Here is a 144,179-nt window from a genome sequence, read left to right on the forward strand (position 1 = left end):
TTCTTACTTCAAGGATTGATTTTGTCACTCCCAATTGAAGTTTACCGTAAAACTGAAATACATACAACAAAAGATGATTAAATATAAAATTAAGAATATATCTTAAGTATCTCTAAGTATCTCTTACTTCTCTTTACATCTAGTAAAGACTGACAAATACTGTTAATTTATGTACATATACAACTACCTCACCTTAGTTTACTATTCTATATTTTTATTTTTATTTCATTTTATTTCTGTAACGGTGTACATTACACTTATATTGCTTACCTTGTGTGCAAACTACTGTTTACTGTAGTACTTATATATTTTTTTTTTACTACTGGAAGCAGGTACAACAATACATTTCAATGTGCATTGTACTATGTATAACTGTGCATGTGATAAATAAAACCTATCTATCTGTCTGTCTATCTATCTATCTATCTATCTATCTATCTATCTATCTACCTACCTACCTATATATCTATCTATCTATCTATCTACCTATACATCTATCTATCTATCTATACATCTATCTATCTATCTACCTACATATCTATCTATCTATACCTATCTACCTATCTACCTGTACATCTATCTATCTATCTATCTATCTATCTATCTATAACAACGATGAATAAACTCCGCTAGCTTAATGCTAATGTACAATGGGAAACACCATAGACAGGCTAACGGAACTAGCATCGCCATATCGGCGGCAACATCAAACTCTTTTGACTGTATTCTCTCTGTGGCATCAACAAACAGTTGTATAATTATTCTCTCTGTGCCATCAAAGTATGTTAAAACAGCCTCACCAATCATTAGAAGTTTAAGCAACACACACACACACTCTGACATTCAGCCAGCAGAGAGAAATACTTTGGCTCCATCTGCTGGACAAAGTAGCGAACTACGTGTGCACTGATGATGAAATGAGGGAGAAAGAGCAACTTTTCACTTTCACTACCATAAAAGGCCCTAAGGTTTAACGAAAACTCACAATCTTCGCAGGGAGTGATCATGAAGATCATAAGTATGTCGTGATAACATCTGAAGACAATAAAAATCATCCCGACAGGAATGGCAGCTCATACAACAGACCCTATTTAAATCAGACATTTCCTGCCCACAATAGGTGGCGCTACAATAATTGCATGAATATTGACATATGGATGTGTTCAGTTAGGGACCAGTAACAATGCTGTAAAGTTTCATGCACTTTGGACTGAATTAAAGCACGTTTAAAGCACGTTTAATGCAACTTCCTGTTTCATGGCGGGTCAAAAAAACTGTCAGGGGCCATTAGACCCACGCCACTTCGACGAAAAGTATATGCGCCTATTTTAGTTTTTGTTCATCGAGATTCCAACTACCTAATTCCATAGTTTTGAAGTCAATCTGATAAAATTTAATACCTCATTTACAATCTCTAAGAAACGCTGTTTTTGTCCAATTTTCACAAATTTTCACACTTTTAATCAAAATAGCACACTTCCTGTTGGGTTTAGAATATGGCTCCAAGAGACTTTTTTGTGCGTCCCGGGATGTTACATATATGTGACATATTTCCAGATTTTTAGACGCAACGGGCTTCAGGGGCTGGTCCGTAGAAATTTTGTAGGTGGCGCTACTGAGCCATTTTGCCACGCCCGTGCTCGAGGCCCTGATACATTACAATTTTCGGGCAAACGAATCTTTCTGCCAATTTTCAGGACTTTTCGTGCATGTTTAAGCGGCGTAGGATTTTCCAAAGTTCCTGACAAAGAATAATAATAATAATAAAAAGAAACAGTACGAAAACAATAGGGTCCTTGCACTTCGTGCTCGGGCCCTAATAATTAAAGCTGCAAGCAGCGTTGAACGGGCCCTCGCAATCCACGCTTGTCGGCGTCCGGCAAGGACGGGGTCACCGCAGCTCTCAGGGGATACAGTGGAGTAACAATGCACCGTGGCACGATAGCTAACAGTTCTCCAATGAGAGGCAAAGTGTTCTTGCTTCAAGGATTTATTTTGTCACTAAATTTATGTACATATACAACTAGCCCCCCTCTGAGTTTACCAGTCTATATTTTTATTTTTATTTCATTTTATTTCTCTGTGTACATTACACTTATATTGCTTACCTTGTGTGCAAACTACTGTTTACTGTAGTAGTACTTATATATATTTTTATTTACTTCTGGCTGCAGGTACAACAATACATTTCACTGTGCATTGTACTATGTATAACTGTGCATGTGATGAATAAAACCTATCCATCTATCTAGCTATCTATCTATCCATCTATCTATCTATCTACCTACCTATCTACCTACCTACCTATATATCTATCTATCTATCTATCTACCTATACATCTATCTATCTATCTATACATCTATACATCTATCTATCTATCTACCTACATATCTATCTATCTATACCTATCTACCTATCTACCTGTACATCTATCTATCTATCTATCTATCTATCTATCTATCTATAACAACGGATAATCTCCGCTAGCTTAATGCTAATGTACAATGGGAAACACCATAGACAGGCTAACGGAACTAGCATCGCCATAGCGGCGGCAACACCAAACTCTTTTGAATGTATTCTCTCTGTGGCATCAACAAACAGTTGTATAATTATTCTCTCTGTGCCATCAAAGTATGTTAAAACAGCCTCACCAATCATTAGAAGTTTAACCAACACACACACACACACAATGACATTCAGCCAGCAGAGAGAAATGATTTGGCTCCATCTGCTGGACAAAGTAGCGAACTACGTGTGCACTGATGATGAAATGAGGGAGAAAGAGCAACTTTTCACTTTCACTACCATAAAAGGCCCTAAAGTTTAACGAAAACTCACAATCTTCGCAGGGAGTGACCATGAAGATCATAAGTATGTCGTGATAACATCTGAAGACAATAAAAATCATCCCGACAGGAATGGCAGCTCATACAACAGACTCTATTTAAAATCAGACATTTCCTGCCCACAATAGGTGGCGCTACAATAATTGCATGAATATTGACATATGGATGTGTTCAGTTAGGGACCAGTAACAATGCTGTAAAGTTTCATGCACTTTGGACTGAATTAAAGCATGCTTAAAGCACGTTTAATGCAACTTCCTGTTTCATGGCGGGTCAAAAAAACTGTCAGGGGCCATTAGACCCACGCCACTTCGACGAAAAGTATATGCGCCTATTTTAGTTTTTGTTCATCGAGATTCCAACTACCTAATTCCATAGTTTTGAAGTCAATCTGATAAAATTTAATACCTCATTTACAATCTCTAAGAAACGCTGTTTTTGTCCAATTTTCACAAATTTTCACACTTTTAATCAAAATAGCAGACTTCCTGTTGGGTTTAGAATATGGCTCAAAGAGACTTTTTTGTGCGTCCCGGGATGTTACATATATGTGACATATTTCCAGATTTTTAGACGCAACGGGCTTCAGGGGCTGGTCCGTAGAAATTTTGTAGGTGGCGCTACTGAGCCATTTTGCCACGCCCGTGCTCGAGGCCCTGATACATTACAATTTTCGGGCAAACGAATCTTTCTGCCAATTTTCAGGACTTTTCGTGCATGTTTAAGCGGCGTAGGATTTTCCAAAGTTCCTGACAAAGAATAATAATAATAATAAAAAGAAACAGTACGAAAACAATAGGGTCCTTGCACTTCGTGCTCGGGCCCTAATAATAATAATAATAATAAACAGTACGAAAACAATAGGGTCCTTGCACTTCGTGCTCGGGCCCTAATAATAATAATAATAATAATAAACAGTACGAAAACAATAGGGTCCTTGCACTTCGTGCTCGGGCCCTAATTAAAGCTGCAAGCAGCGTTGAACGGGCCCTCGCAATCCACGCTTGTCGGCGTCCGGCAAGGACGGGGTCACCGCAGCTCTCAGGGGATACAGTGGAGTAACAATGCACCGTGGCACGATAGCTAACAGTTCTCCAATGAGAGGCAAAGTCTTCTTGCTTCAAGGATTTATTTTGTCACTAAATTTATGTACATATACAACTAGCCCCCCTCTGAGTTTACCAGTCTATATTTTTATTTTTATTTCATTTTATTTCTCTGTGTACATTACACTTATATTGCTTACCTTGTGTGCAAACTACTGTTTACTGTAGTAGTACTTATATATATTTTTATTTACTTCTGGCTGCAGGTACAACAATACATTTCACTGTGCATTGTACTATGTATAACTGTGCATGTGATGAATAAAACCTATCCATCTATCTAGCTATCTATCTATCTATCTATCTATCTATCTATCTACCTACCTATCTACCTACCTACCTATATATCTATCTATCTATCTATCTATCTATCTATCTATCTATCTACCTATACATCTATCTATCTATCTATACATCTATACATCTATCTATCTACCTACATATCTATCTATCTATACCTATCTACCTATCTACCTGTACATCTATCTATCTATCTATCTATCTATAACAACGGATAATCTCCGCTAGCTTAATGCTAATGTACAATGGGAAACACCATAGACAGGCTAACGGAACTAGCATCGCCATAGCGGCGGCAACACCAAACTCTTTTGAATGTATTCTCTCTGTGGCATCAACAAACAGTTGTATAATTATTCTCTCTGTGTCATCAAAGTATGTTAAAACAGCCTCACCAATCATTAGAAGTTTAACCAACACACACACACACTGACATTCAGCCAGCAGAGAGAAATGATTTGGCTCCACCTGCTGGACAAAGTAGCGAACTACGTGTGCACTGATGATGAAATGAGGGAGAAAGAGCAACTTTTCACTTTCACTACCATAAAAGGCCCTAAAGTTTAACGAAAACTCACAATCTTCGCAGGGAGTGACCATGAAGATCATAAGTATGTCGTGATAACATCTGAAGACAATAAAAATCATCCCGACAGGAATGGCAGCTCATACAACAGACTCTATTTAAAATCAGACATTTCCTGCCCACAATAGGTGGCGCTACAATAATTGCATGAATATTGACATATGGATGTGTTCAGTTAGGGACCAGTAACAATACTGTAAAGTTTCATGCACTTTGGACTGAATTAAAGCACGTTTACAGCACGTTTAATGCAACTTCCTGTTTCATGGCGCGTCACAAAAACTGTCAGGGGCCAGCAGACCCACGCCACATCGACGAAAAGTCAACAAAAAATATGCTTATGTTCATCAAGTGTTCAACTACCTAATTCCATAGTTTTTAAAGTCAATCTAATAGGTTTAATGCCTTAAAAAAAATTGATGATTAATTCCAATTTTCTCCAATTTTCTCCAATTTTCACACTTTTAATCAAAATAGCAGACTTCCTGTTGGGTTTAGAATATGGCTCCAAGAGACTTTTTTGTGCGTCCTGGGATGTTACATATACGTGACATATTTCCAGATTTTTAGACGCAACGGGCTTCAGGGGCTGGTCCGTAGAAAATCCGTAGGTGGCGCTATAGAGCCATTTTGCCACGCCCGTGCTCGAGGCCCTGATACATTACAATTTTCGGGCAAACGAATCTTTGCGCCAATTTTCAGAACTTTTCCGGCATGTTTAGGCATGCGTAGGATTTTCTAAAGATCCTGGAAAATAATAATAATAATAATAATAATAATAATAATAATAATAAACAGTACGAAAACAATAGGGTCCTTGCACTTCGTGCTCGGGCCCTAATTAAAGCTGCAAGCAGCGTTGAACGGGCCCTCGCAATCCACGCCAGTCGGCGTCCGGCAAGGACGGGGTCACCGCAGGTCTCAGGGGAAACAGAGGAGTAACAATGCACCGTGGCACGATAGCTAACAGTTCTCCAATGAGAGGTTAAGTCTTCTTGCTTCAAGGATTTATTTTGTCACTCCCAATTGAAGTTTACCGTAAAACTGAAATACATACAACAAAAGATGATGAAATATAAAATTAAGAATACATCTTAAGTATCTCTAAGTATCTCTTACTTCCATTTACATCTAGTAAAGACTGACAAATACTATAAATTTATGTACATATACAACTATCCCCCCCTTTAAGTTTACCAGTCTATATTTTTATTTTTATTTCATTTTATTTCTCTAACGGTGTACATTACACTTATAAGTATGCTTATAAGTATTGCTTACCTTGTGTGCAAACTACTGTTTACTGTAGTACTTATATATTTTATATATTTTTTACTACTGGCTGCAGGTACAACAATACATTACACTGTGCATTGTACTATGTATAACTGTGCATGGGACAAATAAAACCTATCCATCTATCTATCTATCTATCTATAACAACGACGGATAATCTCCGCTAGCTTAATGCTAACGTACAATGCGAAACACCATAGACAGGCTAACGGAACTAGCATCGCCATAGCGGCGGCTACACCAAACTCTTTTGAATGTATTGTCTCCGTGGCATCAACAAACAGTTGTATAATTATTCTCTCTGTGTCATCAAAGTATGTGGCTGCAGGTACAACAATACATTTCACTGTGCATTGTACTATGTATAACTGTGCATGAGACAAATGCAACCTGTCTGTCTACCTATCTATCGATAACAACGAAAAATAATCTCCGCTAGCTTAATGCTAACGTACAATGCGAAACACCATAGACAGGCTAACGGAACTAGCATCGCCATAGCGGCGGCAACATCAAACGACTGCGACCTTATATAAGCAGGTTACAGCAACACACATGACTACGCATTTATAATACTCACAGACATATGTTCTCTTAACTCCTGAACGATCATTAAGGCTGAAGTTTAGCTGCAAAACGACTTCTTCTCTTGAAACTACTACAATCGCAATCGCCACACTGCCACCCTCAGGTGGAGACGTGCATGCCAGAAGCGGCAGCACAGAGAGTCTCGGCTCTGATTTAGTCTATATTTTTATTTTTATTTTATTGTATTTCTCTATCGGTGTACATTACACTTATAGGCTATTGCTTACCTTGTGTGCAAACTACTGTTTACTGTAGTACTATATATTTTTTACTACTGGCTGCAGGTACAACAATACATTACACTGTGCATTGTACTATGTATAACTGTGCATGGGACAAATAAAACCTACCTATCTACCTATCTATCTACCTATCTATCTACCTACATATCTATCTATCTATCTATCTATCTATCTATCTATCTATCTATCTATCTACCTACCTACATATCCATCTATCCATCCATCTATCTATCTACATATCCATGTATCTATCTATCTATCTATCTATAACAACGATGAATAAACTCCGCTAGCTTAATGCTAACGTACAATGCGAAACACCATAGACAGGCTAACGGAACTAGCATCGCCATAGCGGCGGCAACACCAAACTCTTTTGAATGTATTCTCTCCGTGGCATCAACAAACAGTTGTATAATTATTCTCTCTGTGTCATCAAAGTATGTTAAAACAGCCTCACCAATCATTAGAAGTTAAACCAACACACACACACACTGACATTCAGCCAGCAGAGAGAAATGATTTGGCTCCATCTGCTGGACAAAGTAGCGAACTACGTGTGCACTGATGATGAAATGAGGGAGAAAGAGCAACTTTTCACTTTCACTACCATAAAAGGCCCTAAAGTTTAACGAAAACTCACAATCTTCGCAGGGAGTGATCATGAAAATCATAAGTATGTCCTGATAACATCTGAAGACAATAAAAATCATCCCGACAGGAATGGCAGCTCATACAACAGACCCTATTTAAATCAGACATTTCCTGCCCACAATAGGTGGCGCTACAATAATTGCATGAATATTGACATATGGATGTGTTCAGTTAGGGACCAGTAACAATGCTGTAAAGTTTCATGCACTTTGGACTGAATTAAAGCACGTTTAAAGCACGTTTAATGCAACTTCCTGTTTCATGGCGGGTCAAAAAAACTGTCAGGGGCCATTAGACCCACGCCACTTCGACGAAAAGTATATGCGCCTATTTTAGTTTTTGTTCATCGAGATTCCAACTACCTAATTCCATAGTTTTGAAGTCAATCTGATAAGATTTAATACCTCATTTACAACCTCTAAGAAGCGCCGTTTTTGTCCAATTTCCACACTTTTAATCAAAATAGCAGACTTCCTGTTGGGTTTAGAATATGGCTCCAAGAGACTTTTTGGTGCGTCCTGGGATGTTACATATAAGTGACATATTTCCAGATTTTTAGACGCAACGGGCTTCAGGGGCTGGTCCGTACAAGGTCCGTAGGTGGCGCTACTGAGCCATTTTGCCACGCCCATGCTCGAGGCCCTGATACATTGCAATTTTCGGGCAAACGAATCTTTCTGCAAATTTTCAGGACTTTTCGTGCATATTTGAAGTCGTGAGAATTTTTTAAAGACCCAGAAAAGAATAATAATAATAATAAAAAGAAACAGTACGAAAACAATAGGGTCCTTGCAACTCCGTTGCATGGCCCCGTTGGGCCCCTGCACTTCGTTGCTCGGGCCCTAATAATAAACAGTACGAAAACAATAGGGTCCTTGCACTTCGTGCTCGGGCCCTAATTAAAGCTGCAAGCAGCGTTGAACGGGCCCTCGCCCCCCACGCCAGTCGGCGTCCGGCAAGGACGGGGTCACCGCAGGTCTCAGGGGATACAGTGGAGTAACAATGCACCGTGGCACGATAGCTAACAGTTGTCCAATGACAGGCAAAGTCTTCTTACTTCAAGGATTGATTTTGTCACTCCCAATTGAAGTTTACCGTAAAACTGAAATACATACAACAAAAGATGATTAAATATAAAATTAAGAATATATCTTAAGTATCTCTAAGTATCTCTTACTTCTCTTTACATCTAGTAAAGACTGACAAATACTGTTAATTTATGTACATATACAACTACCTCACCTTAGTTTACTATTCTATATTTTTATTTTTATTTCATTTTATTTCTGTAACGGTGTACATTACACTTATATTGCTTACCTTGTGTGCAAACTACTGTTTACTGTAGTACTTATATATTTTTTTTTTACTACTGGAAGCAGGTACAACAATACATTTCAATGTGCATTGTACTATGTATAACTGTGCATGTGATAAATAAAACCTATCTATCTGTCTGTCTATCTATCTATCTATCTATCTATCTATCTATCTATCTACCTACCTACCTATATATCTATCTATCTATCTATCTACCTATACATCTATCTATCTATCTATACATCTATCTATCTATCTACCTACATATCTATCTATCTATACCTATCTACCTATCTACCTGTACATCTATCTATCTATCTATCTATCTATCTATCTATAACAACGATGAATAAACTCCGCTAGCTTAATGCTAATGTACAATGGGAAACACCATAGACAGGCTAACGGAACTAGCATCGCCATATCGGCGGCAACATCAAACTCTTTTGACTGTATTCTCTCTGTGGCATCAACAAACAGTTGTATAATTATTCTCTCTGTGCCATCAAAGTATGTTAAAACAGCCTCACCAATCATTAGAAGTTTAAGCAACACACACACACACTCTGACATTCAGCCAGCAGAGAGAAATACTTTGGCTCCATCTGCTGGACAAAGTAGCGAACTACGTGTGCACTGATGATGAAATGAGGGAGAAAGAGCAACTTTTCACTTTCACTACCATAAAAGGCCCTAAGGTTTAACGAAAACTCACAATCTTCGCAGGGAGTGATCATGAAGATCATAAGTATGTCGTGATAACATCTGAAGACAATAAAAATCATCCCGACAGGAATGGCAGCTCATACAACAGACCCTATTTAAATCAGACATTTCCTGCCCACAATAGGTGGCGCTACAATAATTGCATGAATATTGACATATGGATGTGTTCAGTTAGGGACCAGTAACAATGCTGTAAAGTTTCATGCACTTTGGACTGAATTAAAGCACGTTTAAAGCACGTTTAATGCAACTTCCTGTTTCATGGCGGGTCAAAAAAACTGTCAGGGGCCATTAGACCCACGCCACTTCGACGAAAAGTATATGCGCCTATTTTAGTTTTTGTTCATCGAGATTCCAACTACCTAATTCCATAGTTTTGAAGTCAATCTGATAAAATTTAATACCTCATTTACAATCTCTAAGAAACGCTGTTTTTGTCCAATTTTCACAAATTTTCACACTTTTAATCAAAATAGCACACTTCCTGTTGGGTTTAGAATATGGCTCCAAGAGACTTTTTTGTGCGTCCCGGGATGTTACATATATGTGACATATTTCCAGATTTTTAGACGCAACGGGCTTCAGGGGCTGGTCCGTAGAAATTTTGTAGGTGGCGCTACTGAGCCATTTTGCCACGCCCGTGCTCGAGGCCCTGATACATTACAATTTTCGGGCAAACGAATCTTTCTGCCAATTTTCAGGACTTTTCGTGCATGTTTAAGCGGCGTAGGATTTTCCAAAGTTCCTGACAAAGAATAATAATAATAATAAAAAGAAACAGTACGAAAACAATAGGGTCCTTGCACTTCGTGCTCGGGCCCTAATAATAATAAACAGTACGAAAACAATAGGGTCCTTGCACTTCGTGCTCGGGCCCTAATAAATAAATAGATAGTTCATACAGAGGTTTTCATAATGACTCAGTAAGGTATTACTTTTTTTGTTATTTAACAAAGTCAGGGATTTAAGCAAAGAGCTCAGTTCCAGGAGAAAAGGAGCAATTTTAGGTAGTGATTTTGCGAATTTTTGTTTGTGAATAAAACATTTTGGGTTAACATAGTAGCAAATAACATCTTTAAGTGTAAGAGAGCAGGCAGAGTTAGCAGCATCAAAGAAATGAGATTCAGCATCACTCCAAAACTATTTAGATATATCACAATAAAAAATAGATGTGAAGTTGTTTCTGTATTTTGATTCCAAAAAGTACAGGAATCATCAACATCTACAAACTTATAATACTATGACAATAATACTACTAACTGGGTATATCTTACGCAGTATTTTAAAATGTACTTCTTTAGTCTTGTTAGATATGCAATATTTGTGGGTTAGAAGCCAAGCTCTTCTCCAGTTTATGTCCTCCATTTTGGACTTCCAGTAAAACTTTCCTCTAGGCACAACTCAATTCATTCTTTGAAAACACTGGCGAATATGTTTATTACACTTTCTATCTGTTAGTTAAATTCCATTCAGCATCAGTATGGGTTGACTTGTTTTATATTCACTGTAACTCAAGTAGCTTTTTATAGCTGAATTAACTCTGTTGGGATAGCACGAGTTACAGATATAAATTCTCTGGAGGGAACAGGAAAACTGTGTACAGACATTGAGCGTTCATGAGACAACATACTACCAGCATCATCAAAAAGATTGGGGATATGGATGATAACTCTTTCAACCCATTTTAGCAAGAATAAGGATTTGTTTCTTATAAGAATATTGCTATTATTCCAAAGGAAAGCTTTGTGGGGTGAGAAATTGTGGACAAATTTGATGAAATTTTTATAGTCTCGTCTCGTCTTCTGCTGCTTATCTGGGTCCGGGTTGCGGGGGCAGCAGGGAAGCCCAGACAGCCCTCTCCCCAGCCTCTTCAGCCAGCTCCTCCGGAGGAACCCCCAGGCGTTCCCAGGCCAGACAAGAGATATAATCCCTCCATTGTGTCCTGGGTCGGCCCCGAGGTCTCCTTCCGGTGGGACATGCCCGAAACACCTCTCCCGGGAGGCATCCTTACCAGATGCCCTAGCCACCTCAACTGACTCCTCTCGACGTGGAGGAGCAGCGGTTCTACTCTGAGCTCCTCCTGTATGTCCGAGCTCCTTACCCTATCTCTAAGGCTGAGCCCGGCCACCGTGCGAAGGAAACTCATTTCGGCCACTTGTATTCGCGATCTTGTTCTTTCAGTCATAACCCAAAGTTCATGACCATAGAAATTTTGATAGTTTGATTGGTAATCTATTAGGTAAAAAATGACATTTCAAAAGAAAGTAAAAACAGAGTCAGGGTACTTTTAAAAATCAAGTAAATAGAGCGGTACCGACTACGTGACGTAATTTCCTAAATTAGCGAACTTGTCGGGCACAGCGGAATGAATGGAATTTCAACCAGACACTTCACAGGACAAGCAGAAGATGAAGATGATTCAACCGTGAGTAATTTTGAACAAATGTATATTGTTTCATACCCTCCTTAGTTACAGAAGCTGATATGAGCATGAAATATCAGTTGACGAACATTACTCTCGCCTTGTTAGCATTTAAACATCTCTTGGCGTTACACTATTTTAAGTTAGTCATAGGATTCTTTGAAACATTGTGTAGCTTAAACATGTTGTCTTTTTTTGGCTGCTCTAAACGCCGACCGAGTCCTCTCCCAGGGATTAATCTTCTCGGTTGAAGAAGACACATCATTTCATTCCCTGTTTCGGTGGCTTCGCGGGGGTTTTATTATTATTCAAATATTTTTATTGGCTTTTTTATGCTTCACGGGGGTTTTGTTGAAAGTTTCACGCTGGATTCTGTCTTAAAAATAAAAACTACATATGGTAAATGGCCTTGCTTTTATATAGCGCTTTTCTACCTATTAGTACTCAAAGTGCTTTACAGTCATAGACACATCTACCCATTTGCTCACACAAGCGCACACATTCACACACCAGTGCCACGCACTGGGAGCAACTGGGGGTTCAGTGTCTTGCTCAAGGACACTTCAGCATGTGGCACATTCCGGGGATCAAACCGCTAACCCTCTGGTTCGTGGACGCTCTACCTACTGAGCCACAGCCACCCTATAGTACCAACAGACATATAGCTAAGTCTAGTTGACTTACTTCAGTATCTTTGAGATATCTGTGACCTGTATTAATGGGAATATGCCCACATAGGCTACCTTCATTTGTGTTGAAGTCATTATTATTATTGTTGTTCATATCATTCATATTTGTCATATATACTAGTTAAAATAATAGACAACTTACAATGTTTGTATAGCTGATTAATGTAGTTGGTTTGGTAATTTATTTTATTCTGGTGATATCCTGCTCTAACCAGTTTCTTTTACAATGTCTGCACAGTTTTGATGATTCAGCTGTCAATGTGGAAGAACAGCTGGCAGCAGAGATGATGGCTCTGTACCATATGCGTAATGGAACTGGACAAGTCAGAAATGTAGGGATCGTCACTGAGGGTTCCTTCCTACTCAACCACCTTGGGGATCTCAGCGGAGCCTACTTCTTGGGCTAACTTGTGCCTTGGACCTTAAATACCCCAAAACTCTAAAATACATTTTTGAATTATTTCAAAAGGTGCTTGTTGAAGTGGATGTTGTGGAACCCCAGTTGAACCTCTCTGTCATTGTGATACAGATCAGTTCTTGTGGAAAAGTATTTGAATAAATTTCCATGTTGAAATGCACTTGTTGGTTATTACTTGCAATATACAGTGTGAATAATGTTGCTGCTGGTATGTGCATATGCTGGAAAAAAAATCATTTTCCGTGGGAAAAATGTTTTAAAATAAAGCTTTAATGTTTTGTGAGCTCTTGGTCATATTGCTTTATAGTACTGAATAATAAAATACAACATGTAGTAAATTGTAAAAAATGAAAAAAATGAACAGTCTGTACAACATGTTTTTTTTAGTAAGTCATTAGCAAATTTGCCGTTATCTCCTACAAATTATTTTAATTATATTTACTCAATTTCTTAAGTACTTTCTACTGAGGTTTTCCATATGGTTAACACAATATTTCAGTTACAATTACTCAGTTTATGTGGTATTTGAGCCAGGTCAATTCATTCAGACGTAATTGAAAATATTACTTAGATTTATTCATTACTCGTGTTTTGTTTTAACTGATTTGAGAGCTTTCAAATCAAACTATTTTTAAGTGTAAACATGTGGTATTACTTTTAAGAGTGTAGGTATGACCAAACCATTTCATTGGAAGAGCTGTTAAACATGGGATGAACATGTGGTGCTCTTGTGATGACATACCATACTGAACTGTAATGAACAACTCTAACGTGTAAAAGTAATGAATACATTTGTCTTCCTTAGCAGCTATCACATCTCTTTGATGTTTAATCAGTTCCCTCAGAATAAATAACTATCTTTCTGTTATAGATGTTCATATATTCCTATAGTCACGGTATCTAGCAGCATTCAGTTCTTTAAGTTTACATTTATGTTAAGATGAAACTAACAAAGCAAGGAGTGCATTGTTCAGTTTTTGAAAAAGTAAAATTAAACTAACCCTCAGTCTGGGCTGTTTTATGACCATTACGCTGTAGACATAGCACATTGTTATTGTGTTTGGGCTCACATAAATAAATCTGAAATATTTAATATGTATAAAAAGTTGCCACCTGGATTTCACTAAGCAAATAGGTACGAGCCTCCTATTGGATAATTGCTGCATGGGTGATTATCTTTCAACTGGCAACAAGTTATTTAACCCCAACTGATGCAATGAGTAGCTTCTCATTTCTTGTCCAGCCATGTCGAAAGACACATTCCGTGGTCGTGGAAAAGATGTTAGTCTGTTTGAGAAGGGTCAAATCATTGGCATGCATCAAGCAGAGAAAACATCTAAGGAGATTGTAGAAACTACCAAAACTGGGTTAAGAACTGTCCAACGCATTATTAAAATCTGGAAGGATAGTGGGGAACCAGGGCATCAGGGTAAGAAGAGAGGCTGATGAAGTGATGCACCCATCATGCCTAGTGCCTACTGTACAAGCCTGTGGGGACAGTGCTATGATCTGGGGTTTCTGCAGTTGCTCAGGTCTAGGTTCAGCAACATTATGTGTCCAAAGAATGAGGTCAGCTGACTACCTGAATATACTGATAATCAGGTTATTCCATCAATGGATCTTTTCTTCCCTGATGGCATGGGCATGTTCCAAGATGACAATGCTAGGATTCATGGGGCTCAAATTGTGAAAGAGTGGTTCAGGGAGCATGAGACATCATTTTCACACATGGATTGGCCACCACAGAGTCCAGACCTTAACCCCATTGAGAATCTTTGGGATGTGCTGGAGAAGGCTTTGCACAGTGGTCAGACTCTCCCATCATCAATACAAGATCTTGGTGAAAAATTAATGCAATACTTGATGGAAATAAATCTTATGACTTTGCAGAAGCCTATCGAAACAAATGCATGCTGTAATCAAAGCGAAAGGTGGTCCAACGAAATATTAGAGTGTGTGACCTTTTTTTTGGCCAGGCAGTGTAGTTAGATAAACAGATAAGACTTAAAAGAGTTTAACTGATGACAAAAGGATTACATGACTAATTTTGGGATATTTTGAAAGGGCATGTGTGGGTAAATATCAGTTTTATTCAAATTCAGAATTGAATTGCTGCTGTAGGAACTTTATATCCTGATACTGCATATGTATTTCCATTACACTTGGATGTAGCTAATTTACTAATGACAATAACATCCCAAGTATGTGACCACAATAACTGTCTGTTTGGTGTGTGTTTTTGTATGTCTGTGTGCACATTGTGTGTTTTTCTAGACAACTGGAGTAAGACCAGTTACACAGAGATGTCAGACTCTTCGAGTTAACAACATTTCTACTATGATGGGATTTTAAAGGAGGTGAGTAAGCGTGGATCTTGGTGTTTACTATCAAATGCTATCTCGCTTCTAAGTCACAGCATTTCATTTCATTATTTCTGCATTTCTGACTTTTTTTGACCCATACAAAACATAGTAAATAAAATGTTTTATTTTTGTTCAAATTTAACACATTTTTAATCCAACCTAAATACTTTTTAATTTCTCAGATTTATTTCTTATTTAATTTTTTTAAACTCAGATGCGGAAATAATCGCATGACTGCTATTCTATATGATCGCCTGAAAAAGAAAAATTGTGATCACAAGTGATGTCTGTTCATCATTTGTAATAATAGTAATATGTGTCAGGGTGGACATCAATAAATATCAACTTAATGTGTGTGTCATGGCGAAGTCATGAAGTCATGACGCACACACATAAAACAGTGCTGATGATTAGATGATTTAGATACAGAGCGCAAAACTTAGATTAGATCTGGAAACGCATTGGGAGACGAATGCTTATGCCAGGTGTGAACATACGCACCTAAAGCTCGTCACTTGCGATCGGATAGCCCAGATCAGATCTTAATGCAAGATCTGAACAGGCCCATTGACTGGTGACCTTATGTTCTCCTTCAGAAATCAGAATTCATGTTTCCTTCAAGGATGATAAGCATCAAAGCACCATACAACATGAATGACTAATTAATTATTGTATTATACCCAGAACAATGAGATTATGTTCAGCTTCTCTTTATTCATCAATAAAAGGCACAAGACATTTCCTCAGAAATCAGGCCAACTATCGTGGTGAGATCTGCAAATGTAATTATGTATTTGAAAATATGGACAGGATGACAGCGTGAAGAGCAACAGCACACAGCCCTGTGGGATACATGTATGTGTGATGAAGTTTGGTAGAGGAGTTCCTCCAAACTCTGACTGACTCTGAGATCTGCCCGGCAGAGAGGAGCCCAGGCCCAGAATGTCCAATATATTTTGCCAGTTGTTGGGAGATTGCTCTATTTTTGGTTTATGTAAATGCAAAGTGCTCCTTCTCAGCCCTTCCTGGATTCATTCATTCAGTCCACTCTGTGAACAAAGCAGCCATGTAGCTCAGAAGCAGTGTCTGGAATGGTTCTGTTCTGCCAGGTCTTATGATGATCATTACATATGCTTGCTTGATAACTAAGACTGAAAATAAACTCCTTAGTAACATCAAAACAATTAAAAAAAAGCTTGCATTTCAAGTGCTGTCTTTCACAAGCCCAACAATAAAATCCCTGATCATGAGGTTTAATGTAAAAGAGTCTGAACGTGATTGGTCCTCTTATGTGCTTTCAAAATGCTAACTCACTCACAAAGTTGAACAATACAGTAGAGCAGTATAATAAAAAGTGTAACAATGCATGAAAGGACCATATACCAATTCTAGAAGGGACTGTTAGCAAAGTGGTGTTCCACCACAATCCAACAAAACTGCTTCAGAGCTCCTTTTCAACTGTTCTGCCAACTTAATGTTTCTACTATCAGTTATTCAAGTTTTACCCTTAATTTGTTACCAGATTCTGCATGTAATGGTAATGGACAATATTTCACAGCCAATGGTGTCCCCCAGTTTGTGAAGAATATAACAGGAGAAGTTGAGTGTTAAAGATATGATTCACACTTCTTTCACAGTCAACTGGTTGTTTCCGTCCCCATCTCTTTCACACATCCCACCACTGAGCTGTTCCTTTCTCTCTGCATGTCTAATTGTAGGCTTAATAGGCATGCACAAACCAAGGATTTAATTTCTGATGAAAAGAGAGCAGCTCTGCGCAGAAGAGATGTAGGTATGGTACTGAGAGGGACATGCAGGAAGAAGCAGGTTAAGCCTACGCTCTTCTCTTCTCTTCTCTTCTCTTCTCAAAACTGGTCTGAAGGCAGAGCTGAATCATAACAGTCAGTGGGCGAAAAGAAAAAGAAAAAAACCTTTCCACGCAGACTGTGACGCACATCTCGTTTGGGTTTGTACAGATGGGATATTGGGAGAAAAGAGAAACTATTGGAGGGCGAGTAATAGCGCCCCTCTCCCTCTCTATGGGATTTGAATGGCTGTTTCATCAATGCAGTCCAGCTGGATGAAATCATAATGATGTTTCTTAGTGAAGAGGTACCGTTCAGTCAGAGGCACTTATGCCAAGGAATTAAATATTTATTGCAATTTTTTTTTCTACACTATGCCTTAGTAATAAAAGCTCTACTCTGGGTGGCAGTTCTCTATGAATCCAAGCGGAGAAATAAAGTCATTCTCCAGCATTAACACTATGTTCTCACAGAATTTTAAAATAGTCGCAAACATATAGTACATGAACATGGAGTTGCAGCCATCATGAGTTGACATTTCAGGTCTAACACAGCAACCACTGTATCTCTTTAGTGAACAGATTTGGTACCTTTCTGTTGTTGGTTAGGCATACCAAACAAGGAAGGACAATGCACATACAGAAAAAAATGGAATTAATGGATCAAATCAATCTACAGGCATACATGGATCTGTTGATTCTTACTGGTATATACAGAAGACACAAACAAGTTACAGCTAGTTTATGACATGCCAACCTATTAGAACAATTTTTGTGCAACTATGCCACTCAAGGTGTTCCATGTCATCTCAAGAGTTATTAGATTTGATCATCAGGACATAAGATAAACTTCGAAAAGTATGGGAAGAGTGGGTATGTCCTTCCATTGATGTACAATCTAGGCACTGATGTGACCGATAAATGCCTGGCCCCATTCAGAGATTGCTGCAGCTTCAAACAATACATGCCAAGTAAACCAGAGACTAATGGCATAACATTCTGGGTAGCATTTGATGCCACCGATACTTAGAAAATGCAAATATATACAGGCAAACCTACTGATGGACAGACAGAAAAAATGTGAGGACAAACATGTGGTACTTGTGGTACATGACAGAGGGACCATAATAACTTGGATTAAGTAGTCAAGTAAAGCACAACACAGAAGTGAATAATGCTCTATATTTTATAACTAGTCAAACAAGAACATGTCAGTTTTGACCCGGGAGGACAACATTATGCGCTGCTATTAAAAATGGATTAAAAATGGATAATCGATTCAGAGCAGTATATTGACTAAACTAAAAACACATAGCAGTCATATTCCATGAGCATATATTTCTGTAATCTTCACTACATTCAAAAATAAAATAAATAAATTAGGTCTATTTCCCATAAATGCAGAAGGAATGTACAGTGTATAGTGATTTGTTGTAAAGAAGTTGGCTAAAAATGTTTATCACAAAATAAGGTGATACATTATATTTTAGGCTTTATAAATAGTCAAACCAGACCATGCATGGCTGATGGAAAGAACCTACAAAGATTAATAATGTGGAATACAGAAGGTAAAGCAAGTGTCTTCCATTCGAAAATAATTCCTGTCACTCGTTCCTGTTTCACACACTGCTTTGGTTACCATGGAGACACATCCTTACTTTCTTTGGTAAATTGTAAGGCAAGGAGGGGCAGAGACATAAGACATCTCTCTCTCTCTCTCACTCTCTCTCTCTCCTTCACACACACACACACACACACACACACACACATGCACAGAGCTGTTTCCATGACTTTAGAGGACATTACATTACATTACTCTTACCTTAACCATATCTGCTATGAACCTCACATACTGTACATCAAACCTAAACTAACCAAAAACATGTTTTGACCTTAAAACTGAATACTGAATCACATGTGATTCACGCATGATTAAAAGTTAAATATCCAACATCACATGTTTTTTTCACTATCAAATAAGAATAACATAAACTGGCAAGATATTTGTATGTGCAGCACCGTCACTCAGCTTATTTATTTTATATTGAAACTAGGGCCATCAGACTTGCTAGGCTCTCTTGGCATTTGCTTTGTCATTTCCCATAGTTCCATGCCATTTGCTGATGATGTTGATTACGTACAATATTGGTAGACTGTTCACTGGATAATCACAAGAACTGATAAAAATGGCAATGAGAAAAAAAATATATAAATATATAAACCCCATCAGGGAATTAGTTAATGGAAACCAAACCAGAGACAAGAGATATGAGGGCAGACAGAGAAAGTAAATAAAGTATATCAGGGTCCCCCTCTGTTATTTTTTACCTCTAGTCCCATTTTGTATTTACATTTCTGAACGATGACTTGTTGACAGTTATTATTTGAATATTATGGACTGCTATTTTGTTTATTTATTCCGGTTGTTCCGGATGCCCTGATGAGGAAAAAAAGGGTTCAGATATTTAGATAACAAAAATATCTATATATATTCAGGAAAATAGTAGTACTTAGAGTATTTACTATTGTTTACCAAATGTATACAGTTTGTACGAGGCACAAATCAGTTAATTGGCCTAACCATCTCTGGAGAGGAGGTGTATACTCTATTTAAAAAGAAAAAGAAAAAAAAAAGAAAAATCAGTTTAAAAGACAACCTGGCCTCGGGCGTTTTCGCGAATGTGCGCCAGACAAAGAGGGCCAGCGAGAGAGTGCGCCACTGCTTCTCTCCCCACCTTACATATTCTCCTCCTCCTACCTGAGGACAATGCCTCACAGCAAGAAGGTTCCGGGTTTAAATCCATCGAATCCCTTTCTGTGTGGAGTTTGCATGTTCTCCCTGTGTCTGCGTGGGTTCTCTCCGGGTACTCCAGTTTACTCCTCCCACCATCCGCAGACATGCTCGTTAGGTTCATTGGAGATTCTAAATTGGCCTTAAGTTTTTAATATGTAGTTTTGTCTTTTTCAAGGGACCAAAATGTGATATTTTACTGTGCAGGAAGTCCAACCATGAATGGTCTTCTCGATGATGAGCAGAATATGGTTGCACTGGCACCATCTTTTATGGTTTTATATGGTCTTCACCTGAGAACTTCTGTAAGTGGCACATTATTGAGTGCCAGATGTCAGACGTGTAGAGGGTGAACAAAAACAGTGACAGAACAGTCTCTTGTCAGATTTCTTGTGTTCTTTCTGCATCCCATCGTAACATGACTTACTGGCCACTAATATTTCCTTCTCTTGTTGTTAATCTTATTTTCTTATCAAAGTCAAGGTCCTGGGTTTGAGAGGGCTAGTTTTCATCAGGCCGTTGTTGTTCTGAGGGGAAAGGCCTCTGTGGATCATCCCACAGATACTTGATCAATTTGGGATCTAGTGAATTTGGAAGCCAGGTCAACACCTTTTGCTGTTCTTCAATTGTTTGCTGTTTTTTTTGGGTTGTTCCTAAACTGTTTTTGTGTTTCTAGGTGGGTAGTACATGTCTAAGTAACATCCACATGAAAGTGAGGTCCAAAAATTACCCAGCAGAACATTGTATTGTCACAAGATGGTCAACACATAGTAGTTGTATACAAATAGATCTGCTTGATAGTCATTATAATAATAATAGTAGCACCTGAATTACATAATTGTTGATAATTGTTTGGGCCATAGATGTTGGCTTGTGTAAAAATGCTGTTAAATGCTAAAATGCTAAAAATCTCCATTCCAGATCAATGATGGATGCATTATGATTCAATGCAATGTTTTTATTTATTATTATTGCGATAGCCTCTTAGAGGTGTGTGTGGTTCCTTTCCTGTTCGTTGTTGTTATTTTTTTTCACATTTGGTGACTAGTTCATAGTTAGACTTTGGTCTTTAGAGTATTGTGGTCAATTTTGTCTAGCTGCTCTGCAGACTCGATAAGCCTTTTGCAGCAGCTGGTTGTCAGTAACTATAGGCCATGCAATGAGTGTTCTCTTTAGGCTTGTACGTCTCCATCATTTGTTGCAACCTCCGGCTGGCATGGGAGGGTGGGACCCCACCAGTCGATGCTTTGTTTGAAAATCTATCATGACTGATTCTGGATCACGCTGCAATTAGCCGCATAGATGCTTAAGATCATACATAAAATGTCTGCAAGCGTTAGCCTAGTATTAAGCTCTGTGTGGATTGCCCTAGCATTATTCTGGAGGGCTGTTGAAGACCTCATCATATTTTAAGACACATTGACGCATAAATGTAAATAATGCCAAGGGGTTTACTTAATTTTTCTTGCCACTCACTATTTAACAGGTGATGACTTTAGTTATGTGGACAAATATTTTCTCAACCTCTTTGATGGTTGATTTTTGAACACATCATAGAGCATTACACTTAATTAATTATTAAGTAAATTACACAAAGTATACGTTAGAAGTACTTGCTCATCGTGCTACATTAAATAGATATCCTGTCTGCCTCGGATTTTGGTATCCACCCTCAGAGGGTGACTCAAAGGCTTTTTGTTTGCCAGCTTCCATTTAGCTCAAAATAACTTGATCTCAGCCCTATTTTCATTTCTCCTTCCGCCTACACAAGCAGCATCAACCCAGCCTGCCTGGCATATATGGCTCTTTGAAAAATGCAGCAGGAGGTTGTGGTAAAAGACAAGTGGGGAGATTCTGTCGCTCATATGTTTTTTTAACCCTTGTATATAATCTTGTTTGTTTCTGCCTTCTTTACATACATTCATTTTCCATTTCCTTACACACCTTCTCTTTTCTTGCGTCTACCTGTACAAATATGTAATATCTAGAGAAACCCCATGAAATGATGTAATGTTGATATATTTTGCTTATAGGACTGCATATAAAGCTTATTGTAGAACTGTTCATAGTCTAAAATCAGTCAGTGGCTTCCCAGCTACCGACACTACCAATTGTGCTCACAATTAAACATAGAATTCTGCAGGCAACAGTAGAAACTGCTTTTTATGTACATTTCTGTCATGTTTTTTTATTAAGAAGCAATTCCACATTAACTACAGTGGATGTGTTTGTAACTCAAGATCAGAAAACAAAGCTGATGCTGTTCAACCTATTCTAAAGAAATTCTACTTCAACTCTGCCAGATTTGATGCAAGAGAAGATAATAGTACTAGTGGCCTGTTCAATAAATATGCCAAACTTGCCAACCTTCTTAAAAGTGGGTTGAACTTACAACCTAGTTCCAGTACAGGGAATTTCAGGCTTGAAAAGATGAATCAGAATCAGAATCAGAATCAGAATCAGAATCAGAATACTTTATTAATCCTTCAAGGAAATTGTTTTGTTGCCGTTGCTCCCATAAAGTGACAGTTGCTAGTTGAATACACAATCCTCAGATTGATATCCATAAGTTGTTCTGTCTCAGAAAGATTGCATATATGCCAATGTAGTTCCTAAAATGTAGAACTGTCTGTCTTTAAACCTGTTTATTTTTCATGAATCAGACAAGTCCTTTACATTTTATCCAGATGGGTTGTTTTGCTCCATTGTTGTTGGATCTCAATGTACTGCAACCTGAACCAGTGCAAACCTTTTTTGATGGATGTCATATTTGTTTTTGATTTTTGCCAGGTGTGAAATCTTCTATCAAAAAAAGTCTAATTGAAGTCTTCCCATTAATTAGCCTGCTGTCTGAGGGATAATGTAATCATTTCAGACAGTCAATACTGCTATGAAAAAAGAAACGTATTTCTTGAGACTGTCATTAAATTCTGGTCTGCTAGATGATGCAATGGAGTCAGATCCATCTGAAGAATAAAATAAAGACTGCTAAAACATATTTTATTTTCATTATTTCACAGTCTTATGATTTAATATGGACATGTGGATTTAAAAAAAAAAAAAAAAACAAAGAAGGCAATATTAGAACATACCAATGGTAGGCTACAGATTCAATAAAATGCAAGTGCTTTGTTTAATTTGGAATCAAATGGTGTGGTGTGGTGGTTAGCACTGATACCTCACAGGAAGAATGAATTTCTGTGTCTGCATTGGTTCTCTCTGGGTACTCCAGCTTCCTCCCAAAGACATGCTTGTTTGGTTAATTGGTGATTCTAAAGTGGCGGTAGGTATGCATGTGAGTGTGGATGGTTGTCTGTCTCTCTGTGTCAGAAAAATGTCCAGGGTGTACCCCGTCTCTTGCCCAATGACAGCTGGGATAGGCTACAGCCCCCCCACGACCCTTCACAGGACTGAATAATTACAGAAGATGAATGAATGAATGTAACAGTCAGATGAAATACATTCCCTTTGAAGATTAAAAATTTGTACTGATGTATGTCACTAGACTTGGTGATGAACAACAGAGCTGGACACACTGCTCTGCTAGCTAAGTTAAAAATGTTAATCATAGTTGAGACTACTCTAGCAGCATTCAGTTGCAGCTAGGCAGTATTTTTTATTAATCATCATTATCTGCTTCACTACCCACTTTATTGCTTTCTTTTCTCCTCTTTCACTTTTTCTTTTTTTCTCCACTGCCAGATGATTTACATGTATCTGTCAGTATGATTTTCCAAGACTAATGACACATGAAAAAGAGATTAAAATCGCTCACTGTAACATAAGAGCCAGTCTGTGTAAGTGGTAAGTATTTCTATTACTATTAGGGCAGAATGTACAAAAATCATACTGACAGATTCATGTACATCCTACTGATCTAGTAATGTGTTTAAAATAATATTTCTGTTTAAACCAGACTCTGTCTGGCACAAAATGTTGGTAGTGTTTAGGTCATTGAGTGTCATTGCTATGGGGTGGGGGTGCCTGGTCTGGTCTAGGTGGGTGGTACATGGTCTAAGTAACATCCACATGAATACCAGACCCAAACGTTTCCCAGCAGAACATTGTGTTGTCACAAGATGGTCAATGTTCTTTACTTCTCCTGTCAGAGGTTTTACTGTTATGGCTGATCAATGTAAGTCATAAATTAGATAATTCCATATAATAGACAAATTGTCATTTTGCCCCTTCTGTCTGGCCTCTTTTATTTATTATTTATTTATCTTTCTTTCTTTTTATTCTTTTCTCATCTTCTCTGTTTTTATTAAACCATGATTTTTAATATTTACCTGAAATGAGCCCAACTTATAACCCCCAGTAACTGTTTTTCAGAATCACACATATGAGGTTTGCAGGTTTAATAAAGTTATACAGTTTCATGGCAGAACAAGAACTATCTGAGGTCGTCAGTAAAAAGCCACATTTATCCTGTAGCTTGTAGAGCTGTGTGTAGAAATAAAACTGATTCATTTATTACTAAATGGTGGTCTTGTGCATTCATTCAAGGCAGAAGATTAAGGTCAATATATCAGGAATTAACTGCTTCTTATTATGAGATTGTTTAAATCTTAGACTTACTTCAGCATAACTAAGTGACAGCTCGTGGTTCTCCGAGTCAGCCCTAATGCTGCATTCCAGAAAGCTGGGATGTTAGATTTATCTCACTTGGAGTGTACTAGATGCAACCTCAAAGTGTTCCAGGAGAACAAAGTTGAACTGAGTTAAACCCTGGTCAGAAATAATGAGACTTCAGCTTTGTCAGATTTTGCAAGTAGAAAGTTGTCTTTAAGACATCCATAAAGTTTGAGTAACTGATTTGTTTCCTCTGGCTTCAAATCAGTTGTCCGAGGCAATGAGGAGGTTTTTAGTATGTTGCCCATATAGCAAGCAAATTCTAGGTTTGAATTTCACTTTGTGGAATGTATATTGTGCCATGAACCATGACTTATCTTTGAGTAACAGATTACCTTAGACAGTTGGTTGGATGATTTTTATGTTTTAACAAAATGTATCAGCTGTTACGTATGTGAGAAGAACTTGGTCATATTAAAGCAGGACTGTACACATGGAACCTGGGGATGCCAAAATTACAGATCTAAAAAAGGCTTTCAATGTTTCTCATTGTGTAACTTGATTTATGTTGGACATGCCTTCCGTTAACTTACTTTTTATTGCTCATCTCTTCCTGTCTTCCAGAGTCTGCAGCTCTCCTCTCAGGGACAGTCCTCTGCAGTCTCTCTCTGATCAAGGGCCTGCCTGGCAGCTCTCATCCATATCATTCCTCTTTCCGTTCACCCTTTCCCCCTGTCATGAAAGGCCTATCCAGTAGTCGGAGTCACCATCATTTGGTCTCCTATGAACCATCATATGACCCACTGGGTCACCATTTTGACCGCAAGCCATATTTGATCAGTCAGATGGACATGCCTGTGCCCGTTCCCATGCCACCTCCAGCTGAGCTCCCCTATTACAGTGCCCAGCGTACCTCGTACCCCCCTGACAGCAACAGCATCGTCCCATATGGAACCTTCCCAAGGAGGTGCCACTCCACCTCCTCATCTCACCATCCTGAGGTAAAGGATGAGTGTATGGCCATGGTACCATATGTAGGAGGAGGAGGAGGGGGGGGTAGAGGAGGCTATGTGGGTAATATGCCCACTCGGGTACCAGCAAACTTTGCGGACCCGTTTGAGCGTCAGTCGTCATTTTCCAGAGATGGCTACCATACACTGCAGTACAAACGAGGAGTGCTCGCCCACAGTGGGGGAATGGGGGCCAACAACAACAACAATGACAGTCCAGGGAGAATTCGTCACCTGGTCCACTCAGTCCAGAAACTCTTCACCAAGTCACATTCACTGGAAGGTCCACACCACACACAGTCCTCCAAAGGGGCCAACAATGGGAGCGTTAATGGTGGTGGTGGTGGCGGAGGAGGTGGTGGTGGTGGTTCAAGGGCAAGCCCAGAAGGTGAAACTCCACCAGTGGGAGTGCGCCACCGGAAGCGCAGCAAGAGCCGGGAGCGCTGTCGATCAGCGGAGCCCAAGCATCGAAGCCACCACCACCACCACCACCAGCTCCACGGCTCAGCATCTGCTCCTGGCTCTGGATATTGGAGCTCAGATGACAACCTGGAACGGGAGCTGTGTCTCTACCACCCTCACCACCACCAACCTCCACCCTCCCCATCCCCCTCCATTTCCCCCTCACCTATTGCCATGACAATGGGCCGGTACCCTGGTAACAACCCTGAAAAGTATTCCCAGACTCCCCTCCCCAGTCTCTCCTCCTCGCAGCCCCAGCAGTATTTCATGATGGACCCCTATGGCACACTCAACGAGCATACACACACCCACGCACACCATGGCCACACACACCACCATTCTGCACTCAAAGCCTCCAGGAGCAACAACGATGTGAAGTATGCAGCGTCCTCAGCATGTGTGCCAGTTAGTGATAGCAGCAATAACAGCGGTGGCGGTATCGGTGGAGGAAGTGGCCATTTGCTACCAATGGGTCTTGTGGACGGGCCCCTTGTGAAGAAAGGGGCATGGTCATCAAGCCTTACGGTGAGCAGGGCCCAAGAGGTCTACACCAACAACAGCAGCCACAACCAACTACGAACCAGCGCAGGATCCGGTAACCTAAACCTAGATAGAGCTCTATTCAAATCTAAGGGCAGTCAGCAGGAACGCTCTTGCCATTTCTTACAGGTAATTAATTCCTCCCCGATTCCCATCAAAAACCAGTCAGTTCACCCTTCTTCCCTCTGTTGACTCCCTTTTCTCCACGACTTATTTTCCTCACCAATGTTTCCTCTAAGTCAGTGTTCTCCAGTCCTCTATGATTTTGGATTTTGAATCCTACCAAACACTATGGTCTCCAATTTCACTGAAAAACGCCCCAGTTAAAAGAAGGGCAAATCAGTTGAATACATGAATGAAGTGGACAGACAGCCATTCTAAAAGTTTGGGGTAATACCGCCCCTACTCCCAGTGATGTGCACAGCTTATATAATTAAGTCGTAAGGTAGTTGTTAGTTTTGCAGGAGTTAACATTTTTGCTCATTTCCATGCCAAAAGAATTTCTGGACAGTCCAGTTCTTGGAATGATCTGTAATATACACTAAAAGACATACTACCCTGTACTGTCACAGTCATGTAAGACCCACTGTGCTTGTTTGTCTTAGTAACTCTTGTGAACTGCCTATTGTATGAATAACATAATCTGGAAAATGATCATACATATTTCCAGATAAGATAAGCCTCACATAGCCGGACTCATTTCTGATGAATTTGAGTCCAGCAACGTGCCATTGGGATTTAACTATTTCAACCAATACAGGAAGAAAAGTGATTGGATAGTTCTTCAATCAATCAGAGCTATTTAGTTGAAAACAAAATCAACTTAACAGTGCTCAGATGACATGTATGAATACGTTTCTCTACTTGTCTGTCCATCACTGCATAAAGCCACCTAAACAGTTAGATTGGCACTGGCAGATCGTTACCAGGGCATAATGTAGTCCCAATCAAGTGACAAACTAACCCTAACCCTAACACACTCATAGAGCTCTTCAATAACAGTTGCATAAATCACATTATATTATATATTCAAACAGTGAACCTACGGACATTCATGCAAGTGGAATCTCAGCCAGTGCAAACACTGTTACAGTGTAAACCTATGATAGAAGGTTGACAGGACAAGTTTGTCCTAGCAGTCTTATGCAGCTTAGACAGGACTCCATCTTGGCAGCCTGTAATTCTGTGCTTATTTTAAGGCTTAGGTACTTCCTGGCTGTTGGGAATTTGGAGGAAAATTTAAGTACATTTTTTTCATGTTGTTTTATGCCCTTATCCTTATTTGTGTGAAAGAAAGTTGGCAGTACATTGTACTTATGTTTTGTCACCAGAAATATGACTTCAGGAAAATATATGTTATGCACGTATGAAGAACAAACATGTTGAAATACATATAGGGTTTTCCCTGATGTTCAACTTCTCAGGAAAGGGGCAGCAAGACTTATATCCCATGGCAAGTTCAAAATTGGTGAAGGGAGCAGTGGAGATGCATATGCAAATCACCACAGCGACCATTAATAGATATGACAGTTTGACAGTGACATTGTCAGTGTATTATAAAAATTAATTAGTAAAACTGAATTGGTCCAAAGAGTTTCCGGGTGGTGTGAATGGTAATTTTAGTCACTCATAAAGCTAATATATTATGTAACTGCAGGTTTGTTAAAGTCTTGTTTTCAAAAATATCTCCTTCTGACAGTATTTTTAAAAAGAAAAAATACTTTGACTAGTGGTTTTCATTAGAAGTGGAGGTTACATGCAGACACAGCTGAACTTTGTTTAGCTACTGAACCATGATAAATATTAAGGCTAGTTCAGTCAAGGTATCTTTATATAACTTGGTTATAACTATGTTTCTTTAGTTGCAAAATAGTTGTTGACATCCACAATAACTATTTCTCAATAACAAAAGTGTATACACTCATTATGATATAATTAAAACCTTACCGATGCCTTCCAACTGGCTTATCTAAGTTCGTGTTTTAGCTACCATCCAGAGTTGTCTGAAGATGTGCCTCATACCAGTCACATAAGCATTTGTCCATACACTGGTTGATGATTCCCAAGCCATTCTTATTGCCTATTGAGATTAGGCCACCTCTTTATTTATTTAATTATTTAGTGACCACCTAGAACTCTTATTATCATATTGTCTTATTGCACCCAAGCAATTCTATGATATGGCATGCTCTCTTCAAGTCAAAAGGTGAGAAGTCCATGCCTACAAATTGCTGTCTTTCCCACAGCTTTTGTTGCTGTTATCGGTAGAAGCCAGCAGCACTCTCCTGAGCTAGAAAGCAGTGGTTACAATACTTGGCTGGATATAATGAAGTCTAGAAGATGGTTGGCAAAATATTAAATTTTTCTGTATAATAAAAAGTTGATATACAGTAGTTAGCATATAGCGAGCTGAAGAAATCTGCTGTAAATAGAGCTTGTCATATAAACTAATGCTATATGCATTTCTATAACATGCTGTGACAACACATTTAGTGAAATTAGTTCCTGAGAAAAGGGATAACTGTAGTATGGATTCTTGTGCACCTCGGCTGTTCTCCGAAACAACGCTATGTATTGCATGATTGCAATGTTGCTATTTAACTTTCAGCTCAAGTGAAGGACTAATTTTATGTTGTTTATGTTACCTGGTTTACAATAGCCTTTTTAGCAAATGCACCTCTATATGACATTGACATCCCAGTTGGATGCTTTGTGCTGAGTCAACGTCCAGAGTTTCAAAGTTCCTGCATATTTGGATGCTTGATTGGAATCAGTCGCAGATCTATATGACTCGAAAGTATGACTGGGTATCACTGACAAAGGCTGGGGGCACATGAGAGACATTAATCAATCAACTTATAGACAGCTTTGAGCATTTTTGACTGTTCAAATATAATAATAATACATTTAGGCCATCTACAACCAGTGTTGGGCACGTTACTTTTAAAAAGTAATTAATTATAGTTATTAGTTACTTCTCCCAAAAAGTAACAGAGTTAGTAACTGAATTACTCCACTATAAAAGTAACTAGTTACCAGGGAAAGTAAGTATTGCGTTACTTTAAAAAAAAAAAGTTTAAATACATCTAAGAATTAAATTTTTTTCTGAGCGTAATGTACACTTCACGTGTACATTCTTGCCTTTAACCTCAATGACATTAAAGTAGTGCCTATACTTCCACCTTGAAAACTTTACCTCTGAATGCTTCGACCTCACCATTGCTGCAGGCTATCTCTGATCGCTTGTGCGATACTGCTATGCGCGCATTTGTGTGTAAACAACACCCGCCCAACTGAACACTGCCCTGCCGCTGATTGGCTTACCATGAAATCTTACCCTACCTTAGCCAGTCATCATCACTTATGTGACCACCTTCGCAGCTCTTGTGGCTGGCTGACAGCACAACGTAACACACCACATTTCAGTGTCAGTAACAGTAACGGCGTTATATCGGAGAAAATAGTAATTAATTAGATTACTCGTTACTGAAAAAAATAACGCCGTTATTGCCATCACTGTCTACAAATAATTTAATTTAATTATTTCCTTTAATTGTCATTGATCTCATGTAAGTAGTACTTTCTGATTATTTTACATTACACATGTGACTAGTAATTAAAAAAACGGAAAAATGTGCCTTGTACAGTGTCCATGCTGATTGTGTTACCATCAAGGCTGGCAAATGCACCACTATTTCACAATCATGCAATAAAGGGGGAAAAAAACACTCAGATTTGAGAAGTTTGAGAGAGAGAGAAAGATATTTTTAGTGACATATAGCTATGCGGAAACTAACAGTATATTATCAATTAAACATAAAATCCAACCAATGGTAATGATTTAGAAACTTAGAAACTTTAGGGTGCTGTATGTATCCTTATGCTCGTGAGTCAGAAGCTAGAAGATGAACTGGAAATGCAAAAAAACAAAAATGTAAATGGCATACTGTGGCAGAGAGCATCATCACCAAACAACAACAACAACAACAATAGACAATAGACAACAGTTCTGGTGTAGTTGTAAGGCTCCGTGTTCCACTTGCATTACACTGTTAAAAAGTAATCATTAACTAGCCATCCACTTAGTTTCTACGTATCTTTTGTGCATTTTTCATTAAAAACAAAAACACAAGCAAAGATCAGAACTAGAAACCAGACATGAGCTTGATCTATGAAGTCTGTCATCCTCTGCTAAAAGGCAGGTACAAAATGACCCTTTGCTATTAATAGCTGACCTGAAACTGCATGTGAGTCTGTAGTGTGTCCACAGCCTTAGAGGGAACATTGCTCCTTACCACCAGACTATTGCTCTGTTCTCCAAAGAACCCCACTGCCCCCCCTCCCCCACCACCACCACCACACACCCCACACTGACTTTCTTCCACTCACCCAACTCACCCCCCACTTTCTACCCATCAACCCACCTCCACCTCCTTTACTTCCTCTTGGTTTGGAGAGCCTCCCTCTTCCTTCTCCTCTTCCTCCTGTTTCCTCCTTTCAGTTGAGAGAGAAGTAAGTGCAGAGCCAGTAGCAGCCTTACTCTCTGAATGCTAGGTAATGACATAAACTCATGAAGAACAACATCCTTTTCCTGTTTGTGGAGCTCATTTTAATTTTGCAGTGATTTCCTTACAACTTTTCTACAACTTTTCTTTTTTCATCATTTTTGTTTCTCTTGATAGCTTGTGCAGAACTGTGCATTTCTTTGAAGCGGTGTGCTGAGCTAGGTGTCGTGGATATGTGTAACTGCACCTGGGTTATCCAAATGTCTGCAGTTAGCCTACCCAGTGGTACTGCAACTGAATGGTGCTGAGTGGTACTACCAAACATCTTAAATGCGAGCAAACTTTTTGCAGCAATAACCTGACATTTAAGACATTTAAGACAAATTAGCTACTTAGTCTGTTATTGAAAGTCATTTCCCAAAGCATATAGTCATATTTTAGTTTTTGTAATTGTTCTCTGTACCCACTTAAACACATATGTATGTGAAAAGCAAACACAAATAGGTATTAGATATAAAACAATATCTTATAGCATTAAAATGTACTATCTCCTACTATAGAGAAGTAAGAAATTAGGGTGGGTTTAGGTACACCTGTGATATGCCAAAGTAACATCTACATGAATACCAGAACCCAAGTTTCCTGCTGGGTTGCACAGTAAATGGTAAATGGCCTTGCTTTTATATAGCTCTTTTCTACCTATTGGTACTCAAAGCGCTTTACAGTCACAGACACATCTACCCATTCGCTCACACACCAGTGCCACGCACTGGGAGCAACTGGGGGTTCAGTGTCTTGCTTAAGGACACTTCAGCATGTGGCACATTCCGGGGATCGAACCGCTAACCCTCTGGTTCGTGGACAACCCGCTCTACCTACTGAGCTACAGCCGCCCTCAGTACTTCCACTATCACTTGCTTCTCATATAATCAACTCTTCTGTGGTATCAAACCACACCAGCCAACATTTGCTCCTCACGGGTATCTATGAGCGCTGGCTTCAACGGTTGTCCTTGCTTGGATCACTATTGGTAGTAACTGCTACTACATGTCCAAAACATACTGGTTTTAAGATGATATGACTTTAACTTCAAAAACTAATTGTTCACTTGCCACCCACTTGACAGGTACTATTGTAATGAGATAATTAGTGTTAACTTAACATATAAGTGCTTTAAATTTCATGCAGGCTTGGTATACATTCTATGTAGAACTGTAATCAGTTGATTAGCAGGTCAAATGTCCCACTAGCAAGTGTTCTGATTAGACTGACTCTGAGCCACTGTGAAGAACACCATATTTTTTCAAATTTTCTACCTTGGAGGGATAAACACTAACAGTCCACTTAGTCATGTATTACAGCTCTACCAGCAGCTACTGTCTGTTGCTTCCAGAGGCTGGTATTCCAGTTGATACAATACAAGTCTCCTCTTCTAATTTTTCATATACGCATCCTCCCCAAACAAACAGAAACCTTCTCTGTAGTTGCTGGTCTGAAATTATTTAATTTAGAGTGGTTTTGAAAATCACTGTATGGTATGTGATATATTATGTATGTGCTAATTTGATGATACGCAACTAAACATTTCATGTTTGTCACAAGATTTATTTCCATCCAGTGTTGCGTTTCACCAATATCTTGTATTTATGAGGGGAGAGTCTGACCGTTGTGCAAAGCCTTCTCCAGCACATTCCAAAGATTCTCAAAAGGGGTTAATGGCTAATCCATGTGTGAAAATGATGCTCCATGAACCACTGTTTCACAGTTTGAGCCCGATGAATCCTGGCATTGTCATCTTGGAATATGACCGTGCCATCAGGGAAGAAAAAATCCATTGATGGAATAACCTGGTCATTCAGTATATTCAGGTAGTCAGCTGACCTCATTCTTTGGACACATAATGTTGCTGAACCTAGACCTGAGCAACTGCAGCAACCCCAGATCATAGCACTGCCCCCACAGGCTTGTACAGTAGACACTAGGCATGATGGGTGCATCACTTCATCTGCCTCTCTTCTTACCCTGACGCACCCATCACACTGGAACAGGGTAAATCTGGACTCATCAGACCACATGAGTTCTGTTGCTCCAGAGTCCAATCTTTATGCTCCCTAGCATAAATTGAAGCCTTTTTCCAGTCAGCCTCACTGATTAGTGGTTTTCTTAAGGCTACACAGCTGTTCAGTCCCAATCCCTTGAGTTCCCTTCGCATTGTACGTGCGGAAATGCTCTTACTTTCACTATTAAACATAGCTATTGAAAATGTCATTATTATCATGGGTAAAAATAGATTATGATGGGATTTTTATGACTGTCAGTCAAAATGACAGACAACGAAAAAGTCTAGCGCAACCTCTGTTCTCCACTATCCTTCCAGTTTTTTATAATGCGTTGGACAGCTCTTAACTCTGTAGTAGTTTCTACAATCTCCTTAGATGTTTTCTCTGCATGATGCATGCCAATAATGTGACCCTTCTCAAGCAGACTAACATCTTTTCCACAACCATGGGATGTGTCTTTCGACATGGTTGTTTAAGAAATGAGAAGCTACATAATCGCCCATGCAGTAATTATCCAATAAGAGGCTCTCTTTTTTTTTTTTTTTTGGCCAGGCAGTGTATATTATATAGCGAGAGAATAGTAACTAATTGTAATCTTTAGATATGATATATTTCACAATGACGCCACCAAACTGGAGACATGCCTGAGTTTTCAGGATTTTTCATCGGCGTGTGGTGTGAGAGGAATAGTAAAAAAAAGCCATGGAACATCTGTTACCCTCAAATCATAGGGAATTCATAATACTTAAACTAAAATAGGTCACTGTATAAATAGAAAAATTATACCTGCCTAACTCATATTATTAACTTTATACCTCCTCTTCACTTGTGCCGTCGTCACCATATTGAAGCATTGTCTTGTAAGTTCTGTCTGTTGCCATGGTGACAGCAGCAGAGGAAAAGGCTCAGTAGTCCCATTTCCCTTGGCTTGTTCAATTAGTTAATTATTATGTTCAGCATCTTGACAGCATGGTGGCTGGCTATGCAGTTACAGTACCACAGTAGATATTTCGGCGTCATTGTATACACTGAGTTACTGTGAATGTGAAATGCACAAGGGCTTGTTTCTTGGTACTTGTGCCTTGTTCCTTCTAACATTAATGGAAGGATAGTTTACCGATTGTATTGTTAAAGCTCAGAAATACATCACATCTCCAACAAACATCTGCAATAATGACAGTGAAGTGTAAACTGCAGACAGCATAAATCTGTGATTCCTCAGCTATTACTGTAGCGCGAGTGTTGAGCTGCAGTGGATGTGAGGCTGGTGTGTGGGCGGGAAGCCCTGCTGATGCTTCTGCAGCTGGTCCTTTCCCCGCATTCTCTTTTTATGGTTAAACTGCTCATTTGTGTCTCTTTTACGTCACACACAGAGAAACATTTAGTCCAGCAGATCTGCTCAGCCTCTTTCCCTCAGTGATTCACATAATTAGTCAGAGTAGCAGGGCAATTCTTCTGTGGTCTATTATTGTCTGGCAAATTCTTGCTCTGTAGCCTCCAAGCTCAAGGCAGTAAACGTTAGCAAGTTTGACACACGTCACTGGAATTGCCCCAGTTGGCAGAAACACACATAAAATGCGTGGCTAATTAAAAATAATTAGCTGTGGTGCATTTAATATCAAACATACACTATAAGGTATATAGCGATACTATATGGTTGTGTCTCAGCTAATAATACTATTATTGTGTGTTTTTTATAATTAATAATATAAGTTCTTGTATAATTCTGTGTTGAGATCCGGTATGCAAAAAAGGTCTCATGTATGGGTGTTGAAGAAAACAACGCTCAGCTTTGCCTATGTATGAAAAACTATTTCTTCAACTTACCTTTAAGAAAAGGCAAAGAATGGCTGTTGATTTGAGCAGAATGGGATCAGAATCAATCAATAATAGATTACACATGCCTACCTACTCACATGCCATGTGATTCACCTTAACATTTACTACTAGGTTGATACTAGATTAGTATCCCAGGTTTAGGCTTTCCAAGTAGGCACATGGAATGGTGTGTTCAGAACAGAGACATGCTATCATTTGACTAAAGTGGTCCTTTCTGAAATGTCATCAACAATCACAACTTTGGAAAGAAGAAACAACCCACATGGAAAGAACCTATATAAACATATAGGTTTTAATATAGGTTTTGAATGTATGTGACATACATAAAATTGGCCGTTTTCATATATATGCATATATGCGATATATATATGCAGCATATATGCACAGATAAACTGCATATAGGTTTCATATATGCGCATATACCCACACGGAAAGAACCTATATGAGGATGTATGCGCATATATGAAACCTATATGCAGTTTATCTGTGCATATATGCTGCATATATATAGCATATATGCATATATATGAAAACGGCCAATTTTATGTATGTCACATATATTCAAAACCTATATTAAAACCTATATGTTTATATAGGTTCTTTCCATGTGGGAAGACAAAGATGCTGGCGTACTCTGTGTATAAAATTGAAGGAGAATGTTACTATAAGTTAACAACATTTATCATCTCATTGCAATGCAGTGTTCTGCTGGTAAATCTTGGGTCCTACCATTCATGAGGATGTTACTTTGACCACCCACATGGCCTCATCCAGCAGGACAGTGTGTCCAATCACACTGTAAGCTCTGCTCAGGAATGGCTCAAGAAACTTGACACAGCGCACAATATGTTGACTCAGTTTTGAAATTCTGCAGATCATAATCTGATCAAGAATCTTTGGGAGGAAATCAAGAAAGCTTGATCCAGACAGACACAAAAGATCTGCTAACGATGTCCTGATGCAAAATACTGTAATGCATTGTCCTTGGAACACTTCACTGGCTTCCGTATTATTCTAGAATACAATTCAGGAGTCTGTTAAATTTGATGCACATCTTTCTCTGGACCTTTTGAACCTTTAGCCATTTGGGCCCCAATTCTAATTCTTTAATTTTCTATTTTTTTTAAATTATAGTTTAGTGTAGCCATACAGCTATGTTCATTCAAATGCACTGTGATTGATTCATAATCATCTCTGAAATGCCAACCAATACAGTGGAAATGAATGGAATTTTGATCAAAGGATGAAAAACTCTCAGAGACAAGTATAGGAAAACAGGGAAATAAAAACTATTCAAGTGGACATATTCTAATTGAGGAAAGTGAAAATATGTGGTTTTGTGACTCTCTTTGCTAGTGTCCTTTAATTTGTAAATTTTGCTGTTTCTTTATTTATTTGTACGGTTGTCTGTGCCACCCTTTCCCAGTTAACAAACTGACCCTTAGGTTCGATTGGTGCACACATATCAACACACTTGAATTCACACACACTTATTACACACTCTGCTGTGTACATGTATGGGTACAACTGTGCTTGGAACTGACTGACTTCTGGACAGCAGATGCATGAATTAGCCAGAGAGAAATTTTAGACTGGCTCCTGCATATATCGTTACACGCTAATTGGCCAACAGACTGTACCACTGCAGTGTGGGAGCTGTAAATGAAAGCATGTGTGTAAGTGAAGGATGGATTAAGAAGAATGCCAGCCATCAGTTCAGGACAGTTTGTATTTAGGTTATTGAGGTAATACATGGTAGCTTTTTTGGCATAGATTCCATGTTCCATCAGGGCAGTGTAGTTAGCCCGGTTGGTAGCTGGGGCTCAGACAACAGTGGAGATGAACATCCTGACAGTGTTTCTCTGCCTGGTCAGGTACCTCAGGATGAATGGAGCAACTTCTCCCCTCTGGGAAAAGAGGATGACATCCCCTGTCGGAGAATGAGGAGTGGCAGCTACGTAAAAGCCATGGCCGAGGACGACAGTGGAGACTCTGATGGGAGTCCCAAACCCTCACCAAAAATGCAGGCACGCCGGGCCAGTTACCTGAAAGCCACACAGCCATCACTGACTGAGATGACCACTCTACAGTAAGATTTAATTGTGTCTTCCCCTCTGTTTCTGTCAATAGGTTTATAATAAATGCAAAACATTTACAACATCTGTTTGACTTTATTCTTCTCCCATTTTCAAAAAGGCTAAGATGACTGAATTAAATTATATAAACCAGCATGAGAGGTAGGGGGGACTTTCAGTATTAGTGTCTTTATTCATGCTTGAACGATAAACAAGCCTTTAGACACTAGGTGGCAGCAGTGCTCAAACTATTCAACAGGCTGCCTGTTCAACCCAGTAGAAGAAGTACACAGGAACCCCGGTGTACCAAAGGTATCGCTAACAGGCTGCTCACTTTGTGAGCGCGGTAAATAATCTGTTTTGAGAATCACACAGACAGAGCAGTCTTGTTTAAAGGTTACAAATTGAGTGAGTAAACTGACCTTGGAAATTCTGCTGTTTGTCCACTGCTACTGTGTCTGTATCTGAAAATCTCTCCTGAAAAATCCCACAGGATCTTGGCTCGACCATTCTCCAATACCTTTCAGAAGTATCTCCCACTTAGATCTTGGGTTTTCCTGTTCATTCTGTGCACAGATGTTTTCTATATACTATGCCACCAGCTTGGTTATGGTGTTGGATGTACGCCATGCTGTTATGTGCTGAATTGTCTCAGAGGCATTGTTGCATGGCCCGCACCAGGGGTCACTCCTGGTGTGGTGACCCCCGGACTGTCTTGTAATTAGAGCCTGTTCCTGCGCTGCTATGAGTAGTGGCCCTGTGCTATATTTCACTCTACTCTTTACAAGCCACTGGATTTCTCAATATCAACCTCATATTTATCAGTGGGTAGTGCGAACTGTGTAAAGGTTGGTCCTCCCATGCTGCCTGACAGGAGCTTCCATGTTGTGCAGAAGCAGGTTATTGGCTGGTAGTTGGATGGGCCCTCTCCCTTCTGGAGATCCTTCAGGATCAGGACTGTATGGCTTTCAGTTAGCCATTCAGGGTGGGTCCTATCCATTAGCAGATGGTTCATTTGTGTTGCCAAGCTCTCATGGAGTGCAGTTACCTTTTCTTACCAATAGGTATGAATTGTTTCTTGGCCTGGTGCTGTCAAGCTCTTCATACTTGGTGTCCTTTCTTGGATGTTTGACATTGTGATGGTTGCTAAATCCTTTTAGGAAAGCTGCAGTAGTCTGCTGTAATGGCAACTAGCTACTGTACATAGGTGTCCTTCTACCATATGCTTTTCCATTATTGTTCAGTGTCCAGCCTCATTGGGTTTGAGGGGGCAGAAACTCAAGGTGTGAATTAGCTTTAACTTTAACTTTAATTTTTTGGGGAGAAATGTAGTTGTACATGGCTTTCCACTTACAGCACCTATACAACAAATGTGCGTGCCTTCCCCAGACTCCATTCCTCTACAATAGGCCTGCGAGGTTCTGTGCAGTATCCTAACTGAGCTCTTCTAGAGAGAGACCTTAGATGTTGTACCTGGAATCTGGTGGAGCCACTCTTCCAGTTTGGGGGTAAAAGCCCTAAATCCTACTATTAATGCGATAGTGATAGTATGGATAATGAATAGAGCCTAGAGCATCTGAGAGCATCTCTTCTGACGGCACTTGACTAAGTTAGGGTTAGCCTCATCATTCTATATTCTCAGTTCTTGTTCACGTGTGTCTTGTTCCAGTAGCCCACATCTCATCTATTTAGGGAGGGACAGGTTGATGCCAGGGAGTTGAGGGTTGGTGGTTAATTGCAGGTCTGAGTATGTGGACAGGGGGAGCAGCGGAGGTGCAGGGTAGTTCTGTGTTGTGTATTGTTTGAGGGGTGGAGCAGGTCACAGTCGATGTCAGTAGAGGTAGAGGTACTGTGGGGGGATGGGCAGATGACTGATCAAGTCTGTTGAAGAAATTGAGGTCATTCACCCACTTCTGGTCCCCCTCAGGTTGCTGGTTGTTTCCCCTATGGCCAGAAATGGTTTTAAGGCCCTTCCAGACTCTAGTCCTCCGGCTTCCTTTAAACGCTTCCCCTCTCTGATCCTCGTCCTGAGCAGTCTTCAGGTCGACCTTGTTTCCTGACTTAAAGGCCTTCCTCTTTTCCTTAAGGAGAGCCTTAATGTCTGGAGTAATCCACAGTTTGCTGTTGGAGAAATACCATATTGTCCTGGTGGGTACAGCATTCTCCACACAGAAATTGACTCAAAGCAGAGAGTCCTTAAGCCTCATTCGACCATTTATTTACCGTGCAAATGATGGCTGGTTGCCTGTGTACCAGAGGTTTGTACACAGGCAAGAATTGCACTGGGTTGTGATCTGATCATCCCGGAGGGGGGAGAGGAGTTGAGGCATAAGCCGCCTTGGTGTTGGCAAAAAAACAGGTCCAAAATTTTGTTTCTGGTGGGACAAGTGATGTACTGGGTGAAGGTGGGCAGAGTGGAAGACAGAGAAGCATGATTAAAGTCACTAGAGATGAGGAGGAGGGCTTGTGCGTGTCCCTGTCTCTTCCTCCTCTTCAACTAACGGGGGACATCGTCTCTCTCGCTGTGTAGCATTCCTGTGCTCTGGAGTGCTAACAACTGTTCCCTAGTGTAGACAATTTAGGCTGGCAACAAATCCAACTTGTATTTTGAGTGAAAAAAAAATCTCAATTAGATGAACTTTTCCTTTATTACTATAGAATTTAATTGAATAGTTTCTCCAGTTCTAGAACTGAAGAAGCTGCTTGGATTAGTGGCAAAACATCATCAAGAAACATCAAGAAATCAAGTCCAGTTGCCTTACTTTAATGTTTTTGTATACCATGATCTGGATGACTGAGAAGCTTCACAAACATGTTATAAGACCCTATTGATGTCAAAACAAAATTCAGTTCCTCAAAGTATGCGGTGAGTGTCATCCATCTCATCATCCACTGAGATTCAACTCTTCTGAGAGTATTAAGCCTGCTTTCACTTTGAAAGGGTCTTGAATGAATTTGCAAAGGGTTAAGATCACACAGGAACTCTGCAATTATTATAAATAACTACAGGTCCCTAGCATAGACTGTATATTAAAGATGGATAATGGGAGAGCTCCTCAAAAGTGAAGCCAAAGCAAGTAGAGCTCCCCCTGGTGGCTGGCTCCTACATGTTAGTAGATGGGATTGGGCCAAACTAAAACACTAAAGTGCATGTTTCTGGCATTTTAGGTAGTTGCTGATGCATATTCAAGTATCCATTTTTTTTGAGAAGTTTCTTTTTATTAAGTTATTTGACACTAGAAAAAGGATGTGACATCATGATGACTAACAGCTGCCATGCCAACCTCTTCAAGAAGCATTCCCATAGGACCTAGAGAGTAGGAAAAAATTTAGAAATAAATAAGTGCAGTGTATAATCCAACATTTCTTTGTAATTGGTGGAGGTAGAGCAGTATAAATTAAACTAAAGCACAAATGAGTTTAAGGTCATCGATCATGACTGTATGGTGCCGCTCTCGGACCGTACTGCACAGACTCTGGCTCCAAACTGGCACTGCCCGTATCCGTGGAATTACAATGTCAGTTTTACCAATGGAAGGAAGTGAAGACATCATGTCCATACAGTCTATGGTCCCCAGGTAATACTAGTCCCGTGCAAATAGGGTTTAAAACACACTTTCAGTAATTTGGCAGTACATTTGCTGCATGTTGAAAATTTTGTGGGAAGAAAAAACAACCAAAAACAAGATGTCAAAAGAAAAACACAACCAATACATGTGGTTATTATTATTAATGTAATCTAATTACATTTTAGAAAATATAAAAAACATACGCTAAAGTATTACTCATTTACTACGCATTAATATTGATTAATTAGTAGTATTTTTTTTTCAGAGATTACTTTATTTAACTGCACATCCTTGTCATCCCGGCGGCAGGATTTCAACAGAGCACTCCCCCAAACTGCAGATCAGGAGCCACAGTTACCTGCGTGCGGTGAGTGAGGTTTCAATAAATAGAAGCCTGGATACCCTGGACCCCAAAACCCTCCTCGACCCCAAATCGCTGCTCTCCTCACCCCAATACCGCTCACGCAATGAAAGCTACATGAGGGCCATGAGCACCATCAGTCAGGTTGGTTGCCAACAGTTCCACCTTTGTTATAGTACGCCCCGTCCAATCATTTCACCTACAGACACTATGGCTTGAATGGACCTTATAGTGGCCAGTGACATGAATCCATTAATTCAATTGCATCTCACTTTATACTAAAGTAAATCAAAACTAAACATATGATACCTTTTGATAACTGAGTCATGGTTATTATGTAGCATCATGTATAATTGTACAGAATACAGTTTAATCGTGCCTTAACTTTTGAGGAAATTAATGGCATTATTTTACTGTAAATTTTCTAAACACAGTCCAGTAATGTCATTGTTTTCATAGTTGTTGTCAAGGCAGTCTCAACTTCTGCTTGTCTTGAAGCTTTTCCCCAGGTGCTAATCAGCAAGACTGAGTTTGTAAATTAGCTGTTTCTGCCCATTTATGAAGTAATAATTAGTAGCTAATATTAATAGCTGAAAAAACTAAAATCGCTTCCCTTACAGTTAATTTGTATTTAAAACACTGTACAGTTAATGCTAAATACTAGTCATTGCTAGAAAATGCTTTGAAATACTTCATCTAAGTCCTTTGCACAGTGCATCAGCCGCATTCTTGCATGTGTCAATCCATGTGTTTGAAGAACATGTTTGGTTACATTATGTATTTCAATCCTTGTCCACAAATTTCATGTTCAGAATCTAATCATGTATCTTACTAACAATTATTCTATCAAAGACAGATAAATCTAATCCCCCCTTCCTGTGTTAGCGCACCAGTGTTGTTGGGAAGGTATTAGATTAGTGAACCACACTAGCTGACACGCGCCTTCATCACCATGAAAACCCCCACTGTAGTTTATTTGACTTAATCCCATACTGTCCTGCTGGAAAGAAAACACACTGCAGCACCAAGTGTGGATTAATTTGCTGCTGAAAAGAGAGCTACTATTTGAGTTATGTTTTCTAAAATGTTTAGATTCAAGCTTTAAACTTTTCCATTTCGTCCCTCTTTGCTGTATGTATTTGTTTAATCATGTTTTGAGGTAATGCATTTACATTAAAACATTGTGTAGGCATTGCTTTTAGTAAACTTAGAATGACCTTACCCTTGCTTTGAACCTCCAGTTATATCATTCTTTGTGACCCCGACCCTAGTTACCATTACCATACTGCCTCTGGTAACCATTTCAGTGGCCTCTGCATGGCCCTGCATGCATAAAACCCCCTTTGAACAACTCACCAAAATGTCACTTTGACTTTCAGCAGAGATCTTCTCAATTATGAGTTTGTTTTCAATATAAGTCGTAAAAATTAACCTTCATATGATGATTATGAAAATAAAATGCAGAATAAAAATTATAAGATTCCATCTTAGCCTGTCTGATAATTTCCAGGTACAAAATGAACATGTTTGCTGTCACATGGGAGCAGTTGTGCAGCTGATTAAGCTGGTTACATAGCATCATGCAATTTTGGCACAGTTGCATTTATGTTAAATTCTGCCCAGTCTACATTTCTACTTATTTCAAACTCTGACTCAGCCAGAGAATTTGCTAGAAGCTATCCCCATTGTACTTCACTTCCACTTCACTCTTCCCTTGGTTTTTCCACTGTTTTCAATCTGCCTGTCCCTAATCTGATGTCGTCTTCTACAGATGAGTGAGGTAGAGGTGAATGGCCAAATTGAGCAGGTGTGTGAGCAGGTCTACAGTGAGATGCAGTCTCAGGCAATGGAGGCTGCCATGGATAGCATGGACACCATGGACACCCTCCCTATGCCAGGATGCTTCCGGATGCGAAGTCACAGCTATGTAAGGGCAATTGACCAGGGTTGTGCTGGGGAAGAGGAAGGGGAAGGAGGAAGACCGCTGCTCCTGCTACCGTCCTCCCCACCACGCACATCTGCCACTACTGTCAGGACCATACAGAGCAGCACAGGTAGGGAATAGATGTTCATTCTGAATTTGGTTTTATGTTTATTTTTTTTCATTCATGTTTCATAACAGAGGTCACAAGGAGATGTCTATTAGTCTTACAACACATTCAGTATTTCACAGAAATGTTGACTTTCAGAAAGTTGGTAAATAGGTAAAGCTGAAGCATCACGATTTATTTCACATTCATTGCAAGCTTTTTGACAGTGTTTAGTTGTCAACTAAGATAAATTAGAAAGGTATGGTTTGCCACTCAGGAATCTCAGTTCAACAAACTTGTCACCTCTGTTCTTAAAAAAAACGGAAGAAATTCAGTCATAGTCAGATTGCAGATAAAAGATGCTCCAAAACTGCCCCTCGACTAAACCAGCACACAAGTAGCGTTTGGCACATCAATTTCTGTAAGGAAAATTGTCTGAGAAGCCATTTATCCTTTTCAAATGTTGAAGCTCAGCTTTTGCTCTCTTAGCTTCAAGTTTAATACCAGCAGGTTAGATTTGACTGGCAAACAGTCACTGGTATCAGTTTACTAAAAGAAATTATTCTAACTAAATAAATCTTAATGTCCAATGGAGAACATGGACACTTTTGACTTTTTGAGTGAACATAACTCCCAGTGACACTCCCGAACACAGTATTGTATAGCCACAATCTAGTCACTGAGTGAAGGAGAAATATTCTGTTTGTTGACGTTTGTTAACGTGCACTACAAGTCTGAATGCCATTTATGATTGCATTTCCCTTGTATCATGAAACTATCAGAGGTGTTGAGGAGATTACCTTGTCACCAGTAGGTCTATATCTCCAAATTTATCAAGAACTCGCTGTGCATTAAATGCCAAAAACGACTGCATTGCTCATAGAGGACTATGACAAGTACAATCGCAGTTTTGCATCAGAGATACCTTAAATGAAATTAATTTATTTTAATCGTGACTCTTATGTTCTCACTTATAACTTTCTCTCGTTACTATTTTCCTTGTCCTAGTTCAGCTCATGTTTGATCCTCACATCCTTTTTGCTTGTATGATAAATGCTGGGCTGGTACATTGTATCACACTATGTGTGAAAATCTGATGAGTAAAATTAATCTGTTCTCTAGTTCTCTCCAGAGAACTGACATCAGACTTCCATTTTCAAGTGATTACTTTCTGTGGAGTCTCATGAGACTGACTGTTATATTCGCCATTGGAAGCATTGAAACTTTAATTTTTTTCAATGCAAATTGGTGTTTTAGAAGATGGTATGATTAGCATCCTTGACTGTTTTGTGAATGTTGTGTTGTTGGCTATTTAACTCCAAACCAAATAAAAAACAATCCAGAAATGATGGTGGTTTCTAAAATATATAAATACTGCATATATATGCATGTATATATGTACAGGAAGAGTTGTGTAAGACTGGTTGAAATTGTAGATTAGAAAATCAGATAACAGTGCTTGCTGTAGAAACCCCTTTGAGAAAATTTTTTTAATTGTTAGAATAATTAGCGCAAATATACTTGACAGTTCTGCATTCACCTCTTCAACTCGAGTTCTGTCATGCCAAAAAAAAGATACATATGCTGCTTAAGTAGTATTTTTGATTGGTTTAGTTCAGCAGCCATTTCTGGGTCAAAATACTGCTGCGTGCTCAGAGGTAACTTAACATAATCCTATACACACACAGAATTGTGAAAAATATTATAAAATCCTAAGGGATGCAATCACGTTCCTAACTGCACTGTGAACTCAATGTAAATTGTAGCATGAACCAACAATTAATCTGAACTCTCGTGTAAATGCAAAAAAGGCAGTCTTTGTACATGGGATTTGGACAATAACATGCAGAGTGGATGCCACACTGGACTTTAAGTCGCTGTTTGGTATTAGAATTGTCTTGGCTGTAACGGAATTGACTCAAATGGAGATGGCCTACATTCGATGATCTTCTGCAAATTCTCATACAGTTGACCAAGAGCATATATATGGACATACACACGCATGCAGATAGGCACAAATGTGTGTGTATATGTTTTTCACTCTCATGCACACTCTCACACATTCTTCTCCTGCAGTCACACAGTACAGTAGATGGTCTGCTCCACTTCCACATGATTGGAGATTGTGCTGATAAATGTTCCTCCAATGTTCACTGAACTGAATTATCCACTGAAGCCTATTGTACAACTGAACTATCATCAAAGGATTTTAACAACTTTCTTTGTTAGATTTTTGGTTAACTCTCTAATTGAGCAGACATTTCTGTTTAACCACATCATATACCCCTTGATTTTAACCAGTGTTTTTGGAAATCTGTTTAATCTCGTTAGAGGCAACCATTGACGTGGTCTAGCTCTTTGTAGTCAATCCTGATACTGAGATGCTGTGACTGTATAAACCTATGAACAGCTTTAGACCTGGTTTAGTTAAAGGAACAGTATGTAAGAAATGTATTTCAATTAATCATAAAATGGCCCTGATATGTCACTAGACATGAAGAAATCATGTTCATTTCAAATACTTATATCACTGACAACAGTGGTCCGGCCAGGATATTGTCATTTAAAAGTGAGAGTTGCAGCCCTCAACTGATGTTGACGTGTCATGTTGTGTTTTGGTCTGAGGCGCCACCCTCCACCTATCTACCAATCACGAAGTCAGTAGAGTTTCGTCTTCCGGGTTGCCAGCTCTGCTCTAGTTACCACAGCTGCAGCTACGAACGTGTCGGATAAAACACGTATAACGTTACGAAACCTAAGACCTCGTTATGAATCCGAACTACGTCGTGACAAAGTCCGAAATAAACAAGGATTTGTATAGGAGATGCCTTTGAAAGATGGAGACGGCTGAAAACGGTGAATAATTTGAAGACAGGCGCCAACGTTGCTAATTTTCTCCTGGCTAACTTACTTGTACATAATGTAAATGGACATTTCAAATATTCACGACAGTCGAACAAAGTTATGCATGTTCGTGCAAAGTAACTTTACGTTAGCGCATACGGAGGAGGTGAGTCATCGAATTGAAAAGGTAAGGAATTGTTTGGGAAATAAAAACGGCGAGTCGTCATTGCTAACATTAGCAATGCATTATGAGCCCGTTTCTTTGTCATTATGCTGAAACGCCGAGGAAAACAACATTAGCACGTCGATTATGGCAATGTGAAGGGAGACGTATTGAGTAGCCTAACGTTACTTCGGTAACCTGGCAACCTCGAGTCGGGGGAGGTTGGAGGGGATACACCGTTCTACAGTATTTTGAAAGTGATTGCAGTACCAGTTTTGGCCAGTTTTGGCCACAATCTTACATACTGTTCCTTTAAGCTTGGTCTGTTTTAGTTGCACGTGGCAAAATATAATAGGTTGTGGTTAGAAATAATCCCAATGTATGGATCCCATGCAGGGGCTGGACAGCTGTAGTCACTCTCACATAATTCTTCTTTGTGAGCATTTGTTAATACACAGGATTAGATGTTACAATCCCTTGTGCCAAGATCCCAGGCAAAACACATTTAGAGGCCCTGTCCAACTGAGAAACCCTAACAAACCTACGGTCATGAGATATGACGATTAAACCTACAATCTAAATGAACTAATTAAATGCTACTGACTTGTAGGCCCACAGAGCAGCAGAGGATAATTCAAACCTCATGAAATATAAGCTAACCAAATGCTGCTGGCTTGTATGGTCCACAGAGCAGCAGACAATTCAAACCTTGTCAAATATAAGCTAACCGAATGCTGCTGGCTTGTATGGCCTGCTCAGCAGCTAACCAAACAAAGAAATATCGCAACCGACCAACATGAAGAAATCAGATACCTGGCCTAGTCAACAGTAGTATGCAATATGTCATTGGGGTTTTCAAGTGGCCACTGCACAACCTCGTTTTTTTTCACCAATCAGTGACTATCAACAACTAATCTTTCAATAATTTAGCCTAGTCCTTTTATAAATCACAACCTAAACAAACAAGTCTACCGTGGTTCGCCCCATTGGTGTGGACTGAACCACGAACCAAACAACCAAATCTACAGTGGTTCACCCCATTGATGCGGACTGAACCACGAACCAAACAAACAAAACTACTGTGGTTCGCCCCGTTGATGCGGACTGAACCAGGAACCAATCGACCAAGTCTATCATGATTTACAAACACTAAAGTTACGCAGCCTGCCTTACCTTTAGTGAGCTCCCCAGCTAGCATGCTTTCTATGTGCCCATAGCCACTCGCTTGCTCTCTCTGCTGCCCGGGACATGTTGCATACCGCAGTCCTTTGTTTTTTTCCGCGTATGCCCTGCTTGCTCAGAAGAGCAATTGCTGATTTTGCCACAAATCCACGGCAGCCCACTACTACCGGGCAATATGGCTAAGCGTACAAGTGAACAGTGGGCAGGCAGCATCCTCACCACCCACTGGTTTTGGTTCTGGGGAGTTGGCAGCACATCATAAGTAGCCTCTATCATAAATTTGATCCTGCTGGTCTCCATGCTTCAAAGCTCTCTCCACTTCGACTTCCTTTTTTTCCACACTCTCCCAGTTCACCCATTGACCTTGCTTAGCCTGCGACACTGCCTTAGTTCATCTTACTGCTTCCTCTTGTTTCTGTACCTCTTCCACTACCATATTTCTCCTTTCTACTACGGTTGCCTTGCTACACAGAGGTTTCCCTGCGCACAGTCCTAGGCCTCCACACCCTTGCTGTACATGGCCTATGATATCTCTGTGTCTAAGGGCGGCCTGTGTTTGCTGTACTGCCTCTTTTGGGTTCCACTTCCTCCCTGTCTTAACCGTGGGCGCTGCACTCCTAGCCCCTGGATCCTTCGACTGAGTGAGAGTCATTTCCAGTCTAACCTTAGCCCATTTAAACTCCTAGGCTGATAACTGGGAGCTCCAATATGCCTTTCCCATTCAAGGCTTAAGCAGCATGGGACACTGAGCCATTTTTTGATAGATGAATTAATCATCCTCCTTTTGCATCTTTCCTACCTTTGAAAGAGCAACCTCATACACTGTCAGCGACCACATTAGCCGGGGCAGTAAACCAAATTGCAACCACCATAATTTTAACTTCCCTGGGAGCCCTGACCGGTCTATGCTTGAAATGCCTTGAATCATTTCCTGCCTCAACTATTTCTGCTGAGTGCAGGTCTTCTACATTGACTACACTGCTCAAAAAAATTAAAAGACCACTTTTTAATCAGAGTATAGCATCAAGTCAAGTGCACTTCTGGGATATTGATCTGGTCAGTTAAGTAGCAGACTTAAGTTTAACTGACTTGGTGCTAAAAGTGTTCTTTTACTGTTTTAGCTGTGTATATGCAGTAGTATTCCTTACCACTTTAAAGTTCACCTGGGGAGAGGCTTAAAAAAATCCTAAAAGCCTATTCTGTAACATACAATGAAGTAGCCAAACAATTTCTAAATATATTATCATCACATCAGTCAGTTCAAGAAGCTAATGCCTAAAAGAAAGAGGTGAAATATTGCTCTTTCAAAACAAGCCTCAGTGAATATTTAGAGTTCTGCTGATGCATCCAAAACATGTGATAAACTGCCCTGACCCTGTCCAAAGGCAACGTGAACATTCTGCTGAAACACTTGAATTGCAACAAGCCAGCCTTGTCTGAAGATAAACGGGGGAGAGGAGACAGGCAACATAGTGAGGAGGGAAGCTTTTCTCTCTGTGAATTTACATAACTGGGAAAAACCTCTGTGTATAAGGATTATCCTCGTGTTTAGCGCCAAAGCATTTTAAAGTCACTTAAAGTTTGCTTTTAAGTCTTAAGTACTACAGAAACAATAATGGAGGAGGTTGGCTCCTTTTGTTCGGGGGTTTAGCCTGCAAACCTTCTGTTTGTTGGCTAAAAGAGCTGGAGCCTTATTCCTCAAGATTCTTAGCGCTAAGAGTTGCTCCTAGTGGCCAAATTCTAAGAAAATTCTTAGAATCATGATGTTTTCTAAGAATTTCCCCTCAAAGTTAAGAGTAGATCCTAGTAAAGATAAAGGGTATTCCTAAAGAATCTTAGCTCTTAAGAGAGCTCCTAAGGTGAGATCTGTTAAGAGCAGGAAGGAGGACTTTTAGGAGGCTTAGGAGTTTCTTAAGCAGAGGAGAAAATGGCTGAAAGAAGAGACAGGAGAGATATTCTCCAAACACTGAATGACAATCAAGCTTGTTACAATCGCAATATCACCGGAAATGAAAGTCAGCACAACACTGAGGTATTTAGCAACAGGAAAAATGCAAAAATGCAACAATGCAGCAGTGATGACTTGGGGCCAAATCTACCTCTCAAAACACTTTTATTCTCATTGATCCAGAAGCAAACATCGTTCCTCTGTCCAGTTGGGTTTCCTACTTCATTTCTTCTCAATTGCTGTTTGGTTTGTGGAAGATTTGAAGGGCAACCAACACTGCTTCTTCTAGGCCGGTTAGCAATCACAGAAATTGATGAAAGCTGAGTCATTTTACCCTCGTTAATACTAAATAGATGAAGGGCAAAAATGACCAGCATGGTAAATGAATGGAAGCAAATAAATAGACCTATCAGCATGTGAATACTGTGCAAGTGGGAGTTTTCACACATTTTGTAGGATAATTTTTTATGTAAAATATTATAATTCCACAGTCTTCATAGAGATTAGATTCTATTATTAAGTCTATTGATTTGACAGTCGAATCTAGGCCAATTATCACCAAAAGTGTATTTTTTTATCTAGCTTTTAGGATCAACCAATCACACCTCTTGAAATGATGACTCATACCTAGCAACCAGAGGTGTCAAGTAACGAAGTACAAATACTTTGTTACCTTACTTAAGTAGAAATTTCGGTTATCTATACTTTACTGGAGTAATTATTTTTGAGCCGACTTTTTACTTCTACTCCTTAAATTTTCACGCAATTATCTGTACTTTCTACTCCTTACATTTTAAAAATAACCTTGTTACTCCTATTTCATTTCGGCTTGTCATGTTCAAAAAAAGGAAAAAAAAAACCTATTCAGATAAATCGTGCCGTCGTGATAGAGTGAATTTGATTGGGTTGGATGATAAGTATAAACATTAGGGATGGCTCGATACAACTATTTCATGTCCAATATCGATACCGATACTGCAACTTGGAGTATCTGCCGATACCGATATCAATCCGATACCTTCTTTTCTCCTCTGTTAAGTTGTTTATGATACATATAGTTAGTATAGATGTACTTTGCTTAATATGGATATCTAAAAACACCATGGTCAAACTGCGCAACAAATATTCTGCTCCCCTAAGGGAAGAAATAAAATAGCCCATGATGTGCCTCAAGCCATAAGCTCCTTAAACTTCAAATCAGTGCAAACTGCAAACTTGAATGTTTCTTCTTTCACATGTAACCTCTGGGGTTGAATTGTATGTAAAACACCTATATCAAACTAGATATAGAATGGACTTAGTTCCAATGTTCCATCGAAGACTATAGGACAGGGGTGCCCACACTTTTTTGGCTTGCAAGCTGCTTTTACAATGACCAAGTCAAAGTGATCTACCTATCCCAAGTCATATTAATTGTTGCTACAGTGTTAAAAGCTCTATCCATCTTTGTTTTTATTTTTATCAAGAAAAATTGGTGTGCTGCACCTTTAGAAAAATAGTGCTGTCTCTTTAAGAAAGACGGTAGTCTTGAGTTGTTGTGGTTGAAGTTGTGCGTGGCTGTGGATGTGTGCCGCTGAACTGAGGGTATGTTGCAAATATAGAGTAAAAATAAATAAAGATGAACGTTTGTCTTGCTGTTTGTTTTGGAGCTGCAACAGATAATTGTTAAGCCAGACTAACATCTAAAACATTTTTTTTTTCCAATGGCACACCATCTACCCGCACCGGTCGATCGCGATCGACGTAATGGGCACCCTACTAAGTGACTGCTAACTTTAAATAACTGTCACAAACACTTGCGTCCAGTGCTGCTGCCACCCCTTGAGACACTCGCGTTGCACAAGTTGCATTCGGCTGTTTTACATTTCTCTTCCTTGCGTGCAAAGTAACTCCACACAGCTGACATGATAGGAGCACTAGGCTAATTCACTGTCACGAGGTTCTGTTTACACACGCTTGCAGCAGCTGCTCTCTGTTTACGGCATGTCGCGCAAAGTTAAGTTGAGCATTTGGGTATCGGATCGAACGGGCTATAGTTATTTTTTTTGATGTTCGATCCTGAAATTTTGACCAATATCGGGCCGATACCGATCCTAAGTATCGGATCGAGCCATCCCTAATAAACATATACCATTCTGACACCCTATTGGTTTGTAGGCGTGTCCATCGCACCTGCACATGCTAAATCACATACAACTCCAGCAAGGCACAGCAGATATAACTGTACGAAGATGTCCGTGGCAGAGAATCAAGAGAATTCGAGCGATAGGTCTATGTCCCAACCTAGCACCAGCGAGGAGGCTGGTAGCCAGGAAGACCAGCCAACCCTTGTACACCCCTGGCCGTACCTGGAAGAATTTTTCGAAATGGTTGGATGCAAAAACAACTCCTTTCAAATGCGCTGCAAGCTCTGCGCACCCAAGTACCACGAGCTGATGGCTTTCAAAAATTCGCCATCTAATTTGAAAAAGCATATTCAGGTAAGCTGAAAGTTTCTTATCCCTCGATTACTGACAAAATATTGTAGTAACCTAGTGACGTACTAATGCTAAATTTGCAATGTTTGCTATGGCTAGGCCCTATGGATCCTTGTAAAGCTCAGTTTAAAATGAATTCAAATTCGTATTATCCCATAAACAGTGCTACTTTTCAGCCATGCCAGCAGCTGCACCTGGTCCTTAAACAGCTTTAAGTGGCAATGTACTTCTCTGCTTAACATAAATGCATAAACCAGAACTTCAAGCATGGTATTTAATACAGCAGAAGTGCTAGACAGTCTGAGCTTGTGGTTTGAGAGAAATAATATAGATCTCAATCTGTACATGTGCATTCTTTTTCTCCACAGAAGAAACACCCCACTCGTCTAGAGAGGTACACACAACTCACTTCAGCAGCCCTCAAAAGGAAGTCATCCACTGAAGATTCTTTGGCCTCACCCTCCAAACAACAAGCTGTGGGAGGCTCGAAGAGTGTCCCAGGCAAGTGTGGATAAAGTGATCCTCAAATTCATTGTCGAGGGCTTGCACCCACTACACATTGTCAAGCAACCTCGCTTCATTGATCTTGTGCAACATCTTCAGCCAAATACAAATGTCATGACACGCAATACTGTTGTAAACAAAGTCACAAAGGCCTCCGCTGAAATGAAAATAAAACTGAAAGCTGCCCATAGCAACAACAACAGACTGCTGGACGGCACACCGTCGCGGTTTCATTGGTGTCACTGCACACTGGTTTAACCCCCAGACCATAAAGAGATCCTGTACTGCCCTGGCATGCAAGCGACTTAAAGGGTCACATACATTTTCTGCCCTGGCTGGTGCATTATGATATATGATATTCACACAGAATTCAATATCAGAGAGAAGATCGTTCGCACTACAACTGACAACGGGTCAAACTTCCTGAAAGCCTTCAGAGTTTATGGGCAGACTGACGAGAACAACAATCCTGAACCTGTAGGAGAGAGTGATGGAGAAGAGGACGATGATGGCCAAGATGTTGATGAAGAAGAAGAGGAAAGCGTTGAGGGTGTTGAATTTGTTGAATTTGTTGATACTGGAGCCCTGTTGGACGAAGATGACTACTTGGAATACCAGCTACCCAAGCACCATCGTTGTGCCTGCCACCTCCTGAATTTAGTGTCCACAGTTGATGCCTCAAAAGCAGAGGTCAACCCATTGTACAAGCGTGTGTCACGGTCAACATCTGCCAAATGCTCTAGCCTGTGGAACAAAAGTTCAAGATCAGTCACTGCATCTGAAGTAATTGAAGACCACTGCAAACTCCAGCTCGTAAGGCCTGTTCCTACAAGGTGGAATTCACTCTACTCAGCTGTAGAAAGAATAGTGAGAATAACAAGAGAAGAAGGCGAAGGGGCCCTTGCAGCTGTCTGCAGTGAACTAGATACACCTAAGTAAGTGTTTGTTTTTTTTGTCTTTCAGTTAATGAAGTGATAACAATAGATTAAGTCACAGTTTTTTACTTTGAATGCTGTAGAACACATGTATGCACTATGCTAATATGCAGTCCCCACACTTATTATGAATGTGATTTGTAGCAACACAACTACATTTCTAAAAGTCTCATATGACAAAAATGTATCTTTTAAAATATCTGTTCCTCCAGTTGAAGGTGCTACATCATGTAGGTTAAATGTTCCATGTTGTTTTTCTTTTTTTCTTTGTACAGGTTTACTCCTGTGGAACTTGCATTTCTTGCAGAATATGCGAAGACAATGAGCCCAGTTGCAAAGGCACTTGATGTTCTGCAGGGAGAAACCAGTGTGCAGATGGGATGGTTGGTCCCCACCATAACTCTACTAAAGACATGCTTGCAGATCCAGAGCTGATAGCCGCAGCCATTCTAGTTCCCAAATTTAAGACCTGCTGGACAAATGACGAACATATCCTCAAACTTGGTAAGTGTCTCACTTCTCAACTTCCCCTTAATACAATAAGAATAAGTAATTTCCATGGAGACAGTGAAATGAGTTTCAAATTACATTTACACACACACACACACCACTATCCAATTCACAATTACAGTACTGTCATGTAATCTAAATTGTCCTGATTTTTGTTATTACACAGGCCTTGACTATATCAGAAGCCACTTGGACTGTCAGGCTAAGAATCACGTCAGTGAGGGCTCCCAGTCATCTGAGGAAGAGGAAACTTCTTTTCCTCCTTGAAGAAGACCGGGCTTCCTGAAACGACCCAGCAGTTGGACGCGTACCTGGGGTGCCCAGGAGACACAGTAGAGGTACTGAAGCCCTCCCCAGCTGTGTGCCAGCCATCACTTAAGCTCAATACGGCACTCCCTGCTTCAGCAGCCTGTGAAAGGCTCTTTAGTGTTGCAGGGCTGATCTTCCAGCCAAGAAGAGCATACATTGGCTCAAAGAACTTCGAGAACGAGATGCTTTTGCGGCTAAACAAAGGCTATTGGTAACTCTTCGTTGCATCTTCTGTGCTTGACTTTGCGGCTGAACAAAGCCTATTGGTTGCATCTTCTGTGCTTGACTGATGTACTGTAGCAAGTGTTTGTTACATCTTCTAGTTAAATTTGACATTGTTGCCATTAGCTATAGAATTGCAATTCCAATAAAGACTATTGATTACATGCCTCTAAAGTTTGACTTTCTGCACTATTAGAATACTTATAGGCAACTAGTCATTGTATCTTCTGCTCCATGAAACACATGTTAATCCTCAGAAGTACACATATATGGTTCTTTAATATATTTGCATTGAACTAAAATGCTCTCATTTTCAATGGGCATGCAACTGAAACAGGTAGCGTTGTGCATCCCAAATTTTTCAACATTAACATTTTAATATAACATTACAGTCATTATTATTCTCAGAATCTTTAGGAATACGGGCCCTGGTGCAGATTCCTCAAGCAGGATCTCACTTCGCTGCTGTAAGGAGAACAGGCCTAGAGTAGTTGCTCTTTGTTAGCAGACTACCTGGCAGCCAGCTGCAGCCGAGCAGCTTGGGGTCTCCACGTGGAGGTGTGGAGTTGAAGTGGGGGGAGAGAGTAAGAGAGTAAGGGAGTAAGAGAAAGAACACAGGCCAAACAGCGCATTTTATATGACATCAGAGGTCACATGCTACTGTCGGCCAGTGAACTGCTGGGTCAGTTTTCACACCTGGAGGATTGGTACATACTTCACAAAATATTAGCTTTGGAGTTATACTGTCCCACGCCATAAAAAATAATTAGCCATTAACTTTGTAATGAATAACTCTGCTAAAGGTCTTTTGAGAACTTTTCATAATCTTTGTCCATAGATGATACACGCCAAGTTTGGTGAGAATTCGATGAATGGGCTGGGAGAATTTTTGTGGGCTCGGGATGGAATGGGAGCGACAATTGATTCCTGTTGTCCAATAGAGCTACTACATTATTTCCAGATCTTCCTGATCAATCTGCTGTAGGAGGGCAAAGAAAAGGAGAGGAGGTCAAAAGTCAAAAGATGCTTCAGCCTTCAACAGAAGACATTGTGTTAGAGATATGAGTCCTCTCACCGCGGGACAACCACTTTGGATCACAGATAGGAAGATTCCAGGCAGTATGGTATCAAGGTATCAACACACTCATCACCTTGTTCCTAGCATGTAAACAGCCCAACAGGTTCCATAAGAATAAACATAATTCCTTTGCCTGAGTGTACTCTTTCAGAAACATCATCACCGAGACAACATCTCAGCCTAAAAACACAGTCATTTCCAAGTCTCCAGAAAAGACTAGGACCTATAAATGTACCTATAAATGAGCCATATATTCCATATGAGCTAAGAAAACAAAAAAGTAAATGTGTAGTAAACATTTGATAATGACTTTGACTTAGTTGTTTAGCAAAAGAAGTTACTTTTAAGCTAAATGAGGGAGATGTGGTGGTGTTTAATGTAAAGAGCATACTCTTACTGTGAAAAGCTAAGACCGGAAGTGCTTCTGTAACAGGAGTTGGGTGTTCTGACTGGACAGGCAGCAGCCTAAGTGTGTTGGTATTTTGGTATCAAACGTGAGTTCAGTGTTACACTCTCTCTGCGCTGTGAATCCTTACCGTACAACACAACACTTTCCAGTCCCAAAGAAGGGCAGGGGTCTGCGACCATTATTAGAACTGTATGCTCTAAAAAGATACATGAGACAGTACATGACAAAGGGAGAAATGCATTTAGCCACAAACATAGACAGCTGGATTCTGGCAGTACAATCCCCGCAGCAAACTCAGGCTAACACCAGACTGCCCACATCACATCTGGCGGACTTTGGTTTTATGATAAACTGGGAAAAGAGTGTGTTGGTTCTAACCTAAAACATTACATTCATAGGACTTTCTCTAGATTCAGTTGGGTTCAAAGCACGTTGGTCAGCAGAAAGTGTGAGTGCACTGTCATTTTTTCAAAGTTGGATTCATGGGTTTCATCAGGTCCCTTTCCACAGGTGTTTCAATCAAGCACCATGCAGTCTACATTCATAATCTAGGTGCTTGATTTTAAACACCTGTGGAAAGGGACCTGGTGAAACCCATGAATACTGCTAAAATTCAGAATGTGTCTCCAGCAGTTGGAACTGATGTCGTCAGTGCTGGCAGTTATTCCATTCGGTCATTTGAATATGAGACTGATTCAGTGGTGGGTCACGTCACTGGGCTTGGATCCTACATGACCATCGGCAAGTTTTGGTCTCCATTGCGTGTGTCCTCGAGAAAAGTTATTGCAACGGATGCCTCTCTCAGGCTGGAGAACCACACACGAAGGCAGGACAAGCAAATGGCACATGGAGATCATGGATGCAGTTGGCACACATAAACTGAAACATTTTCTGCCCTTTCTGAAGGAAATTCAGTACCACTGTGGTGGCATATATTAATAGACAAGGAGGGCTGCACTCACATCAGCTGCACATGTTGACACACAAACTGACTGTGTGGAACAGCTCTCTCGTGTTATCGCTAAAGGCTACACATGTGTCAGGTGCACTGAATTGGGGAGTGTACTTGCCGAGTGATCCCGAGGTGATCCTTGCTACAAGGATTGGAAGATCCACAGCGGGGTGGTGGCTCAAATATATCAGAAATACAGTCAAAACAAAACTAGATCTCTTAGCATCACAGCTTGTTTGGCAATTCGGGAGTCTATATCCTGTTGTGAGATACTGAGATGAATGTTGAAAGAGAACTTTAAGTAATTAACCCCAGTTCTCTGAAACATGAGTGAGGTACCTCACTGGACCATGCACCTTGCTTGAGCAGGGGAGAGGTGTGCTTAATCAGACTGAGGATATAACGTTATAACAGGCTTTTATGGCAGGAGGAAGTCCCTCCTCCCAGCACCAGATGTAATTTCTGTCCAGTCAAGACTGACATAGTGTTATACAACTTCTGGGGGACAGCGCAAAGGCCGTGTCCTACGGCAGTCGTGTTATACAGCTTCTGGAGGACAGGGCAAAGACCGTGTCCCATAGTGATATACCTGTAACTAGTGTTTCAGAGAACCAAGGTTAATTACTTAATCTTAAGGTCTGAGCAGCGAAGCCAATGCGTAAATGCAAAAAACTACAGTTCATCCAAAAGAGAGCAAATCCCTCTCTTAAAATGCCTGACTTTACAACAATATTAAACATGTTTACTGCCTGGGACCAAAAAATGGCATTTCTATCAGTACTTTATTTACTATTCATGACAACTGTTCGAGGATGAATTTTTTTATAACTCATCCGTTCATTTTTTTTTATCAAAATAACCTGTACCTCCAGGAGTACACAGAGACTGTCACTGCTTACATAGCCAAGTGTATTGATGATGTCACGGACATCAAGACCATCACTGTTCGGGCCAATCAGAAGCCATGGCTGACAGGGGAGGTCCACAGGCTCCTGAAGGCTCGAAACGCTGCCTTCTGAGCTGGAGACAAGGTGGGCTTGAGGACAGCTAGGGCCAACCTGTCCCGAGGCATCAGAGTGGCCAAGAGGCAGCACTCCAGGAGGATAGCCCATCGCTTCAGCGACAGCAGAGACACTCAGAGTCTGTGGCGAGGGATACAGACCATCACGGACTAGAAGCCCACACCACAGATCTGCAAAAGTTCCACCTCTCTGCTGAATGAGCTGAATGACTTCTTTGCTCGCTTTGAGGCACATAACAACACCCATGCACAGAAGACTCCACCCCCATCTGGCGACCAGCTGATGACACTGTCCTCAGCAAGTGTGAGGAGATCCCTTAGCAGGATTGGTGCACACTATGGCCCAGGTCCAGACAACATACCTGGTCGTGTACTGAGAGACTGTGCAGAGGAACTCACAGATGTCTTCACAGACATCTTCAACATTTCACTGAGTCAGGCTGTTGTCCCTACGTGCTTCAAAGCCACCACCATCATCCCGGACCCGAAGAAGTCGTCTCCTTCCTGCTTCAATGACTACCGTCCAGTTGCACTCACTCCCATTCTCATGAAGTGCTTTGAATGGCTGGTCATGCATCACATCAAGTCTCCCCCCCCCCCCCCCCCCGCATATCGGTCCAACCGCTCAACCGATGATGCCATCACCACTACCCTCCACTCAGCTCTCACACATCTGGACACTAAGGACTCCTATGTCAGAATGCTGTTCATTGATGTCAGTTCAGCATTCAATACAATTATCCCCCAACAGCTCATACAAAAACTGGAACAACTGGGGCTCAGTACCTCGCTGTGCAACTGGATGCTGGACTTTCTGACAGGAAGACCTCAGGCAGTACGGGTTGGCACCAACACATCCAGCACCATCACCCTGAACACAGGGGCCCCCCAGGGATGTGTGCTGAGCCCCCTCCTCTTCACTTTACTGACCCATGACTGCACACCGAGGGATAGCTCCAACATATTCATCAAGTTTGCAGATGACACGACTGTGGTGGGTCTCATCAGCAACGGAGATGAGACCAACTACAGGAGCGAGGTGAGCCGCCTGGCTATGTGATGCGGAGACAACAATCTCTCTCTGAATGTGGAAAAGACAAAAGAGATTGTTGTGGACTTCAGGAGAGCGCACACTCAGCATGCTCCTCTGAACATCAACAGTGCTGCTGTGGAGAGGGTGAGCAGCACCAAGTTCCTGGGTGTGCACGTCACAGAGGACCTCTCCTGGGCGACCAACACCGCGTCACTGGCAAAGAAGGCTCAACAGCGCCTCTACTTCCTGCGCAAACTGAGGAAAGCCAGAGCACCGGCCCCCATCATGCGCACATTCTACAGAGGCACCATCGAGATCATCCTGACCAGCTGCATCACTGTGTGGTATGGCGCCTGCACCGTGTTCTGCCGTGAGACCCTCCATCGCATAGTGAGAGCAGCTGAGAAGATAATTGATGTGTCTCTCCCTTCCATCCAGGACATTTACAACACCTGTCTCACCCGCAAAGCCCTCTGCATTGCAGGTGATCCCACCCACCCGTCACACAACTTCCTCAGTCTGCTGCCATCAGGGAGGAGACTGCGGAGTCTTCAGGCCAGGACCAGCAGACTCAAGGACAGCTTCATCCACCAGGCTGTCAGGAAGCTCAATTCCTTACCTGCTCTGCCCCCTCTCCCCGTTCTGCTCCCCGCACACACACACACTAACCTAGGACTCTGCACTCTGGACATTGCATGCCCTCACACTTCATCTGAGAGACCTATACTGTATAATATATTTATTGATTCATTTCATTCCTTTTGCACCTGGCCAACTCAGGGGTTGCACCAGTCACTTTATGACTTATGTCTACTGTCAGGGGCCATAGTTTGTAGTTTATTCTTATTTTTATTCTAGTTTTTTTTACCCACTTTAGGTATGTATGCATGTATATGTGTGCATGCATATGCGTATATATACACTACCGGTCAAACGTTTTAGAACACCCTAATTTTTCCAATTATTTATTGCAATTCAAGGCGTGCAAGTCTAATGAATAGCTTGAAATGGTACAAAGGTAAGTACTGAAAAGCCAAAGGTTAAAATAAAGAGGTTTTATGAAAAATAATGTACATTTCAGAATTATACAAAAGACCTCTTTCAGGGAACACGAAGTGGGTTAACAATTCAAAGCTGTTCTGCAGCAATGAAGACTTTTGTTTCACTGCATTACATGAGAGACTGTTGCAATGAAAACAGTTGACAGTCACACAAAACACATGCATTACTTAACATATTTATTTGTCTGTGTTGTGACGGCTCCAGGCAGGGCCGGAGTGGGACTCATTTTCAGCCCTGGAGTTTCATGCCTCAGACCGGCCCACTTTAGATCACGACCTATTATATTAAAATAATGTAATTATAACATGTTAAGCCTACAGTAGCACACTGTTCTCTAAAGCCTTGTAATTCCGTGTATGTTTTCTAAAATAATTCCAATTCAGTGGAAGTAATGGTTGCTTAATATCATTTGGGCATAGAAAGTGGTTTTATTGGAACTGATGCTTGCTTGTTCACACACTAGCTCACCTGTTTCATCCTCACCACTGGCTCCTGGCTCTGCCTCTGACACTAAATCATAAAAATGGTCATAAATCTCAACACAAATCTCCCCTTTTTCAAATCAAAAATTCAAGTCAGTTTCATTATTGTAGTGCTGAATCATCTATCATCATCTATTATCTCAGGGCATTTATCATATGGAGCAGGTCTACACCATACTCTTAATTATATTAATACTAATAATATTCACTTAATGAGCAATCCTACCTGCACACTCTGGACCTGTGGGCTCATGGCAGGTGCTTGGTGATGCATCTTGCATCTGAGGTGCTACAAGACAAAGTTTGTGGCCAGTTATGTGGCGTCGCATCATACTATTATTTAAATTATGTAACGCTAGGTTAGACAGGCTATATGTTACAACGCCACGCAATTCATTGACTTGATAGGCTAATTAATTAACTTGATCGGTGCAGGTAAAGTTGCATTTTGTTCAACATCTTGTTTTACCGGTTTCATCATCTTCATTGGTCGTTTCGGACCGCGAGCACGTTTTATTGAAAAAGCTGCCGATTTCTGCACATTTGGCTGCATCTGTCTCCAGTGCTTTTCTCTTTTTAATTCTTGCTTTTTCTGCGCCACCCTTGCTCTTTTTATTTTCCATTTTGCAAACACCCTTGCACTTCTGGGGCTGGAGCCAGGCTCCAAACACCACTGACACTGTGCAGTGTGCACAGATGTGTTACGTCAGGCTGCGTCTGCAAAAAAAGAAAAAGAGCTCCAAGTGGAGACAGCCCAGCGACAGCGGTAACAGCATACACGTGATAGCCACTCAGTGCCATGACTGAACACCGGCCCAAAATAAATAAACAAATAAAAATAATAATTGAACACCGGGCCTCGTGGCCCGAAAGTCAGACCGGCCCAGCGGGAATTGTCCCGGTCCTCCCGATTAGCCACTCCGGGCCAGGCCCCAGGGCCTTTGCTGGTTTGGTGTTGGTGTTTGTGTCTTTTTTTTGTCTTTCAGGGTGCTGGTAGCTGGTTGGCCATTATGGGATTGGAGGCAGCTGGCCACTGTCTCCAGACCCATAAAACCCCGCCCTCCTCCGAACTCTCTCTCTCTGTCTCTCTCACACCATGCTGTGTTGATTTGAGTTCTTCTAATTTCTTGTGTGGTTTAGTTTGCATTTTCCTAGGTTGATCTAGGTTGGTAGTTTCTTTTTGTTGAATGACATGGTTAATGTTTCCTTTTGGAATTTATCTTTGTTAAAATAAATATGTTCTTTTGATGTAACTCCCCGTGTGTTTCCCTTATTTGCCATGGTCTCGGAGCCGGGCCATAACAGTGTAAAGCTTTCCTCTAGGTGATCCAGACAGGCTGCAGTGGATGTTCAACATGTGATGACGAACAAGACTCCTAACAGGGGCTCCCTGTCTGTGCAGTGAACACTTGCTGCACTGCTTCATCATTAACTGATTGATTCATCACTGATTCCTTATTCCAGTCCAAAAGTGTTTTCTTTAGTATTGATGTTCTGTTGAATCAAATATGTGACTTAATTGGTTAAGCTATTGGTTAAATATCTGTCATGACGACAGATATTTAACCAATAGCTTAACAGATTTAGTCACATATTTTATTTGTTATTGAAAAAAGATCAGACTGAATACACTTAAGTAACAGCAAATCCTAAAAGCTTTCATTCATCAGATTCATATCTTAATAGTTATAACTGAAAATATTAAGAGGATTATGTTTCTTTTTAGTTTTGTTAAGCACATTTTGAGACCCAGTCAGAAGACTGAAACATTGAGGGAGTATTTTCATTTTCTACTTAAACTTAATTTGTATCCCTTGGCAAAAGATTTCAGCATTCCTTTAAGGTTTTTTGTACTTGTACTTGTACTTTTCTGTTCAAAGTATTTTTTAGATTTTTCATAATAAACAAAATGCGCAGTGTTCACAACTGTGGTTACACCAACACAAGACAACAGTCCCCCAGAGTTAAAATTACTGTACCATTAGGTCACCATACAGAAACAAATGGTAGACAGTACAGTACTTTTAACTTAAAGTGGCATTTTTAGGAAGTCTAACATTGACATAAAAGGAGGAGGAGGAGGAAGAAAAATCATAGAAGTCAAAATAAATAAAGATAACAGTCAGAACTTAGGAAATTCATAACTCAACTCCACATAGCTACAGCAACACGTTAATTAACCACGTGCCAATACGTATTTTACACACAGCCTACTAAATAATTTAAATAATTTTTTTTAATAATTTAAAATGTTAATTCCTGTTTATAATCAATGCATCCTAGGTATGTCCTGGATTTGTATGCAACTGTACTTTATGCTGGCCAGTTCTTATTAGTCAGAAATCATTCATATAACCAGATCTGAAGAAGGCTGTAGCTGAATGTAGAGAAATTGTACTTATCCAGTGAGGCTGAGATTGTGCATCTTCGTTAGTTAGCACGATTATGGGGGTACTTCCAGTATCACAGGATTAACTGTCTCCTTTTTATTTATCATTTCTCTTTCTTATTTTTTTCTAGTTTCATCTTGCATCACCACCTATAAGAAAACCCCTCCACCTGTGCCACCACGGACATCCACCTGCTCCACAGCCTCAAAGCCATATATCTCCATCACAGCCCAGAGCAGCACAGAGTCAGCACAGGTACTGCACAAAGAATGTATGTGATGTTAATCTGCCATTAATCTGCCTTCTCCCCAGGCCGGAGAAAGCCAATGAAGCAAGGGCCTTTGTCTTGGGCCTTTGATCTTTTCTACTTCCTTTCAATTTCCATCTTTGGAGGTGTTGGGAGTACATCGTAGACAGATCTTAGCAGGAACTTTATCCATTGCCCCTCCACATGGGCGTCACACCCGTGGGGGATGGGGATGTTGCAACACCCCCTCTTTTTCAACAAGGTGATTTCATCCCCCCCACTTTTTCCTAAGGTATGAAACCGTTTGCCCGCCCTGGCAGTGTACCAGCGTACCGAAATGGAGCGCACCTCAGTCCCCCAGACATGAAAACCCATTGGTCAAGTTAGATTGATTGACAGCCATCCAGCCAATCACAGCCATCTGATCAAACCCACCCGAGAAAGTAAACCACATTGTCACCCCCTCCCGCTCCCTCAGATCCTCCTCCTCTATCCACCTCTCTGTGCCCTCAGCCCGCCTCAGTACCATGGGGAGCATAGCCTTCAGCTGCTCTGCTCCCCAACTCTGGAACTCACTCCCACCGGACATCCGAAACATCGACTCTTTCCCTATCTTCAAATCCAGACTCAAAACCCACCTGTTCCAGAAAGCTTACTCCCCGTGACTGCACTGTTCCATTTTTTATTTATTTTTTCTGCTCTGTCTTGTTTTGTGTCCTTGTGTTTTGTAAAGTGTCCTTGTGTGTCTTGAAAGGCGCTTATAAATTAAATGTATTATTATTATTATTATTATTATTATAGTTATTCAGTAATACACAGGATAAAATGTTATAATCCCTTGTGCCAATCCCAGGCAAAACACATTTAGAGGCCCTGTTCAGCTAAGAGACCCTACCAAAGCTATGGTCATATAATATGACAATTAACGTATAATCTACATAAACTAAGTAAAAGCTGCTGGCTTGTAAGCCCATTGAGCAGCATAGTTCAGACATTGTAAAACATTAACTAAACGCTGCTGGCTTGTATGGCCCACTCAGCAGCTAACCATAGCTACCACGTAACATGAAGACAACAGCAGTATGCAGCATATCATTGGGGTTTTCAAGTGGGCACCTCCCTTCACCGATGTTTCGTTAAGTTAGGCCCACGACACCTCGAGAAGGCTTAACAGTGACTTCCAGCGTCCTGGAGTCACCCCCCTCCACACCGCCACTGCACAACCCTGTTTTCCTCACCATTCGATGTCTATCAACAACTAATATAGAAACTAATAACCACGAGCCAAACAAACAAATCTACCATGATTCGCCCCGTTAATGAGGGCTGAAACGCGTAACAAACAAACAAATCTACCATGATTCGCCCCATTGATGCAGGCTGAACCACGTAACAAACAAACAAATCTACCATGATTCGCCCCGTTGATGCAGACTGAACCACGTAACAAACAAACAAATCTACCATGATTCGCCCCGTTGCTGCGAGCCGAAAACACGTAACAAACAAACATTACATGCTAACACGGGGTTGACGTCAATCACTGCCACAGACAGAGCAGAAGAATGAAACGGTAATTGAATAAGTTAATAATGTAGAATTTTCTCTTTAAATAACTAAACTATGTCTTGCTTTGTGGCATGTCAGCTAATATTAAGCAAACCAGCTGGCAAACAAAGTTAATGCAAGCCCAGTAAGTTAATGGTAACTGACAGTTTTCTAGAGCCATCCACTGATTTTGATGTTATTCAAAATTAACATTATTCTTTGTGTTAGGAATGCCAAAAAGAAAAAGGCAGCAGAAGATTGACTTATTTTTCCACTCAAGTTGTCATGTAATTAGGTGACAGGAGGGAAACAGAAAGCTGTCAATTCATAAATGCACTAATTCTATTTTATAGTAGTACATATTCTTGCATTAATGCCATGTAGGTGTTCATTTACGTAACTTAAAGCTATTTGTTGGAGCTTAAAACCTTTTTTTCAATGAAGAAAATCCCCTACATCAGCTCATCCCTGTTACTGCTCTCAGAAACTCGAAAAGAATAGAAATGAAGACAATGAAATGCAATAAAACTATTAAAATCTTAAATAATAAGAGGAATAAAATAATAATATAGAGTATGATAAAGGCTAGGATGAAAGAATATTTAAAACAGATTAGAACAACAAAATATATGTGAAATAATTAATAATCAGAATCAGAATCAGCTTTAATGGCCAAGTATGTACACAAACAAGGAATTTGACTCCGGCAACTTTTCTCTCTAGTACAGAAACAACTTAAATAAGTGAAATAAAATAAAATAAAATAAAATAAAATAAAATAAATCTCAATCTGTACACATAAAATATAGGATAAGAGCAGATATATACACCAAACCAGGGTTTTGTACAGTGAGTATATACAATAGTGCAGAGTTATTGTTTGTTCATGTGAATGGTCTCACACTCTGTGACTGCTCAGAGTTCAACAGAGCGACAGCCCGGGGGAAGAAACTGTCCTTGTGATGGGTGGTTTTGGCGTACAGTGCTCTGTAACGCCGGCCTGAGGGGAGGAGTCTAAACAGGTTGTGACCAGGGTGTGAGGGGTCTGAGGAGATTTTCCTGGCCCACTTCCTGACCCGGGACCGGTACAGGCCCTGGATGGAGAGAAGATCGGTACCAATGATCTTCTCTGCAGCCCTGACTGTTCTCTGCAGTCTGTCCCTGTCATGTCTGGTGGCGGATCCAAACCAGACAGTGATGGACGTGGTCAGGACAGACTGGACTATTGCAGTGTAGAAGATGATCAGCAGCTCCTGAGGCAGGTTGAACTTCCTGAGCTGACGCAGAAAGTACAGCCTCTGCTGGGCCTTCTTCCTTACAGAGTGTATGTGGGAGGTCCACTTCAGGTCTCGTGCGATTGTGGACCCTGGGAACCTGAAAGACTCCACTGTGGGGACTGTCCTGTTGAGTATTGTGAGAGGGAGGGGTTGATGGGGGTCTCTTCCTTAAGTCCACTGTCATCTCCACAGTTTTGAGCGGGTTTAGCTCCAGGTGGTTCTGACTGCACCAGAGGACCAGCTGTTCCACTTCCCTTCTGTATGCAGACTCGTCGCCGTCCCGGATGAGTCCAGTGACGGTGGTGTCGTCTGCAAACTTCAGGAGTTTCACAGAAGGGTCCCTTGAGGTGCAGTCAGTGGTGTAAAGGGAGAAGAGCAGTGGGGAGAGAACACATCCCTGGGAGGCACCAGTGCTGAGGGACCGAGTGCTGGATGTGAAGTTACCCAGTTTCACCTGCTGCCTTCTGTCAGTCAGGAAACTGGTAATCCACTGACAGGTGGAGGGGGGCACAGTGAGCTGGGACAGTTTTTGGTGGAGAAGCTCCGGGACGATGGTGTTGAATGCAGAGCTGAAGTCCACAAATAGGACCCGTGCGTAGGTCCCTGCAGAGTCTAGGTGGTGCAGGATGTAGTGGAGAGCCATGTTGACTGCATCATCTACTGACCTGTTTGCTCTATAGGCAAACTGCAGGGGGTCTAGCAGGGGATCTGTGATGTCCTTCAGATGGGCCAGCACCAGTCGTTCAAAGGATTTCATGACCACAGATGTCAGTGTCTGGTCTGTAGTTGTTTAATCCTGTGACAGGGGACTTCTTGGGAACCGGGATGATGGTGGAGCGTTTGAGGCAGGAGGGGACCTCACACAGCTCCAGGGAGTTGTTGAAGATCTGGGTGAAGATGGGAGCCAGCTGGTCAGCACAGACTTTCAGGCAGGACGGAGACACTTCCTAATCCTCTGTCTCTGAAAGAGTTGACGCACATCCTGTTCGCAGATCCTCAGGGCAGGCAGGGGGTCGGGTACGGGGGTGGTTTAGGGTGCTGCTAGTCCTTTTGTGATGGAGATGGTGGGGGAAGTGAAAGGTGTGAAAGTCCTTTCAAACCTGGAGTAGAATTCACTGAGGTCCTCAGCCAGGCGGGGGCTCCCCACAGGGTGGGGGATGGTCTCCTGTAGTTGGTAATGGTCTGCAGGCCTTTCCTCCAGAAGAGTCGTTGGCAGAAAAACGGTCCTTCAGCTTTTCAGTGTAGTTCCTCTTTGCTGCCTTGATCTCCTTTGTCAGCTTGTTCCTGGCCTACTTGTACAGGTCCCGATCCCCACTCCTGTAGGCCACGTCCTTGTCCTGGCGTAGTCGTCTCAGTTCTGCAGTGAACCAGGGTTTGTTGTTGTTGAACGTGCAGAAGGTTTTGGTCTGCACGCACAAAAAGCAGATAAAAGAACAACAAAAGAAATGAATGTTTCCTCATCAAAATCAAGGCTGTCGAGGTTTGTTCTAAGTTAACATAAAATATTTCAACACTTCCATGTTCAGGACTATTAACATTGAGTTCTTTATAGGATGAGGAAGGGAAGTCCAGGAGTCAGGACAAAGGAGAGCATGGAGAAGATGAGGGAGAGAACAGGAGAGAAGAGAGAGAGAACATAAAAGAAGAAGAAGGGCAGAACATGAGAGGAGAGGGAGGGAACACAGTGTTCTTGTCACTCACACTTGTTCCTAATAAAACATAAATTAATTGCTTAATACCATGGTATGTGATTGTTTGTGAATATATATCTTGGGTTATATAGCGTTGTGCTATAATGTACATTTTAAATGCAATATTATTTGCATATCCTCATGATGAAAATCTAGAAATGCATTGCATTAGTTTTGGAGACTGAAACAGGGGCCAAAGGTGGTTGCAGTGCTCATGTACTACCCCTAGAACCCCCCCCCCCCCCCCCCCCCCACACACACACACACTAAAAATTGCTGCTCCACTCCTGCCCCTCCGTATTCCAAATGTCCTTCCAACTGAGAGATCTTCCCCAGACACTGTCCCACAGGGTACAGCTGCCCTGCTGTTTCATGGCTACTGCCCTGGGTTGTCAACCCCCTTCCTCTGCCTGAATCTCCTTCTGTACCATTCCCTCTCTGGTCCTTTGCCTTTGCCTCCATCCAGCTTGCTCAGGTGATGACTCCCAGGCCCAGCCTCCCCTGGGTCACCCCTGGGTCACCACAATGTCTGCATGTTGTACGTGTTCTTCCGTTTCCCTCAGAGCTCAGCTGGCCTCCCACTTCCTTACTGTCTTGGGCGGCTGTGGCTCAGTAGGTAGAGCGGGTTGTCCACGGACCAGAGAGTTAGCGGTTCGATCCCCAGAATGTGCCACATGCCGAAGTGTCCTTGAGCAAGACAATGAACCCCCAGTTGCTCCCAGTGCATGGCACTGGTGTGTGAATGTGTGAGCGAATGGGTAGATGAGTCTGTGACTGTAAAGCGCTTTGAGTACCAATAGGTAGAAAAGCGCTATATAAAAGCAAGACCATTTACCATTTGACCATGATGTTTGCTTGCCGCACAGCCTGGTTGTTGCTGTCTCGCAACATCATGGCTAACCGGACTTTTGCTGTCTTAAACTCCTCCACGATGGATGTAATTGGCAGCTGCAGCTTGTGCCGTAGCTGTAGAGGCCAATAGAGCTAAAACTTCTGGGGACAGAGCCACCTCCTGAGAAAGTTGTTGATCTTCCTTTCCAAAGCTTCCTCTATTGTCAAGGGAACCTCATACACAAGCAGTGGCCACAAACCAATCACACAAATCTAACAAATGTTTGGATTTATTTAATTAATTATTTTGCTGCCATTGACAATACGCCCATTATGACCACCTCCAAAGGTGATCAGAGATCTATATGAATACATATACTACACTGCCTGACCAAAAAAAAAAAGGTCCCACACTCTAATATTTTGTTGGACATTGTTCCGATAATCTTCTGCAATATCATAAGATTTATTTCCATCCAGTGTTGCATTCATTTCTCACCAAGAGCTTGTATTGATGATGGGAGAGTCTGACAACTGTGCAAAGCCTTCTCCAGCACATCCCAAAGATTCTCAATTGGGTTATAGTTTGGACTCTGTGGTGGCCAATCCATGTGTGAAAATGCTGTCTCATGCTCCGTGAACCACTCTTTTACAATTTGAGCCTGATGAATCCTGGCATTGTCATCTTGGAATACGCCCATGCCATCAGGGAAGAAAAAATGGGATGTAATAACCTGGTCATTCAGTATATTCAGGTAGTCAGCTGACCTCATTCTTTGGGCACATAATGTTGCTGAACCTAGACCTGACCAACTGCAGCAACCCCAGATCATAGCACTGGCCCCACAGGCTTGTACAGTAGGCACTAGGCATGATGGGTTCATCACTTCATCTGCCTCTCTTCTTACCCTGAGGTGACGGTTCCCCACTATCCTTCCAGTTTTTAATAATGTGTTGGACAGTTCTTAACCCCAATTTAGTAGTTTCTGCAAGCTCCTTAGATGTTTTCTCTGCTTGATGCATGCCAATGATTTGACCCTTCTCAAGCAGACTAATATCTTTTCCATGACCACGGGATGTGTCTTTCGATATGGTTGTTTAAGAAATGAGAAGCTACTCATTGCATCAGTTGGGGTTAAATAACTTGTTGCCAGCTGAAAGATAATCACCCATGCATTAATTATCCAATAGGAGGCTTGTACCAATATGCTTAGTTAAATCCAGGTGGCAACTTTTTTTTTGGCCAGGCAGTGTATATACTGTATACTGTATTCATATAGTATAATGATTATAATTATTGTTAAATTGGTCTAGTGGTTAGAGAAGCGGATTAGGGACATTAAGGTGTCTTGTGCAACCTGCTCACCGGGTGCTTGGATGCGTGGCTGGCTACTGCTCATAGTGTACACTACTGTTTAGCTATGTTCAATGGGTTAAATGCAGAGACTGAACAGACTGGCATCATACAATTTATTTGGATATTAAATGGAGAGTACTTAATTGTTTCATAATAACATAAAAAAAACCTCCAAGACCTGCAATGATGCACTGAGCACCTCTGTTTTCCTCATCTTTTTCTCATTCTCTGTCTCTTATAGCACTATTGCATGCCATGAACTAAATTTTTTCCTGTCCGTCTGCATATACATATCTGCATCATATGCATGTGCTGCATGTATGCTTTACTCAGATGGAGGTAGGAAAGTATCTTCTCCCTTCTCTTCTCCCTTCTCTTCTCCCTTCTCTTCTGTCATAGCTCTCTCTTTTTCTGTCTCTCTAACTTGTCCGGCTTTTCAGGTCCCCCACATGAGTTGGGTTCTGCTGAAGGCTTCTTCCTATGAAAACACAGATATTCTTTACCATCCTGACCTTAGTAACTATATCCTGTATATATTATATTCAACCCTAAAGGAAAATGTAGTAAATGTCCATGCGTACAATCTAAGAATTCATAGTATATGTAGCAGTAGCGGGCCATGCATTTTCCACCTCGGCCCTCAGTGACCTCCATCCTTATGCAAAACTGCTCTAAATACGACTGTTATTATAGAAACCATCAACTTTATACGGATAAGAAATTAAACAGGGCATTACATCGCAAATGGGTATCTCATATACCGAGATGAATGCCATTACTAAAGCAAGGAACTCACTTGTTTCTCATCTAACTCACTGCAGTCCTAGATGCGCTGCAGCTGTCTGTGAAGGTTCTCAGACATCCAGGTCATGGTATATCCCAAAAAAAGCGTTTAAAAAAAGGCAACTGGACTTTTTTTTTTTTTGAGAAGACGTTTCACCACTCATCTGAGTAGCTTCTTCAGTTCTATTGGACTGTTGGGAAGCTTGAGGTTTAAGTAGGAAACTTCTACTGGAACTTGCTTGTTTGTCTATACAACCAGAAACCGCTAATTTCCAGCTAATTTCCATTAACGATTAGGTATTAACCCGTCGTTAAGGGGGTGGGGGGTTGTTTTGTCCCTGTCCTCCTTCCCTATAAAATGTACTTTAACGACCCTTGTCCATCAGATGCTCCAGTCTCAAGGTGTGAATGGGGTTGAAACTTCTTGGGAACAGAAGTTAAAACTGTATTGTAAATAGATGGCAGACTGATTCTCAGTCCACCTCCTTTGTATAGAGAAGGTTTTTCCAGTCTGACATAGATGGCTTCCTTTACTCCTCTTTCAAACCATCTGCCTTCTCTGGCTAAGATCTGGACGTTGTTATCTTCAAAGGAGTGTCCTCTGTCCCTCAGGTGTAGGTGGACTGCTGAATCGTTTACTGATGAGCTGGCTCTCCTGTGCTAGTACATGCGTTTGTGGATGGGTTGTTTGGTTTCCTCAATGTACAAGTCTGTACACTCCTCACCGCACTGAACAGCGTACACCACATTACTCTGTTTCTGCCTGGGTGTTATGTCTTTAGGGTGGACCAGTTTTTGCCTAAGTGTATTCCCTGGTTTGATATAAACTGGAATGCAGTGTTTCCTGAAAATTCTCCTGAGTTTTTCCAACACCTCAGCCACGTAGGGAATGACAATGTGCTTCCTTTTGTTGTACTCCTCCTCTCTCACGTCTCGTCTCGTCCTGTCTTGTCTCAAACTTTAAGAGCCTCTCTCCGCACTGCTCTCTAAATTCTAAATCATGGAATTGGTCAACTGGTCTCTCAGCGCAATTGACAGAATCTTCTCGATGAGAAGCTCAGGTTCGGGGGAACCTGCCTGCCCTGACGGAACGTTTGCCGCCGGATACATGATGGACTCTGGGAGAAGTGGAGGGTCGTGTGCCTGGCGATTCTTTCCGTAGAGGACATCGAGGATCTTTATATATTCGGCACCATGATAACAGGCTTTCTGCTGATTGGATTAGGCACTGCCCTGGTGTATTGGAAAATTCTGAAGACGGGGTCAGCAGTCCAAAGCCCCATGAAGCTGCCCGACTTGATTGATGGAGTGAGCAGAGCTGTTAGCGCTCAGACTGTGGCCGGTAACCGCACCATGGAGAACTCCATGGAGAGAGCTATCAGCGCACTGACTTTGGTTTTAAATCGCAACATGGATAACACCTTGGAGAGATTGACTGTGATTATAAACCGCAACATGGATAACACCTTGAACAGGGCTGTTCGTGCTCTGAATGCGGTCAGTAACCGCAATATGGGAAACATCTTGGAGAAGCTTTTGGCCTGCAAGGTGGATGAACAGATTTGAAGACCAGAATGGACAAACAGAGTAAGTCGTGTCTATTGAAATGCGAGTACTCGCCCTAACCCAAACAATCATATTCTAATCTGCATTCCGGAGCCAGCCGGCCTTGGCCAAGGCCGCTGCTGGAACAAACCCCCCAGGAGATCGCTGCAGTGAGACGCTCTGTCCCATCCCTGCCTCCCTTCCTTCATGGACACCTGTTGATGGTTGACTTTGTCTGGGACCCAATCAGGGACGTCTCCATGGCAACCTGCTGTGTTATCGCGATGACATCCTGCGAACTGAGGCACTGACTGGGAGGCTAGACGAAGCGACTCTCCAGGCTTATGTACACACATGCGCACAAGAACACTCACACACATGCACATATGCAATTCACCTCCCTACCCCCAATCCCACGCCTTCGCAGCTTTACCCATCCAGTGCAGCAGGCGGGGTCCGAAGACCGTGCCGTAGTTGGCTGTGGCCGGGGATGCCTGTCTACGCTGGAACACCTCCACCCCCCTTTCCCTTCCCCCGGTGCAAGTTGTTTTGACCTCTTATGTTGTGAAGTGTGCTCATATGTGCTTATGTTGCTGAGGTTTTTTCCTGGTCCCACACTGTACTCCCCCCAGAGGAGTTTAGTCTGGGAGCTGCTTTTTTCTCCTCTTCTCTCCTCTTGTTTTTCTCCCCTTTCCTGCCCCCAATTTTCCAAGATGGCTCCGCGGAGGGTAGCCACGGTCTATTCTTTTGGACCAAAGGAAATTCCTTGTATGTGTAAACATGCTTGGCCAATAAAGTCTGATTCTGATTCTGTCCTTTTTGGGATATCTTTTTTGAGCCTTTGACAAAGGCCCAGTTGGGATATCTACATGTCTTGAGTGTTTGTTTGATGTGTTTCTGCTCCTTCTCCTTACCATCCAATCTTGTGGGTACAGCCTAGGTGCCCGGTGCAGAAGAGTTCTGATGACCTCTAGTTTGTGTTCCAGGGGTGGTGGGAGGCTTTGGTATTCTTCCACATGAACCAGGCAGTCCAGGAAGGCCAAACTGTCTCCGCTGATGTCCTCCCGAGTGAACTTGATGTTGCTGTCCACTGCATTGATGTGCTGTGTGAAAGATTCCACCTCCTGTGTCTTGACTTTGACCTAAGTGTCGTCCACGTACCTGAACCAGTGGGTGGAGGTGGTTCCTGTGAAGGAGTTCAGGGCTCTGGGGCCTCATGTACAAAGACTTGCGTGGATTTCCTTCTAAAACGTGGCGCACGCTCAGATCCAGAAGCACATGTCCTTTGTACATCCCAAATGAGCGCACATGTTGTACCCAACCCCTCCCTGTCCACACCCCATTTGAATATGCAAATTATATTTAAATTGACCCTGCACCTGAGATTTCCCTCTCTGCACGATCAGAAAATTAAAACATAAGAATGAGTAAGATGGGAAAAAATAAGAACTTCACAGAAAGCGAATTGGAAACGCTACTCACTGGAGTGGAGGTGCGCAAAAATGTACTCTTTGGCATGCTGTCACACACCACAATGTTGGTTAATTGCATTTGTGCATCACATATGATCTGTACATTGATCGAATTAAAATGTTTCATAATGTGATATATGGGGCCATTATTGTAGCAAAATTATCTGCAAATGTGTAAAAAAAAATCTGTGTGTGTGTAACCAGATTTGCAAATGTGTAAAAAAAATCCGTGTGTAGCCCAGCTACCTGGGCTGGCTGGTACCACAGACCCAGACTGTATGGCTGGGATGAACAGTGGTCCCGATCCCGATGAAATGAAGGCTGGATAGTGTGCTGTAACTTCATAACAGGGCTCTCAAGTGAGACACATGCATTTCATTAAGTTCCCACACCACTCTTCTCACGCTGAGAAGTGATAAAATTCGCCGCACATTATTAACATAGGTCGCTGATTCAAGTAGAGGAGTCTGCTTTCGCCTCATCCATTCATAGATTACTAATCTCTTTTTTAAACAGTCTATCAGCCAATCGATAGGACAAAATAGTATTTCTAGTTGCCAGGTGAAATAGTAGCGCCGTAACCACGCCTTCCACAAATGGAAGGCGAATGCGTGCACACGTCAAAGAAGAGCTGGAAGTGGAAGCCTGCGAGCATAAACTTATTTTAATGCGTGAGAGCCCTGTTATGTAGTTAGAGCACGCCATCCAGCCTCCATTGCATCGGGATCACATCACAAAACATGCACTCCTTAATAAACACCCTAACCCTAACAATGGCATTAAAAGGAATATGCGTTATTAACCTGTTAATTTTGACAGCCTTTTGACAGCAATTCAAACTTACATTCAAACTACAACTACAACCAAAGAACCAGACCTGAACAACACAAGAAAAAATCCACTTCCCATGATGAATCATTGTATAAATATTTGAGAGAAAAGAAACAACCAAAAAAAAGAGGTAGACATTATCAGGGGGGCATAGTATGTTTAAATAACATATAAGGCAAATCTCAATGTAGTTTTACTCATCTGTTAATAATTTAGGACAATATTTGTTTAGTTTTTCATTATCTCTGTACAGTAGTACTTACAGGAGCTCTAGGTTGACTGATTAAAGGAAATTAGGTGCTAACAGATGAATAGATGGAATAATAAGTACTGTTGCGAATGATCCATTGTTTATGTTCTCTTTGCTTCTAATGTCTTAGTGTGTTTGGCCCTCATGGAGATGCAATGTTTTCCTTTGTTGTCATGTCAAATTAAAATGTCATATTGTGTGATACTGATCAAATGAACACTTCTTCTTGAGAAAAGTTTTTCCATATCTTACAAAACCAGGATGCATACATGGAAGAGGAGGGACCCAGAGGGGACATGACTATCCAATCAGGGCTCAGTAACTCAACAGAAAGCATTGACAGCATGAAGGCCTTGACAGCTGCCATAGAAGCTGCTAATGCTCAGGTTAGCGCTTTTGTTTTTGTAGTGGAATCATAGTCTCAGTTTCACAGTAATCACGTCATTCCTTTGTAATAGCCACCAAAAGTGTTTAGCATTTGTGGAATTAATATGTTTTTCAATCTCATGATTATTCCTATGTAGGTCCATGGACCAGCCAGTCAGCATGTAAGTAACAGTACCATGACAGCCAGTACCTCCACCCCCTCAGTACTGAGCAGGGGATCAATGGTTGAAGACCACCGGGATGAATACAAGAAAGAAGCTCTCAGGAAGGGCAAATGTCTCTCGATAGGCATCCAGGTATTCATGAGAACTGCAGTAGAAGAAATAGTGGGATTCAGTTACATACACATTATGCTGAGCTGTGTGTCTGTGTTTCTGCATGTTCATTTCTACTCACCAGTCTCTAGGACCGTGGCAAATAAATATTACTTTGACTTCACACATAATAGTGCCAGTGTTAACATTTTATTACTTTTTTATTATATATTTACTATGGTGTACTGTATGTGAATTTTTATTTATTTATTTTTTGTATAATTTTTATTATAATTTCTAAGACAAATAATGTTTTGTTACTTTTCCTATTAGTTATAATTAGAAGGAGTTTTTTTTGTGTGTTTTGTAGGTGGACGGACCAGAAGAGCTTCCGGATCCAGAAGACCCATCCAAATTCACCTCTGTAGGGGTGCAAGTAGAGGATGACAGAGGGTGAGACAGACATTTTTATTTCTGTTTACCATATATTTTTTTCCTTGAGTTTTTTCACTTACCTGATGAGGCACAGAGGTGAGCAATGAACAGGCTCTCATTTCTGACGTCAAGTATTATGCACTGGGTGTGGAAAATGGAAAGTGTATCTGGGGTGGTACACCTGTCTAACTGTAATGCAGGTGTTGTAAGCTGGGCTCAGGGAGGACAGAATCCTCCCGTGGAGCAGAAAGAGCAAACACTCACTTGATCCTTGGTGATGTGTTCTTGCAATAGTAATTCAGAAAAATCTAACAGGAGGAAGCTGCAGAATTAGATTCTGTAAGACTTTCTTTGCACAAACTGCATGGCCAAGCCTCTGGAATTCACTTCCTGCCAGTTTAAAGCAAATTCAGTATTTTGAAAATGTCTCAGTTAAGTTCTGCTTAACGTCTGGCCAGAACTGTAACCACAACATTAACTATTAATTACTTGTGTTCTATCTACTATGTATTTGTCTTATTTAAAATTTTATTTTTATTTATTTTACTATTTGTTTCTTTGTTTGTTGTGAGCTTCTGCCATTGCTTTTATTGCAAATACATCACTGATTCTTAACAATAATATGTGTGTAACTGCCTACTGATGCCAAGAAAACAGGTGTAAACAACCTTCAGCTATGCACACATGTACAGTACTTTTTTTTTTTTTTTGAACAATGTTTTTTATTGATTTTCAGTAAGAAATTACAAAACACAGCGGCGAATATCACATCAGGATACAAGCTTACCTCGCTGCATACACATTATGCAGAAAGCAAAACAGAATACAGACAGAAAAAAAGAAAAACCAAACAAAGACAGAGCAATAAAATAAATAAATAAATAAATAAAATAAATAAAAAAAAAATAAAAAATCAAAACAAAGCAATAAAACATTAAATGAAAAAGAAGGTTGTCACATTCAGTAGCTTTCCAAATATGTATAGTCTATCGTTGCTTGAGAAAAACCATTAAGGGTGTCCACATTTCTTCAAATTCTTGTGCTTTACCTCTGATTACATAGGTTAGCTTTTCTAATGTAACGAACATTGCCATTTCCCTAATCCAAGACTGGGCCGAAGATACCTCGATCTCTCTCCACGATAAAGCAACCATCCTCCTGGCCTGCAGGAGGCCAAAATCAATCAAAGTCTTACATTTAGAGTTGGGGGAGAAGTTATCTGGGTATATCCCTAAGATACAAAGTTTTGCCAAGCAGGGTATCTGGGTTCTTGTGATTTTACTTAGAGTGTGGACAACCATTTTCCAAAAAGTTACCAACTTAGGACATTCCCATACACAGTGAATTAAAGTACCTTTCTCAGTCAAACATTTAACACATGTATCTGGAATGCCCGGGGACCACCTATTTAGTTTCTCAGGGGTTATATATGTTCTCATCAGCCATTTGTGTTGCAATAGTTTCATTCGGGTACTAATAGTTTGTGATTGAGCTTTTAAACAAGCCGCTGCCCACTCAGCCTCATCAACATCTTCCTTAATGTCTAAACTCCATGCTCTTCTCCTATCGTGGCTAGATTCCCTGTCGTGCAAGACAAATGTTGCGTATAGTATAGAAATCTGCCTTTTCCCGTGCATATGTTTTAACACAATACCCTCGAGACAGGACAGCGGCGGCTCATGTGTAGCCTGGTGTTGCTTTGAAGAAATGTAATGTTTCAGTTGTAGATATTTAAAAAAATGTTTTTTTGGAAGTGAATATTTCAAACAAAGGTCATTAAATGTTAGTAAAATTCCCTCTACATATAAATCTCCAATTTTTTGCACCCCCTTGTTGGCCCAAATCTGAAAACCACCATCTCCCCTGCCAGGAATGAACTGCACATTGTCCCAAATAGGTGAAAATCGAGAGATAGGAGGTGTATCGCCAATATGTCTGTGAGCTTTAAACCAGATATCAATAGAGTTCTTAAGGAAAGGATTAGTTTTTTTTTTCTTTAAGGTTTTAAGATCTGCTGAATATAAATACAGGCTTAATGGCAACTTGGATATTGAAGCCTGTTCAATATGAACCCATGCTGGAGGAGAGTGTTGTACAGTACTTTTTAATTTTTTTTTTTATTATTTATTTATCATTGGTTAGTTTATTACATTTTCCTATGACGTTCTGTCCATCGAGCCTCGTCTCAGTGATCGACGAGGAATTACAGTTGCCTACATCTTGCAGAGCACTGACTACAGTTGGTCCAGTGCAAGGAAGTGGAGACACGTTGTCCATCTTTATATACAGTCTATGTCATAGAAGCCAAGTGCTCATTTTAGTAAACCAAACATTTTTAATAATATCTCTAATAGCTTTTGGCAACTTCTACGGTCACCTTTACTATTTAACAGATGACACACAGTCATTAAGAAACCTTTAATATACATTTACTTTTGAACCCTTCCAGTTTGGGCACTTTGTGTATAGTATTCATGTAGCATGTATTATAATTCATTTCAAACTAATTGCAATGAAGCACAGAGTGAACAATAAAACATACTACTGTACACAACTGCAAATGAGGTCTAGACCAGGGATGGCCAACCTAAATGATGGATATTTAATGATACTATGAATTGTGTTTAATTTTGCTTGACAGGCTCCTTCATGTAACATATGGAGCTGGTCCTCTTCCACAGAGCCCACCATGTTGTGCTGTTATATTTCTACTGTAGCCCAGACCAGACACACCAAACACTTAAGAGAGAGCCTTTTAAATTTTTATGTTGAAGTGGTGGCCACTGTAGCTTCTCCTATTACATCCTTGGAAAAGGAGCGATATTAAGTTTATGTAATGTACAACATTTCCACCAGATGACACTAAATCCTACCTTCCGGATCTTTAAAGCAGTGCTCAAACAATTATCATTTGTTAGATATGTTACATTTGTTGTCATATGGGTGGAAACCAGAGTAATGCAGCCCAGATTATCTTGTTGTGACATCCCACATATGGATTAGTTAAGTTAGTTACTTCATTAAGAGTCTGATTTGCTTCCTGTCTTTCTTTGTTTTCCTGACAGTAGGTACATAGTACTGTGCAAACAGAATATTTAAAGTGTGCATGTGCAGAGCAGTCCAATAGTGCAGTGGTGACGGTGTAAAAGTCTTTGGTCAGTGAGGGAATGAGGAGTTGACGGGTGTGAGTGAATTGGTGTGTAGGGGTCAGCAGGGGGAAGTGGGGGGCAGGGGTCAGCCGGGGTCCGAGTTCAATAAGGTCACAGCTCTGGGGAAAAAGCTATTCCTCAGTCTACTCGTCCTTGTCTGGAGGCTTCTGAAATCCCTGCCTGAGGGCAGGAGGGAAAATAGTCCACGTGCCGGGTGGGAGGAGTTCTTCAGAATGCTGCGGGCACGACGCAGACAGCGCTTCTTCTGGACGTCCTCAATGGCAGGGAGTGGAGTTCCTGTGATGCGCTGGGCAGGTTTTACTACGCGCTGCAGGTGTACCAGACTGTGACACAGTTGGTTAGGATGCTCTCAATCACGCAGTGGTAGAAGTTCACCAGGATGGCTGAAGACAGATGTTTTTTCTTCAGTGTCCTCAGGAAGAAGAGACGCTGGTGAGCTTTCTTGACCAGGCTGGAGGTGTGGGTGGTCCAGGACAGGTCCTCCGAGATGTGGGTCCCCAGGAACTTGAAGCTGGAGACACGTTCGACGGCCATTCCGTTGATATGAATGGGGTCATGTGTGCTTCTTCCCTCCTTCCTGAAGTCCACAATGAGCTCCTTGGTCTTGGTGGTGTTAAGGAGCAGGTTATTGTCGGCGCACCATGTGGCCAGGTGCTGTACCTCTTCTCTGTAGGCTGTCTCATCGTTGTTGGTGATGAGACCAATCACGGTGGTGTCGTCTGCGAACTTGATTATGGAGTTGGATCCCTGCACAGGTCTGCAGTCTGGTCAGGTCTGCAGAAGAGGGAGTACAGAAAGGGGCTCAGCACACAGCCTTGTGGTACACTGGTGTTGAGTGTGACAGTGGTGGAGCAGGTGTGGCCTGACCTCACGTGTTGTGGTCTGTTGATCAGAAAGTCCATGATCCAGTTGCAGAGGGAGGTGTTGGTGCCCAGGGCTCCAAGTTTGGTGATTAACTTGGAGGGGATGACAGTGTTGAATGCTGAGCTGAAGTCAGCAAACAGCAATCGTGCATAGGTGTAATTGTTGTCCAGGTGTGAGAGCAGTGCTGTGGAGACTGCATCATTTATGCTACTGTTGCTGCGGTAGGCGAACTGGTGTGGGTCCAGTGTGGGAGGGAGGGAGTCCTTCAGGTGTGCCAGGACCAGTCGCTCGAAGCACTTCATGATGATTTACAGTATTCCAGTGTGACATGACCTTAATTTTTTCCATAAATATTCAAGCTGTTTCCTCCAAAAAGCAAGCACATAGGAAACAAACAAGAGTCATTCAGCCAAGTAGCACAGTACTTATGATTGTGTCATTTGTCCTTCTGTGTTATTTGAACATTGTAAGGATGATTGCATTTTTCTCCAAATGCACTGATAAAAAACGAACCCACCTTTGTTCATTTGAACACTTACCATTGCCAGTCACCAATTCTCCCTCTTTATTATTGCTATCTTTACTATACATACCATTTGTACACCATTCAGGCATAAATTTATGACCACCTTCCTAATATTGTGTAGGTTTCCCTTGTGCCTCCAAAACAGTTGTGACTCATCAAAGAACGGACATGGGCCTTCTGAGGGTGTCATGTGGTGTCTGGCAACAGAATGTTGTTAGTGGGGGCCTTTGGGTCGAATGGGTTGGGAGTAGGAGCCTCTGTGGATCAGACTAGTTGTTCCATTTTTGTGTGTGTGTGTCTCTGTCAGGCTGCATCCTGCTTGGAATGGCTGCTGCCATCAAGGAGTGTCATTGCTATGGGGGTGAGGGTGCCTAGTTTGCTCTAGTTGGGTGGTACATGTCTAAGTAACATCCACACGAATGCCAGGTCCAAAAGTTTAACAGCAGAACATTGAATTATCAGAAGATGGTCAATTTAATTCATTTCTACTGTCAGTTTTAATGTTGTGGCTGATTGGTGTATATCAGTGGTTAAAAAATGGAAAAATCTTGATGTATTGTATTTGTTGTTTGTCTCTCTCTGGTGGTCAGGTATCGTCGGTTCCAGCGCTCCAACAGTGTGACAGCAGCTGTACAGGTAAGATTTGATGCTGATCGGAAATCATATTCCCACTATTTATTAACTAACAAAATATTTATGTTTTGTCAAAATTGTTTAATCAAATGTAGTGAAATTTTTACGATTTCCATAGAAATGGGGCTTAGTTTTTGTTTGTCTTGTTTGCCTATCTAGAATGTCATTTAGATTCATTTTTTTTCATTTTCATTTTCTCATTTTACTGCATTTTCTTGATTGGTCAGTATAACACATTCATGATATCACGTGGCTGTCTGGAACTAATTCACTTTGGCTCTAAATTCAGAAGTATTTAGTCACATATAAGCAAATGTTCTACTGATTAAGAGTTCAACTGTTACTTAGAGGACTACTCATAAAGCCTTGATAAAGGTGTGCTCTAAATCCACTTTTGTATTAAATGCACACAGACCAGAAACCATGACAATACAACCTAACTCAATCAGACTAAATATCTTTTGGAAACAAATGGACCTAATTCAGACTTAACAGACCTACACCATTCACAACCATTTTCTCAACCATGTACTGATATTTATTCATTTTTCCATCCAGGCAGATATGGACATCCCAGACATCCTAGACATTCCTCTCGACTCTCCAGACACTGATATGGAAGTCCTGTCATCGGGTGCCATCTCTCGACAATATTCCCGCGATGCCGCAACTTCCACTGTCAGCATCCAGGGCTCAGGGAACCACTACCACGCGTGTGCCTCAGATGACTACGAGGACGTGGGCTTTGACCCGTCCATCCTCCCTCCTCCTGACCCCTGGATAGACAGTGTATCAGATGACCCACTTAATGTTACCTTCAACAGCTCTGCTATTCTGGAGGTATGTGGGAGCTCATTCAGTGATGTTAATCCACAGAGTTAAAGTGTATTTAATAATGTATGTTGTCGTGTCAGTCACAGTAATGTAGAGATTCTTCCTCTTACAATTCTTACAAATTAATTTCAATCAAGTCCTTTAATAGGGCAAATTTTAGTTATGAGAAGACATATGTATGTTTTAATATATAAAATGTAAGAAAGGGCTGTGTAATGCCTAACAGGTTGCCTCAAGTGATCTACCTAAAAAGGACTGTAAACACCATATCTGTTCAGTCTCACTACAGAGGTTTTAGCTCCTTTCATCTGATTTTGTAATTTTAAGGTCCTCTTTTGGTTCAGTCACCAAACTACTAGCCAATCAAAAATAATCTGAGATTCACCTCCGATGAAGTCTCCCAATCATTTTATTGCAAAGTAGGAAGCAAACAAAGCTGAAAATAAACAAGTGACTATCCGAAGTGGTGAATACTGCTGTGGCAGATTCTTCTGTAAGTTGTTTCATTTCGGATTCAATCAATTGCAATGTTTTTATGTGTAATACTTCAAACTTTCTTAGATATCTGATGCAGTCAGTGTTGGCAATAAAACACAACTTTGTGTAACTTCACTTGTCCTATAATTGATAAGACTATAATTTAGACACTTCTAATCTGTTTTCACAGGTAACCCCAGTTGGTCAGTCAGGCTATAAGACATCCTCTGAAGCTGACCTTTAGCCATCTTTTATGCTGAAACAATGGATGTGCTGTTTTTACAATCCATCTTTAAATGGAATCTTAACATTTACACTAAATTTATACGAAATTCAGAGCAACTACAGTTAACAAGATTAAAGCTGCTCCATATACCGCCAGCTTCCTGTCCTATCATTTCTCACCTCTTCTATGCGCTTCCAAAATTTCTTTTGTTGACATACTGGCACATATAATATATAATAAAATATTGGCAAAACATAATGCTGTGATAGGTTATACAATTCAAGTAACTTCCACTATTTGATTATCATAGCCTAAAGAAATGCAGCCACTTGGGCCTTTTACAACAACCTAAAATATCAACAAATTAAATATTGTATACCCTACACCTCTTGTAAAAGTAAAAAACAAAACAAAACAAACAAACAAAAAACAACATTGCTCACTCTGACATGGTTTTAAAAAGTTGTACAGACCTTAGCACACTGTGTGCACAGCAAGCACATCCATCCCCTGCGTGAAGCTTTTAAAGTGGTTTTGAAGCTGAATGTGGGTCTCACTGGTGGTTGCCATCTTAGTGTCTCACTCTGTCCTAACTTTAATTTATATATGGGCAAAGAGATGGAACATGAGTGGAACTGAGGCAGCTTGGTGATGCGGAGGCACAAAGCCAGTCACTCACACCAACCCTGCCCTAAATTATGCATAACTTCAAGCCTTGATCTAATTTAAACAGGTGAGTTTTGAGTGGGGAAATTGACTATAGAAACCAAAAAAGTTTTTTGTTCTAGGCTGTAAAAAAGTTTATTTCTGCTGTAAATTTGGATATAGGTATATAGAGAGTCACTGCACATCCACATTGTCGCTGGAGGTTGCCAGTGGCAAAGAATTGTATAAAAGTCTGCCGTAGATATGCATTCTAAATTTTTTATTCTTGAAATCATGTTTTATGATTTATCAGTCAGTTTTGATTTTGCAAATCTATGTAAAATAACCATAAGCAATATGATATTAACTCTGAAGAAAGATACACTGCTTGGCCAAAAAAAAAAAAAAAAAGTCGCCACCAAGCAAATAAGTACGAGCCTCCCATTGCTGATTACTGCATGGGCAATTATCTGCAGCTGGCAACAATTTATTTAACCAACTGATGCAATGAGTAGCTTCTCATTTCTTAAATAACCATGTCGAAAGACACATCCCTTAGCAGAGGTGGCAAAAGTATTCACATTTTGTACGTAAGTAAAAGTATGGATACTTGTGTAAAACAATACTTTGGTAAAAGTAAAAGTACTGATTCAATTTCTTTACTCAAGTAAAAGTAAGAAAGTACAGGCTCTGAAATGTACTTAAGTAAAAAGTAAAAATGATTTTGCCATTAATGAAACAATTGATAATTTTGCAATATGAAAAACGTTCTAGCAGAATAATCTAGACTGAACTGACCAGAGGTCCTACATGAACATCTGGATAATTTTTAATAATAAATTAAGGGTTACTGGGTTGTTGTTTCTAAACCGAGAGCTAGCTAGTGTTAGCTATAAACTATCAAAACGATGTGTTCCCATAGCATTGCTAACGTTGTAAACTGGCTTCCAAAAAATGCTAAAAAAGCTAATGATAGCAAGCAACAGAAACCACACCATACCTGAATTTGTTTTTCCACATTAGACCAGTACTTCTCAAACAGTGGGGACAGGGGGGCATGAGCGGAAATACTCAAGTAAAGTACAGATACCAGAAAAATCTACTTAAGTACAGTAACGAAGTATTTGTACTTCGTTACTTCCCACCTCTGTCCCTTAGTGTTAGTGTGTTTGAGAAAGGTCAAATCATTGGCATGCATCAAGCAGAGAAAACATCTAAGGAGACTGGAGAAACTACTAAAACTGGGTTAAAGGGGAATAACCGTTTTTTACAACCTGGAACTTATTTCTGGCATAAAATACGATCGTTTACTCACCCATATAACTTCGGTGTCATTTGGAGTCATTGGGACGATATTTAGATCCGCATATACCTACATAGTGCAGTGACTGGGGCTCTAAATAACGCATTATCTGCCGCAAAACTCGTTAACTTCACCAATATTTTGTTACGATACGCTAGTGCTATTCCCCGTTGAGTGGATGTGCAGCCAGTGGCGGTTCTACATTGAATTACTCCCCGGGCGAGACCCCCTCCGAGCGATCCTGACCAGTGGCAGAGGATGCTCCAAAATAGAAATAAGTGCCCCTGAAATTGCAATTGAACTGCAATTGAAACTGACATCAAAAGACCGTAGACTACAATATAACTCTTATACAGAACATCCATGAATTGCGAATTCAAACAAACATGCCCTTACATGCTAAATGTCTGCCATTAGATGCTATATTAATCTTTCAGGGAGGAACAATTAGCTCCTTGGTTACTGCCTCGAATTCTATGCTTGGCACACTTTTAGTTATGACTGGTTAAACTATGTTTTGTCACGAAATAGAGTTGTAGCAAATGGCAAATGTTCATCTTTGAAACTACCTACAGATATGAAAATTCCGTTGGCCAATTACAGGACCCAACGTGATGGAAATAAATAATAAGTGAACTTGTAACAGTTTTGTTGCAAAGCACAATCTTATGGTGAAATTAGATCTGGTGTTTGTTAAGACGAATTACTGTTGTATAAGCATTGCAAGCATCATAGCAAAAAGGCTAACAAACGTATAACACCAATTAACATTAGCCCTTCATTCATGACATGGATACTGTAATCATACAGAGAGAACATAGCGTTATATGGAAAAAAGTCAAGGTGTGACTGACTTTAGCCCTTTTATACAGTGGACCCCCCCGCCCGTTCAATTTGGGAGAGACCCAGAGGTGAACTGTCCCCCGCGCCCTCCTCCCCTTTCCCTTTCTCACACACAGCTTCTGTGCACGGCACCTTCTCAGCAAGCAGGGGCGCCTGCAGCTGCAGGGGGCGCCAATATCCCCACACAGTGATGTGACTTATAATAGAAAACCATGTAGCGGCGCAGATTTTTTTTGTCCAAGTGGTTGTGCCGCCTCCCTTGTGTCTTTTCAAAAAGCTCCTCATCAGTGTACTCTCGCTCAAAGTCAATCATAAACAAAATCATCGTCCACAACTTCAGAATTGGTAAAATATTCAGCCATGTGCAAAAAACTAGCAGTAGCAAATTACAGTTAAACAAGAAGACCACTTAAACGTTTGGTGAAATCATATTGAAGAAAAATAATAGTAGAATTCAGGACTATGTTTAATAGTGAAAATAAGAGCATTCCCACACATACAAAGTGAAGGGTACTCAAGGGATTGGGACTGAACAGCTGTGTAGCCTTAAGAAGACCACTAATCAGTGAGGCTAACTGGAAAAATAGACTTCAGTTTGCTAGGGAGCATAAAGAATGGACTGGAGCAATGGAAGAAGGTCATGTGGTCTGATGAGTCCAGATTTACCCTGTTCCAGAGTGATGGGCGAATCAGGGTAAGAAGAGAGGCAGATGAAGTGATGCACCCATCATGCCTAGTGCCTGGAGTAAAAGCCTGTGGGGACAGTGCTTTGATCTGGGGTTGCTGCAGTTGGTCAGGTCTAGGTTCAGTAACATTATGTGTCCAAAGACTGACTACCTGAATATTAGATTAGATTAGATTAGATTAGATTCAACTTTATCTTCATTACACATGTACAGGTACAGAGCAACGAAATGCAGTTTAGCATCTAACCAGAAGTGCAATAGGCAGTAAGTGCACGTGGCATAAATATTATGGTATATCAGCAATATGGTACAGGTTGTTTTTGCAGCATATGGACAATATTTACAGATCAAAACCTATGTACGGGTGAGACCATATATACAGGTGAATGAGCAGGATATACATAATGATTGAATGAGGTATTATGAACATATTATACGGATGGATTTGTTCGTTAAATGTGAGTAGAGTATAAACAGGAACTATAACATAACATAATTTACAATAAAGGAGATGGGCAGATGATACATTAGGCGATACAAAAACAGATAAAGTGAGCAATTTACAGTGTATAAACAATAAGCAGTAGCTACCTAATGTTACTAAACTAGTGCAATATTCGGTACATAATACTGTGCAAACAGATTATTTAAAGTGTGCTTTAAATAATATACTGAATGACCAGGTTATTCCATCAGTGGATTTTTTCTTCCCTGATGGCACAGGCATATTCCAAGATGACAATGCCAGGATTCATCGGGTTCAAATTGTGAAAGAGTGGTTCAGGGAGCATGAGACATCATTTTCACACATGGATTGGCCACCACAGATTCCAGACTTTAACCCCATTGAGAACCTGGAGAAGCGCAGTGGTCAGACTCTCCCATCATCAATACAAGATCTTGGTGAAAAATTGGTGAACAGTGGATGGAAATAATCTTGTGACATTGCAGAAGCTTATCGAAACAATGCCACAGTAAATGAGTGCTGTAATCTTATGACTTTTTTTTTTGGTGGCGATTTTTTTTTTTGGCCAGGCAGTGACCATTGTGATGTTTCACATTAGTTTTTTATGTGCTTTTACATTATAGATAGTAAATACACAAACTGTCAGTGCAGGTGTCTCTCTATATTTTAAGAAAGTCTGAATATTTGAATGGCAGGCGGTGCAGCGATCAGTGTGTCAGAGAGATGGACGCTGGTTTCTGAAGCTGCTGCAGGCAGAGACCGACCGCATGGAGGGCTGGTGTCGACAGATGGAGCTGGACCAGCGGGAGAATGACTTACCTGAAGACGGTACGACTTTGTGTGTGTGTCTGTTCATCATATCACTCCAAAGTTATGTCATATTTCACAACAACAAAATATTTTTTAATCTCAAAAATTAAATTTATCTATTGTACCTGGGTTATGTATTTTCTGGCAGCTTGCTCTAGGAATCACCTCTTGAACTTAATGTGAATATGAAGAAAATATTAATTACTAAGGTATAAAGGAAATTATGCCATTTTGGGTTTTTCTCTGATGTCCAACATGGCTGAATGATTTTGTCAGTTGTCAGTTGCTGTTGAGTTGAACATAAATAAGTTTAATGGGATCGGGCACTGTATTGGCACATGCAGATGAATATAACATTTTCTAAAGAACAGATGTATATACTATACATTAGTCTCTTTCTTAATTCTGTGTTTATGCTTGCAGTTCTGGGGAAAATGAGGAGTGCTGTAGGAAGCGCTCAGCTATTGATCTCCCAGAAGTTTCAACAGTTTAGAGAGCTGTGTGAGGAAAACCTGGTGAGTCTGAAACACTTGCAGAACACAATTTTTTTCTATTTTAACTTCTGTTTTTAGTTTTAAGAATAATAATAAGAATAAGAAAACCTTTATTTTTCCCCCCTCCCCCACACACACACATATATATATATATATATATATATATATATATATATATATATACACACACACATACACACACACACACACACATATACACTCACATACATATACACACACACATATATATGTAGCACTAGTTTATAGTTCTAAATACTTTTAAACGTTAGCAGCACTAGTGATGGTAATGTCAATCTTTGAATTCCTTGCAAATGCACAGATGATACTTATTTTAATGAACATGTCCACAATGAAATTCTTTTCTGCGATTCCTTTCTGTCTCCTTCTGTGTATGGACTCCATGTTGTATTAAACCTTGGATTTTGGACTATCGCCCAGTGTTTTGCCTGATCTCTGCTTCTGAGTCATTTCCTGTTCTTAGGACATCACACTTAGGTTACTTTAGAAAGGAGGGTGTTTATGGGCCACTTTTAAGCAACCTATGGTGAATAGGTTGCTTAAAAGATTGAATATCAACTGGCTGGTCTAGCATCTGCTGCTCATGGTGCAGATAATCCATTGATGAGATATTCCAAAGCTACTTAAAAATTATTAACACAGCTAATTAACCAAAATCTGCTCATTCAAAATTCAACACCTGAAAGCTATTAAAAAGTGGCATGTTAACACCATGCAAGGCTCTAAAGCACATTTTTTCTGACTTTCATCTTACTACTAATACTTCTTCTTCTACTCCCTTTCTACTGTCCTAGAACCCCAATGCCCACCCCCGTCCTGTGGCCTCAGACCTGGCTGGTTTTTGGGACATGCTTCAACTGTCCATCGAGAATATAAGCCTCAAGTTCGATGAGCTTCACCAGCTCAGGGCAAACAACTGGAGACCCCTGGATCCTCCTGAGAGAAAGGTACTGTCACTTTCAGCATCATAGGCTGAGTCATTGATGCCAGATCACATCTTATGCCAGTAATGGTCAAGACTGTCATCTGAATGACTGGTTTAATGTTGTGCTAGTGCTATTACCCCATGCCCATTACAGATCTTAGTCAGTATAAATCTCTCATTTGGCAACTAATGACTTTTCTCTGTGGTACACACAGGAATATTTCACGGCTCTGTTGCTGTGCTGTAAAATCAGTTTCCCAGTCTTGTCTTTCACCCCAACTCCAGTCCATATATAACTTGATGCTTTGCCAAATATTTGTTAGTCATGTTACAATTAAGCAGGCTCAAAGGGAACAGTTTCAGGACAAACTTTTAGATAACATTTGCATTTCTGTTCACATCTATATTTATTGTTTTTTTCAAAAGAAATTCCCATAATGAATATACCAGTCAAATTAATGTAGTGTAGATTTTAAATGGCACCTTATATGTAATGAACTAAAGTGAAGAAGTAAGCTTCCATCAAATTAAACTCCATATGAAAGTACTGCTATAAATATCATACAAGTATCAAGAATGACACATGAAATATCCCTTAGTCACAGGGTTACCAATTCACAACATGACACATCGGGTCACAGTCTGGGTCACAGTATTACAGGGACAAACCTCGAGTGAAATCATATTGTGTGTATGGATGCATTCTCGTAATTGTGATCACTACAGTAACTTTACAGTAACTATTGAAAAAAATTGGCCGTAGTTACATAAATGATTACACATGGACAAATTTGTATTGTTTTTTTCAGGAGCAAATTTGGTTTGATCAGAATTCATTTTTAGTTGGAGTACTGTATTACGGAAATTTACGAGTGATTTTTTTTCCCCTTACCACTAGCATCTATTCTCGGGGTTCATCCAGGTCAGTCACTTTTGAATAAGATTATTATGAAAAAGTTGAATCAGTCTAAATAACTCATATTAATAATTACAACTGTTGTTAAAAAATTTGTTTTATGTTTGAATGCTTGAAACCTAAGCCAAAACTACCATGTTGTCCCCGGCGTGACTGTATATGCCTCTGTATATGGTATAGTGTATGTCTGTCCCTCTGAGACTACCATTTTTTTTGTAATGCCTTGCTTTGTATAAAATCTATTGCCATATCATTGCTCAAGACCATAACAACTGCACACAGCTGAATTATTTCGAAGCAAAACACTGATTGACTCAAAAGGGCCTTTACATCAGCAGATTTGATAGCCCTGATTGTGAGGATGGGGTAAAGTACTACTTAGTAAAGTAAATGTTGTGCCTGTGAAGACTGTTTCTATGTGGCCTTCAGGATGTGCTTACTATGTTTCATTTAGCCTGTCAAACATTGGGATTAAGATTCTCACACAGTGTGACAGAGATATAAGTTTGCTTGTAGCATAGTGTGTAGTGGCCCTCATTTTCATACAATTTTGTTATTGAAGTATTCATAGAAAATGTGTCCTCTTTACAAGCTCCTGTTATTTAAAGTGTAACAGCTATTATATAGTCTCTTAAGATCCATGTCAACTCATAATTAGAGTTCCCTGAATATATAAGCCTTACATATTTGTCGGATGTCTGCTGAAGATGCCAAGTCACCATAGAATGATGAAACTAACACACACAAAGTGTGGTAATGAAGCGATGTTGCACAAGGACAGGTGACTAAAAGGCAGTCTGGGTTTGCCTCTCTTTAAAATAGCTTTTATGTAGACAAATACACAAAGTAAACGAACAGAACCATGGCGTAAGCCTTCATTTATTACATAGTATTTCTCACCTTAACTCTCATGGTGTCTGACTTGGTCTCTGGGGATATAGATTATCTTCTTAAGTGTGTCTGTAAATCTTTTAGGATGCCTACTACCTCTTCTGTTGCTCTCGTTCAGCAGAATCACTTGTAGATTTGCTTAATTGTGCATATTGAGTCTGCTGGCTTCATCATTTGCCCTTATTGTCTTTTTCTTTCTTGTGTTTTTTTGTGTGTTGACAGTGAAGGTGTTTGCAAACTGCCACGTATCAATCAACATAACAGCAATTCCAACAACACCACAGAGCCCTGACCCATCTGGGCCTCCGTGGATCCATCATGTCTGTCTTTCCATCCATCTGTCCATGCTTCCTTCTGCTCCTCTGCCACCTGCAGCCTCCTCACCATGTGTGGCTTTTTGTTTTGTGTGTTGTAGGTTCTAGTATCAAAATAGATGGAGGGAGGAGAATGTGATTAATACTTCTTCTCCACAAGTACATTTTTACACTATGGAGCACATTGTTTCACATTGGTTTACAGGCAAGCATAATCTGCTACCATAACACACAATACGAACACGGAATTTTAAGGCAAAGATGTGGACAATATTATACAACTGACTGATAGAAATGGTAGCCAAAGCCGTAGAATCTATTTTTAAGACATTTAAATCCAATAGATGCAGTAACCAACCCTGCCACATTATATGTAATCAACTAAAATTACCCATTACGAACACCTACCATGCATACACACAGAAGACTGACTGTAGTGTCAGTGTGATTTGAGCTTTCCTGAGACAGACTGTTACAAATCAAAGAAAAGATTATTTATTACAGAACAGTGCAAGATGGTGCTAGTTATACGTGTATGAATGAACTCAATTTAAAGTACCTCCATTATCACTGAAAATGTTTGATGCAGTATGTTAAAAGATGAGGAGGATGATGAAGAATGTATTCATTCACTTCATTTCGTATTACATGTGTTAAAGTGCAAGTACCAATCTAATTACAAAAAACACTAAATTAAGGATCGGCATCACAGACAGATACAAATACACAGATATGTCTTTTTCCTGAAATGTTCAGCCTTCTCCACCTTCCGTCCTCTCCCACCAGGAGAGGAGGCTCCCACCTCCAGTGCCAAAAAAGCCACCCAAAGCGCACCATCATCACCCTCCTCTGGCCAGAGACCGCTCACTGGAGAGCTCAGAGAAACAGCGGCAGGAGGCCAGGAAGCGCCTGATGGCCGCCAAGAGAGCAGCATCTGTACGACAAAATTCTGCTACAGAGAGTGCTGACAGCATCGAGATCTACATCCCTGAGGCTCAGACAAGACTATGAGGACAGTAACAGGGACATACAAAGGTTGACATATAGTACACAAATACACACAGCATAAACAAAACACAAACAATGTATGGTTGTCCACACCACGCTATGGGTTGTAACCAAGTATAAATGTGTTATTTACATTTGGTTTCAAATATTTACACAGTTTACCATGAACATAATACTGCTGCTTCTCAGACTCAGAATTTCCTTCTAGTCTAAACATAGATCTGCCACATGTTCACTAAGTCTACCTACATAATATATGAATTATTATAATATAAAATAATATACACCGATCAGCCACACCTGGTATTCGTGTGGATGTTACTTAGACATGTACCACCCACCTAGACCAGACCATGCACCCCCAAACCCATAGCACTGAAACTCCTTGATGGCAGCAGCCATCCCCAGCAGGATGCAGTCTCCCAAAGGCCCAAAGGCCCCCACTAACAACATTGTGTTGCCAGACACCACAGGACACCCTCAGAAGGCCCATGTCCATTCTCTGATGAGTCACAACTGTTTTGGAGGCACAAGGGAGACCTACACAATATTGGGAAGATGGTCATATTGTTATGCTTGATTGGTGTAATTGTGTCGGTCCCCACTGTGCCACTGAAACAGCTCTGACCTTTCAAGGCATGTTTTCTAAAAGACCTCTGAAGGTGTCCTGCGGACTTAAAGGATCTTCTGCTTACTCACAAGAAGTTAGCAGAATAACTTTGAGGTTGTTACCTCCATGGATAAGATTTGTTTGGTCAGCAAAACTTACAAATGCTCTGAGGAATTTAGAGGCCAAATCAATGCACTGAACACCATTTTGTGTGTTCCTCAGACTACCCCTGACCTGTTTGTAGTGTGAAAGACGCTTTTTATTTTCATGAAAGAGTTAACTGCCACAAAGGGGTTTGTGTGGTCTGCAACAGTGTTTTGCTAGTTGGTACACTGTGGTAGTGGTACAAGTAACATCCACATAAATTCCAGGACCCAGGGTTTCCCAGCAGGACATTGCCCAGAGCATCACACTGCCGGCTTGCCTTTATCCAATAGTACATCCTTCTTGCCTAATATACTGTATGCACCACTTTTCTATAGTTGGTGAAACTGATTCTAAATAGTTCTAAATAGCAGTAAGAGGACAGATGTCCATTAATCTGTTTACAAATCTAAGTTAAACTGATACTCTCTTACATTTCCATCAGATTAAGACTTTTTTTTTAAATGTTTCAGTTTTCTGTTCATTTATGCATTATGGAATGAAGCTTGACTGGAGTTTCACAGGTGTTTTTATCTTAGGATCAAATGCTGAAGCTGAACACTTGGCGTGATTTAACAGATAAGATGTTGTATAGCTGAAGTTGGAGACGTGTCATGGGTGCATGCTATAGGGACAAGTGCTTCACATTTTTGTCAGAGCCTTATCTTTTTCCAACATTTCATTTAAATTATTTCATCTTCTCCTCAGAAGAATAGACAAAATACTAAATGCACTTGGGCTTCCACAAAAACATTTATTCCAGTACAAATACCTGGCTCAAATATTGTATTGATTATTGCCAATTGTAAACCAAGGTTAAAAGCAGTGCAATTGAATGTGCCATAGCCAACATTAATTTCACAGGGTTTCGATGTGTCGTTGCATATAACTGTACAGTGGCATCTAAAGCCACAGAGCCCTGAGTCAGCCTGCACTTTGACAAAGAGATAGAAGACTATGAGGGAGCCTAAATCTACAGATAAGGTGTAGATGAACTTCCAGTTCTCCAAGATGCTAATCTACGTGCCATGTACTGTTATTTGCTCACACCTATTACTGAACTAATAATTATTTTATTTTTTTTCTGTTTCAGGCACTTCATACTGTGTTAAATAATAGCTAAAAACTATTAAGGCCGTTTTTTTTAATATAATAGCATATTCTAATACTTTCTAACGACATATGATACAAAACCCTGTCACTTCTGGAATACCCCAAATACAGATATATTTGTGTCACAAACAGATAAGATAGGGTGACTATTTAAAGTTTGGTTTCCAACTTCATAATACCAGGCAGTCTTCACTGTGTAGATATGTATAACCACAATAACACCATAAAACATTAGCTAATTTAACTGAATTTAATATTATAAATTATGTAGTTTCTCTGGCCTTAAATTAAAATCTTAAGAACTTATAATGAGGAAGATCCTGATAAGAGTAAAAACAGTTAGGCTAGTAAATGGACTTTATTGTAAGACCACCATTTAAGTGGTCTGCACACTGCGCTTCTCTACCATAGCAGTACTCAAAGCACTTGACAGTGTTTAATTCACATTCAAACACCATTGGTGGAAGCTGCCATGCAAGGTTCTCATCTGTCATTGAGAGCAATTTCAGGTTCAGTGTCAAGCCCCAAGGAAACTTAAGCTAGCTTTTCTTTTGGCCAAGGATTAACTCACTAACCTCACAATTGGTTGACAACCTGCTCTGCTACCTGAGCCACAGCTGCCAACTATGTCCCCTAGTTGCTTAATAAGTGAAAAATTGTGGATATTCATAAGGGTTGAGGTGGCTTGTCTGATTGTCTACAATAACAGCATTCCAAACCTCCTTTCTTATGACTGAACACAGTGACTTGCTAGGCTTGCCTGTCTGCAGTTCCATATCCGTATGTGTCAATGACCAGATTTAACAGTCTAAGAGAGGCAGTAGGATGTAGCTGGCAGGGGCCATAATGATACCACTCTACAGTATAGAGCAGCTGGAAACACTTGGACCAAAGGCATTTGCTGAATGTATAAGCTTGTTTGAAACATTGTTTACCTCATAACACCTTACTGTGTTATGTGGAGATAATGCATTACACGGTTTGATGCTTGGGAGATGAACAAGGTCAAATGTTATAAAACAAGTGTACCCTATGCACAGAGGTGATGGACAATCTTACACAAACACAAAAATAACCTTGTGCCATATGAAAACACTTAACATGGTTTCTTCTCAAATTAAAAACACATGAAACTAAGGTAATTCTTTCAGGTCTTGTGGCTGTATCAACACTGCAGGCTGGTGTATTACAAAAACAGTGTCTCTCTATTCCCTCTGGAAAAGGGATTTGCCATGATCACTGTTTCTCCTTTCATCTTCCTCCCCATCTCCAGTCTACTTTGGTTCTTTGTGGAACTTGAAATGTTTTAAAGAGCATTACTATTGTGAAACTTAGAAGTATTTTTTATGGTTCTGGACATCATTGTTTTTGTTTGTGAGTTTACAATTTAGCAGTGGTGTTACTGGATCACAGGGCCTGGGGCGTTGGAAACAGGAGCCATAAAAGACAGGTTCACGCAGGTTTTCTAAAACATTTCTCCGTATTCAAAATTTCTATCAACACTGTCTAATGGCTTGTGTGCATGCCTCATCTCTATTTTAGCCATTTAACTTTTGATGACCAAAACTATAAAAACATAACATACATAGCCATTAAGTGAATTATAAAGTGCCAATATTGTCAGAGACACTGTTTTGCAGGCCTAATATATTGATGCATAATAATGCTGGGAGTGTTGTATCACCACCCATGCAGAGGTTACACATTTTCTCCCTTTCGTTTCATTTGCAACGCAGTCAGAAAATGCTAGGTTCTAATAAGTAGTATGAAGTTTGTGGTGTCGCTACGACTGTAGTCATGCAATTATAATATTGCAGTGATCTTTCTCGTTTTTCAGTTTTTTATTCCTTTATTAGACAGACATGCAAATCAAGCCTACATCAATTGGTTGAAACTGGCAGTATCAAAATAAGAGATTCTTCTGGCAATTTTAAAAAACAATTAAAACTTCCAGGAAGCAGGTAATTTAAATGTGCCTGAACAAGATCTGAGATAGCCTCTGATAATAACCTGATATGTTATATCACCAGTTTTTTACATTACTGCAATAGTTTCAGTTTTAAGTATAAGTTTAAGGTAATTAAACTTTGTTGACCAAGGACAGGGTCACATCAAACACCGGCAAGCCGACAGTCCTTTAAGTGCAGGTATTGGCAGGTTCACTATCAATAGCAATGACTGGTTAGCTTGCTAACTAAAATATCTGCAAAGCTAAAATGAAAGCCTTCATCTTGAGCTCTGAAGCATCCTCCTCAGACATAAAAGCAGATTTACTGAGCCATTTTACATAACAAAAACAGTCGTTATATTTTGTAACTACTTTTATAACAAATCCCTTCATCTGTATTACCCTCCCTACTGTTGTTGATGTGACCAGCCTCTTACTTACTTATATAACATCCTGTGATGCAAGTCAACTTCCCAGTGTGTGCTGATGGTTTGTCATTACTGATCTCTCTATGTAATTTTAGACTGGAATTTGTAATTGCAGTCAAGAATCCATTTCTGCTTATCCAGCGTCCCTTGGTCCTCTGCAAGCAATTTGAGCGAATTTACAGAAATATACAGGAACAGTCAACAGCTCTGTCTAGAGAAGGTATGTTGACTTTTTCCAGAGATGAGATGTTTGTAGACATGGTGATATTTTAGACTACTACAGGTGTGGTTTTAGTATATTTAGGGACTCTGGGTAAGAAAGGAAGAAAATGTTAACTGCACCAAAAATGCTCATGTGCTCAAGCCACTTTGAAGTGCAACCCATACTAAGGATTATGGCTTCTTTCAAACTGCAGGCAAAAATGACCCCAATCCAATTTTATGACATCTGTTTCAATTAAGCCAGATCTGTACAGAAGTAGCAGCCATTACTCCACTGAAAGCCATAATAATGAAATCTGATTCTGAGTCTCCTCACCCATCTTCATTATCATCTGAAGACGGGTCTGAAGACATGTCCCTTGGTTTAGCTGCATATCAACTAACGAAACCGTAAACGCTGGCATTATGACTGCTATGTTTACCTCCTCATGACAACTTGGTTGCTGGTCACACTGGGAAGCTGATACTAGCCACATTTAAAACATATTGAATTCAGCGAAACAAAAAGGATCCAAGCAATATTTCTGCATTGAGCACAAATGCTTGAAATGGGGACTTATGTTAGCCTATAAATCAGAATATCACACCCTCTCCTGTTTTGAATTGCTTTTCTCTTGAGAGTAACCCATTTTATACATATTAATTTGCTGGAGAAGTGCTGCAGTGCAAAGGGGATTGACTTTAGCAACAGATGCTTAACACCAGTCAGTACTGATCAGCTGCAGCTGTTACTATTGCTACACCTTTTGGGAGTTTTAGAAAAGATTACTGAAGTGCCATCAGAAAACATTCCAAATCCATGTGGATTCCATTTTCCATAGCATGACAGTCAGACTGGGCCTGGTTACAACAGAGACAATGAAATATCTTCGGGGCCAAGAGCCACTTCATGTTGTTTAGCTGTGATAATGCCATTTATACTAATAGTACTTATGCCAACATATATTGTGACAACTTCTTATATAAATGCTGTTCATTTCTCCAGAGCAACAATATAGAGATCAAAAGTAGGATGCTGGTGTGTTGTTGATAAAAATATTCTCTACTTATTTTCTTCTTTTGTAAAAATTATTTGTGCGTGTGTGGGGGAAGCGGTGTAATTTTGTATAGAATCTGATTACCTCTGTGTCTAAATGATAATGATAGTGACAATGACAGTGAGCCATATTCAGTGTGAAATACCCTTCTTATCAAGAGGAAAGGGCCTTACAGCTGATGAATAAGTATGTTTTTTTTGGTTTGTTTTGTTTTTTTACTAATTTCTGTTACTTTGTGTTTCTCGTAGCAAGCATACTGTCTTGAATTTGGGAGGAAGTGTAAAGCAGGAACAAAAGGACACAAATGTGAACTGGGGAAAAAAGACAATATTCCCACAGTGACATGTAGTTTTCTATGTTAGACTCTGGAACCTTTTCAAATGAAAAGCTTGATGACCCTTCAGACATAATGACATAATGGATAATAATAATAATAATAATAATAATAATAATAATAATAATAATAAGACATAAGCAATGCAATCTATCACGTGCAACACAATTTCTTGTAGGATAACAAGCAAATAGACTGACCAGGGGAGTGGATACCTATTAACAAAGGGAACCTACTAACAACATGGGCACAGTTTGTTACTAAAAAAACAAAAAACAAAAACACTTAGAAGTAGAAATTGAGGTGTTAATGGAGACTGTCTTTCATTCAAAGGTTAAATAATTGCACAATTTGTAGTAAACTGACAAACACAAACCTTAGTAAGTCACATCACATAGTTAATTTGAATACTCTCTTCCTGCAAATTTTGCAGTGTCAAAAGGAAAGTCCTTTGAATACATGCGCAGTAAAACCAGTCACAAAATAAATGTGTCCGCACCTGTCCATTGTTAGTGTTTCATTGCTTGTCTTTAGTAAATCCCAACATTAGTTTAATGTTGAAAAGCGTTTTGTGCAGGTGCAAACTACTAGTAAATCAGGCCCACTGTGTAAAAAGTTAGAGTTGTCAATTAAGAACAAAATCCAAAACAATAAACTGTTTTTGCATGTGTTTGTATGTGACTAAATTAAAAGTGTCTAATTTAAAATAAAAACCAAAGTGTTTGAAATTGCATAATTACTGCTAAATTTCAAAAGAGAACTTTACACAAATTATTTTAAGTGTATTGAAGTTACTATAATAATTGTACTTCCTCCCTAAATCAAGAATATAAGATAAAGTAACTAATGGAAAATTTGTTAAAACTTGTCATTCAGTGACTCAAGGACATATTTCAAATTGTAACAAAGCAATAAAATGTTAATTTTCAACATGGCCATGAACAAAATGCAATTTTGCTTTAATTCTTTTTTGTCATAAAGTTAATTATGTAATGATATACTTTCAAACATGAAACAGAAACAGGATTTTTTGTAATTTGCACAATTAATTTGATCTTGTATTAATCTGGTCATGCATATTGCAAATTTGTAGCGTATAAATGTTTATTTTACTTTTTCTTAATTTTCCATGATATGTATGGAAAGTCCTGGAATTTCATAGACAACAACTTTGGATTAAAGGCTTCTGAAAAGCCTTGAAACTACAACCAATAGTGTGCTTGAGTTTGGAATCTCTGTGTTCTGTTTGGTTTTTACTTGGGAAGAGAAGGGAAGTGTGGTCTATAAAATCAGGGTCTCCCAGTCATTAACGTTTGTATGCTCTTCATTTGTATATATTATCATTTGGAAGATGCACGGTGTGTTTGTGTCTCTATAAAGTGCTTCCTGAGTCCCATTTTTTATATGTTGGGCCTTTCCTCAATACGGTCTAGTAGCCTCATGGAGTGATTCTGTATATTAACTCTGCTCATACTTGCGACCAATCTCTCGTGTTTGTACAGAAGATGATGAGGGTATTTTATGACGCATGCAGAAATAATATTAGTACTTATGAACCTATATCTAAGTTCAAAAGATGTATTTGGTTTAATTATGTTCTTATTTATTTCTTTTCTAAATTATGAGATTCTGTTGAAGTGGTCTGTCTTACTCTTCTAATCTAATCTTATGTATTGTAAAGGGATTATTATATGTCTATAACTGTTGGTGAGCCCATAATAAAATTACCTATAAACTCTTATTCTATGACTAATTTCTATACCTGCAAAAATCCCATAATATGATCAGCGCTCACTGTGTAGTAGATATTTCTCTTATTATAAAATAAACCTATGGTGCAGACAAATGTCACATTTACCCAATCATGTTTGCCTCTGCAGGCTCAGCAGGAGTGGTTTATATGCCAATTTTAGTGAAATATTTCCATCTTCAGTGTGTGGTCATGCTCTGAATCAATGCATTAGAACCTTTAACAGTACATCAGACAAGGCCATAAAATCTAGTAAAATTCCACTAAATAGATTAGACCAAAACAACAGACAGCATTGGCTCTGTTGCACTTCCATGAAGATGCTTTAACTGCTGCTCATCCTTTGCAACCTCTACTAGGTAGCCTTCTTTTGACAAAACCTTTGCTTACTGGAATCTTTTGTTCTTTGCTTAACAAATCTGAACATCTGTGATGAATCTGCTTTTCTTTTTGCGAACTAAGGATGCATTGATCTTCTGATGATGTGGTCATTCTGCACGATCATTGTTTGTATACAACTGTTCCACTTTACGCAAGGTTTTTCTAAGAGGCATGCAGTACCCCCTTAGATCATCACAACTGTCATGGGGCTACTTAACAACCATTGCTCTGTATGTTGTTTCAACGCATGTAATCTCAATGAAAGACTATTCTGTCCCCAGCTCTAACTCCAATCCTACCTCAGATTGATTGTTTTACCTAGACAAGTACACATTATCTCCCATGTACATGATACACTCTCTGACTTTTGGACCCCTCTCTACAGCATGTTTGATGAGACAAATAAGATTAAATGCAGTCGCCAGCCTGCAACTTGAATCTCCCCTTGTAACCACATGGTGGCGGTAGTGTGCCAAGTATTAAATGCCTCTTATCTGTCTCAAGATTGTGCTGACTGTCTTTCCGAGAGATCAGTGCTCACATACTGTATGCAGTATAATGCAGGCCGATATTTAATGTGCATTTTGTACATGGGCTTTGTCCATACAGAATAAAAACATATTATTATGTATATGTATTGATACAAAGTTAGACATGAACAATATAGTGCAGAATATATAAACAATTTTATTTAGACAATAAAAGAATATGTCATGAATGTGTCATATCATACAAAAACATACATTTTTATGTTTTATAACAAAAGCATACATTTTTATGTACTATAAAAACAAGTGATATGCTCAGAAACATCTTTTGTAGCCTTCCATATTAGCATACTCTTCTGTAAGCTACGTTTTTAAAATACAGCTGGGTTGTACCCAACCTCACTGGATGAGCTTTGACTTTCCTTATCTTGTTGTTTTAAAACTAAAGGCAGAAATTCACAATTTTAGTTTTCAACTCCAGTCTTCAGGGTGGTTCTGGGTTTGAATCCAGGCTGACTGTGGCCTTTCGGTGTCTGTGTGGGTTCTCTCCAGGTACTCCAGCTTCGTCCCACCATTCAGAGACATGCTGGTGATTCTAAATTGGCCGTAGGTGTGCATGTGAGTGTGAGTGGCTGTCTGTCTCTCTGTGTTAGTCGGGATAGGCTCCAGCCCACTCACGACCCTTCACAGGACAAGCAGTTACAGAGGAATTAATGAATGAATCAACTCCAGTTTTGAAAACCAGGATCCAAGTCCAGGTCCTCTCTTCATCCCATGCAGAACTCAAGCCTCTTCCCTCTACCACCACCCACCAGTGTCTAGACCCAAAACAAATCACTCAGAACAGTCCCTCCTGATTAAAGTATAACTGGAAAAACTTTACAGTCTCATAGGTCCCCATACCTGTTAGAGAGAGTCTGCTGGATGCTCAGATACTGGTCTAGAATTTACAGTTAAGTCAGAGACCATACTGGACACGGTCATAGTTGGCAATTCAATTATGCTGAAGAGCTAAGCTCTCGTACCCTTCAGAAATTCCTCAATGACAATTGGAGGCCTCCAAAGTTCATTTGGCACCTGCAGTTTTCCAAAAATATGTCAACAACACTCTGACTTTAATGTTATTATAACCGTGTTTGGATGCAGGAAGACTCTGACTCTATTTTGCTGACAAACGGTCCTGCCAAGTTGTTTTTGCAGGACGTTCAGATATCTTCTCAAAAGCCCTAAGTCAGTGCTGGACTCTCTCCAGTCCCCTCACATATTAGCCTGGCTCTTAGTCTGGAGCCCCCAGATTAATGCCCAAATCAGTTAGAGTCTGTACTGTCAGATTGAGGCACATTTTCTATGCTGAACACACTGTCATAAAGGTGTAGTTTTGTTTGCTGCTGCTGTATTTGACTATTTGAGAGTTGGTGAATTGCTGTGAAGTAAGTACAAGCCAGTAACTTGTATTTTACACTGTCTAGCCAAAAGTTGCCACCAGGATTTAACTAAACAAATAGGTATGAGCCTCCTATTGGATAATTACTGCATGGGCGATTATCTTTCAGCTGGCAACTAATTATTTAACCCCAACTGATGCAACGAGTAGCTTCTCATTTCTTAAACAACCATGTCGAAAGACACATCCCTTAGTCGTGGAAAAGATGTTAGCGCGTTTAAGAAAGGTCAAATCATTGGCATGCATCAAGCAGAGAAAACATCTAAGGAGATTACAGAAACTACTAAGACTGGGTTAAAGGGGGATAACCGTTTTTTACAAACTGGACAACCTTTACAATCGGTAAAATATTCAGCCATGTTGCAAAAAACTAGCAGTAGTTTTACAGTTAAACAAGAAGATCACTTAAACATTTGGTGAAATCAAATTGAAGAAAAACAATAGTAGAACTCAGGGCTATGTTTAATAGTGAAAGTAAGAACATTTCCACACGTACAATGTGAAGGGAACTCAGGGGATTGCACCCATCATGCCTAGTGCCTACTGTACAAGCCTGTGCGGCAGTGCTATGATCTGGGGTTGCTGCAGTTGCTCAGGTCTAGGTTCAGCAACATTATGTGCCCAAAGAATGAGGTCAGCTGACTACCTGAATATACTGAATGACCAGGTTATTCCATCAGTGGATTTTTTCTTCCCTGATGGCACAGGCATATTCCAAGATGACAATGCCAGGATTCATCAGTCTCAAATTGTGAAAGAGTGGTTCAGGGAGCGAGACATCATTTTCACAAATGAATTGGCCACCACAGAGTCCAGACCTTAACCCCATTGAGAACCTTTGGGATGTGCTGGAGAAGGCATTGTGCAGTGGTCAAACTCTCCCATCATCAGTACAAGATCTTGGTGAAAAGTAATGCAACACTGAGCCCCTTCCTCACTGATTTCTACTCCTGTGGTAGCCCCTATATTCTCTTTGGCCCTCCTTTCCCCTTTTCTTCTGAGGGAGAGGTACGTGCCACGTATTTAGCCTACATTTTAAAAACTGTTTTGTGCACATTTCTGTTTTAATTATCATTATTGCATCTGTTTCTGCCTTACCATTCATTCATTCATTCATTCATCTTCTGTAACCGCTTGTCCTGTGAAGGGTCGCGGGGTCTGCTGGAGTCTATCCCAGCTGTCATCGGGAGAGAGGCAGGGTACACCCTGGACAGGTCACCAGTCCATCGCAGCCTTACCATGCAAACATTGTGATATGTTGGTAATGCTAGATTAACTTTTGCTACGTTAAACGTCAATGTGCGTTAAGCGAACTTTCCTTCTGTCTCTTATTTGCTTTATACACATGAATGAACCAGGGGCGGGCAGCTAAATTACTTGCTTGTTTTCTTCTTGTTTAAATAAAGTGAATAAATGGAGATCAACCCCTAGAGCCAAGGGCGTGTCAAGTCCCCATTAACCCAACACAACGCAGGAGCCCACAGGTTACACTACAATGCTGTCGTGGTTTCGATCTGGAAGGTGTTGCCCTGGCTTTCCCTAGGGATACAGATGGATTGCTGAAAGTCTGAATTTCTGTCAAAACATCTCTTCAGATGTTTACGCTAAACGCACATTCGGGACATGCTGGCAGTGGGTAAAGAGCTGCATGGAGGACAAAACCGCCAACTGACCTCAACACTGGGAAGCCCACTCACCCATTCAACATTTAACATTTAGATAAAACACTTTAGATTTAACATTACACTTTTTGATATAACATTGAACATTTAGATATAACACTGGACATTTAGATTCAAGATTTACAGTTTAGAATTATGATTTAAGATTACACAGTAAGTAATAAATATATAACACAGTAAATATGACACAGTCCACAATTATTGCTTTGAATGTGAAACCAAAGTGACTTTAAATAATCCCACACCTATTTTTGAATATTTTTAGGGCTAAATCTGGGAAGATTTGCATGTTCATTTTAACATGTGCAACTTTACAAACGAATACACAACATACCCACACAGTGGGGTAAATCAGTCTACAACAGGGTGGTAGTCCCACATTGCTCACACAGCTCATTGTTACTTTTATTTAAACGAATAATGAGTCACATGTGCCAGATACATTTGCAAAACCTATAGACTACACACGGTTTACTCATCCAAAAATTATATAGATTAGATTAGATATTTAGATATACACTGTTGCCCACAAAGTTGGAATGAAATATGTTTTATCTCTTTTAATGAAGTGATTATAACAATGTGATTTGTACAAATAGAAATGAAAAAACAAGAAAGAAATGTCTCTGAAAACAAAGTTATTTCAACTTGGGCAATGGTGTGTATATAAGCAAATTAAATTGATGTATAAAAACCATCAGGCCTAATAAATTGTAAGCTCAGTGGGAAAATGTTACACATGGAATAGCCTACCTGCTATAGAGCAACACTGCTGGAGTGATATTAGACTATTTATTTATTTATGTTTAACTGCGAACCACAGACCTGCCAATTCACTGAAACACAAGGGTCATGCCATAGTATCTCAATCAGGCTGAAAAGAAAAGAAACCTGCAGAATAAACTATATGACCTACAATATGACTACACTAACAAACCCCTGAACCGGACCATACCAGAAATGCTCCAGACTCAGTTTGGGAATGGGTGTGAAGCCCTTTGGGGATAGATATGAAGACTGTGTTATAAGTGGCTGATATAGGCAGTGCAAAAAATCTGTGTGTTGGGCCTACATTAAATGTATACTTGATTCTTTCAAAAATGGACACTGCATGTGGAGACAACTGACAACTTTAGATGCAGTTGTGATCGGTATAATCAGTAACCATAGGTCAGAAATATTTTAGAGCACATTAACATCAGACTTCGTGTGTTTGTTCTGAATACTTATTTTTTCAGTTCGGTTTGCTGTGCTGTTCAATCAGATTTGACCAACAACTAAAACTGAATGGGGAACCTCCTTTCTCTCAATTGTAGCTATGGGTTTGTCGAAAGCTGTCTAAAATTCATCTATGATCAGCAGCATTGGCCAACAAAGAAAAAGAAAAGATTATGGTTGAAGATGCATCTAATTAAGTTGTTAAATTACTGTTGAGCAAATCCCTTTAGTTTGTTGCGGTCAGGCAGAAGGATAAATCCAGAGATTACAGGGATTAACACAGAATCCCAGTGGGTGAGGATTATCCCCAGCTCTAATTCCACACATTTGTCTGTCATAGTTCCCTTTCTGGATTTCCTTTTCCAGTCTGTGACATGCGAGGTGTTCATAGGACCTATGGCAGTAAAACGGATGGAACACTAATAGTTAATATTAAATGCATATAAGAAACATTTTTTTTTTGTTATTAGGCAACAAAAATAATTTTACATTCAAACTGATTCTTTGATACTTTCAAGAAACAACTATGAAAACTGTTTCACGTAGGCCATACAGCAGTGACTGTATATAAAATAATAAATATAATTCTCTCTGTTAATATTTTTCTGAGGTTTTCTCAAAGACAGTTACAATGATCCATGAGCCTTAATTATGTAGTCCAGCCTAAATTTACAGTGCCATAATCTGACTTTACACTACTCATTGGAAAACGTAGGTTACCTAAACTGTATTCTCATTTATTTTATATACGTATTATTGTATTACAATTATTTAATCCCCCCAGAAGGTGCGTAAGAGGGGGGTGGGTGGGGGGGGGGGGGGGGGGGGGGGTTATGTGTGTGAGCGCGCTGCCACCCCTGGCGTTCATCGTGACCGGTGGCAGGTTTCTAATGCACCGTCCAGCCTGCTGCATGCTGCAGACCGAGGGATTGCATGGGAACCCAAACACTTGCTCTGCTCGCGCAAGTCAGCCGGTTTATAATGGCAGCACGTTCATCAATGAGACGGCATGGAGCGCGCGGTCACGGCGTGTTTAAAACCTGCACGGTCCGAATTATCCGGAAAAAAAGAGGGAGAGGGTGGGAGAGAGAGCAAGGACGGGGGTGTAAATAATAATCGAAGGCAGTGATAAAAAAAATAAAAAAAAATAGATAAATAAATCTCCATGCGTTCAGGAAAACCTTGGTCTCTCATTCAGGGGACATTTCATTGCAGCGCAGGGAGCCTGTGATGTAAGCGGAGTTGAAGTGTGTTGCTGCAGGGTCAGACCTTGGTACTGCGTTCAGCACCTGTTTGGTACCGGGATGTGAGTGTATTGTGCTTCTGTTGAGACGCTACTGCTTCATTATGTAGACAGCAGTACGAGCCTCATTTATAACACGACATGTTGCATTGACTGGCGATAGGGGCGCAAGTGGCCTTCTTCCCACGGCCGGGGCCCCTTTTTCAGCTTTCTATCGCAACACCAATATTCACACACTCGCGGTACACGCGCACGTAGCCTTCCCCTGCGGAATCACCATTTTCTTTGCAGAACAAAGTAAGTCCTTTCACTGAATGACTGAATAGATGCGTACTTACAGGCCGATTCTTTCGATGTACCGGCGTGCGTTCATTTGTCACGTGAGTTGTTAATGAGGCCAGCGCCCCGCGGCCCACCACTGTGCTTTTATTTGTCAACCAGTTCTCCCAATCTTAATCGTACTGACTGGCACAAGTAGCGCATCGGCCACTCTACTGGTGCATGTATTTATGGCAGCAGCGCTGCCCACTTACTGCTGAACAAATGACTGAGCTGAGGGGTCCCCGGGCGAACTGGTTTTAATAGAGGAGAAGCATCCTCGAAGCAACATGTATTCTTCGCTGGTTATTTTGTGATTATATTTGTTTCCGTATATTAGAATCCCTGTATTATCAATCAGTCTTTAAGTCGCCATGAATCAACAATGAAGACAAATGTCACAAACTATTCCCCTGTAGCCTACAACAGATGATAAAGAGGGGCATCTGTTAAAAATCGAACTGTTAGTTGCATACGGTAGCCTTTGTTTTAGACACGAATTTAATTCTCGGTCTGGACAATGACTGATCCATTTAGAAAAACAATTAGTGAAAAATCGAAATAAATAAAAAATGTCAGTGTCATACTGGAGTGTGAAATACAATCTGTCTTTATGTCGAATTATTGATTTAAAGCTGTCTGACAACGCATTCTGCGCAATGTAAAGCAAAGAAATCTAAAGTGACTGACTTGTAACTGACAGAATCTGATGCTGGAGAATAGCCGGTGTCAGAGCAGAGTTGAGATGTTAGTGCGGGACAGGGGTGTGGCTTTCTGCGGGATTATCTCGAGGTGCGCCTCACGGACCGATCTGTGATTGGTTGGCCTTCCTGGCTACCGGCACGCGACTGTTAATGTCGCTATAAAGAACCCTCGCGTGCCTGTTCTTCAACTAAAAAAGTGTTGACCGTGAGCAGCCAGCACAGACAACGCGTCCATAAAAGAAGAGACGTGTCATTGTTTCAGCACCAGCAGAAGAAAGAAGTAACACAGACAAAATGGACAGTGTGTTAGACCCTTTCTCCGGACTCGACTCTTTCTCCTCCCCTCCCTATTTCGAAGATGATGAGTTTTTCACCGACCAGTCCTCTAGAGACGGACACTTGGACACTGATGACTTTCTGGATGACGATGTCGAATTCCTCACCAGTCATTTCCAAGAGTATTACAGTAAAGACGGTGGCAGTAGAAACGCGTTTCACGATGGAGACTATGACATCGGCAACTTGTCCTTCTCCTCCTCTTCCTCCACCTTTTCGTACGGCTGCGCCGACAGCAACCCAGATTTGTCCCCACAGATGGCCCATCACGGTGGCCCGTTGCTGAAGCGGAGGAGGCGGATGCGGTCTGAGATGGAGATGCAGCAGATAAGGCAGGCTGCCAACGTAAGGGAGCGGCGGAGGATGCAGTCCATCAATGACGCGTTCGAGGGGCTGCGCTCCCACATACCAACTTTGCCCTACGAGAAAAGACTCTCCAAGGTGGACACTCTGCGGCTCGCCATCGGCTACATTAACTTCCTGGCCGAGCTCGTACAGTCTGATCTGCCAATTAGAAAGTCCAGTAGCGAGACGCACGCGCAGCCCAAGAAGGTCATTATCTGCCACAGAGGAACAAGTAAGTCCGTTTTAAGACCGTACCTCTAAATTATTATTATTATTATTATTATGATTATTATTATTATAAAAAAAATAAAAAAGCGGAGTGGTGTACAAGTTTGTGCATTTCTCACCAATTCCATCTGACTAAAACAGCTCTCTCTACACATCTCTTATCCTGAGTTGTTATGTATTCAATAATGTAAATAGTGAGTAGTCATGGCCTTCAGGAGGCATGATGAAAAATAACCGTGATATTAATGTTCCTCCTCTACTTTTCTCTTCAAAGGGTCTCCTTCTCCCAGTGATCCAGACTACGGCCTTCCTCCACTGGCTGGTCACTCATTGTCCTGGTCGGATGAAAAGCAACTCCGGGAGCAAAACATCATCCGAACCGCTAAAGTCTGGACACCAGAAGACCCCCGGAAACTGCACAATAAACAGGGCCTCGCAGACATTGAAAACGAACCTCCATTCGGCTTCGTGGCCTGAACAAAAACACCTGAGCCCGTTTGAGCCGCTCTGCAAAACGCACATTGTGAATGTGACAACAGTGAATTATGTTAATGTCTCTTAAAGTGCACTTGATAGCGCATTGGAATGTGAACACCATGTGAACGTATTGGACAGTTGGCCTTTTTTGTGTTGTAAAGACTTTTATCATGTTGATAATTTTATTTTTGTAATTGACGCTATGGCAATCACGTATTTATTTTTTTTTCACATGTGATAATATATGTTTTAATTTAACTGCAACGTTTTCCTATATTGTGATGAAAATGATGAAAATGATTTATATTTATATTCAATCTGAAAATAAAAACACCTACTGAAAAAAGCGTTACGCTCTCTCTATATATATACTGGACGACTTGAAGGTTCATTAGGTGGAAATTTCACATTCACAAATCCCACAAATTTCGCTGTTGACCCCACAATAAAGTCCACGACATGTGGCTAAACTGCGTGAAATTAAAGACATCTATTTTTTTAATGTACTGGTTCTGGAGAAACCCATGAACTTGCAACACTAGATGACAGCGGCGTACTCCTTCTTAACCGGCAATTTTTTGATTTTGTATCACGTTGCTTTGCTGTGCAATAACAATACTGAAGTGATCTGAACATTATGAAACTAAACACTCAGTAACGTAGTTAGTGTTATGTTGCTCATAGCGCACACAAGAAAATGAAAGCTTACATCAGGCTACAGCCTAATATTGCTGCTAAATAAGCAAATGAGATGCTAATGAGAAGACACTGTAGACACACAATAGCTGAAAGTGTACTGTGGCGTCCAGCAGTATGGGTGGGAGGCTGTTGAATGCTGCTCTGTGCTGCCAGGTGCCACAGAGAGAGATTTTCCCGTGGTAGCGGCATCCCTCCAACATGTGTCCACCCGGTCTTCTCTGGACGCCCCCACTCCATCGGCACACTGCAGCATAGGTTATATGAACCACGCTGGCCCAAAGCTGCCAGCACAAAGTTGAGGCTGCGCTGCTGCAAGACCGATCTTAGGATTCGGAGTATGGGACTTTCTAAGTATCCAGCAACAGGTGGGTTTGCTCATCATAGCTTTACTATTATTAGATATTTTTTATACGTTAAAAAAAATTATGACTAAATTTGAAGTCAAATTCACTCATTTTATATGAAGCAAATGTGTTCTGCTCGTCACCCCCAAATCCCACCCCTACCCCGTCACCCCTTTAGCAAACTCTTCGGGTTTTCAGTGAGTTCGTTACTAGCGCGACAGGAGCATGTAATCCTATTACAGCCATTAGAAAGTCAAATGTTATTGAGTCAATGCAACTTCATCTCTTTGGCAGGAGGGCCGGTTCCACTTTGATTGTGCGACAGCACAGCCCGGGGTTAAAACAGTGGTAGCATTGTAGTGTCTCGCACCTTAACGCCTTTGTGCCGTTGATGCTTTTTAGTGCGCAGAGCGCAAAGCGCTTCTCAACATCCTTTGGTGCGGTCGCAGCCAAGCGGAAGGGCCATGCTGAAATACTCTCGGCTATCTTGTCACTCCGGCTCCGTCTTGGCAAGACTTAAAAGGCCATGTCCATTTCACCGTCTGGCAGGTTTTATTGCTTTAGTTCTCAACAGGCCTAGACATTATGGACCACGCCAAGCGGTAATTTGGTTGAGAAAGCTCCGCGCTGAACTCAAAGGCCGCTGATTCACCAAACAAGCACGCACCGCGCATTGACACCTGTAGTATGTTGTCCAAGGCAGAAAGCTAGACAATCAGCACGCTGCTGTAACAGAGCCGCTGAGTTTAAGATTAATCACACGATTCGAAATTTATATATATATATATATAAAATCCATAGATAGATAGATAGATAGATATTCTCTTCTTTTTTCTTTTTTTTTTTTTTTTTAGTTGAACCCATAGTTTCAAACAAAAACCTTACGAATTCTTAAGAAACCTTAAGAACATTTACTTTACACAGCACACAACACTTTCAACTTTTATTTGCTGATTACTGTAAATTGCACAATGGTTACTATGTGATTATTATGTCGCGGTGCAGGCTGAAACTGCAATGAAAGTATTAAAAACGCTGCAAATAACAAACAAATAAACAAACAACAAACGAACTAACTAAATTTGACATTATGTCTGTCACTTCTTATTCACTAGAGACGTATTTTTATTGCCAAAATATTGAATAGAGTGCTCACCTTTCCTTTGTGACACTCCTTTTGTGATGTATACTCATTTGAGATTGTCATGTTTTTTTTTTTTCTCATTTGAGATGATTTTCTTCTTTTACATAACTTTGGGATGCTCCAACGTTTTTCCACCAATTTTGCATTTTTTTATGGTTTTGATTACATTTCGTTCGACATGTTTGGGTCTTATTGTGGGTTTCTTTAGGCTGCTGATTAGTAATCCAATGAATCAAACTCGGTTTAAAAGTTAGAGAATCATTTAATTGTATTTGTAAAACGTAATGTTTAAACGTCTGCATGTATCATAACGAATTAGCATACGTTCCCTTTCCAGGTTTTCTATATTTTGTGTTATAGCAGTGAAGCGACGGCTTCCTATGTTGATTTTCATTCAATGTCTTTGTACCAGTGAGCTACGTCATTTAGTGGCACTTTTACGCACCGGGTTATTTTCTTGCCATCGCTGATTGAGAGTGAATTAATAAAGTGTTAAAGCAAAACACAGCCATGTTTAAAATGACTGTGCCCAATAAAAACGTCGGTCAATGTGTCAAGCTTCGGCTAAACAGCTTTGACTGGCAAACAAGAAGAAAGTAGGAAGTTACATGCTTCTAATTCTTTCAAATCCGCTTTAAACCCGCATTAGCGCACTGGGGGAGACGCATAACAAAAGCACAGATCGGGTTGATTTGCAGATTATTCCCCTGTGGAAATACAGCCCATGGGCCCATCATATAAAGTATATATTTGACGCCGAGTTTATTTTCTGTCCAGCATGGTATCAGTGTGCCAGTTGTGATGCTGTCGGTCGGACATTCGACTCCACCGTTGGCTTGAACACCCTTGCTCTGATATTTGCTTGCATGTTGCCTGGGAACCGCTGGTGCCCACCCGATGTCTTCTGCGTTGGCACCGACTGAAGAATAAACAATATGATACTGTGGCAAGTGGAGGAGGAGTAAGTACCTCTTTCTCCGTGCGCGCTTTTCCCTCAGACGCGACCTTTTAGTTTAAATTACATTTTATGTGTTTCCTTGTCCTGCTGCAAGATATCAGTCTTAGACGTCTTCTCCGGGATGCACCTGGTTGTTCAAACTTTGTCTCTTTTCATATCCGTGTGCCTGGGTCCCTGGACAGCAGCTGCCTAAAAGCAAGCAAAAAGAGAGGCCCTTGCAATGTCTTCGAGGCGGGCTTGGCACCGTTTTCCACGTCTTTAATGTTCCATTAGCCTTTGTCCAGGATACAATATGGCCACTGTAAAGCATGTCGTTTTGCAATAATAAAACACATTTTCAATGATGTGACCCCGGGCTGAAAGTGCAATGCGGACCAGAAAGGCCAAACGTGTCCCTGCGCTTGTTTTGTGCACCCACAGCCAATTAACAGCGAGATCCTCGCCGCGCCTCGATAAGCCAATTAAATTTATGTCTTCTGTTTTTTCTCAAGGAGAAAAAGGAGGTGGATTTGGTGTGTTCTCCTATTCGGAAAAACGATTTTCTTGCCATCACCTGGTGCTTTCTCCACAAGAGAGCAAACTGCACCACGTGCCCACGGAACAACACTGCTCTCACCATCTTGCACCTTTGTTTCCCGCGTTGATCATTCATTGCCGAGATGTAACAAATCCTCTATTAGGTATGTTTTGTGTCATATTTTCATCCGCAAGATTAAGCAGATGCTGCGATTGTAAAATGGAAACTGTAGAGCTACTCAAGACTGAAAGAGAGACGAGCACTCGGTTGCGAGCGAAAGAAAAAAGCTTTGGGCGCATCTTCAGAGGAATAAAACATTTAAGAGGTATAAACAGACTTCAACCTGCTCTATTTCAGCCTTTGTGTTGTTTGTGAATAATTAATGTTAATAGGGACAGGTCTGTATACTTTGAATGCGGGACCACAGGTGCGGAGTGACAGGATGAATAACCGGCCCTGATTTTTGCCAAGGCTCGAGGGCTCTTGTCCAGGGTCTCCAAGCTGATGGAAAATATTGTCATCTCTTTGATTCGCAGCATTACTTTCACCGAGAACAAAGCCCGGTGATGAAAAGCTTATGCTGGAGCGAAACGGGCGATGACGGTGGCCGCTTCAGACTCCTGAAAGAAAGAGAAAGGGGGCGAGTCAATGGCAACGCGCGCTTCTGGTTTTGTGCGCAAGTGCTCCATCTAACTCAAATAAAGGAGCCTTTCCAACTTTTAAAGGACCACTTTTTGCCTTTAATAAAGGCTGGGCGGCTGTAGCCATTAAACATATGGTGCTAAGGCGCTGGTCTTTTGTCCCCGTAAAGCCCTTGAGATACTAACTTGCGTTCTTTCCGGGATATTTAACTTCTCAAAAGCGACAACAAGTGGCTCCAGGGCGCACGGGTACCTTTCTACATTACGGAATTCATAGCGGCTAATACAGTAGAACTGTTGGGTATCAGTTAAGTAGATTCAGTTTTATTACTTTATGTAAGGCATCTGCGCACATTTTAGGAAATTCCCGTTATGTTTCTAAACACGGAAAATTATGGATTTTATGGACTGGATTTTTTCTGAAGGACTGTGCTGTTGGCGCATGCAAATACTACACAACGTACGGAAAGACTGTTACGGAAGGGAGTGCGCATGCAATAAATGTAAACGTTCTTGAAGTGCTGGACTGAATTAAAAGCAGTCAAACAAAAATTTTACATTTTCGGCCCTCAACCCACCATAATATACTAATATACTCGTTTGTTTGTTTGTTTGTTTTAGTCAAAGTAATGCGTTAGTGTTCAAATCACGCTTGAATTTCCGCCTGACTCGATAAGTCAGATTATGTATAATTGAAAATGTTACCTCCAAACCGTCTGTATAGATGATTCCGTAATATTTCTAACTTACGGTACTGATGTATAAAGGAGTAAAGCCTGGTCCCGGTTTGGCTTAACTGCGCAATGGTGCGTCTGCTACGCACGGGGATTTGACCGCATCTCGCACTCTCATGAGAGCACATAGCCACGTGACGAATAGCATCTAAACACATAACCAACTCCGTGTTCCAAGAATAACTTTAAGAGGATGTATTAAATATTACTTGTGACATTTATCTCTGTATCTCTATTACGCACCCATAGATACAGTTAATCCAATTTGCCCAAGAGCCTATTTGAACGGAAGGTGCATTTTTAATTTCATTCAAAATGAAACGTATTAAAAAGCGGAGAACCTGAAAGCCAGTATCTCAGCCCGACACAAAAGGAGGCTTCGTTTATACAAATATGTCACTTGTCGCGTCCGTGTGTGTGTGTGCGTGCGTGTGTGCGCGCGCGGGGGGTGGAGATGGGGGTTTGGTCGGGCGTTATGACGGAGCCAGCTGGCCGCCTTTCGCTTCTGAAAACCCCCCTGGTGGACTGAACACGGCGGGCTGACCTCCACGCTGGAGGACGGGAGATGCGTCTTTGACTGAATTAGCCATAAAGACGCCTTGCTATGATCTTTGTTGCGGCTGAAAGCAGGGTGGATGTGAGAGGTATTGTGCACAGCTTTTGCGTGCCCATTATGAAATATTACAGTCTATTCATGAGAAAGCTTCTTTGAAAAGATATGGAAATTAAGCAGACTGGGCCGATTTCAAAACGAATTTTAAGACAGAAGAAGTATACATTTAATATAGGCTATAATTGTGTAACCACCATAAGTTTTTGAGAAAACCAAAATGACCTCAGGATTTTTTTTTTGTTATTATTCATGAGGTGTTTAATGCCCAGAAGAAAAGTTCTAGCTCTACCTCAGTATTTAGCACACACGCGTTGACATATGCTCAATTTTATTTAGAAACTCTTAAAAATCTCTGAATAACTCAACAAAAAAGTGATAAATTACTAATATGCTAATTTAAGTCACGGTCGTTTGTACGTGTGCGTCTCCATCCATCTCTTACATTCTGCGCTGCTGATCCCCGTCGTGCGCTAGAGGATACTCAACCCGTTTAGGCCGGGGTCTTTTGTTCGCTTCCAAACCTGACTTCAGCCTCCAGGGAGAGGAAAGTTTTTTGTGTCCCCCCCACCCCGCCCCCATCCCTTGCTCTGTCAGTTGCCAGGATTCAGAGGTGTAAAAGCATGCATCATTTTTCACCAGCTCTCCGTTTTGATATCGACAAAAGCTGCTGCTATGGAACAGCCTCTCCGCTTGTTCGCTGGCTTGAACTTCACTGATGTCCGACTGCTCTCTTTTCCTCGCCTGAACGCGACGCAGCGGGGATGGATTTGCAAGACAAATGCAGCTGTGTGTGAGAGAGAAAGTCAAGTGGCACAAAAAGGCCGTTTCAGTCAGTCGATGGGATGGAGAAAGTCAGCATTATGTGGACGTCAAATCAATCAAAAACAAAAGCCCGCATGCAGGAGATACTGAGTTTATGGTGCTAAAATGGCAGCTTATGTTTGGTTAAACTGGAATGACTGCAAGGAGAACTAGACATATTAGTAGCCGAGATAGCGAAAGAGAAAAAAAAAAAACTGATTAAAATTCGTACCATAAGTGGTAGGCATCATAAAATAGTCACACAATCAAATCGATTCGTATTCATAGACACAAGACTTTGAAAATGTTGCATTTCATCTGGCAGTATCTTTCATGCTTGCGCCATGTCGTCTATTTGAAAGGCACTCCATTCTCGTGGCAGCTGGTTCTGCTTCCAAACTATTCTGCAGAGTAATAAGTAACAGTGACACTCATGTGACTGATAAATATTTTAATATGAATGTCTAAAATCAAACAATGTATCCAGTCATTCATTAATTTATTAATTCAGTATCAGAGACAAGACAAACCATTTGAGCTATCACAGTCTAAAACACTGGTCTTTGATATTGATGAGTACTATTTATTGTCACTTCCATAATAATAACGCATTAATAAAAACATACAGCGGTGTCCACTAGTCCACTGTGCTATATATATGCTGACAAGACCCACAAAATAACTGCTATAGCTGCAACTACTGCTGCACTAAAAGTGGAACTTTTAACTGCAGCGAATGTACACTGCTGTTGATATATACAACTACACGGGATCACTGCAAGTTTAAGAGCTACGTATACAATGAAGGAATGAATGTATGCTATTTTTGGCAGATACAACCGGCTAATTGTAGGTACAATGAATTGGACAGGAATGCACATCATTACTGTCATACAGAATAAGCATTATTTTTTTTACTGGAATGGGTACTGATAACAATGCTAGAGTTCAAATTGCCACAGATGCACGTAGTGCAAATATCTTAAATATATTTATAAAAACTACAAAAACAAATAGTTGTACAAACTGTGTCATGCAAGTGTCCATCTCGGTTTAAAGCGGCTTGTACAACATTTAGGAGTGTGTGGTTGAACAGGAGTGTGTTGTGTGTTGATTTTAGGGGTGTTAGTGAGTCTTTGGAGCAGGGAGATAGGGAGAGTGTTCAGAACTCTGATGGCCTAGGAGAGGAAGCTGTTGCTGAGTCTGAGTGTTCTGGCTCAGATGCCCTGGAAACATTTACCTGATTGCAGAAGCGAGAAGAGGAAGTGGAGGGCCCTCCTTAGTGTCCTCAGGAAGTAGAGGCATTGCTATTTGCAATCTTACCATGTTCATTCCTAATAGCTGCTTGCATGGTAGCAATGGTTGAAACAATGCAAAAGATGGTGGAAAATGAGACTTAAGACAAAAGACTTTTTGCCAAATGTACAGTGACAGAACAGTATTCTGAATTATACATATTACATATTATCTTCTCAAATACAATGTTCTACAAGTCATATGTAGTGCAAAATGGAGATGTAAACTAAAATGTAGCAGGAATGTATTCAATAAAAGTGATTGTACACATAAGAGGAACTAATTTTGTCATCATAATTTGATTTAATAAATACCGATGTTTCCTTTTCAATCTTTCTGCAGCCGAATCCCAGCCTGTTGTGTTGGATGTAAGAGCTTCTAGTGGCTGGTAGCCAGTGTTGACTGGGAAAGCTTCCAGCCTCAGAGGGACAATTAACCCAGGAATGGTCAAACTCGGCAGGAAGCCCTCAACAACCAGCCACCGCTATTTATCCACTTTCCAATGAAACCAATTACTTTTACTGTGAGTCTCGGTGCCGACAGTATGCTTGTTGTTCTTGCAGACCAATAGAGTATGGCTGTGAAAGGAGAGGCAGACGTGAAGTAGGAAACCCTCCTGAGATTCTTCAACAGGCTGTAATGTATACCTTAAGTCTGTATCCACAGAGACCACCGTGTAAGACCAGTTTGAAGGACACACAAAGACTCTGATTTTCTATTATTTATTGGATTTTTATATTAATACTATTGTTTACTTATCTTCTGATGTCAAAGCACTTCTGGAACTGTTCTTGAATTTTCCTGTTGTAGATAAGAAGAGCTTAATAAAAAACAAGTTTAAACCCCATCAAGTTTATGTGTAATTTAAACAAGTTTAAACAGCATCCGCATAAATTGGTGGCAGTGGTTATTCTTTTAAAAAAACAAGTATTACAGTCTTATATTATGATCAGCACACAGGTGTACAGAATTTAATTCATTGCAAATTTGTACAAATAATGTAGAGCATTGCTTAGCTTCGAGAATTCGAATGTTTTATTTTATGTTCATTTTGTCTTACACAACTGCTTCCAATTATGTTGTGTCACATAATTTACACACAGAATATCTCAAATATACTGAAAAAAAAAAAAAAATCTAAAAGACCATTGTCAACACTGATTTGAGTGAAGACAAAAAGCAGAGGGAAGGCTTCCACAAGTCAGAGTGTTTTATTTAGGATCATACTGTGCTCAAAGTTGAAAAAGGCAGCATCTGTCTAATAAATGTCAGGTAATAGTGTTGTTATTGGGTTACCAGTTGTAAGTAATGCAGAAAGCAGATGGGGAGGGCACTTGGCTCAGATAATAAAGCAGTCATATCCCCAATCACTGGCAGGCTAATTGACAGATACTTGAAGAGAGGTCCACTAATTGATTATAGGCTTGTCTTATTCCAAAGCACCAAGAGAATGATGGGAAATTAACTGAGAGAAGTTTTGTTTTTACTTTAATATCAGTTTTCAGGAAACTGTATTCATTTTGCAAGTTCTCAGTTATCAGGAGATACATAAATCAGGTGGTTATTTGTGGTTTTGACAATTGTATTGGAAAAGTCTATCTAAGCAGGACTTCCAAGCTTCCACATACAGTTCCATAGAGGCTGTACCTAGTTAAAGAATAGTGTAATGCCTCAGGTTTTGACACTCCTATTCAAAACTAGATTAAATGTATAGAAATGTCCTTCCCCTGCTCCTCATTGTGTCTGTAAACTGTTATAGACAGAAAATTCCTTTTGTATCATCTCATGAAAGCCTCATGTCAGGCTTTAGATTATCAGTAGACATAATGTAACAATGTTATGGTAAATGTTTAATATTTTGGTTAAACTGAATACTTGCAGCCTATATTCACTGTTCACTATGGTTGATGCTCATTTTGGTATATGAGCAGGAGGCATTTGTAAATGCAACTCACTCTTCCATAATACATCAAAATATCTTACATGCCACAACTTCCATGAGCGCAGAAGGTTTGGACTAAGAGGGCATAACAGATGTATCTAGTAATTAATCATATGTTGGGCAATTCACCAGACAAGGGGAAGCACAGGGGGTTAAAGGTTTAGATGGAGGTACAAAAGCCAATTCTTTTGGTTAGTGGGTAGCTTGGAAAATTCAGTGCCGTCTCTATTGGTGGGTCTGAATAAACAAATAACTATATAACTATATATAACTATAGCTACACCTGGAAGGGAAAAAAGGAGCATAGAGAGAGGGTAACTGAGAGTTAGAAGTAGGTAATAGAAAGACAAAACAAAAACAAAATTTCTATGGTACCTTAAAATTGGATGGAAATGTTTAATCAAAGATTTCCAGTGCCAGTAAATAATACACTTCTGAAACTGACACAATTGAAGACATTATAGCTGACACACAAATTGCATGTTCATTCCCATTAAAAAGTTATTCCAGGCAACAGGAAAACAGCAACAAATAGCATGGAATGAGTAGTCATCATTTAAAACAGAATAGGAGTTTACAGGTCGAAAAGTATTCCATAACAAGTGTGTCAGTAGTAGGGTACTTAATAAGGTTAGCAGAGGGTCCTGGATCCACATGAACAAAAGGAAGGTTCGTCATGCTTGAGGATGTCAATTATGGCACAACTACTCAGAGCAAGTGGACCTGTTAGTTTGAGTGTGTGTTATCATTGTGAAAAATGTCTGTCTACCTATAACTTAAGAGAGTGAAGTTAACGATGATGAACAGGCTGAAAAGCGTCATGATGTGACGCGTAGAGAAAGAACACCGGCTTTTCATCATCAAATCAAATCAAATTCATCACCCCTAGGACTTGAACATGAGGATAAAGCAAAATACTTTAAATAAAAGCTGTTCCACATGTACTGACTGAAGCACTGGTTGATTAACATGTTAATGAGTTCAGTTGTGCTGAAAACACGTAATGCAATAACTGAGTGCAACTGCATTCTGCTGTGCTCTTGGCAAGAAACAAGTGGCTTCCTTGGAATACAAGAACTGATCGAACACACATTTCTGGAATTTGCTAGAAAGTTCCAAGCTATTATCTTTAATAGTATAACAGCAACATTTTTTAAAAATAATTTACATTAATATATTTCTCAGATTTGTAATTGCTATAGGCTGAGGTTTAACTTAAACTGAATATATATTTAACTAACAATACAAAATAAGGTTAACGGAATTACTTTTCTTTTTTTGCATCGTAGGCCATTCTCTATTGAATGCTGTGTGTATTTAAACGGTTTACTATGTATGAGTATTATGGGTATTGTTGGTAAAAGATCCAAGTTTTCCTATTTGTGATATAAAACTTTTACAATTTTGCAAAATAATTTTGTTTTCAGGGAATATATAACTTGCACCGCCGGTCCTTATTCCATACTATTTATAGAACTACACCACAGAGTCCACTTTAAAATCCTCCATCATCACACATTTAGGTTCCACCATAAATTGGCAATTCATAGTGGTTGGAAAAAGAAAGGCAATGGTTCAACCCATCCCAAGTGATTTTTTTTTTTTTTGGTACCTATCAAAGTTAATGTTGGGTCCAGCCCATGGGAGGGGCGACATGACATTTCCACGGTGGCTTCTAAACAGGTCAGCCAAGGGAACCATGGAGTCCAAAGCAGTGGGAGGGGGGTACTTTCAACCAAAACCGTGTAACTGAATCTAAACCAGTGGTTAAACCTATTCAGTAGTGCAGGAATGGGGAGAGCAGTGACAATACCATTCCATTCATAGGCTAACACAGCCCCAGTGGAATGACCAGGGAGGGGTTTCAAAGGCTCATAGCCAGCCAGCCAGCCAGTCAGTCAGTCAGTCAGCTCACAGAGGCCCTTGCTTCACATAAAGCCCCACATCTCCACACCTACATCCATCCCTCTGTGTTTGTTTTGAACTGTGAGATGCTTGACTCTGTCATTCTTTCAGAAAGCTTGAGCAATAAGAAAAATGTAACAGAGCTTCAGTTGGCAGCGACAGAGAGACATGATAAAGTGAAAGGGGATGGAGAATAGGGAACTGAGAGTCAGTCTGCCCTCAGCCTGACCTGCAGCTTTCAGGGGGCTTGAACACATCAGATATCCTATTGTGGTCGGTGATTAATTGAGAGTGATAACTTACCATGAACAGAGATTGTTATAGGCTTTAATGTGGTAGGCCTGGCTTCTTAAACGCTGCTTTCACGTAGCTTTGTAGTCGAGCATATGGGCCCAGACGTATTCACCGACAAAAGACGAACGGAAATTTATCACGCTTGTATGTCCTGCTAACAACATGCTCTCTCTCTCTTTATTTAAATCCTAGATTCTCCTTTAGCCTTACTGGCTTTTGAAACTAAAACGCAGATTGGAAAATACTTCCCTTTTATAATAATAACATGTTTTTATTAAAACAGTGATTAATTTATCAAAACATTTTTCAATGAACTGCTGAGGAAGAAAAAAGAAACAATATTAATTTTAAGAAACTGGAAGCAGGAGATATCAATTTAAAAGTCCAGGTGACTTTTACATTTAATTTTACACCAGGTGTTCTGTCATGAATGTTAATTACGTTATAGCAAACTATGGTAAACATATTTGTTGATGGACAACACTGAAAGCGTTGAAAATGAAGACCTTAATAGTTGGCATTTTTATAAACTTTAAAATGGCATCTGAAACTCTCGTTTCCAGTTTTACTTGTGTCTTGCATTTAGTAAAATCCCCCAAATCTGAAAGTTTGTAGAATTTACCCTGTGATGATTCTGAAATAATAACTATCACAAAATTGTCCTGCTTTAGCAAAAAGCAAAAAGAGTCTCAGCTAAGATGGCTTCCATAGTCAGACACCTAAGCAGCCAGAATTCAGATTGTGCCAAAATGCAACTGCTCTTTTATGTATACTTAACTGCATTATAGAGGCCCTGGACATCTACACTGATCTTCCCTTTTCATAAACCTATCTAAATCATTTGACTAAGTCCGTGGTTGATTTTGTGTTGATGGACAGTTCATTAAATTATTTGATCTGAACTAAGGCAGTTGTGTTCAAGTCAAGTCCCCTAAGGATTAGTATACATGTTTTACAAGGATCCACTCTTGGAACATGCTTATTCTTCATATAGATAAGTGATATCATCTCTGTCACCTGAATCTGATATCAACTTTGTTTTAAAATTGATTAAGGAAAAACTGTTGGCTATTCTCACATAAGTGTATTCAGGCATTTAAATACAGTACTTAAAGTGTCAGGTCACATGGCATTTTAACATTAGCTGTTTCTTGTCCACACGGAACTTGGAAGAACTGATGCTCCACACAATTGGAAACAGTTCCTCGATCCCTTATGTTTTTTTTTATTTATTTTTTCTGTGAATATTTGATGTGTCTGTCTACCCTTAAATTATTTGAAAAAACAGTATGTGGTGCCTGACCCAGGTATGCTCATGTACAAGATAAACAAGAATGGCCAGTGAGTAAGAGATCTTTTCAAACAGCTTGTTCACACACTTTTGGAAACTGTATTTATTGAGCCGATTTAGTAATCTGTAATCAGTAAATTATCATATCTGCTATCCCTGTGACTGGACAACAGCAAGTCCTTTCCTATTTTAGAGTTAGATGTAAACATGAAAAATGATAATGTGGGCTTAAACTAAGTACTGACGAACAAATACAATGATTTCACAACATAAACTATGAACATATTTTGTAATAGCTGTTATACCCTGGAATAATACCACTGCACAGATGACATGAGATGATCTTAACCAGATCAATTTCTGTCAGGCTTTACATGGGCTGAAAGGAATAACAGGGGAAACAAGGAAACGAGAGGCAGCAGAGGAAAATGGGACTTGTGTGGTGACACATAGTGTTTGTTCTAGGCTTTTCAGTGGTGTCAGGACCCCGAAGCCTTGTCAGCTGGCCCTTATCTTTCCTAGTTCAATTACTGATGTGTCAACGGTGATCTATGAGCTTAGAAGGGAAGGGGGCAGGGGGAAAGAAAAGGTTGGTGACCTGGCTGGAGGTGGCCTGGGACCACATAGTTGAGTGTGTGACTCTCTGTGTGTATGGACAGGGGTAATGAGAGGCGACCCAAAACTAGTGGTGGTGGTGCTGTTTATGTGAATGAGGGGAAGGGTAATGTTGTGGGCGGCTGGCCCATTTGGTCACATCTTTCAGGGTCTAAGAGGCTGAAGGCCAGTTGCTATTTCAAGGGCGATTGGCCTCTAGCACGCTCCCTGTCACCTCTCTTGACTTCTACTTGATTGCAGCACTCAGCCCAGAGAGCATCAAGCACACAGAGAGTCAAACTGCAGACACAGTGATAGATGGTTAGACATATGCTGTGCTATTCACGGTGCTTTCAGTGTCTGTGGATATGGTCCACACAGATAAATTATCAATGAGTCAATACAAGGCCTGCTGATTATTGCAGTTAACTCAGCTGTGTGGGTTAGTAAGTTTCGGCTTCCTCATCAGGGAATTTAAGAGGAAACAGCCATGATCTTTGCTCTTGTCACACTTCATCACAATCCCCCTAAAACGCTGCCTTTAGCACAGGTGTCAATGGAGGGAGAAGTGTATGTTTTACAGGATGAAAATGGATTTGTGATGTCAGTAATGATAGGATGACTTCAAACTAGGTACTGGGTTCTTGTATAAATTCTACTTTCATTGTGGCTCCTTGTGCTAGTGTAGACAGAGATTTGTAGATTTAAATACAAACAATATTTCTTACTGGAGTAACAACATTTTTTAATTTTAGTTTTTTATATTAGATGTCTTGTTATTACGGTTTAAAAAATATGATACCTCACTATCTCAGTCTGCGTAATGCATTGCTTCCTGCAACATTGTGTTGCAGTTATGTGTAAGAGTTACAGCTGTAAATACATTTGACTCGCTCACAAGCTTTGAGCATTTGTCATGGCAGAAAAGCAATTGAAAAACTCATTACTCATTAGTAATGTTGTTAAGTAAATTAAATTTCCTGCAAGTCAGTATTTCATGTGGCCACATTTCTGAGAGCAGTAAACGGCTTTAGAGCTGCTTTGTTGTGTGGAAGAGCACTTCCATACAAGCATATCTTTCTCCACTTGGTCAGTCATGCAAATCAGGTTGGGATCTAGTTAGATGGCATTCTTGACAAATGCCTTAATCGTTTATAATTGCAATTACCTTTAAATATATTTTGCTCTGTTTTGCTGACCTGTCTACGACCGATGCGATAGTGGAACTAAACAGCTCGCTTCTCCAGCATCAACTATTTTGTTGCGTGGAGCATAACCCTCTTCCCGTGATGCACGTGGGAAGTTAAGGTTGGCCTGTTTGCTCTGATGCAACAGATGAGCTACTGAAGCACAAATTGCTGAGAAAGTTAAGGCTGGTTCTGATAGAAACGTGTCAGAATTACCTGGGGAACACATGGCACCAGAATACACTATGGGAAGGACTTATGCCAGACAAGGCCGTGTGATTTTTAGTTCTACAAAGACAACTTCATTCATGTTCATGTGGATGTCATTTTGGTACTTACAATGTACTTAAACATTACTGCAGACAATACAGTACACACTCATGGAAATGATATTCTCTTATGGCTGTGGCCTCCTTCAGCAAAATAATCCTTCCTGCCACAAAGAATGCAAAAATGGTTCAGGAATGGTTTGAGGAATTCAAGGTGCTGACTTGGCTTCCAAATTCTTCAGATGTCACTCAGAAGTTCAACCAGACACTAAGGAATGGCATCAGATGAGCCACAAGTTCCAGTTTTGTCTAGATTGAGTGCCACACATACAGCATCACTGTTGGCTCACAAAAACCCCAGGGTTACTGATTGCCAGTGTTGGATAAAATAGCACCCCTTTTCACAATGTTCGTTTCACCCCTTTTGGAGTGGGTCGAGGTCTAGTGACCGCACCAACCACAACGTTCTGCCTGTCAGCCACAATGAGATGTCAGCTGACTTCAGAACATCGCACCACTCCCCAGCACTGATGCAGGTTCGGACCTCCCAGTGACACAGTCACAGACCACTGGACAAATGACTGATCTCCCAGGAGTGTAGCCTATCACACCTCAGAATCATCCATATGACTACACTGATTATTGGCAGCCTGTTCACATTACAGTTAGGGTGCAAGTTCTTTTAAACGACATATGTACGGTTCCTGTGGCATATCTAAATTTGGACAACGTGTTATATGAGCTACAAGACTTTCAGTGAGGTTAGCCTAAATGTCTTCTTTATCAGATATTTTATGTTTTTGTCTTTGAGATCTATTTGGTTGGCATAGGTATATGTACTTGAAAACATTTACTGCCGTCCCTTAGTACTAGTCTAACATTCCTACAGGACTATGTATGTCTTCTCTGTACCTTTGTTAGCAAAGTGGGTGCTGACAGAACCAATGCCTCATTATCTTGAATTTTTCAGATGTTTGTCTTTTACCTTGCCACAAATTAAGTGCCAAAAGAGTCTTTGGCAATCATGTTCTTGAGGGAGCTCCCCAGTAGAGTCTCCAGAACAGTTTGGTCTGAATTCACCAAAAAACATATGAATTTGAATATAGTATGAATATACAGTACATATGCTCAATATAGACACTATGTGTTCCAAAAATCAAAGTACAGCGCAAACATGGTCTTGAGGAAATTTGTTTGTATTTCACTCCAAATTAATAGCCGACGAGGCCCAGAAAAAAACATCAATCACAACATGTATGTCTAAGTCTGAATTAAGGAGGTGTTGCTTTGCATGTTTCTTTAAATCCATTGTGTGTTTTCTGCTATTCTAAGGCTTCACCCAGTGAATGGCAGTATTTGTTCTTTTAGTGCTTGCTGTGCCATTAGCTCCAGCTCCTACAAAGAGCCTGGATTGACCTGACCAGGGCTGTTCGTTCTCTTACCCCATAGTCCTGCATTGTGAATGGGACTGCTGGCCTTTCTTAAGGATTGTTAATGGGGTGCGGTGACTGATTTAAAACTTGTGGTCAGAGAAGCCGGTGAAGGTCAGGCCACCAGAGGATGACCCCAAAGCATCTGATTAGCTTCAATATTCTTGCAGTCGCATAGATAGAGTTGTAATGACCATTAAGACTGAGGGAGTCTGCCCAGGAGCTCCGACATAGTATCGCAGGGCCAGCCACACTATTCCAGATCTTGTATTTTTCATTGTAATTTCTCATAGTATTTACATATACAAGACATCACCTCAGTGGTAATACTGCAAATATTCTTCCACATATAAATAAACAATAAAAAAACAACCTGGTAGGATTTGACTATTTAGGGATGAGAATTATGGTGGCTGATTTGAGGCAGCTGAGCACTGCTGCTTGGCAAAGCGAGCTGTTAAAGATGTCTGTAAAGACTACCCTGCCCAGTGTTTTATTACAGATCCAGGGATGTTGTCTGGCTCTGCTGCTTTGCATGGGTTGACCCTTGTGAAAGCCCTTTCCCCTTCACAAGAAGCCAGTTGTAGTGGCTGGTCACCGAATGACTGGAGGAGCACTTGTGCCTCCCTGGTGTTGTTTGCCTCAAAATGTGCATAAAATACATTCAGTTCATTTTTTTTCATCCAGATTATTGTGACATATCCGTGGGTGGAGGGAGTTAAAGTCCATGATGGTTTGAAAGCTCTGCCATGGCATACATACTTGTTCTTAATAAAGTGGCTGTTGAGCTTCTGTTCATACAGGCTTTACAGGCTCTTACTGGGTGAAATTTGTTATTTTTAAGCTATTTGGAGCTATCTCATTCAAACTTATGAAAAATAATATGTTCTTGCTCCGCAGCTCTGACAACATCCCAGAAAACAAGGAATGAGGTAATAAACTAGACTTTAATAACAGAGGTAATAAAATAAACGTTTTGTTATTTATATCATGCCAATAACAATCAAAATGGTATAAAGATGTTTTGAAAGATGAACCCAGAGTCTGAAATCCCCAAATGAAGCCCTAGGGTGGCAGTGACCAGGACCTTAAAGTACCAAGGGACCTTGAGTACAAATCCGCGCTATGCAGGGGCCACATTGGCCTGAGGCTGGATAAAAAAAGAGAGAAAATATAGAGGAGTTGGACAGAAGAGAACTGGGGTGAGGAGGAGGAGGAGGAGAAAAATCCAAAGCAAAAGATGAATTCATCCATGTAGAATATTCTGCAGAACATTCTTTTTCTGTACTCAGGGTTCGTATAAGATTACATGACACATGACTGAATGTGAGTATGCTGGACACACACAGCTCAGCAGATCAAAAACAGGCAGCTGAGTTAATGACATCCAATAAATACATAAAAGTGTTAATTAAGGCTAACACATACTTGAGTAGTGTAGTTGATGTTGGGTCTGAAATACATGTTGAGATGAAGCATTTATCGGTGTAAGCTCAGAGAAACCTAACTTCAAATGTGGTCATACTGATGGTTCTAAAGCTACAGCGCGTAATGATACATCTTTTACAGTTACAGGAAGGATGGGAGGAATACTTTCACAAATCATATACACTACCAGTCAAAAGTTTTAGAACATCACACTTTTTCCATTTTTTTACTGAAAATTCTTCAGTTTAGTGTCTCATTGCACTCTGAAATGAAAGCATAGAACAAATAAGCAACAAATAATTTAGGAGTAAAATGACTAAATGTGAGTTGAAAAAGAAATCATGGAATCAATTTATAGACCAAAATGTATTCTAAACTATTGACTCATCAAAGTAGCCAACTTTGGCAGATATAACAGCTGAACACACTTGTGGCATTCTTTCTACAATAGAAATCAAATATTCTTCAGAAAGTTCTTCCCAAGTCTGTTGCAGAAGTTCCCATAAATGTGTGGCACTTGTAGGTTGCTTGGCTTTCACTCTTCTGTCCAGTTCATCCCAAACCAGCTCCATGGGGTTTAAGTCTGGAGACTGTGCTGGCCACTCCATGTTTTCAAGCTTACCATCTTGTTCTTTTTTCCTGAGGTAGTTCTGGCATAGCTTGGACTTGTGTTTTGGGTCATTATCTTGCTGTAGGATGAACCTCTGACCAACTAGGTGCATACCAGAGGGTATTGCATGGTGCTGCAGAATGCTGTGGTAGCCGTTTTGGTTCAGGGTGCCTCTCACTCTGTACATGCCAAACCTCTTCCTGTCAGAGTTTCTTTTTCTCGCCATTTTTGTAGCAACACACTACTTTCTGCAGCACAATACTGTTCACCTGATGCTCATGAGAGTCTGGTACCAGTGTGTTCCAACACTGCTTTTATGCAGACAGAGGGGGTTGTAAGTAACCAAGAAAAGTTGGAACACCTGTAGGAATTAGTAGCACCAGCTTTCAAGGCTGATTCAACCTTCATTACTGCAGAACAGCTTTAAATTGTTAACCCACTTGGTGTTCCCTGAAAGAGGCCTTTTTGTATAATTCTGAAATGTGTATTATTTTTCAGTTTTGGGTAACCAAACCTTTTTTTTTTTTTTTTTAACCTCTGGCTGTTCAGTACTTACCTTTGTACCATATCAAGCTATTAATTGGACTTGCACGACTTGAATTGCAATAAATAACTGGAAAAATTAGGGTGTTCTAAAACTTTTGCCCGGTAGAGTACCTCTATAATTATGGACTAGTAAGCCTGTAGCTAAACATCTTTATCAATGAGCTACTGACTAAGAGGTTAACAGACTGCAGATCAATTAAAATCTGCCAAATCTGCACATTTTAAAGACACAAATGTTAAGTGTATAATGTGAATGTTTTGCATTGACCATGCCATTTTCTTTTTCTTACATCCCAGCTGGTGTATAAGTAGCAAAAAACTGATGTTGCAGTAAATGTTTGCAATTGTAGAATCTGTGTATATGATTACAATTTTGCATAGTCGACTGCCTCACAGCCAAATGTCCAGTCAACAACAAGAATAATCACTGTAAAGTGGCCTGTTGTGGAAGAGATTCCCATCCCTTCTGTGTCACATTATCAACTGGAGTGAAAGCATGTGTTAAAAAGGCTTTGAGTGCCACTGGGCTGTTGACTGTGTGAGGGTAATTGTGACTCCATTTCTGTATGCTTATGTATGCATGAAAGTGTGTGTGTGTGTGTTTGTGTGTGTGTGTGTGTGCGCACATGTGCATGTGCGTGTGCATGTGAGTGAATAGCAGCCTGGGCTGTCACATTAGCCATGGTAGGGAGTGTTAGTGGGCGTTTTTCTGTCACTGTGTGCTTGATCTGGCTGAGACCCTGTCAGATTGATACTCTCAGTTCTCTCTCTCAGTTTGAAAGGCTAGAAAAGAAAGAGAAGAGTGGAAATCAATGAAGAAAGGGTGACAGGCCTCCTGCTCGACCAGTCCTGATGTGCTTTGTGCTTTGTGACAAGACAGTGAATGTGTAGGTGTTTGTCCCTGACAATACACTGTATCATTTGCCTGTTTAGTTACAAACCTACACCTGCATAAAAGACAACCAAGATATAACTCTCTAATCTTTTGATCAACTCACTGTACTTTAAGAACAATATGGCCAATGGTAAAAAATAGTCAATCAGCTCCCAATAACACTGTAATATTTGAAACCAAAATATGCAACTTGTTAATCTGACATCAAATTGAATAGGGCTTATTCTAGAAATGCCAAGATGGCTTTGTGGAAGAATGTTAAACAGAGGATCAACATTCATCCTTTAAATCAATAATGCTTAACAAAGATATATAGCAAAAGCATGTGCCCTGTCAAGCATGTGAAGGTAGCGAGACTCAGGCAATATCCACAGTTGGCTCAGTTCATAATATTGCTTTTTATCTCCCTTTAAAACATCCATCTAATGTAAATGGCAATTTCCTCCTGTGGAAAAAAAAATAAAAATCTCAATATGGTCTGCAGTAAATATGAAAATACACCTTGGTGTTGTAATGTGTAAAGGGAAGCAGAGCTTTAGAAAGGCTGTCAAAGCAGAGAGGGAAGAAGAAACACACCAACAACAAAAATGGTTTGACCATATAACTCTTTTAACAATTTGACCTCATCTCCTGTCATCCTCTTTTCTTGTATGAGGAAGAAGAAATAAGCAATAAGTAAATGTTGCATTTTATATTAAAATGTCACTGTCAGCTAAAAGTACAAGCAAATCATACTAATTAATCATTAATCAAAATAATTTTAATACTAAAATGATTACTACTATTCAAGCAACAGTTTAACAAATTAAAGTTACATCTTGCATTCAGGAACACTAAAGTTAACACATCTGGGCTGTAATAAAGAATCAGTGATGAAGTGGAGACTTTCAAAGTGTTCTCTCCCGTCCTGTTAGTCCAGCTCTTCGTCTCATGTTGAACATCACTGCAGCCATCACTGCAGTTTTCCTCTGGACCACCTAGAGGAAAACTTTACACAGACAAATAGACATGTAAAATAATGGATGTGTTATAACTTACTGAATATAACTCTTATCACCGCTCAACAGGTCATAATTTAGGAGTAAAATGACTAAACACCAAAGATTAGACAATAGTCCTCATAATATATTCTCTGTCTATTCTTGTTTAGTTACAGGCTTATTTCTGACAATGATTTCTCAGTATTTGTTTGTGTCACAGTCAAATGCATACACGGGTAAACCATATTACCTTTCATAAATTTAGTGGGCTTTTTAAGAGTTAGTGACGACAAGGTGTCTGTTTTAGACAGAATAATGATACAAATAAAATAGAAATAAGAATAAGAAATTATTTGAATAACTTACCAGTATGTCAACAACTCCAAAAGTCATAAACCTTTGAACAACAATTGCATCTAGTCCCAGGCAGTTCATCACTTCATAGGCTCTTGGGAAAAGTTCTGTTGTCATTTGTGCAGTGCGTTTCTGTGTTTGCGGATGTCGTGAATTTTTGCAGTGTGTTTCTGTGTTTGCAGGTGTTTTGAATTTTTGCAGTGTGTTTTTCCAGTGTGTTTTTGTAATTGCTTGTATTGTAAATTTTTTGCAGGGCGTTTCTGTCTTCAGTTGTATTTGCAGTGCACCTGTTGTCAAATGGATGAAAATGTTTTCTTAATTTGCTTGTGCTTTGTCTATTTGCAGTGTGATGAGCTCTCTCGCCCAGTGTACTTTCTACGCCCCAAGAGGTGTTTGCCCATTCCTAAATAGATTACAGTGACTAGACCCTTTCCTTTATTGTTGCCATTGTCAAAATGTGGTTGTAACATAATGACTCTTATTTAGAAAACAGGGGCAACTAACTTCACTGTAAAAAGGCTAATGCATCATATTGAAGGTTGACAGTGAATAACTAATTCCATGCTTTGCTAATTTTATCAGTCTTATGTAGAGGCCCTCCAGGGAATGTCGCAATTCCTGATATTTTTAATAAATGTTGCTTTGGACATCCTGATGAATGCAGTTCATTGTTGACTCTGCGCTAAGCCAGCAGTTGCACATTAACTAAAAATCAATAGTGGCAGGAGCCGTATGTGTGTGCAGTTCTTCTCTGTTTTCTCTTCGTCTGGTAGCACTAATGCTGTCATCAGAGTCTGTGAGGTATTGTTGATCAAGCATTTAAGAGATTGACAGACTTACTTGTCTCAGGGCCTATAGGTGACACTTAACTCTGCACATTTAGCATAACATCAGGTAAACTGTCAGATACCGCAATGATTTAGAGTTTAAATCGAAGTATTTTCCCCTAACAAAATGAATGCATGCTGATCATAGTAAGATCTAAACATGTAGATGAAACACTTCAAGAATACACCTTTAAGACGTGTATGTGAAATGTAAAACTTTGCTTCCTGCAGCTACCTGCAAAAATGGTTGAATGGTTCCTACCTGAGGACACTGATTAGCCACAGCTTCCAAGACTATTGAAAATAAGTATTGGCAAAACCCCAACATCATTCTGACCACTCAAAGTATGGTGTTCAGCTTCATGTCAGAAACATTTTTGGTAATATTTGTAGAAAATGTATTTACACCCAGACTTGTTAGGTTAATTGGTGATTCTAAATGGACCATAGGTGTGAGTGTGAATGGTTGTCTGTCTCTCTGTGTTAGTCCTGTGATAGACTGGAGACCTGTCCAGGGAGTACCCCGTCTCTTGACAGTTGGACCCTCCAGAGGACAAGCAGTTACAGAAAATGAATGAATGTTCATGAATGTGATAAAGAGAAGTGAATATCCTCTGGATTTTTTGGATTTTATGTTTAGCTTAAAAATGGAAAATAGAAAATTCGCACTGGGACAAATTTAAGCTTGATCTCTCATTGTTCTCATTTATAGACTTCTTCATGTGCTGCCTTTGGGTGCTTCTGCAGTGGTGGAGAAAACTCATAACTGCAGGTCAAATTCAGAATTATGACTGTTGTTGTGACAAAGTTTCACGCCTGCCGATAGGAATTGGACACTCTAATTCAGTCACAAACCAAGAGCCAGTGGTCGTGGTTATTTAACCGGTTTATTGACAAAACAGAGGAAGCAGGTGGGAGCAGATTTGCAGGTCAACGGAGATGGACCAGAACCAGGTTTGTGAGGAATCCAGGGAAAGCAGTGGTGGAAATGCAGGGAGGAAGGCTGGCGGACTGGTGGAGCTGGGTGAGGATTCCAGGGAGAATACGACTGAGCAGGTGAGTAGATAGATCTGAGAGCTGACAGGGAAGACCAAAATAAGTAAATGCAACACTAGTATTCACAACTAAAGACATGAGCCTGAGCACAATACCACAAAGGTAAGCAGACGATCTGATGACAAGTGGAGGACTGAACCAGGATTTTATGGACAAGGAGAGAAGGTGGCTGATGAGGCTCCATTTCTTGCAGGTGTATTATGCAAGTGGCTCCAGCTCCGCCCAGCTCCAGACCAACCTCCAGTGAGTAAAAACAGACAGACAAACCCAACAAGGAACATACAGGAGATCCTGACACAAAGTTAAGTTTGCAGTTGAAGATGAGAGGTCCACTATTAGAACCCAGTATGTCAGTAGTCATGATACACCACAGGGAACAGACTTATTTTTGCATCTGGCTCCGATGGTTTCTGCAGTGGTTAAAAATGAGATGCAAATCATATTGGGCATATCTAAATGAGACAAATTGTGGTCTTAGAGTCTAAATCTGTTAATTGATACCAGGCATATAATAAAATATATAATTTAACTTCTGTGTTAGATTGGACTAGAGCACTATCAGTGCACTTTTGACTAAATTGTTGTATTGTTGTATTGTTGTATTTGCCATGAGTTTATTCTCTGTTGAACCACTTCTTCTTCTAGTTAATAGTTATCATTATGCATTAAATCTAACCTCCTCCATTTCCTCTATTTTGGCAAAATCAAATTCCTCCTCTACCAGGTAGGAGGTCCCAGACGGAAGAACATAGACTGACCAGCTCTTCAGTTGCAGTACAGACTTAATGCTGTGACAGCGGGGTAGGGGTAGGGCTGTGTTCTTCTTTGATGATGGTAAATGGTAAATGGCCTTGCTTTTATATAGCGCTTTTCTACCTATTGGTACTCAAAGCGCTTTACAGTCATAGACACATCTACCCATTCGCTCACACAAGCACACACACATTCACACACCAGTGCCACACACTGGGAGCAACTGGGGGTTCAGTGTCTTGCTCAAGGACACTTCGGCATGTGGCACATTCCGGGGATCGAACCGCTAACCCTCTGGTTCGTGGACAACCCGCTCTACCTACTGAGCCACAACATGATGTTGTCATTGCTATTCCAGTTATGCAATGACTGTCCTGTGTAACATCCTCCAGACTCTGTATTTCAGAGTTGAAGTTGTTGAGTTTGCCTGAATTGCTGAATAGATTTGGGATGACAGTATGTGCAGTTTCAACAAATAAATAAACAAAGCTACACTCCCGGAATGATCCTGCCAGTTTTCTCTGTAGACATGTCCTTTACTCTTTTTTTTTACCTTTATTTCCCCAGAATAATACGACACTTTCCATAAATCTCAAGTAAAAATGCTCTAGCCAAGGATGATCGAATCAATGGGCGACATGAAGACTTATGAATGACTTCTATTTTGCAAAAATCAACCACAACAATCACTTCTGATTTCTTACTTTTACCAGTGTTCACAACACTTCACAATTCCTGGTCTCATCAGCCTGCTCAGTCTTCATGACCTGCAGTTATCCACTCCTACCTGAATGAACAATTCTCCAACCTGCCCATGATACCTCTAATATTCAATCATTATAGCAGCTAACTCACCTACTGCTATCACTAACAGCGCTATTTAAATTCATTCTCAAACTGTCATGTAACATCATCAGCTATATGTCGTATTTCAGATTACGCTTTAGTCAGATGTATGTATCTATGACAGATGTATGTTTATCTCGTTTCTCCTGCCGTTCTCTTCTCTCTTTTTCTGTCTCCACCTGGCTGGCCTTAGGTAGATGGGTCCCTCCATATGAGCTGGGTTCTGCTCAAGGTTTCTTCCTGTTAGAGGTAGTTTTTCCTTGCCACCGTCGCCTTCAGGCTTGCTCTGGGGGTTTCAGAACAAGTTTTATAAAGCGTCTTGAGACAATTTGTATTATTATTATCGCCATATATATATATAACATTTAATTGAATTGAAAACTGAACCCCCTTGTGTCTTTCCTGTTGCTTGAATGACTCATCTCCACACCCTTGACTCAGTTCACAGATATTAATATTTATTATAGTTTCTTAAACTTCTACTTTGTACTCTTACACTTCAAATAAGTTTTCACCTTAAGTATGAATGGTTGGCGAATACACCTCCAATAAGTTTAAATAATAAAAAAAAAGTATTTAAAATCAGCCTTAACTGTCAAAAATCAAACTGAAAGAAGGTAGCACAGAGTCTTCAAGTATACATTATCATTTTGTACATGAACCATTGTTATATTGTCTTCACTTTATGAAGTAGCAGTACTAAAAGTGTTAGTGTCAGAAGCTGTCAATCAGTTTTTTCTATATTACCCTAAAGCTTAATTGGTCATCTTTGTTCATCACCTGGCATCTACAGAGCACTTTGCACCTTCAAAAAAACAAACATTGTTCTATTACCTGTTTTAGCTTTAGCCATTGTAATTATAAAAAGCTGTATTCACATCCAGCTACAGGCTCTAGTTTCCTCAAAACCTTATTCTGGGGCCCTGCAGAAACTGACCACTTTCTAGCACCTATTACTGAAGCCTATATTGTCCTCCAGAGGATGATTAGAGGACATAGATCTTGAAAAATGTCCATGTTTACTCTTAACACTCTTATGAAAGAGCCACTTGAGCCAACTGAAAAGGCAGGTTTCTATTTTAACTCAAGGGAGGTAAGGCAGGGCAGTAATTATAAGGTCTCTAAGAATAACTGTTGTTAAAGTAATATAGTGGCCAACCTGAAAATGTATCTGTCTGAGCACAGGGTGCTAAGAGGCCCGCCATTAAGACCGGACACAAAGGTCCAAGACAATACTGTGAGGAGCATAGTCCAGAGATTAGACCAAAAGACTGCACCTGCTCAGCTTTCTTCACCTAGCAGAGCAGAGACCTTCTTATATAGCAAATTATCATTTGCAGAATCACATTTTAATTTTCATCACCCAAACGGTTCCTCTGAAAATTGCACTATAAACAGTAAATGCTAGTATATACTGTATGTACAAGGGTACGTCTACATAGTTACAAAGCTGCTGGAATATCAGATCTGTTGGGGCTGGTTAAGGAAAATACAAGGTTTCAAAGATGCTATATATGAATTGGACGCCTTTTGACAAAATTAAGCAAAATATGGCAAAAACACTTGGGTGGATTGCCATAGAATTTGGTATGCCATTGTCCCTGGAGGATAACTTTAGTTGGTCCTTTACCTGTGAAATATTTTCATATCAATGACAGGGGTTGGCACTGTACTTTGTACATTTATATTCTGAATTAGACTTATTTCAGAATGAAAGCTCCCCTGACTTTTCATCTAACACCTCAAGCAAAATGTATTTACTTTCATGTAGGCAGGTACCTGTTAGGTTAGTGGGCAGCAGCTGCACTGGGTAATTGCTGTTATCAACAATGTGCAATGAAATCAGTTGATCATTTTACATTTTCATACAAAAAATGGTGTTTCACTTAAGTGCGTGGATCATTTAGGGACTTTATGTTTTTTCCACAACTACAGCTACATTTGCTGCTGCTGCTGTTGCTGGTGCTGTTGCTGGCAATAAGCTGCTCAAAAGCAGTCCTGCGATATTGAGTGTAAACAAGTAAGTATTTTTGAGCACACTCAGATATTCTTGGTGTGGCCTCGGCTTCTCACTCCAAGCCTCTCTTTCTACACTCCACTACCCAATTATTATTTACTGTTAATACAAGTAATTAAAATAAGACAAAAATTGCACTCATCCAAATATATTTTACAGTGAGAAACATCATTATGCCATAGTGTGGAACTTGGACACTGAACTTTGCTATTCACTCTTTTGTCACTCTTTTGGCATTGTTCGATTTGGAAGGGGGCTGAAGAGTAAAATAAATAAAAAAATAAATGATAAAATAATAAAATATGGTTAGTGTTGTGACAGATGACTGAAGTGACCATGAGGGGGAAGATCTTTTTTAGCAAAGGGTAAAAAGCGAGAGGACCTCCAGATCAGAGGCTGCAGCGACTTGACATCCAACCCAGCAATTATAAGTTTGTCTATACATTCATCCCTCCTTTCATCTGTTGTGTAATGGTCCACACACCTATTATTTTGCAATAAGTCGGGAGATCCATCTCTAACCAGTCTGTCCTTCACCATGATCTTTCACTATGTTCATTGCTTGCCCATTTTGATCGGTAAATTGCCAGTTGGTAATGTGCTCATTGTTGTTGCATACTATATCAAGGATTCCACTTCCATTCACAATGCTCTCTGTCACTGCCTGTCTTTATAATATGGCTATTATTTTCCCTTAATAGACAACTCGAATCGTTAACATTGTTTGAATTTCCTACAAAGGTGCCCCTGAAGCAAAGTGCCAGTATTCCCTATTGACCTGTTTGTGTGTGAATCAGGAGGTCTCTGTTATTAAATAATTGCATAACATATTCTGAATAGTTTTAGTCTACAACTAGAAAATGCAGATTTACACAACATAAAAATGATTAGTGTCACATTACTTGAAATCAAATATAGCTCCATGCTCAGTGTTTAGTTTTCCTTCAGGCTTTATGAAGGGAAAAAATAATAACTACTTAATCAGTCTTTGGTGTGGGTGCCGTGAAGACACCAGGCCTGCTATAGAGGACTCACTGGATTAGCATTAGGCGTTGAATGAGTTCCGATTTTAATATGTCGTGAAAGTCGAGTCGATGTCGACTAGTTGATGACGTCACACATAAAAAAACACAGTGTAAACTAATGCTTTGCAAAAATGAAATCTATATTCTTCACCTGAATACATATTGCAGCATCTCACACAAAAGAAGCTACGGAGGCTTTTTTGCAAGTTTACCGAAGCTTGGCCGCAAACTACTGTCGGCCGTAGACAACGCACCAGCACCATAAACACGTCAGTCTCACACTTCTAATGTGCGACTCTCGCTCAAAACAACAACAACAAAAAAACACGCTCTACAACGACAGCAACAATGTCAAATAATAGAACACAACGGAATTGAACAAAAACATACTGTATGAGCTTATCAATACTGTGCGCTGCAGATATATTTAGCCTATATCAGCACTGTCAGTAGCTTTTAATGGTACTTCACAGCGTGTTGTAAGACAATTTTCTAAGCTTTTTCCATGTATAGCAGCTGTATAGCAGGTCTAATAACTTTATACAATGACATTCACCAGCAAATAGTGCAGCCTCATTCTCTCTGTTACCGCAAGTGAAATTGTTAATTGACTGTTGCTGAGAAGATTTGGACCGTTCCTCTGCTACATATTCTGCATGTTACGGTAGAATGGGCTACATCTTTAGTGAAGTATTTCCACACACTGGATGAACCGCTGCTAGTCTGCTGCAATGGCCCACAGAGCTCATCACATAGACTGTGTGTCATCACCTGTGTTCTTGGAGGTGTCCGTGTTGTTATTGTCACATGATCGCGACTAGTTGACTTCCTGCTTAAAGCATCATCACACAGCAGTAAAGTTGACTAGTCAGTACAACCCCTAGTTAGCATATGGTGTTAGCGTCATGTGCTAACCTAGGGAAAAGGCTTGGCACCTGCAAGTGCTCTGCAACTCTGCATGTGCATTTTTACCAGATGTTGGCAATGACCTTTTATAATGATATTTGATATTTAGTTGCAAGTTTCTCTTTAATGTTATTTTCTCTTAAGGAAAACTTTAAACGCCAGATGTACATACATGTGTTTGTTTAAGATGATTACAGCATCCCCGAAATTAGTTTTGCCATCAGGTTTTTTCCAGCTGAAAACTACAAAATGTAAAATGGCATTGTATTTGTTTGACAACACATAAAATGGAATTTAGAAAAAACACTCTCTTTCAAAGCACCTTGTACCTTCTATATCACCAAATGACATAGAAAGAGAAATGGAGAGACTTACAGGCAGTTAGCACTTAATCTTGCTGGAGACGAACAGATTTGTGTGTTTACAGCTGATTGTGGTTGAGACAGAAAATAACTTCCTCTGTATTAAGTTGTGTCAACACTTGGTAACGATAGAACTATGTTAACTAATGTTTTCATTGCTGAATTAAACATTTGATCTACCTTCCTTTAATCCCCGATGAAATTTGTTCTATAAATCTTAGTTATAATTTCATATAATCAAATGATCATAATATATAATATTATGATAATAATAATAACATACAATACATTTATTTTGTATAATTCAGTATAATGTATGGTGCAACAAAGCTGAGTCTTTACTAGTGCCCAGGATGTCACTTAATCTCCTAGCATCAGATGGGGGTCAGGTCAGGACACTTGTGGGTTGAAGTGGCTTCTTTTAGTATTGTTAAGTCTTTGTATGTTTGCTTTTGGGGGATGTGAGAACAAGTGACAAACAGAAATATTCCTGGTGGAGATGTCGTAGTTACTAAAAGGTCTATACATTAATTCAAAAAGATACATTTTTGATTGATTTTCATTTGTATTTCATGGCTGTTTGCCATCAGGAGAGACTTCCTTCGGAGTGAACTATAAAGATTTTTATTAAACAATGTAGAAATGGGGGGTGGGGGTAGAGTCTTCCTCTCAGAAAATAGAATACACAAGCACATCATGTTTTTCTAAGAGGTTGTGAACAGGTACACATATCCAAAAATGTTAGAGAGAGTTCAGCTTCTCCTTTCTGTTGGTATCAGATTAACTTAAAAGTTAAAGAGAGCAAGAAAACCAACAACTACAAAAAAAACGACACTGGGCTCTGGCAGAATGCCAGTGTACTCATTATCAGTATTTACTGTTGGCTTGCCAGGAACCTACAAGACCACATCATAAAGGTTCCATGCAACAACTCAGTTTCACCCATTCACCATGTGTTTCAGCCATCTCAACGTGCAAGCATGTGAATCATTAACTTGCTTTGTGTTGCCTTGTAAAAGGCTGATAATAACCAATAAAATCATTTAGTGTCTCTCCATCTCTCGCCTGTTGGTTTACAGTAACAGCCCCAAATCTATTGGCATCTATTGTATTTGGTGGATCGTTGCACAAATACAAGTCAGTGAGAGATGACGTCGGATGAGCTTTCACTGATCGGGCATGTGCTCTGTTTCCCATTATTTAGCTGGCAGGGCATAGTAACCAGTAAACTAAGAACACCCCACAATAATAAATCTTAAGTAATAACAATCGCTTCCCTTACAACAGTTCAATTATTTTTAAGTTGAAATGTTGGGTATTTGATCTGCTGTATAATGAAACAACAAACAAGTTAGCTAATCACACTAAAAAACATATGGGTAAGTGCTTCTGACTGAACACAAATATTATAAGAATATGGTTAAAAAAAGGTGAAACATTGCCAAATAACATGAAAAGAAGCTCTGAGGAAATTTGGTTGAATGAAACCAAAACAAATTTGTTTACAACATGACACTGATCTGAAAAAACATGTTCCCTGGCTTGAATCCAATGAAACACTTTATGTAAACACTGTAAATATTTTACTGTAGAGATTAGTGGTGAGAGGTTGGTGTAACATCCACAGCTGTGTCATTCCTGTGTTTTTTTTTGTTTTTTTTTTTTTACTGTTTTTGACATTTTAGAAATTACAATAAATTACAGCAATGTAGCTCTTTTCATGCCACACCTTTTTGGCCCTTACACATTGCAGAGGATCAAAGGTCAAGGGAGGACAGCAAGTCACATTTGCCATGGCAAAAACTGGCCAACCATCACTTACCATTACTGACTCATGTCCTGTCCAGATCTAGACAGGACTCACTAGAAAAGGCTTCATAGTGTCCTCACTGATGGAGCCATCATCTTGGAGTTTAAGAAGTTTAGACAGTAAAGAGATTCTCCTGCGTAAAGAGTAGTTAATGGAAATGTTAGGTTATGGGTAGGATTAGGGTTAGAGACTAATTATAGTTAGTTAAAATGGTTGGGGTAAGGCATGAATGGATGTCTTCACAAAGATAGCGGGGGGGGACCCAGAGATCCCAGAGCCACCTCTTCATCCTGACAGGGTCTTGACCAGCTTCTGACCTCCCAACCACTGACTTCAAAGTTTCAGTTTGTATGTGCATCCAGCTTCGTCACACTAGTATAGAAGAAAGCATATGGCAGGTGCTTCTTTCATTTCATTTTTCATTCTGCATTGCAGACATCTGGTAATGTGAAGTTAATATTCCTCAGACTTTTTGAACATCCTTTTTTTTTCTGAGCCTGAGCTTCCCAGCTTTATGGAATAATAGTGATAAATTACTGAATACTTTTTAAAGCAAAACTGTAAATTTTATCATATCATATCATATCATATCATGGGCGGCACAGTGGAGAGGTGGTTAGCACTGATGCCTCACAGCAAGAAGGTCCCGGGTTCGAATCCATGGGCTGACTGGGCCTTTCTGTGTGGAGTTTGCATGTTCTCCCTGTGTCTGCGTGGGTTTCTCTCAGGGTACTCTGGCTTCCTCCCACTGTCCAAAGACATGCTCATTAAGTTCATTGGTGATTCTAAATTGGCAGTATGTGTGCGTGTGAGTGTGAATGGTTGTCTGTCTCTCTGTGTTAGCCCTGTGATAGACTGGTGACCTGTCCAGGGTGTACCCCGCCTCTTATCCGATGACAGCTGGGATAGGCTCCAAGATGAATGAATATCATATCATATCATATCATATCACACACACAGGGGTGCGTGAACAATCCTAGTGTGTATAAACAACAGGTTTTCTACGTGAGGTGGTGTAGAGGGTACTCGAATCTCACCTCAAGTCATTGATTGGAAACACTTCTGAACAGATGGACTCTAATTTGGCCTTGAAATAAACTTGTAATCTTAGAGGTGCACTTACTTTTGTACTTTTGATATGTAATATTTGCTAATTTTCCTAAATAATTGGGTTTTCATTGTCTACTATCAGGTCTTGTGGGAAAATCCTCTGATGTTTTGAATAATTTTTATGCAGAAATGTCAAACATTCTGAGAGATGCAAATATTTTAAGAGATATAATTTCAGTTTGGAGTGTATATGTTTGAAAGAGGACTTTTCTCTAATTTAATAATTGCTAATTTTCTTCAGGTTTTAAACTTAGTTTCTCAGATGAAATTATGTGTACACAATTGAGGACAAAGATCAGAGGGCTAATGCTTGTCACTGGTGTGAACAATTCATCAATCACTGACAGATACGGTGTATGTTAGGCTTGTTAGCATTTCCACTGGAGCCCTTCAGATGGTTGGCCAAGTTACATAAGCATGCTGAATGGCAGTCAAACATTTGTGCTAGATAAAGAAGCCCTTGAAAGCTGTGAATCCACCTGTATGTTGTTTGTCTTCTCTCAGAGAGATCCCACATCTTGTCTGACAGTGGTCAAATACAGTTGTTGTCAAACACTACGGGGTGTTTGCAATGTGTACCAAGAGCCCAGCTTCTCTCTTTATGTGTGAACATAGCGTACAAGCAGACAAGCAGATTGTCGTTCTCTAAAGGAGTTGAATGGTTGTAGCATTATCGGCTGCCTACTCAAACAGCTTCTGAAAACCCTTAAAAGAAAAGAAATTTCAAAATGAGATCCACTTCATGCCCCAATCAGTCAGCTTTATAGAGGAGCTTTCATTTTCATTATTGACTCTTTCTTTCACCTTTAGTGTGTGTAACCAGTGCATGAATGTCTTCAAATAGACAATGTGCACAATTATTTTAAGTCTAAAACAATATACAGCTTTTCACTCCTCTTTCCAGGTTTATATCTCATTAAAATACATCCTATTAAAGTAATATGGGAATTAAACTTTCATTTAATTTCACACATATTATAAACAACTTTGTTTAATGTCCACAAAATCAAAGTGACCCTTCAGTGTCTGTGTTAAAAATGTCCGAGTGACACAGTTTTTGTTTTCTGCATATCTGCAGGATCTATATACAGTCTACATTATACAGTATATACCACCTATACATAGACACACATTCTGGCTATAACAGTGATCGTTTCAGATATCAGCAGCTCGAGTTTTGTTGGTTAATATGTAGTGACAGTGACCTCTGTCTCCCTGTGCATCCCACATTATCTGACAGAGCTGAACTGGTTTGATCTGCTGGTTCAAGGAAGTAAGCAGTTATTAAAGGGGAACTACTGTTTTTTACAACCTGGACCTTATTTCTAGCATAAAATACCATCGTTTACTCACCAATATCACTTTTGTTTCATTTGCACTCGTTCAGGAGATAATTAGATCAGCGTATATCCATATAGCAATAGTGTTCAAGGCACCGAGACGCAGCCTCTAAATAGCATTATCTGCCGCAAAACTCGTTAATTTCACCAATAATTTGTTATGGCACGCTAATGCTATTCCCCGTTGAGTCCGGAGTTACCTGTTATCATCATCAGATTGACCTACAGACCCCGGATGATGTCTTCTGACCTGGACGATGTCATCTCTGAGTGGTGCGATGATGATAACAGGTAACTCCGGACTCAACGGGAATACCACTAGCGTATCATAACAAAATATTGGTGAAATGAATGAGTTTTGCGGCAGATAATGCATTATTTAGTCACTCCCGCTATATGGATATACGCTGATCTAATTATCTCCTGAATGAGTGCAAATGAAACAAAAGTGATATTGGTGAGTAAACGATGGTATTTTATGCTAGAAATAAGGTCCAGGTTGTAAAAAACAATAGTTCCCCTTTAAGGCCCTGGCATGCTCCAAAACAAATGAGGACCTGGACTGACTTTCATATGTTGCATGTGTTCATCCTGTAGCTAGACATATTCACACATGTCAATGGCTGACAAGGTCTTAAAATTGGGCTGCAAGCAAGTATCATTCAGAGCCTCACTCCTATTCTGACACCCTACAATTCCCATTTTATCCTCTGGGGAGCATGAGTTTGTCATCCACTTTATAGCTACACACAGCAAAGTACATAGCGACTAAGAATCATCATAGGAATCATCAAGAACCAATGTGTTACTTTTGTGTATATAAGTGTGTTGCAGGAAATGATTCTGCTGCTTCTAGAATATTAAAAATCCACAATTGAAATCTGTGGGAAACGCAATAACATATGCTTGCACACAAAGACTCAACCATAAACACACTCTTTCAACTTTTCTTTTAACATACAACACAAAAGGCACAACGCTCCAACTGTGTAGCAAATATGAGCTTTATTCTGGAACAAAACAATATAATCACATTCTGCCATCAGCTCCATCCAATGAATAATAAAAAGCACAGTGTTTCTTCTTCTCCTCTCTCTCTCTTGCTCTTAATCTTTAAAATGAGCATCGTACATTAGACACAATGGGTATAATACACAGGGTCTGTTTGTTGAGGTGGATAATGTGCCTCATACTGGTGGTTGCTGTCACTCAGGTCAGTGCTTTGTAGAAAGCCAAAATTAGCAGCTGGGCCTGTCTAACCAACTACCCACACACACACACACACCCACACCCACACACACACACACACACACACACACCCACGCACACACACACACACACACACACACACACATATTCTGTTTCTGTTGATATAGATAAGGAGACTCCTGTAAAGTGACTGTAACTTGGTTTCCATTTGAGAATTTACTGGAAAGTCTTCCATGATATTATACAAAGCCACTTTGGTTTCTAATTGGTTTTGATATTACTGGTACTAACATTTCATTTGAAAACTTCATGTTAGTCATTAATTTGTCTCTTTTTTGATGATGGCAGTAAAATCATTTCTATTTAATTTTAATTATTGTGAGGCTAGGCTTAACACTGAGGAGGGACTGTTTATCTGGCACACATTTGCGAAACCAATCAAAGGTTCTTCACCCTTTGGAGCTATTCCACAGTGTAATGTACTTGATAACAAAATATCCCAAATCTAGGCTTACATTAGTGATGGTACATATTCAGATAAGAAAAAAATTCAAAAAAACTTTTCTTCCACCACCGTCAAAAACAAGCCTACACAAACATATTCCTGTAGATTGTTTTGTCACCAGCCAAAAATGTCATTATAACACAAAGAGGTCTAATCAGAAACAGATAATGCTCTCTTCAACTAAACAATTATATTGTTTTAAACAACAACAACAAAAAATCTTAACAGAGTGGTCATCTGTGGGTCATCTATTTGGCCTGCTTCAAGTTTAGTACCTAATGAGCAGCTTCTGCTAGGGCCGCTCTGGGGAAGCAATCAGCAACAAGGTTGGGTTTACCAGCCACATGATATATGTCCATGGTGAAGTCAAGATCTCGGAGAGCTGTTGCTGCTGGGTGGGTGGGTGGACCATGCCTGGGCCAAAATGGCCATCATGAATGCGTTTGGGGGATCCGTATTCATACAGGGGACTGCATCAGTGTATGTAAACATTCTTAAGCCCCCCTAAATAGTTTGGTGTTGTTCTATTAAAAAAATATATATATATATTTATTTTTTTTTACAAAAAAATGCCGACAAATTCAGTATAAAGCGGCCAGCATATCAGTTTAAATAAATAATCATATAACGTGTCATTAAGGACTTAAATGTGATCATATATCTGTCAGTTTCCCTTCACTTCGTAGTGTACGGTAGAGAGAGCCCCTTTGGTACGTTGTTATCAATCCATTCCACTTGTTCAGAACGCCCACATTACTGGAAATCCAGTCCACGTTTTCCCTGCGACCTTGCTTGCGGCTCGGTACCCGCAGCC

At 40.2% G+C, this 144,179-nt stretch overlaps 2 protein-coding genes across 2 annotated transcripts; both read left to right on the forward strand.

Moving 5' to 3' along the window:
- Positions 1-25,464: 25,464 nt before the first annotated feature.
- Positions 25,465-91,680, forward strand: dlgap1a (discs, large homolog-associated protein 1a; the record flags this gene model as incomplete). Its single annotated transcript, XM_084546216.1, has 14 exons — positions 25,465-26,868; positions 37,018-37,232; positions 41,097-41,292; positions 42,920-43,202; positions 62,830-62,954; positions 74,792-74,917; positions 75,056-75,214; positions 75,543-75,625; positions 80,758-80,803; positions 81,359-81,610; positions 86,976-87,108; positions 87,514-87,605; positions 88,418-88,570; positions 91,456-91,680. 14 exons carry the CDS (start codon positions 25,465-25,467, stop codon positions 91,678-91,680), a joined length of 3,492 nt encoding a protein of 1,163 aa, XP_084402342.1.
- A 15,355-nt stretch (positions 91,681-107,035) lies between these two features.
- On the forward strand, positions 107,036-108,237 carry ptf1a (pancreas associated transcription factor 1a; the record flags this gene model as incomplete). Its single annotated transcript, XM_084545671.1, has 2 exons — positions 107,036-107,654; positions 107,925-108,237. 2 exons carry the CDS (start codon positions 107,036-107,038, stop codon positions 108,125-108,127), a joined length of 822 nt encoding a protein of 273 aa, XP_084401797.1. The 3' UTR covers positions 108,128-108,237.
- Positions 108,238-144,179: the final 35,942 nt, after the last annotated feature.

The sequence above is a fragment of the Chelon labrosus genome, assembly GCF_963514085.1.
Source record: "Chelon labrosus genome assembly, chromosome: 6".
Lineage (NCBI taxonomy): Eukaryota > Metazoa > Chordata > Actinopteri > Mugiliformes > Mugilidae > Chelon > Chelon labrosus.